Raw genomic sequence first — 144,179 nt, forward strand, 5'->3', positions numbered from 1 at the left:
TTACTGTAAATATGCTTAACAACTACTTACGGTAAAATGTTTACGCTACTTACAGGCACCCCTGTGTTACAGCCATTTCTTTAAAGGTATTAGCCTGTATGGCGCATTACCGTACAGTGTGTAGTACCAGCGCAGAAAGGATTTAGTGCAGGAGAGCCGGAGCGTGGAGGTGGGGCGCGGGATTCATTAAGGGGAGTAGAAAGGGAAAGGGACATCATCTCTCTCTCTCTCTCTCAACACACACACACACACAGACACACCGAGAAGATGGTGCTCAGCTTGTACTGCACGTCACCGTTCCTTCAATAATGGCACACAAGAAAGACAACGAGAGGACGAGAAGAAAATCCGACGCATTTCAAGGTCCTGTATCCTGAAGTGTAACCTTCCGCAACATGTAGCGAAAGAATTAAATAAGGGCAAGAAATCGAGGGTGATTGGTTTATTTCTCCAGGATGATCCGGGTTTAGGTTTTGCCCGAGTGAGGATGGGCTCCCAGGTGCTGCAGACTCTCCGGCAGGGGGTGTGGGCTTCCCTGACGGGCGGATGGTACCACGACCCTGAGCAGAACCAATTCAACAACTCCTGCCACCTTTATCTCTGGCTCTTCCTGCTCATGTTGCCTCTGTCTCTGCATCTGGTACGTAGATGGTTGCGCAGGCACGACATGTTAAACCAAGGATGGAAATGAGTCAGCAGTCAGGGCAATGTGTGCATGAATAAATAGGGCTGTGAGTTTTATATATATATATATATATATATATATATATATATATATATATATATATATATATATATATATATATATCATTTATACTAGAGAGGTAAAAAGTACAAAAAAAAGTATATATATATATTGTATATATTGTCTGCTGTATAGATATGTTGTATCTGCTGTAATACAATTCCTATTTGTCCATTTTATCCACCCTTATTTGTTTGTCATTTAAAAAAAATCTTCTAAATAATCTTCACACGGAGTGTACACGATTTCTTCTGCACTGTAATTACCTGCTACAGTAAATCTTTAAATATATCCACTGTATGTGCTTAAAGTGCATCCTCTGAGCAAGGAATGGCACCCTGGTTTCCTGACAGTGTAGAATCCCATGACATTAAGGTTAAGCTTCTGTCTTTTGCAGCATATCTGGTATGAAGTACCATTATCCTTGAATTATAGCTATAACAAAGCAGCTTCTTTCATGACGTTTCATCTCATTTCCTGACATAATATCTTTCAATACGCCAAAGTCGATTTTAAATGCCCTCATCGACTACGGATGCACGGAGAAACTGGCCAGAACCATTTACACCTCTCAGAGGGGACACAATACCCCAAGGGTTTTAATGTTTATCTAGATAGGAAGTTTACTCTACTGACCTATTTTTTATGCTAGCATTCATATCTACATGACAATCACTACTTCAAAAAAACCAAACTGGTGCAGAAAATCGATAGCAAGCTTCCTGAAGTCCTTCCCTAGGTACTGTAGGTTGGCCCTGAGTAGTCAGCTCCACTATTCCCTGCACTCAGTTGCCTCTGGCTGCCAGCAGTCTGGCTTTGGCGCATTTTCTCCGCATGCTATCTGAGAGCCGGACAAACGTGGCGTAACACTGTGGATCACACCGATGTGAAAAATACATATTCACATCCATGCATTTTGAATATTATGACTTTAATAGATATTGATTATAATTTGTATTAGGTATGTTTCTTACAATACTAATAAACACAATCACTATGACTACACAAATGAGAACATGTTCATTGCCAGTGTGATTATTACTGGATGCTTGAGTCACTAGCAACAGAGCGGGGACTCACAGAAATATATTCAAGGCTGGTGGAAAAGGCTGTTACACAGAGCGTGCTAGTAGCATCATGTTATTTTTAGCTACAGTCATATATTAATATGCAACAAATGCCTTTCGGTTTTCCAAGGGTGTTTATATAATCTTAGAGAAATAGGTTCTTCAAGGGTTCCTTAAGGATAACTAAAGGAAGATAGTTTACATAAAGGGGCATATAGAACTCTTTATAATAGGGACACTTGAGAACAAACACACTTTGTTATCAGGGTTCCATGTAGAAGCTCCCCCAGAGGGAGGGAATGAGTTACAGGTTTTCTAAACTTTTTCATTACAGGATTCCTGATCCATTTATTAAACAGATGGAATCAGGTGGTTTAGTTGGAATAAAACAAAAAACTGCAGTCACACTTTGAGAATTTCTAATTCTATTTTTATGTAACGGACATAAATGATGGAGGCATGGTGGCGGAGTGGTTAGCACTGTGACCTCGCACCTCCAGGGTTGATCTAGTCCTTGAATTCTGGTTCTTTTGCATTCTTCTGGTTTTTCTTTGCATGTTCCCCCGCTTCCTCTTGGTAGTCCGGTTTCATCCCTTAGACCAACAACATGCAGGGTAGACTAATTGCCAATTCCAAATTGTCTGTAGGTATGAGTGAATGTGTGTTTGATGCACCCTGTCCACCGTTAACTCAGTTTTATGCCCCAAGTTCCCTGGGATAGGCTCCAGGCCTCCCATGACCCAGTATAGAGGATGTAGCGCTATAGAGAATGGGTTAGTGAGTGCGTCAGTGAGTGAGTGACAAAAATGTCAAAAGTTCAACTGAGTATAAATTTCATGTGATCTGTTTATTAATAGATCATTCTCTGTGAACATGCAGGTGAATGGTAGTGATGCATTTATTTAATTTCTTATTCTTACTGGAGGTGGTCTCAGCTGACTTGGTTTTATTGCCACATGACGTAGTCGAGCCTAGACCTGAGCAATTGAAGCAACCCCCATTCGATACATTTAAAGAATAAGATATAATATTGCTTTAATTTTATATGGTGCTACCTAATATGGACTTTGTTTGTTTGTACCTGTTCTTTGCCTGGTATCTATTTTTTTATCTTCTAACATATTACCCATGAGCCTCTGTGCCAACCTATTATGTTGAATGCTAACTCATTGTTTTATTAGAAATTAGTCTAAATTGAAGCACTCTTCCTTTTTGTAATGAAAGCACCTTTATAAAAGCAAGAAACCTACTTGAATTATCAGAAAGAGCCAGCTGGTATATAGAGCATTTAATGTCTTTCTGTTCCTCAGGCTCTCCCACCCACCAGCCTGGCCCTGAGTATTTACTGCATCTCAGTAACTGCCTTCTTCATCCTCATTAAAATGGTGAACTATCGCCTTCACCTAATGTTCGATGAAGGTGAAGCTGTACCCCGGAACAGTGTTTCTGACATCAGCAAAGGTGCAGAAAAAAAGAGTAACGCCTCAGACACCTGTCGTCCGCCCAGCCTGAGGTAGGACATACCGGTCAAGTTCTTCTTGCTAAATGATTACTTATTACTATAGGGATTATACACTGCCTGGCCTATTCTGGCACCATTCTTTTCCAGTCTGAGTCCTAGAATATGCCTGTGCCATCAAGAAGGAAAAACTCTATAGATGTGATACCCTGGTCATTCAGTAGCTTCAGGTCGTCAGCTATCTTGGTTTTATTGCCACATGACGTTGTCGAGCCTAGACCTGAGCAATTAAAGCAACCCCCATTCCTAACACAGCTTCCAGAAGCTTGTACAGTGGCCACTATACATGATGGGTGCATCGCCTCATGTGCTTTCCTTCCAGGTTTCCATGTTTTGATAATGTTTTAACGCAGTTCCAGTCATTTTTTAATCTTTTTAATTGGTTTCATTGGTTGATGCAGTGCAGTAATTTAAACCTTTTGAAATGCCGATTTTGTTTTGTTGGCCGGGCAGTGTAAAACACCATAGGGATATTTATTAATAGCTACAAAAGGATGAATACTACACTTCGTATTTAAAATGTGTGTCTGAAAATTCCTTTGGGGTAAATGTCCATTATTACACTCGCGGTTTTTTTACCCCCCAGGAAGAGCAGCACAGTACCTGATAGTGTTGCCATGGCAGTATTGTCTCGAAACAGGCAAAGTCCAGTAATCCAGGTCAGAGTAAAACAGATTGAAACAGACCCTGGTCTAATTGGGGTGAGTAGTCTCCTTCTCATACTGGATAAAGGAAGTAGGCTGCCTTTGGGGTAACTGATTTTTATACTTTATTCTTTAAAAACTGCAGGAGTGCTCAAAAAGGGACTCAAAGACCACAGAAGGTAAGTACCAATCATATTGTACTGGGCCATAGAGTGAAAGCACTTCACAGTTCTCAAGGCTTCTCCTGACTTTCTTTTCTTCCTCAAGGTCTTTTGGTGAAGGTAGCAGATATAATAGTTCCTGTGCTGATAGATTGGGTTTAAGCTGGCACGCCTAACTAAGATTCCTTTAATAACTCATGCATTGTAAAACAATTAAAGCCTAAACCCATTTTTTTAGTATTCAATGTAAATGGTATGTCAGCATGAGCAGTTTCAATTCGAAAATCTGAAAGTCATGCTATACCTAGGATGTAAGTTTATTTGAAAAGCCCTTTAAACAAGAAACATTGTTACAGAGTAGCTTTACAGAAATACATTGGATTTGTATAGTGGATTCATATTTAGATCCCCAATGAGCAAGTCAAATCTGACAGGAAGGAGCCAAGCTTTTTCTGGGTAGCAATCATTGGAGTGGATAATGAATTATATGAATTATTGACTGTGTGGCTTTTGCAGGCCAGGATGAAGTCTCCTCTCAGAAGAAGTGTAAGGACAGAACTGAAGCTGAAGATGCATTCAGTCCCAATACTGATCAATCAGCCCCACTCTTACAGTCAGAGCAGAGACAACCAAACCAAGAGGACACAGCTGATGAAGGCCTGCCCCCTTCTACCATCAGTGAAGAGGAGAGGATCCTAGAAGAAGCTGAGGAAGAGACACCACCACTTCCAGACCCCATCAAGACTGGAAGCCAGTCATCAGAGGTGAAAGAGTCTGAGGAGGAAGAAAAGCCTGAGGAGACTTATTGCTCGGATGAAATCTCAGTCGTACTAGTTGATAACTCTGGTTTATCAACTCGCCTGGATGAGAATGATACGGTGAAGATCGTCATCACAATGAGCTGTGACCCTCAGACAGCGGCCGAGCTCGAGGAATCGGTCAGGCTCAGTCTCCTGGAGTCGGCTCAATCCCGACTTGCTCAGCAAGACCAGATGGACGATTCTCCTGTCAAAATCCCAGTCATTACCTTTGATTCACCTCGAGAGGATGAAGAAAGCTGTATTAAAAATGATAAAGAAGGGAGGTCAAATCCTATTAAATTACCTACCCAGGAACTGTCCATGGCTCATGAAAGTCAAGATTCCAATGAGCCAGTTAGGTCCAGGTCTGCCCAACAGGAAGCACTGTCTATTGAACATGAGGTTGAGAATCCCAGTCCAAATACCAATAACAGCTCCTCAGGCATTGATGTGCGCTCCCATCTGGATGAGAGCGATCACAGTGAGCTGAAGTCAGACACTGATGGATTCCTGCAGATCCCGTCTGGATTTGGGAGGTTCGGTGGAGGAGGAAGGATGCATTCAAGAGGACTTAGCATTGACAGCGGAAGGGACGCTGTCCTGATTGGCCACCGAGCCAAATCCAAGCAGCAGACCATGACCTCATCTAAGTCGGACTTGGAGGACAAAGAAGGCCAGTTGCCAAACGAGTCCAACTTCGTGGAGTTTGTTTCAATGTTGGAGTCTATCAGCAGTACCAGGAGTGGGGGAGGGAAGCTGACAGAGGAGGAGCAGAAGGAGGAGCTGAAGACTAAACCAGATGGTCAGGCTTTAATCTTTTTTTTTTTTTTACCAGGGCGGTTCGATTGGCAAGTTATGGATTAGTTATTCTATACAACATTTAAAACGAATGATAAATGAATTTGTTAGCTGTTATTGCTGCTGTTTGACCATTCAGTTTAACAAAGGCTTTTTAGATATTCATTCACATTATCACAAAAAAAACTAAAGTCTTCATTCATTTATTAAATAAGCTTGGCTTCCATCTCACAAAACATGCCACTGGGCAGATTGATTGAAATGTAACATCAGCTACATTTACATAGACAATATTTCTTCAATCTGATTGAAATCATTACAATATAAGATGGACACTGATACGATAAGATGCGTGCTCGTACGCTCGAAGCAGTTAATCAGAATATAACTTTTTTGACATGTGCAAAGTGGTTCTGCTTGCTGTGGACTGTTAAATCTGGCTGAAATGTAACAAAAGAAAGAAAAAGTATTTTTCTCCAAACTTTGTTAGATTATGCTTCCTATTATTTTTGATAAATCCCACCTTCTGGGTCTCATCCACTGTATTTGTTCGATGCATTATTATGTATGCCTTAGTGCTGAGCCAATTATTTTTCCCTTAGCCAGAGACCCAGTGAGTGAACATTAACACAGGTAGAGCGAGAGAAAGTTAATCAATTAGGAATCTCGTCATATCACCTAACATTAAAAAAAATACATTTATTCTATCAAGTTTAATTCTGATTGGCCCGGATTGGGTCACACTATCCCGACTGAGACGTTTACACTATGTATTTTTATTCAGCTTGGGCTATTATTCTGATTATTAGTGGAATGTTAGGGTTAATGTAAGCATACCTAGTGCTGAAGTAGCAAATTTTATGTTTACGCAAAATCTGATTTGGCTTAGAGTATGTGAATGGAAATAAAATCTGATCTTTTATAAGCCAAACTGGAGTCTAAGCTTTTAGCTTAAACGTACTGCAGCTACTTTCTTTCATCATGTCTCAGTAACAGGCTGCAGTTAATGGACTGAAGTTAATGGATGCATCAGGATCACTGTGATGCTGTGTGATGTTAAAAAACCACTGAGATCAGATCCACTAATAATGCTTGTGCAAAAGAGGACGCGTAATTGGATTTATATTTACATTTAATCATTTGTCAGGTTTAATGCGTGAATCATCTTGATCAAGAAAAAGGTAAAATAGATTTCTTTTTATTTACAGTAGTAAATTTATCAAAGAAAGAGTATCCGTAGATGTCATTTCTCCTATAAATACTAAAGATGGGGGATAAAATGATGCAGTTCTGTATCACGTTTTTTTTTTTTGTATGGCAATTCATGTAGATTTTTTTGCGGTCCAGGGCTAAAATGTTGCTGTTCTTCTATAATGCTGCAGGTGGCGCACTCTAAACTATTTACACATTAGCATATATATTTTAAATAATTTTAAAATGCTTGTGTGTACTCATGGTCGTATGATGTTGGGTGGTGGAATTAGTCCAGGTCAGTGCTGAGAGCTCCTCAGGAAAGAAGCTGTCGGGGAGTTTAGTGCTGGATGCTCTGGTAGCTTCTGCCAGATGGCAAAGGGATAAAGAGTCCTTGGGACGCATGGGAGGGTCATTCACAGTGCCGGTGGTGACCTTGTGGATTTTATGTTTGTGCAGAAATTTGAGTTTTCAATGTTGTGCAGAGATGAACTTCTGAATAGATAATAGATTAGATAATAGATTAGGAAATGTACAGTATGAAGACAAGCCATGAAATGAAACGGTGAGTCTCTTGCATATATATAAAGTATGTGTGTATGTATGTACAGAATCAGTCAAAAGTTTAAACAAATCTTTTAATTCAATGTTTTTTGTTTGGTGATTCATTTCAATTGACACTTTAAAACTCTAAAATAACACATGTGACATTAGGTAATAAAGTAAACACAAAAGTAACAACAAAATCAGTCAATTGTTATTTTAACATACAGAGATAAGCTGTTTTAGAACTTTTCTTGCAAGAACATAATTGTCAGTTAGAAGGTGTGTCCAAACTTTTGACTGGTTCTGTATGCTTTGTAATTGTAAGATCATTCTCCATATCAGTGCTTTCTGACCTGGCATCCACTGTAGATCACTTTATTATAATAGTACGTACACTTTTCTCTATGATACTGTGATATAACAGTTATTTAGTTATTTTTTCTTCTGGTTCTGATTCTCATCAGAGGAGAACACAGTGATGGTGAAGAACTTAGAAAGCACTAATGAGCCTGAACAGCAAGGTCCTGCGAACCCTCCGAACAGTCTGGCTACAGAGACACTGCACAGCCTTCCAGAGAAACGGATTCCCATCGTCTCTCCTGACAGGTAGGATTTACAATACCACAATGTACTGACTTTATTTTAGTTATGCTCTGTAGAGCTTCTTGAAGTGCTGGTAATTAGGGATTTTTGTGGAACTTGCAGTTGCCAATTCTGAACTATTCCTGAACAGCTGATCTTACTGTATTAAAATATCAACTGACTGTTGTTGTCACTTAATTTCCTATTGCCACGTGTGTTATATCATAGTTCTCCAGTATTGTTTTAGAATGTAGGAAATAAAACACATTGAAATAAAGGTGTGTCCAAACTTTTGACTGATACCCCATATATCTGAACACATCAGATATTATTGCATAACTAGACTTTTGTTGTATGACTATTTCCAAAATTGCGGTCAGTTTGACAGCTGTGAGTTTAAAGGTCTTATAATATAGCGCTTTGGGATTCTTGAATCTGATTGGTCAGAAGCAGGTTTTCTGCAGTAGGGGTGTCTTCAGGACATATCACCTGCATTTTCTGTATTCTGGAACATGACAAGCTGCGTGTTGTGGTCTTTTACTGCAAGAAAGAAAAGGAAAGGGGTTCATGATGAGGAAATCATTCTCTATATATCTATTATAGCTTCAATAATCATATAAATAAAGGCTTTTGTTAATAGTTGATTTTATATTATACACATTGCACAACATGCATATTATCATTAGAACAGTCTAGTTAGTTAAAGTATTTATCTAGTTAGTAAAACTATATGCTGTTTCAGAAGGGCCTGCAACAGGCAAAGACAACAACTAATGAGAATGGTGAAATTACTGGAATTGGGTTTAGAATTTTCATCACATTATTAAAACACGGAAGGATAGTGGTGGTGAACCATGAATTTCACTTGTAAATCAATTAACAATTTAACAAATTTAGGAATAACAGCTATGTTTAATAGTGAAATATATTACATAATGTAATGAGAACTTACAAGACTGGGACTAAACAGCTGTGTGGCCATAAGAACACATTTATTAGTGAGACTTATAAAAAAAATGCTTCATTTAGCTAGGAAACAAAAAGGTTGGATTTTGGAGTAACAAAAAAGGTCATGTGGTCTGATGAGTCCAGATTTAACCTATTCCTGAGAGATGGATGTGTTTGGGTAAGAAGGGCCACCACATTGCATGCTGTATTCAAAACTACTGCTGCATAAAGGTGTGTGACTAGCTATGGCTGGTTTCCCACCATTTTTTTCTTCCCTCATCCAGTCCTCAGACAGATAAGGAGAGGGATCCGGACTACGACTCCTTGCCCTCTCAGACCTCTCAATCAGAGAGCTCAATGCTGCAGGTCATCTGTAGACCAGAAGCAACATCCAAAGAGGAGGCCTACACCTTCCACACAGTGCACAGTAAGTGACCAATAGAAATGAAAACACATTTTTCCAAATTTTATTTCTAAATGAAGAATTCAGACTAATGGGAAAATGTGATGTGTTTTTCAGGGGACAGACCTCGAAAGCTGTATAATGAGAGAGCGTTAAATTTACCTCTTGGAGCTGAACTCATCACAGGCAACATATGGTACAGCTGAAATCCTGGAATTGTCGTGATCTTTTACAAAAAGTTGAAGGCTATTCGCAGCCCCTGCTCGAATTTCACATCTCCATGTTGATGCTGGATATTTTTCCTTTTGTATTTCCCTTATTATCTTTGGTTAGCGATCTCCTTTCCACGTCCTCCAACTCGGAGTGCCAGGATGGGTTAGTGGGTGGGCATCCAGATTGTCCGTTTCAGCGTCGCATCATTCCAGCTCATCGGCTTCGGCCCAGGAGAACACACCCTGAGATCTTCCAGGCAAGAAATCCTATTTTTCATCTCTTAGCTGGGTAGGTAAATGTATTTACTTACCACTGATTCAAGTCTTAGGCTGTGCACCAATCAATCATAACATTAAAAATATTACCATTAAAACCACCCAGACTGAGGTTCCTCTTTTGCCACCAAACAGCTCTGACCCCTCGAGGCATGACTCCTCAAGACTTCTGAAGGTGTGCTGTGGTGTCCAGCGTCGTGATGTTAGCAGCAGATCCTTTAAATGCTATAAGTTGCAAAGTAGGGCCTCCATAGACCAGACTGCTCGATTGGATTAAGATCCTGATTGGGTTGTGAATTTGAAGACCTTGAACTCTTTGCGTGCTAAGCAGTGGGGCAGTGGTGGCTTAATTGGTTAAGATCCTGGGTTTACTACCCAGAAGGGTGGGGGTTCAGGCCCCAGCACCGGCAAAGCTGCCATTGTTGAGGCCTTGAGCAAGGCTCTTAACCCTGTCTGCTCCAGCGGCACCCTACCCTAGCTTCCTAACTGGGAAATGCAAAAAAGCTGTAAGGTATATGTACCAAATAATAGAATTTGCTATTTCTTTAGAAAACTCTTTAGAGATTTGTACTTGTATAATGGGTACAAAGTAGAAGATGGCTTAGTCATCAGTGTGCTTAAATCGTTTCACCGCAGGAGGAGGATTCCCTTGACGACTCCTCAGACACGACTACTGAGGAAAAACCGTCCCGGAAACTCTACTACAAGCTGAAAGTTTTTCCTGGGAAATGGATCAACATCCTGTACGATCGGCTCACCTTAATCGCGCTGCTGGACAGGTCAGAATGGTCCTTTTTTAGAATAAACTTGGCTATAACACATTTGAGAACAGACTAAGTCTTTTCATGGTCTTTATAGGAATCGTAACTGGAAGGAGAACGCAGCTGCCGTGGTCTTGGCGTTCCTGGTTGCTTTTCTGGGTTTTGTGCTCCTGAACCATGGTTGCTTTAAGGACTTTTGGGTTTTCCAGTTTTGTCTCGTCATGGCCAGCTGTCAGTACTCCTTATTAAAGGTAATGTAGCTCTCCTGACTAGTTAATTACCATGAAACACAGTTGCTGATGTATAAGTTGTGTGTCAACATCATCAGCGAATAAAACTCGCTTCTGATTCTCATTCTGATTCTGATAAAGCTTGTTCAGCTTGTTTAGAGTTCTTTTTCTATTTTTGCAGAGCGTCCAGCCAGACGCAGCATCACCTACTCATGTGAGTGCATCTGAGAATCAGAACAGAATTAATTATGGCGTGTTATGGGGTTCATTTAAGACTCACCGCTTTGTATGGCTGTCCTTTACAGGGACATAACCAAATCATTGCGTACAGTCGAGCTGCATATTTCTGCATGCTCTGTGGCCTAATTTGGATTCTGGAGTTGAAGCTGAAAAGATCAGACCTTCCTGTTTTCACCTTATACGGCATTACAGTTGTAATGTCCGATACGCTTCGGTTTGTACAAGATGTTTTAATAGGTGAGTATTATGTATCAAAGCTCTGCATCAATTTTTATACATTTTTCTTAAGATTTTTTTCGCAAGCGCCAAAATCCTGAGCAAACTTAAATGCTGTTTAGTATAAACCTTTAATCATATTATCATGCTGAGAGCTCAGTGTGTACAGCAGTATTAATAGTTGGGTAAATTATTAGTCATAGTCCTAGTCATTACTTCTGTTCTGTGGCTCATGGCAGCTCATAAGCTACTTGTGGGCGAAAATCTGTCTTAATAAACATGCTCTATAATCCCTGGCAGGTTTTGAGCATGATCATTTTTGGTCCATTTGTAATTTTCAGCAGCACCACTTGCACATTGCTGCAATAAAGTTATTGCTACATTTGTGCAGTACAGTCCTTTTATTAAGGACAAATGTTAAAAGTTATTTCCCTCAGTTTTGGTGGGGTACTGGGGTATGGCTGGTCTTGAATCACATTTTTCCTGAGAAATGAATCAAGGTTGCAATTTAATATAGTTTTTCATCAACATAATTTTAATTACTGTGAGGTGTTTGATGTAATGAAGTGTATATATATAATTATTTTTTACAAATAATTTTATGACTTTTATTGTTATCTAAAAATAAATTTAATATTTGTATTCTATATGAATGTATGTACATTTATTTTTCCCTTTGCGTCTTTTAGGATTTACATACTGCTTTCCCATAACCTTCCTGCTTGGCCTCTTCCCACAAATCAACACATTTGTTATTTACTTTCTTGAGCAAATTGATATGCACTTCTTTGGTGGAACAGGTTTGTATGAATTTTCTGTAATTTATCCAAGTTATAAACATTTTTATTTGCTTACTGACCTTTTCTTCACTTTTCAGCTGCAACTGGACTCCACTCAGCCATCTACTGTATAGGAAGGAGTCTGTTGGTGTTAACATTACTGTACGGATTCTGTCTCGGTGCACTCAAGGTGGGGTTTCATTTACAGTTAGAACATACAGTACAGTGTTCACTTTGAACTTATAACATGATAAATAGAAAAAGCTGCAGGGAGGAATAGTGGGGCATGGGACATGTTTTACCTGAATATTTTTGAGCAAGAACATTTCAGAAGTTGAAAATTTCTTAAATCTGTTTTAACTTGAATTTAGGAATTATTGGATTATTTTGAGATTTTTTTTCATAAGGTGTAAACCTTAAGGTTTTAAATTAAAATAAAATAAAATACTGTATTTCACTTGACATGTAATGACTCTAGAATACAGTATTTGAGAGGTTCACATTTTGGTTTAAAAAATGTTTTCCACAATATTCTTTTTTAAATAACAAAATTCATCAGCTATATCATTAAAAGCACTGACACATAAAATTAATAATATTTATTATCTCCATATATTGATACTTGTCAAAGCGTGGGATATACAGTATTAGGCAGTAAGTGAACAGTCTGTTCTTGAGGTTAATGTGTTAAAAGCAAGAAAAATGGGTGAGCATAAAGATCTGAGAGACTTACACAAGGGCCACATCGTGATGGCTAAAAAATCACCAAAAACAGCAGATCTTTTGGGTTTTCCTGGTCTGCAGTGGTTAGTATCTACCACTACCAAAGGTAGTTTAAAGAAGGACTGCTGGTACTGGTACATGTAACAGAGTCATGAGTGTCAATGGCTCATTATTATGCATGAAATGCATAGTTTCCTGTGGTTCTGTTATTGTAGAGTATTGTAGATCAGTTTGCTAAAAAATACAATTCTGGCCCTGATATGATGGGCCAGAAACTCACAATGCATGGTAGTATATGGCTGCACAGCCACAGAACGGTCAGTTTCCATGCTGACCCCTGAAAGCTCCTACAGTGCACATGTGAACATCAGAACTGGACCATGCAGCAATGAAAGAAGGTGGCCTAGTTCAATGTAAAAGATCACGCTTTCCTTTACATCATGCAGATGGCCAGGTCTGTGTGCCTCACTTTCCTGGGCGATAAATGGCTCAAGGGTGCACTATAGAAAAAAGGCATCCAGTCAAAGACATTTTTGGGCAATTATCTCCTGAAAACCTTAGGTCCTGTCATTCATGTGGATGTTACATAGATACCAAAAATTGCTGCAGACCAAGTATTCCCTCATAGCAGTGGCTTCTTTTAGCAGGATAATTCACCCTGCTCCACGGTAAAATCATTAGGAATGGTTTAAGGAACATGAGCAGGGTTCAAGGTGTTGACTTGGCCTCCAAATTCTCCAGATCTCAGTCTAACAAGTCTGATCCATCAATGCCCCACCTTGCAAATTACAGCAGAAAGGATCTGCTGCTAACACGTTCTTACCAGATACCTCAGCACACCTTCAGAGGTTTAGTGGAGTCCATGCTTTGATGGTTCAGAGTTGCTTTGGATACACAAGAGGGATCTACACAGTATAAGGCAGGTGATTTCATTGGTATGGCTGATTGATGTATATTTAAATTCCGAGCAAGGCTGTTAAATTGCTGTCCTATTTTTTACAACCTAGTTTTGTGGATGTTACTATTTATGTCCATCCACTTAAATAGACAGATAGGCTATTTCACCCAAATACTAACTACATAAAACAATTTTTTTAAAGCAATAAAACACAAGGTGTCCTGTAACCATAAAAAAATGACACTAAAATAATGACAATAGACATTAAAATAAACTCTCCAGAAGTACTGGAGGTTTACGCACCAGCACCAGAGGTAAATTGAGGTATTATAAGGTAAATTGAACTTTTTTTTCTTTCATTGCTAATGTGCAGGAACCATGGAACGAGCAGCACATCCCAGCCCTGTTCTCTGGGTTTTGTGCTCTGCTGGTAGCCCTGTCCTATCATCTCAGTCGACAAGGCAGTGACCCCTCTGTACTCTTGTAAGTAACCCTACTTGATAGCGTTTTCCTCAGTTAGATTTTTCATTATGCTTCTCTGCAAGACTCATCTGATAATAAACGCCTGATTAATGAATTAATACCAGTCTTCTCTGTCCTTCACCTCAGCGCGCTGTTCAAGTCTAAGTTCATGCCAGCGTTGGGGGAAGGTGAGGTGAAGGAAGAGTCCTCTGAGAACGAAGATCCTCTTCCAAAAAAGCTCCAGGATTCAGTGGTAAGAGCAATTATGGTTAATATTGTCCAAGTAGAGCACTGCTGGGGTTTATTGTCTGACCATTACTCCTTTCCTTTCGCAGAGAGAAATACTGATCTCAGATCTGGCTGTGTGCACGATGGCTTCAGTTTTGACTTTTGCTGTTACTGCCAGTACTGTCTTCTTGTCTTTAAGGGTGAGCTTTTTCTGACTTTAAAATATTGACTTTTTCCAAGATTACACAAGGGGTGTTCAAGTCAAGCCAGGACTGGTGATTACATTTCTCGTGAATGAAGGTGTAAAGCTGCGGGAGAATATTTGAATGTGCAAAGGTTATAAAGAAGGACAAGCAACATGAATGACGATCCTGACCAAGGTGACTTGGAGCCCACTGTAGTCACTCCCATTAGCATTTAGCAAGCAAAACACCTAGTCCTTGAAAATCGATGGATAATTTGTTGCTAGCTTGCAGACTAGACATCTGTCTGTGCAAACTGTAGACATAATAATTCATGAGCACCACTTGCACATTACAGAAACTCGGCTGGGAGTTATTTCCACATCCCTTGGACAGTCCTGACCTCACTCCAAGCCATCTCCATATGTTTGGACCATTAAAGTTGTTCCTGGAGGGCCAGCGTTTTAGATGTGAAGCAGGCAGTCCTGCCGGATTGTGGCTCCGGCGTACTGAGAGGAATTTGTATCCAAGCACTTGTGAAATGCTGGGATAAGTGCATTAGTGTAGCAGGAAATTATATAAAGAAATAAAGGCAGTCCTTACTCTCATAACTGTGTTAGGTTATTCTACACTATCAAAAGTCCTGGTTTGGCTTGAAAGCCTCTCGTAAAATATTTGAAACAGTATAATTCTATAAGCTTTAGTTATAAACAACCAAAGTACCTACGAAAATTGAGTTACATCAAACAACATCAATAGCCTTATTATACACTGTCACTATTAGTTGTAAACTTGTAATGAATTTGTTTGTAACTGATCGTTGCTTCACGTCCAAGATTCCGATTCCGAGATTTTTCTTCTCTTTCTTATAGTTTAAGCAGTGATGTAATCATTTTCCGAGATCGTTATTATAGCAAATGCACAGCAGATGAGGTTGCTACTGTACATTTCGAATAACATGTCTTGTGTTTTAAATGCAGCCCTTTGTCACCATAGTGTTGTATGCCCTGGCAGCAACTGTGGGCTTCGTCACCCACTATCTCATCCCTCAGTTACGCAAACATCATCCCTGGTTATGGCTCTCACATCCAGTGCTTAAGAGTAAGGAGTACTCCCAGTTTGAACCCACGGGTACGTGCTGTCTCTTATTCTTATACCTTTATTTTATCCTCTTTACCCTACCAGGCTTACTATGGGTCCAGACATCCATTCGTCGTTCTTGTAAATTCAGTCAAATCATCACGAATAGTCCTTTGTCATGAGTAAGTGATTAATACGATGAGATTGTTCAATGTTTAGACACAGTTTATTTGGACTACTAGAATTTCAGCTTTTAGTTAGAATTCATTTTACCTCAACATCAGAAACGAATTAATTGATTACAGCATAGGAAAAATGCAGAAATGCAGAAAAATAAATTTTTACCAATAACACAATTGTTCCATTTATTAAATTTAAAAGGTTTTTATAATTTGACTAATCATAATTAAAATTTTTGGCATTGGAGATGTCTATATTCATCGAAGAGAAGAGCATTAGGTCTAGTTCTTAACCACGTTCAGATATCTGTTATAATACTGGGCCAGTGGCCAATGGAAAAAGCATAATTTTAGGGGGCAAAATGCATAAGATGGGTATAATACTTTTATATTTTTACTTTGATTATTTGTTAAAGACTTTAATATGCCTTATATTGCTGCAAATTTTTTTTATTTATAACTAGTTCCACTGTATAGAGAAACTATTAAAGTGTGTGTGTGTGTGTGTGTGTGTGTGTGTGCATTTCAGAGGACGCTCAGTTGATGTGGTTCGAGCGGCTCTATGTAGGGCTCTTGAGCTTTGAGAAGTATGTTGTGTACCCTGCCATTGTCCTCAGTGCCCTTACCAATGATGGCTTTAACCTCAGCCACCGGAAAAAGCTGGGTATACAGTAAGTGTCTGCAGCCTTGGATTAAAAAACACCCATAATTTATACACTTTAAGCACAACATTTAAGAAAAGAGACACTTATGTCAAAGATACACGTTTCCTAGTAGAGAAGGAAAAACCTTTCGTCAAACAAAAAAAGACAGAATAACTCGATTTGGAGCGACGACTATGAGCAAGTAACATCATCTGGATTTAAATACTTTTACAGAGAAGTGAAGAAGAACGATATTTATATGCATGCATTAGCAACTCTCTTGTCAGTGTTCTTATTAGTATTAGCGCTAGCTGTTAGCTTCCCGTCCTGTCCTGATGTCTCTGTGCTTTGCTTGGCTGTGTCTTGCCCCTTCACCTGAGTTTCTCAGGTGTCTGTGTCTCGCTCCAGCTGTGATGTCTTATTGATGACAGTTGCTGGGATGAAGCTTCTGCGCTCGTCCTTCTGCAACCCCAGCTACCAGTTCCTCACGCTAATCTTCACCATCGTTTTCTTCGAGTTCGACTGCAGCAAGGCTTCTGAGACCTTCCTGCTCAACTTCTTCCTCATGTCCATAGTCTTCCACAAGGTGAGGCATTATTGCACACAATTTTGGAAAGGCTTTAAAGCACATAATGCACGGAATTAAAAAGAAAATCCAGGTTACGGTGTGATTAATAAGCTCCTTATAAAATTATAACATGATTACCCAAACTACTTCATTATTTTAAATAATTTCACATTAATTTGTCTTAAACATACACTATATTGCCAGATGTATCCGCTCTCCAATTCCATCCAATTCTTTATCCATAGGGTTTTAATATAATGTTGGCCCAGCCTTTGCAGCTATAACAGCTTCTACTATTCTGGGAAGGCTTTCCACAAGGTTCAGGAGTGTGTTTATGGGAATTTTTGACTATTCTATCAGAAGCGCATTTGTAAATTCAGACACTGATGTTGGATGAGAAGGCCTGTCTCACTTTTTCCGCTCTAATTCATCCCAAAGGTGTTCTATCGGGTTGAGGTCACGACTCTGTCCAGGCCAGTCAAGTTCTTCCACACCAAACTTGCTCATCCAAAGTAGGACCAGCTAGTCCATGAAAACATCACCTACCCCTGTCTTTATGAACTTTGATTTTGCACTGGTGTGCAGTCATGTTGGAACAGGAAGAGGCCATCCCCAAACTGTTTCCACAAAGTTTGGAGCATGAAATTCTCCAAAATGTCTTGGTATGCCAAAGCATTAATAGTTTCTTTCATTTGAAGTAATGGTCTGAGCCCGATTTCTGAAAAACAGCCCCACACTAGTTCCACTACACAAAGCAAGATTCTTAAAGACATGCATGAGCAAGTTTGATGGGGAAGAACTTGACTGGCCTGCACAGAGTCCTGACCTCAACCTGATAAAACACCTTTGGGATAAATTAGAATGGAGACTGCGAGCCAGGCCTTCTCATCCGACCTCACAAATGTGCTCCGAAACCTTTTGGAAGGCTTTCCCAGAAGAGTTGAAATTGTTATAGCTGCAAAGGATGGGCCAACATCATATTAAACCCTATGGATTAAGAATTGGATGTTAGTCAAGTTCACATACATGTAAAAGAAGGCGAGCGAATACTTTTGGTAATATACTGTAGTGTATCTGTGGATTTCAAACAGGCAACTCCATTGCTCTTTTTGCCATTTTGTAGAGGAGTATCAATTGTCCATGTTGATTGCAGAGTCAGCTCAGAATGTGCTTAAGGAACCAAAATAACAGTGTTTGTTTAATGTCAGCTGGTCTTTGTTTTGTCTGCAGCTCTGGGATCTCCTGCACAAGCTGCACTTTGTTCTAATCTACATCGCTCCCTGGCAGATAGCATGGGGCAGCGCCTTTCACGCCTTCGCCCAGCCGTTCGCCGTGCCACGTATCCTTACAGTCTGACCTGCATGTGGCAATTACTGCATGTAAAAACTGTAACTAATACTAGACTGGGAAGACTGAATATGTTTATGCTTAGGGTTGTCTTGAACATGTGTTAATGACAATTTATTACTAAAATTTCCCATATCAGTATTTAAATCTATGTACTTAAGTGCTATTCAGACAGTTATGGCCGAGTAAAATAAAGGCGTGTCTCAGTTATGTGTGAGTCTGAACTTGGACTTGAGCTTATTTTGTTGAGCAATAGCTTGACACACAGCTTGATGCAACCACAGTATGAATCGATATAATGTCAGCGGTCAAGAGATCTTCATATCAGGTTTCAATGAAGCCCGTACGTCAGTGAATGCAGGATTCTGGCCTAGGTGGCTCGGAGCTCACTGCCGTCGTTCCCATGAACATTCAGTAAGTGAAACGCCTGATGTTTAAAAATCGCTGGTCTCACGAACTCAGGTTTCAGGTTTCCTTAATGAAAGTTCTCAGATTCTGCCATGCTCCTGGTGCAGACGTTAATAACCACTGTCTTTTACACTCCACTGAGCCCGTTTCTGGGCAGTGCCATTTTCATCACATCCTACCCACGTCCTGTCAAGTTTTGGGAGAGAAACTACAAGTAAGAACCTTTCGCAGCCAAAATACAGGGTTAATTAAAAAATTACAATTGCATGTTCAGAACGTCACATCTTTTTTCTTTTTTTGATTACTGCAAAATTACTTTTGATGCTTGAGTATATTTCATGCTTAAGGAAACATATTATTAAAGTTTTATTATTAGGCAAATAAATGGACGGATTGATGGAATTAATCTACAGTAGGGAAAGGTTTTGGCAGAGTCAGCTGCCCAGTCCATCAGCTACTGTTATTTATGCACTTGTTTAGCACAAAATCTTTAAATATAAATGGCACGCAAAAGCGATTACTTTTTTAATGAATCAGATCAACAGTTTCCACAAATTCCTGTTTTTCTGATTCAGGACTAGGCAGCCATATCTCATGTTTCTCATGAAATTGTTCAGCTGGGTCTCCTGGTTATATATTTAACTTTATTTGAGTAACGTAGATTCTTTTTGGAACCATGACGAAAAAGTGAGCCAGGTCCGTAAATGAAGAAGATTGGTCAAACTATTTGTGAGTTATGAAGGTATGTTTAGGATCTGACAAAAATGGAATGATGGAATCCTCTATTAATTCATTTTGCACTGTGACTAACTTTCACAAACAAAGAAAAAAAAGATGCTTGTATATTGGGCAGTGTTGGGTGTAACTTGGAGTACTTGGATTCCTTTTTTTGGGGGGGGGATTTTTCCAATTTTCTCCCCTAATTTTGTCGTGGCCAATTCCTCCCCGTCACTAGGGGGCTCCCACATTAAGGCTACTACTACCACTCAGCCGGGAGGGCCGAAGACTATCACATGTTTCCTACGAACCGCGTGACGTCAGCCGACCGCATCTTTTCGAACTGCTTGCTCACGCACCGTTAGGGGCGGAGTAACACACTCGGAGGAAAGCGGTAGCCGCTCTTTCCGCGTGCGCGAGCTCACAGACGCCCCTGATTGGCTGTAGAGCCGTGATTAATGTGGGAGCACAAAGTACCTCTCATCCCTCCCCCTGAGAGAGCTTGGCCAATCAGCTCTCTTTGTGCCTCCGGCTGTGAGAGGAAAACAGCATCACCCGGGGTTTGAACCAGCGATCTCCGGATGATAGGGCGAGCACTTTATCACTGCGCCTCTCGGAGGCCTTTGGATTACTTTTTTGATGTAACAAGTAATCCAACGCATTAGGTCTGCCGTTTTAAGTACTCAGTTATTTAGTTATATTTTCAAAAATGTAATCCATTATTCCGAAAATTTATGTAATCCGTGAGCCAGACAGCAGTCATTCCGTTAGTGTGTCTGTGTGTGTGTAAAAGTCGTCCTACAAGCCCCGCCCCCGATAACCCGGCCCCTCAGTTATTCTTGCTGTTATACCCCTATCTCACCTATGCGGGTTGACTCGGTTTGAAAGATGGAAACCTAATCACAGAACCAAAACTACTGTAGCGGTGAATCATGGTGAACCGTACTTAAGGCCACTAAGCGAAACCGCGTAGGTGAGATAGGGGTATTACTGTAGTAGTCAACAGATTATGGGCCAAACATGGCTAAGTGATGATGGTAGAATTATTATAAAGGTCTTGACCAAAACAACATGCATGAGGAATCACCAAGGAGTTTTCATTTTCTGCAATGGAAAAGTACTCGAACTAGTTACGTTTATCAGAAAGTAACACTGTAATGTAACTGATTACCTTTTAATGACAGTAAATTTGTAATGTAATTAGTTACTTTAAAAAATAACGTCCCCCAACGCTGATCTTGTAAACCATGTGAGCCAATTTTCGCTTTTTTGTCCAGGTAAAATGGTGCACTATTGCACCCCATTTCACAATTTCTCCAGGAATTTTTTCTAGCTTTAATTATGCTTTTATGACTGTCAACTTAATAATTATGCACTGATTTGTCTGATTTGTCATTTTCAGCACAAAACGTATTGACAACTCCAACAGCAGACTGATGTCTCAGATTGAAAAGGATACCGGTAAATCTTTATATTGCCTAATTTTAGAGTCAGCTTAAAATGATGAATTACATTTAAATAAGCCTTGTTTCACACCTAATGAAGCAATTTGTTCTAACACTGCTGGAAGAGGATATCAAATGTATCTTGAATATATTGAATAGAATTTCATATATCTACCATTCATTATGCAAATATGTACGAAATACAGGTATGTTAAAAAGTTGTATAATAATTAATTTGGTATAATCTTATTATTACAGATTTAACTATATTTTAGATAGATTTAATTATTAAAACAGTTTATTCCCTCCAGGTTGTGATGATAACAACCTGAACTCAATCTTCTATGAGTACCTGACACGTTCACTGCAGCACTCTTTGTGCGGGGATCTGCTGCTCGGCCGCTGGGGGACCTACAGTACAGGCGACTGCTTCATACTGGCCTCTGATTACCTCAATGCTCTCATACACCTCATCGAGGTTGGCAACGGCCTCGTCACCTTCCAGTTGAGGGGTCTTGAGTTCAGGGGTAAGTAGATATAAAGAGAAACTGAAATCTAACTTCGATAAGATTTTGTCTGTGGTTAAGTACTGTTGAGTTTAATTCCAGAAATATCAGTTTTGTGACAGGTGAGGTTCAGAATTTACCCAGGACCGAGGAGAAATTAGTAAAGAATTATCTCATTTCTTTGCCTTGAGAAACTCTTGAGCAGCTTTTACTGTATGTTTTGGGTCATTATGCATCTGCACTATGGAGCAGCATCCTTTAAGTTTTGTAACATTTATATGTAGCCTTATACAATTTAGAATTCATCCTGACACTTTTAACAGCAGTTCATCAAAAAACACTGCTATCTCTCTGATGAGTTTATATTTTTTCAGCCACTTGCATATACACCACTTTGGACCCAATGTTGAGAGTTTGAGTGAATAGTTATCAAACCCACCCATACCAAAAACAAATTTAACGTGGCAGTGTACAGAGGACAAAGGAATAAAAAAAATCTTTGTTTCTTAATGAATGAACCTGACTGTACATACAAAACGCTAAAGCAGAGGTCATCGACTGGTGAACAGTGGTTATAAACCAAGTAAAATCTTTTAAAAAATCTGACACAGTTAACTACCCAAAAACCCTTGAGGAACCTCTTTTATCCTATACTCTTTGAAAGGGACTTTTTTTTTAACCGATCAGGTACATATTGTCAGCAGCGTGAGGTGGAGGCCATTACTGAGGGTGTGGAGGAAGACGAGGGCTGTTGCTGCTGCGAGCCGGGTCACCTGGCTCACGTTCTCTCATGTAACGCTGCATTTAATCTGCGCTGGCTCGCCTGGGAGCTCACCACTACCAAATACGTGCTTCAGAGCTACAGCATCAGTGAGAACAACGCGGCCACCATGCTGCAGCTTTATGACCTGCGCAAACTGCTCATCACCTACTACCTCAAGGTATTTGCTGTAAAGAAGCTCTCTCACAGACCAAGCATGGCAATGTATAGCAGTGAATAGCTTTTCATGTAATGCTAACGGGTAGTTAGTTCCACATGTCGAAGTAGGAAATGTGTGAAAATTCATGTCATGTAAGAAATATCGCATCACGGCGGTGCTGATATTCATCACAACAGCACTCCCTCTTATGTGATATTTCTTAAGTAACAGACAATTTGATTATTACTTGTCATGCTTTTTAACCCCTCTATACAATAGTTCCAGCAAATACTGTAAGTCTTCTGTCCTGAAATTGTAAAGTTACAGCTGATTGTTCAGAATCCTTTTTGGAATGCTAAATAGGAATAGAAAGAGTCAAAAACATTTACATTTGTTTTCACTAATGGCTGAACAGTCAATATCAAGAAATCGAGTGTGCTGTGATCTTCTGATCTTCGCTCAGTAGTCGTAATGGGAATGCATGGTGGAATGTTCTATGATCTAATGCTTGACATGACACCAAAGTATACTGTAGCTACGCTGCATTTTCCATCCCTAGAGTATCATCTACTATCTGGTGATCAACCCCAAGCTCCAAACGTGGCTCAAGGAGCAGTCGTTCCAGGAGGCTCTGCAGCCCTACAGTAAATGGCACCATATAGAGAGAGACCCAGTGGTGTTCAGCGTTAAGATTGACGAGGACTATGTCCACTGCCTGCAAGGGGTCACCAGGGCCAGCTACTGCAATGTCTATCTGGAGTGGATCCAATATTGTGCCGGCAAAATGGAGCAAGTGAGATACTGCTCTTACAGTACTGTTTAAAACGAAAGATTTTGAAATTATGTGTTTAGAAATGTCTCAAATGGAAAACTACGCACATTATTAGAATTTAGTGAATTTATTCATTGATGGCTCTTCAACTCCAGTCCTGGAGGGCCAGTGTCCAGCACAGTTTGGTTAGTCTTCTGCTCAAATGCAGCTGATTCAACTAGTCTGTTAATTACCAGGTTCAGTGGTTGTGTTTAGGTGTTGGTGATCCATAAACTGTACTGGACACCGGCCCTCCTGGACTGGAGTTGAAGAACCCTGCATTTATGCTAACAGAACTTTTTGTGAGTGTGTTTTTTGTTCTTAGCCGGTGGACTGTGATGAGGATTCTCTCCTGGTCACATTGTGTTTTGCTCTGTCAGTCCTGGGCAGGAGGTCTCTAGGCACGGCGTCACATAACATGTCCAACAGGTATGTCCTTTAACCCTTGTTACTGCATGTCTTTAAAGGGAAAAGGTGGCTCAGTGGTAAGTTTACTCCCAGCACTGCTTAGCTTATACTGGTGGGTTATTAAGCAAAACCCTTCCCCTTCAACTGCCCGCTATCCCCCTAGTGGCACACGGCTGCAGTTGTTGTGGATCTTTATGTGCTATCATTACTGTTGCTTGTCTAAACTACTGTTCGGTTCTCTTTGATCTGAATACAGTGAGTGACAGTCACTCATCCCCATGCTGAGAATGTTATACAGTGTGTCTGTCTAATTATGCATCAGGATAGTAATCCTCTCTTTTTTTTTTCTCTTTTAGTTTAGAGTCCTTCTTATACGGCTTCAGCACCTTGTTTAAAGGAGACTTCCGCGTTGCCACAAAGGACGAGTGGGTCTTCGCTGACATGGATCTGCTCCAGAAGGTGGTTGCACCGGCGGTTAGAATGAGCCTTAAACTTCACCAGGTATGATTGTGTGAAGTGCTGCTGGGAAGACATAGAAATTAAGAAAATCTTCTACTCATAGCATTGTGACAGAATGCAGCTGCACGCCTTGTTTTCAACCCTCCCAAGTTCTCTCCACTCCCTGCACTGGCTTCCTGTCCTTTTGGACTTCAGCTTGGTAGCTGAAATAGGAATGCATGGTGGAATGTTCTATGATCTGATTTCTGACATGACACCAAAAAATGTCTGTGCTACATTTTCCATCCCTAGAGTATCAGCTACTATCTGGTGATCAAGCCCAAGCTACAAACGTGGCTCAAGGAGCAGTTGTTTTAGGTGGCATCTGCCGGCATCAAATTCAAAACCCTGATGCTCGCCTACAAAGCTAAAAACAACCCAGCACCTGCTAACCTCTCAGCTTTATCCACACCCCGCACCGCGTTCCCTCCCATTCTCTAGCGTTGCTTGGCAAGATTGTGAAGGAGGAAGGATGTAACTTATTTCTAAAACAGGCGAATCTTTATTCTAAGACATATTTACACCGGCAAAAAATAAAAAACAGTTGTCTGGACTTGATCTACAGTACACAATTAGCATCAGCCCATAGCTAAACAAAAGAAAAATTAATAATTGCTAAACCAAACACACCTGAACGCAATAATAAAACAGGAAGTGGACAAACTCAAAACAGGAAATGAACTAAGAACAATAAAGTATTTTGGAAATAGAAGAAGAGGTCAAACCAGGAGTTCCATAACAGGGACCAGAACAAAACAGAGTCAAACCAAGACACCCAACAGAATAAGAAGCCACTAGTAAACACCAGCGTTTAGATATTTAAATAAAAGTCTGGTCGTGTGAACAGGGGACGTGTGATGGACTTCATCCCATCAGGGGTAAATCCTCACCTCATGCCAGTGTTCCTGGGACAGAATCCACAGAACATAATAAAACAGTTAATAATAAAAAAAAACAGACCTTAATTCACCGGACTTAATTTAGTGATATCTAAGAAAGCAACCTCTATATGTTCTGTTCATCTTCTGAAGGCAAGTTCAATAACATCCCATGTACATATGTCTGACAGGACCACTTCACAAGTCTTGAGGAGAGCGAGGAGCCGGCTGTGCTGTACGAGGCTATCGGCGCATACCGGAGCTCGCTGGTGATATGTGATGAGGGCGACCCCGCATGGCGTAAGGCCGTGCTGTCGGGCAAAGATACGCTGCTCACGCTACGCCACACACTGGATGATGGCAACGATGAATACAAGATCATTATGCTGTATAAGCGCTACCTCAGCTTTAAAGTCATCAAGGTAAGACATTAATGGGAAATATACTGAGGAATTACACAGTTATATAGTGAATTTGGAAAGCTTGCCAACAGGGAATTTTTTTGGGCTTTAGTATAATTTGATGCATTAACATTAACATAAATATTGTAAATACTGTAGATGTTTCTTTATGGTAAAAGTATAAAAAAACATACCACAAGACATGACCACTGTTAAAAGTGTTATACGAATAAAATTTTATTACATTTAAAAGAAAAAGTCACCTAAAGTGCTAACTTTTGATATGGGTGTACAATAGTACACTTTTTTGTGCAATAGATCCACTGTATTACTCATGGTATGTCACAAAGCACTTAAAAAAAACATACTACTTAAAGACGTAGAACATCTCAACCGATTGGTAGAGATGGGTCAATCAGGTGAAGCCAATAAGCTGTAGTACTGTAGCTCAACATGTGCTCTACCAAAAAGTTGAGCAGGTTAAAGATTAAAGGTTTAAAGACTGAAAAGTGTTAATTACTTGCTATCTAGCTAAGAATGCTTTCTGCTTGAAGCAGGTTGTATGCAAAAGTAAAAAGAAAATAGAAGCTGTTCAATTATCTGCACTGTAGAAGCAGCAGCAAACAATGCTGTAGGGATGGAAATCACCAGGCAACTCCGGATTGGTCATTATCGCGATACCTAGGTGCCAATTTGAGTAAAATTACAATTCCTAAAATATATTTTAGAAATTTACGGATACAGTATTATATTTTTGTTACAATAGTAAGCCTTTAAAAAAAAGGGTTTAATGATAAATTGCCCTCCATTCCTTATAATTTCTTATTAAGCACACTAAGTTTCCTTAAAAACTAAACTTAGCATTAAAACAATACAATCTTAAATACAAGAGCTTAATTTTTAACTTGAATGAGTTACAATTGAAAACTAAAATCTATGGCATGACATGAGGAACTGGGTGCACTTGTATTATTACACAATACAAAACCTAATACGATTCTTTATTCTCCAAATCAGGTTCTGATTTATACCTTCTAACTACAAAGTGCCCTAATAGCCATTACTCTTCTCTCTCTGCTTCTCTCGCAGATCAATAAAGAGTGTGTGCGTGGGCTGTGGGCAGGACAACAGCAGGAGCTGATCTTCCTGCGGAACCGTAATCCAGAGCGAGGAAGCATCCAGAACTCCAAGCAGGCGCTGAGGAACATGATCAACTCATCATGTGACCAGCCACTGGGTTACCCCATGTTCGTGTCTGCCCTCACCACCTCGTACGCAGGAACGCACAAGCACACGGGGAGCATCTGGGGTGGCACGCTCAGCCTCCAGGGAATCCGCACATGGCTGTGCTCCCGGTGGCTCCGGTGAGGCGCAGCAAGCTATGGCTTAAATAAATCATAAAATCAGTAGTTATATCTTCAATAAAACAGTAGTATGAATACAGAGGGACAAAATCTAAGGTTGATGAAATGTTTTTAGCTTGATTGGTGAAAAAGCAGTTCTAGTGACTGGAGTGAATTGAACTCTGTGTAAAATAAGCAGACTGTCACTTTTCTCTGATGCCTCTGTTCCGTCAGGGTGAGGAAGGACAACCTGACGAGTTGTAACAGTGGAGTGAACATGGAGGACGTGGACTGCGCTGTGTCCTCCAATAGTCACACTCACAACTCCGTCACATCCCAAAGCACCAGCACACACCAGCCACACCCGCGCAGCTCACGCGCCCGACATCACAGTACAGGTCCGAGTGCCTCTCTATATCTGTGTCTTTTCATTTTTGACATTTCTCATCTTAGGAACCAACTTTCCAGATGAACCGATTAGGTCCAAACCACAAAATGGAGATGCAGTGTTGCGGTATTAATAGGGTATTATTAGATCAGGGTTATTCATGATCCTGGGTTACCATCTGTTGTAGTTTCCCCTTGGGGTTCTCAGGTTACTAGTTACTGATTGGATACTTTGAGTTATTTGTAAATATATATTTTTGAGTGCACGATGCGCTGTAAAGGGAGCTCCAACACAACCCTAACTAGTATTACATATAAAATTACCATGATTGATATAGGAAATGGCAGCAAAGTGGCTTAGTGGTTAGCACTGTCACCATGCACCATGCACCTTCCCGGTTTGATTCCTGCCTGGGGTCTGTGTGCATGGAGTTTGCATGTTCTCCCCGTGCTTGGTGGGTTTCCTCCAGGTTCTCTGGTTTCCTCCCACAGTCCAAAAACATGCAGATTAGGCTAACTAGTGTTCCCAAATTGCCCGTATTGTATTGTGTGTGTATATTTGTGTGTGCCCTGTGATGGATTGGCACCCCGTCCAGGGTGTATACCCCGCCTTGCCCCTAAGTCTCCTGGGATAGACTCGAAGCTCCCTGTGACTATGTATACAGGAAAATGATGAGTGAGTGTGAGTGAGCTATAGAAGATGTCATTCTTTTTGTATATCTTTTAACCTTTACAATTATACCTGACAGCTAATTAGGTCTAATGCCTAGTCGGTTAAAACCTGAAAACCTAAACTTAATCGCAACTTAAAATAACTTAATATACCAGACACAGTCAAGGAGTTGAGGTCGACTTCATAGTTATAATGTTATGCTTTTACAGATTTGTCTATAGTATTAAATGAAGGAACCTGAATTTTTGGTCTTGCTGTCAGGACAGTTATGTCTCACAAATTTTACTTCAATAATACCAATTGTTTTTACAAAGTGAAGGAATACTGTTATATAGAACTCCTGATCAACTTTTCCTTAACATCACTCGCTTGCCTGAGTGGTCTGATGTTTGGTCATGTCTCCCCCTGCAGGACGTCGTGAGTATCGCAGTGGCTCTGTGCAGCCTCAGTGCCAGCGAGCCCCAGTCACGAGTCGCTCAGGGCCGATCCTGGATCTCCAGCAGGGCCCGGGTTCTAACGGTGTCGTGCAGCGCCTCTCCAACAGTCAGCTCTCCTTCAACACCTCCTCTATCGCCTCCGCCTTCTCCCAGGTGCTCTGTGCTTTCGATGTGCACAAAATCAGCTGCTTTCATCTTATATCTTCTGTGATAACCTTTAGGAAAAAAACTTTATTTGGGTCAGAACCTATAACCTTTCTGTAAGGAAGTTTATTTTATGTGATTTTTTTTTAGAACATTTTTCACAAAGTTAACGGATCAGCACTATCCTTCTCATTAACATGCAGATGAATAAAACCAGGCTATGCTGTAACTAAACCAATCAGCCATAGTGTTGTGTTAGTGTTGTGGCTGATCAGTGTATATACAGTAAATAGCTTTAAGTTTAGAACATTCAGAGCTGTAATAAACCTAAAAGAACATGCACGTGTATTAAGTATTTCCAAAAACAGGCTAAAGAAAATAAAAAATATTAAGGTACCACAGTTGTATGATCCCCCAAAAAACAAATCGCAGTTGTAAGCATTGTCAGTTCTGGAGATTCTCATTATTATTTTAATTATATCCATCATTATATATCCGAGCAATTGAGGGTTAACGTCCTTGCTCAAGGGCCCAACAGTGGTAATTTGGTGGTTGTGGGGTTTGAACCTGGGACCTTCCGAGCCATAGTCCAATGGTTCCTTCACATATCTCAGCTTTGTGTTAGTAGTCTGGGGCCAGATTGCAGGGTCAGCCACTACACAGTGCTTTTATACAGGGTTAACGGCAGCAACCTGGCGGAGCTGGGGTTCGAAACACTGACCTTCTGATCAGTAACTCAGAGCCGTAACACGTTGAGCCACCGCTCAATTTCACAGTGAAATGAGCTCCGTCCACAGCCGATGGCTTCTCAGCTTGGTGGCGACAGAACATCACCAACCGCTGCTTTGAAGTGCACTTTTACACTCCTAACAATCTTAATGAATCTCTTTTATGTTGAGTTGAATTCCACATTACAGGGCTGCATTACAACTGAAGTTGATAATGGTGATGATTACAGGTGCCGCGCGTGTCTGCGGCGGGAGCCGTGCACTCAGCTCAGCCACGCTGCAGTCAGGGCTCCTCCTCCAGCTCCACTCTCAGCCTGCTGTTCGGGAAGCGCAGCTTCTCCAGCGGTCTGGTCATATCCGGCCTCTCTGCCGCTGAGGGAGGAAACAGCACTGACACACAGTCATCCAGCTCCGTCAACATCATTACCCCGGGGCCATCAGTACGCCAGACTCACTCACAGGTAGACTCAGCGTTACACACAAGTGTGAATTATATCGTTCGAGCTTAAGTGTTACAGCAATTTACATGGTCATATATAAAAAAAATTGTTGTTGTAACAAATGATACAAATGATTATTGTTTAATTTATTCAGTTAATGAATTCATTAGATGGAATATTTAAAAAATATGGTATACATAAAAAAAAACTTTTACATAGCTGTACTTTACTTGAATAGCTTCCATTATATTCTGTACCAAATATATGTACGTTCTACTTCCCTACACTTTATCATGGTGTTGTCTTATACAGATTGTAGCAATCGAAGCAGTAACATGCTGAGTGCCACCTGCTGACTATCATACGTAATTGCGTGATTTGCCTTCCTTCTGTAAAACGCTCAATTCTGTAGCAGGTGTTTGAAAACAGCCATGAAAAAGCATATTCACAGTTTGGAAAAAGAGAGAGAGGAAGAAACACTCTTTTGCTTTAAGTTAAAAAATATATATACGATAATAATATACTGTAACTAATATACATATTCCTCAAAACTCCTAAGCTTCCTAAGTGATTCATCCGAAAGAGGCCCCGAGAATTTTGAGGGCGGCAGCATATACTCACTCACTCATTGTTTATAACGGTTAATCCTGTATTCAGGGTCGCGGGGGGACTGGAGCTTATCCCAGGAGACTTAAGGCATGAGGCGGGGTACACACTGGACAGGGTGTCAATCCATCGCAGGGCACACACACACATACAGTACACACACTATGGGCAATTTGGGAATGCCAATTAGCCTAATCTGCATGTCTTTGGACGGGGAGGAAACCGGAGTACTTGGAAAACACCCACCAAACATGCAAACTCCATGCACACAGAGATGGGAATTGAACCCGGACCCTGGAGGTGTAAGGCGACAGTGCTAACCACTACACCACCGTGCCGCCCGTTGTTTTTGGTTAGATTGTAAAAGTTATTACAGAATATTTGGGGCCTCTTCGAGTGAATCACTTTATAAAAGCTTAGTATTTTTGATGTCCAAGCAGATTTGAAGGTGAGTACTTCTGTACTGTAAGTAGAAATGTTACGAAAATATAATGATGTCATGTTTACCAATGAAACTTCTTTTTACACTTGTATTTGTTCCATGTTTCCATTTAAAAGTGATGGCTTTTGCTACAATTAATATCATTATTTTTGTCTTTGCCAGTGGACATCTGAAAGAGAGGCATATGAGAGCATAGACGCCACGTCCACTGTGACTTCAGGTCCAAAAGACAACGCAGCATCAGGAGAGAAGAGCCAGGAAGGGACAAGCTCAGGCTCAGGCTCAGCCTTGCAGAACTCAGAGCAGAAGAGCACCTGAGAGCTTCTCATTACGACCGCACAACTAACAGGACATGATTTATAAATGGTTTAAAGGTTCGGTATTAATGGTACGTTATCCAATGGGGCAGTTCACATTCCAGTAAGACTTTATTGTTTAGTGTAGCAGATCTGAGCACTGGCTGGAACTCTAGATGTCCTGACAAATGATAACCTCTGTGCTCAAGATGCATTGCTTTATCCTGGTCAGGGCTGTGGTGGATCTGGAGCCTATACTGGGATCACTGGACACAAATACACCCTCGGGAGGCCAGTACGTTCCACACACACATGCACATTTTTGCACACTTACTCACAAAAGAATGGGAGGTTGGAAGAACCTTGAGGAAACCCACACAAATACAGGAGGAACCTGAGAAGCTCGACACAGCCAGGAAGCATGGGATCTGGAGCAAACTGGGAACTCTGGTGTGGCAACGTTACATTCACCCACAAAATCAACAGAATATAAGACCACACTGAAGCATGTAGCCTCCCTTTAATGAAAATGAAAACAAAAACCCGCCCAAGAGGTTCACATGAAATGTGTCCCTTATTGCTAGCAGGTAGAAGACAGACAAGTAACATGCAGTACAGTACTGTACATTGCCTGGCCAAATAATAAAAAGCTATGATTTCATTTAGTCAATTTAGCTTTGATTACAGCACAGAATGTGGAGGCCAGTTCATGTGTGAAAATGATTCCTTATCATCACTTATTCCTTATGACCACACAGCGGTTTAATCCCAGTTCTGTGACATCTCATCACATTGTGTATGTGGAAATAGTCTTACTTTCACTCTTAGGCTTACAGTAGCTGTGATTGCTACTGTCAGGTTTTTAACCATGCATCTTCACTAAGTGTTCTTCATTCATGACTTTCTCAGACCACATTTTTTTCCAACGAACTCGAAGGTTCATCACAGTTCTTCTCAAACGTCCCCCTTTGATTGTCCTGGTGCTTGATGCAGGCCAATAATTCAGCTGTTCTGAAAGAACCGGTGATATATTTTTGGCCAGGCACTCTACGTACTGTAGATGTAGGTGAGAATATCTAGATCTTAATCTGACACTCTAGACAGAAATATCCAATACATGGTATAATTTCCTTTAGGACTGGACATTAGACGTGAATATGATCATCATGTCCTCACTGCTTCATATATGCACAACAGCTCCTAAAGCATGGTCATCTAAAAAAAAGGTCATTGCTCTGTGCAGTTTAACATTCAGCATTTGAACATGAAAAATCTTAAATGCTTCATTGATGTTGATTAAGACCTTTTCTCCATTTCCAGATTTGAATAAAATGCTGTTGGATTATAAGCATTTACGAGTAAATACACAAACACACTATGCTATGTGACAGTCCAACATATCTGTCTCCCGCAGCATGTGCTTTATTCTTTTGGTTCATTAAGGTACAGTACCAGCCTGATGGGTAATTAAGAGTCGAAAGTACATCACGGGAGTGTTAGAAACATCTGATACGATACTGATAGTCTGTGTGTCACTTGTGATTTAGATGTTGATAAATGGCTCCACTGAACGAGCTTCAGAACCGTCTGTTAATGGCAGTATGTCCCTGTGCTTACGCAACATGAATACACTGTGTACGTCATGATGTATTTTTTTTATTTATTTATCGGTATAGTTGAATCCTTTGTTATTTTTATTGTTATTTTACTTTGTTGTTATGTTAAATATCGGCATCGATAAAATGATACGAAGCTCGTAAAAACAACGGACGTACTTTCTCGAACATACTGTAGGAATCGACTCCTCAAGAAGTTTTTAATAAAAGAAAACTGCTGAATGGTCTTTTCTACGAAACTCTCATTTTATTACTGTAGCATTTCATTCACAACGGCAATCGTCATTCAACAAAATCGACCAAAATTTTACCAACCATATGCTGGTCACATTGTAAAGCCTTGAACAAATTAGTCACATCCATAGAATAAATGCAGTGTTAAAACCCACACAAATGACCATGCTGGTTCACTGCCGCTCTTTATTAATAACATTTACTGTAAGTGTGTGTGAATGGATATGACTAAAGGGAACCATAAATAAAAACTATTTACCATATTTAACGTGATTTCTCCAGAATTCCGACTTTTATAATAAGCAATGTGTCGGAAAATTGTTTCTAAATATGATGAGAAATATTCCTAATAATAAAGTTTCTCAGAATTATACCTTGGTTGTTAATACTAAGAAATAATGTTCTTTAACTTGCTTCTTTCTTTACACTGATAAAAAAAATTAATGCATCAACTTATTTAAATTAAGGGCAAAATTTGCACTTAAGTAAATTATTTAAGTTGAACAAAAATAAATACTGGTAAAAATATCGCTTTTTTTCTATATTTAGGGTCTTGGGGGGGCCTATCTCAGGAGACTTATGGCACAAGGTGGGGTACACCCTGGACAGGGTGCCAATCCATCACAAAGCACACACACATACAGTACACACACTCCAGGCAATTTGGGAACACCAGTTAGCCTAAACTGCATGTCTTTGGATTGTGGGAGGAAACCGGAGCCCCTGGAGGAAACCCTCTGAGCACAGAGAGCACATGCAAACTCATAGAGGTGGGAATCGAACTCGGACCCTGGAGCCACAATGTTATTTGATCAGTCATAACATAAAAAAATGAACATTAAAACAACCAAGGCTCTTGCGCCACCTCGGCAGCTGTGCCCTCTCGGGGCGTGACTCCACAAGACCTCAGGGAGTGTGTTGCGGATGCTTTGGGTGCTGTCTCCAGTTTATCAGTATATAACTGATATGTAAAAGCTAAATGGGAATTTAAATTATTTTTTTATAATTAAGACCTTTTTTTTAACATGACTGATATTTTCATCATAACCATTACATCTTAATTATTACGTCTTAATCATTTTTTAAATGCATGATTAATTTTTTTGAGAACAAGGATTACATTTCCTAAAATGGTCAAATTTTTCAGAATTCATTTTGAATTCTAATAAGATTTCGGACCTTTGGTTATGCACAATCACAGAACACAGTTATAAGTAAAATGAACCTTTATGCACTTATTATGCCACCCTAATGCACTTATCCCAGTGTTTCACTAGTGCATGGTTACCAGTATGCCGGAGACATGCTCCATCTGCCTGCTTTACATCTGAAATGCTGGCCTCCCAGGACCTCCTTTTAATGGACCTTGTGGAAAAGGTTTGGAATACAGCACTCTTGGGGACAAGTTGTTACGACTGCACTGGACCTTCTTTAAAATGTGTGCATCATTTAGTTGTTTTACTGCAGTTAAGAGCCTCATTAATGTACTGCCTTTGAATTCTTTAGTAAATGATAATCAGTTTTACACTTTCTCAAAATACTGTATAGTGAAAATTTATTAAAATTAAAAGTATTATTTATTTAAAGAAAATTTGGCATTTTCAAACCATGTATTGATTTGCTTGTTTTTTATGCCTTGTATATGTATTTCTTTTTTCATATGGTAAAAATAGGTGTTGTTAAATTTACGGTTCTTTTTTATTATTATTATTTTATTATTTCAGTTATTATTTTGTCCTTCTACTTATCTCCTGCAATCATCTTCATTCCCAGTAGGCACTCTGAGATCTGGACTGCCTGTTCCGATTGAAAACCGTTCGCACACTTAAAAATACCTCTCATAACCTTATAAATATTGTTTTCTCTACATTCTTTGAACATGATGTAATTGAAGCAATTATTTTTTTCGTGCATCACCGGAAGACATCCACTTACTCCATACCCAATCTATCAGACTGCACACGGAAATTAGGACCTTGTTTTTGGCGTCTTACTAAATCGTTACACAAGTTTAGCTTGTTTCTTTGTCCTTTTTCAGGCACACAAACATCACAGTCATGGACATGCCATTTCCGTTGCTCTCTGACTCATAAGCAAAAAGAAAGAAAAAAATACAGAAAAGCTGACTGATGCAATTAGGAGGCATTTTAAAAAAGTAGCAAGGTACGATGGAAGGACTTTGACGTTAATTCTCTATGGAGGTCTTTTCTTATTTTTCGTAAAAAGTCACTATATGACCTCATTGATTGATCCATATGAGAAAAAAGGAATATATTTTAAGTATATAAAGATATTTTCTTAGCTGAAAGGAAAAATTTGAAGCACCGTCATTAAAGACCTTGTATTGTTTAGGCTTGTTAGATGAAAGCATCAATCTTTAGGTAAAATAAGAGGGAGAGAGAAATCTGTAAAAAGAGAGAAAATATGATTATTTAAAAATCTTTTTACATTAACCAGCAGAAGTTTTGGCACCCCTTACAGCAGTAGAAAAAATGGTAATGTGTAAGCAATACACATACTAATTAAGATTTCCCCTTAAACAGTAATTTTTAAGTCATATTTTTATCTAACGTTACACAAATGATCATATTATTAGGAACATTTCTACATCAACACTTGTAGATTCATGCAATTAACCAATCAGCCAATCACATGACAGCAATTCAGTGCATAAAATTAAATAGATACTGTACAGGACGAACGCTTCCGATTAATGTTCACATAAAACAGGACAGGGAAAAAGGGATCTCTTTACATTCACAGTAAGCAGAGAAGCATCTCAAAATGCACAATAAGCTTGCACCAAAAAATGCACATGAGCAAAAGACCACAGTAAAGACTGACAGTGAAGAATATGAAACCGAGGCTATAATAAACACAGATTTACTGAAACTGAACGTTAACTGAAGCAGTGTGCAGCTGTCACATGGTCGGCTAATTGGAAAAATGCACGAATGTGCAGGTGTACAGGTGTTCCTAATAAAGTGGCAGATATTTGTACTAACGTACTAGAATTAAAATGCAACAATACATAAAAGATACTTAAGCATACTGTACATCCTTATACCCACGTTCCACTGAGCTGAATTTTCTTACCGCTGCGTACGACTGCTTTTGGGCTCTGTATGAATTCTGAGCATTTGCATGATGCTGAATTCTGTTCGTCAGCATCGTTATTGTTGGGAGCAAAATTGTAGCATGTTCAAAGATTTTGGCTGCCCCCTCCTGACGATAATGCCTCGTTAATGCATTGGTATCGATTCATACGCGCCATTATTGAGTCGACAAAAATCCTCATATTAAATGTAGATGTAGATGATGACGAAATTAACAGTCACGATTGAACATGATTGAAAGATTACATGTTAAAGTCCAATGCAGAGTAATAATGATTCTAATATATAAAGTAATATTTCATAATAGTAAAATGTCTGTGGTTTGATCATTTCTGTTAATTTCATGATAAAGTCTAATGATAAATTTACCATATAATTTTTATTTTCCTAAAATATGTGTGGCATACAGTAGCTGCCCACTTTTCAGATAAGCTTGAAGTAAGATTCTGGAAATAAGGGCATGGTTTTGTGTGTACACGCATACAACGCCCCACCGCACAAACACCTGCATGGCTCAGGTTCTGTATATTTAAGGAGGACAGAGAAAATGATCAATATAAATATCTGCATCGAGTTTAATCATACACAAAATATTACATCACTATTTGTATTGACGAGCACGTTCAGAGGATACTGTAACATACTTGATTAAGAACGAATCTTACAAAACACATATATTATGTATATATATTATGTATAACTTATTATGGCTTCCTGCATACATTTGTACTGCCGAAGCTCAGAATCAAGTCACAAAATGAAAACAGAAATGCACAGATTGAAAAATATATACATGCATTAAACTGTGCAGTCAAACATAAAGTGATGCTGGGGATGAAAACTGCTAGGGAAGGAAAACAAAAGCCAAGGTAATAATAATAGTAATAATATTAATAATAAATGTATTATTATTATTATAAATTATTATTATTATTATTAATTATTATTAATTATTATTACATATAATATAATAATAATCACAGCACTACTACTAGTTAGTAATAATGAATAGAAAAAGTACAGAAATATTATTGATAAGAGAAGGAGAGGAAAAGAAAATGACGAATAAAGATCCAAATATAAAGTGGGATTGTGCCGCATGGATGGCTATGTATCTCTCTCTCCCTTGCATGCAATTTTCTCTTAATTATGTCTATTAGCCTTTGAGTGTTTTATAAATATTTAAAGCGCTACATAATTAAACTCAATGCAAATATGTTAAAGTCACTGTAAATACAGTAAAACATTAGATTGCGAGTAACATGGATTGCAAGTGTTTCGCAGATTTTTATTTTGTTCTTTACAGCCACTGTGAAGAAAAAAAAGTTAAAAACGGCTGTAGAAGTGCATGAGGTGAATCTGTTTAACAAAAATGCAATGTCACATTTCCGGGAAATCCTCAAAAGGAGATAAAAGTGTCAGAGAGGTTTCTTGTTAAAGTCACACAAAAAGAAAAAGATTCCAGTTTGCCAACAGAAACTGTGTCAGAGAGCAGAGATTCCGTTAGTGTGCGTGTATGTGTGTGTGCATTTGAAAGTCATCCTACACAGTACCCCCCCCCCCCTTCTCCTCTCCTCTCTTGTCTTTTTCACACCAGCCACGATTATTTTCAAAGTTAAAGTGCTCATTGTTTAAATTTCTCGATTGTGGAACAAATCATCAGAGTTTCCATTATTTCTTATGGGAAAATCTGCTTTAAAATACAAGTGCTTCTGTGCCTTTGGATTACAAGCATGCTTCCGGAAAACAAATTATGCTCGCAATTCAAGGTTAAACTGTATGGACACGTGATTTCCTCTTTGGATAATACTATGTCACGTGCGTTAATTAAAACGGGATTATATTATTTTTCTTCAATTAGAGAGAACAAAGTAAAGTCTCTTGCTGGTGTTTTGGACACAGTATACCCATGTGTGTGAGAGAGTGCAGGCCGGACATATGTCTCTGCCTACAGGCAATGTCTATAGGTCAGCGTCTATCTGTTAATGAGGTCATAATCATATTGTTAACACCACTGTAATAGGTCGTAATAGTCAGTTGCATCGTTTTATTTTCACTTTATGTCGGTAGTGACAGTACGGTTTTATTGTCAGTTATTTAGGGCTCAGTAGAACATCGTTAAATTCCTTAACGGCTTGCTATTGAAACACTATTATGAATTTGTTTAAATCCTTAATGGCTACGCTTGAAAAATTAACCAAACTAGTACCGACTGCAACGACTTCAGAGTCTAGAGACGTCAGGAAAGATCGATAGCAAATTCGGCTCAGTATAATGGGGACCTTACACACAAGAGATTATAGTAGATTATAACGTGTACAATGTTAGAAACAAAAGCCATTTGTGATCTGTAAACAAGATTCCAAAATTTAAAAAAAATCCAAAAATGATTGGTCCAGTGTCACTGAAAAAGTGTTTATTATTTTCAGATTTAATATACAGCTGTGAGTCAGGAATTGCCCCCTGCACCATTAGTAAAGACACAGATACTACAGGCCAGTTAGAAAGAAAATCATCCGGCATTAAAATGTATGTTGGTGCCCATATCTAAAACTTATATATATATATATTCATGTACAGTACAGCAATGAATAAACAGATTTTACCACACAAGCAAAAAAAAGACACTGGAATTGAATCTGACTGTAAAAAAAAAAAAAGAACTAAGCAGATGATTACAGTTACACTAATGCACCTCCTTAAGCGTACCTCAGTTTAGGATGTTATATAATCTAATTAAACATAATTAAAGGTAATGTTTATGCTGTGCAGAACATTTTAAACAAACGTGTGCATGCTAATAGACTGGCCTCCCACACACACACACACAATGACAACGTTAAACACTTTAACATGCACTCCAGAATATCAGAAATCACTCGAGCTTTTACATGGTTCACAAAAAGAGGGTTTCACTTATAGGCCGGATTCAGTTGCCTTTCGAAAGAGAGCTCGTGAGGATCCATGAAGGATTTCCACGCACTACACTACACTTGCCATGCAGCTTATTGTTTTCCACAGAGTACATGCTACAATTTTTTTTTTTCCGGGAAATTCTCCCTTCTGTATGATGAGATGAGACTATACGGCCAAAGCTTTGTGGACCATCACACCCATATGCCATATGTAACCTCCATTCTTTTGAGAAGGCTCTTCACTACATTTTGCAACACGGCTCGTTTTCGGCGTTCCAGTTCGTCCCAAGAATGTTTAGTGAGGTTGTGGTCGGGGCTCTGTGCAGGCCTTTTGAGTTCTTCTCAACACCAACATTACCACACAATGTCTTTATAGACTTCACTTTCCGCATAAAGGCATTCATTACAATTGTGTGCTCAAAAATGTGTTCCTAAAACAGTCCACATGTGGCTGTAATGGTCAGGTGTCTACAAAACCTTAGCCATATAGTCTACAAGCACCTATTAAAGAATACCAGTTCTGAAAAATAGATACTTAAAATGAATCATTACAGTATGTAGCTCATTAGGTACAGTACTGCAAATCGTATACAGCGCAAAAGCACCACTATTTGCAATTTAATAAAAAAACTTCAGGTTTGCACACCAACAAGCAAAATGAATGGAAATATCAGAGAATTTCATTTAAAACCTTAAACTCCCAGGAATTTTGGATCTTTGTACCTGTCATATTGGTTTCCACTGTAGTTTCGAGAATAATTTGCTTTTGTACTAGCATCAACCAACATTCTTATTAATATAAAGCAAACTTTCATCAATCCTAGTATTGATGGAGTGGTAGGAAAATTCAAGATAAAGCCCCTACCAATAAAGTGTTGGTAAATCAAAAATACAAATTCATGGTATAGTTTTAAAACACATGAACTATCAAAATCCAATCTAAAAACAAAAACAAACAAACAAACAAACAAACCCACCTGACAAATTCTGAATATTGCATTTCTTTAACACATACTCAAAGAATATTTTGCGTTCACAAAAAGTCATCTATTGAATTAATTAGGAAATGCGTGCTAAATATATAGGATTTACTCCCACCAACAAACATATTCAAAGGTATTGTCGTGTTAATACCTGGCAACAAGACCAACAAGACAGTACTTATAGCTTTTATTGTAACCGATTTTAAAAAGCTTGGAGGCTTTAAAAAAAAAAACAAGTATTCATTCTACCCAACATGAAAAAATGTCATAATCTCTGATCTCCAACTAGAAAAAAAAATGAGAAGGCTTTTGCACTATAAAAATACTTGAGTCGAATCAGGGATGAGTCAGCTGTTTTTCTTCCCCAATTTTTACTAATGTGAGTCAAAACAGAGGTCCAGACCATACTGCTGACAAACATTACAAATATAATATACAGTGATGTGCGAAAGTCTTGAGCCAACCCTCTAAAATTAAATTTTGAGGATAAAAAATATAAATGCGAATGTTTTACTCTGACAGCCAGCAAAGTGCCTAAAGAAACGATCTAAAAAAAAAGGGCTGGTTAGGTACGCAACAACCTCAGCAGCAACCTCATTCCCTCTCTCATCTGTTTCAACCACTCAGCATTCAGCATCACCAGTATACTAATCACCAGCCTGATCATCTGTTGGCATCTGCACCTGTTTCTCACTGGTTCATGCTTTATAGATCACTGTGTAGCTTAAAACACGAACACATTCCTTTCAAACTGGTCAGGTACAGGGACTGAACGTAAAAGACTACATTAAAAATACAAGAACGTCTGTATCTTTGGAAACAAAATATGAAGACAGTAGGGCTGCCTCAAGACTTTTCAACATGCAATTATGTACAGTACATTATTATAAGTCCATTAATGAATGTGATGGAATGTGAATGTTTGCCAAAAATTCTGAAAGTTGAATTTTTCTATAATGTCCAACTGAGATTTTAAAGTGAAAGTGCACTTCATTTCAACCCAAAGCTCTACAGGATGTGTATGTTTACTGTAACACACTGATTCAGCACGTAGGGCTTGTTTGAATCTACTGGTATGCAGGCGGAATAGTCGTATTATAAAGCTGACAAAAGCAAAAATGTCAGTAAACTGAAGTTCTAAAGCTGCTTTAAGTCCTTGCCTAGACAGGAATCTTCTAGCTTTCTGGATGCAGCTTAAGAATTACACTAATGTAAAATGTAATTCCAGAATGCACAGGCTTTTCAATCAGCATCCTTGTTAGGTACTTACCTACAGTAGTTTGGGCTAAAAAAGTAAAACAGAACTGACACTGGAGACAATTACATTTGCATTCAGTAAACGGTTGTTTTCATCACAGTTGTTTTTCATTGACATTATTTTATCTGTACTGATGCACATTCTAGTGTAACAGAAAGCAAAAATGAATGTCTACATACAGTATAAAGGCACTTCAGGATGACTGGCATGAAAAATAACTTTTATATGTTAAAACCATGTAGATCTCATAGAGCTCTCTCTGTTGCACCAATTACTTCTCATTATGTGAGTTTTTATGGTTGACCTCTTGAGTGTTCAGTGATGCACGCAAGATCTTTGGACATATTCTTAAGTCAGTAATAATGCCTCTTTGTCGGTGGAATTAGCAAGTCGGAGCAATACGACCTCTATGAAAACTAACAAATAATGTATCTGTAACAAATGGGTCCTCTGTTTCGGAGCTAAATAGCAGAAGTGTACCATTGTAGATGATACTGAACATTCCTGTCATCATCAGAGCAGTCCTGTAAAACGGATACATAGACTCTTTAATCCTAAAGTAGTCTCAAGAAGAAAATATATTTTTTAAATTGCTGACCCAGTAACTACAATTTATAACATTAACATAATCATTAGTGAGTAGTATCAGTGTGTATTTTTGTTCATGCACTTTGAATGCTGCTGCACAATTATGTACAATTTAATATTTCTCCATCTGAATGAATGTGATTATCATGCATGCAAACACACTTTTCATTTCTTTCCCTTTTCTTCACAACTAATTAAGTTTAAATGTTTTCACTGTCCATGTTATCACATGCTATTATATGTCAACATTTAGCAACTAATAAATCTGTAAATTGGTGCACATAGAGTAAACACCAGTGCTAAAATTTTGTACTTATAAATCAGAAGAAGGCCAACAAATGAACAAACAAAAAAATACAAAAGAAAAAAAGCGTAAAACACTGGTTAATGTAAAGGTGCGGCTCCAAGGTGAAACACTAAGTCAATATTTTTCCGTGGTCACACGGCGTTATTGGCCTGTCTTTCACTTCTAGGAAGTTATACTGACCGTCTAGCAGAAGGCGCAGTGTATAGAGAATAATATCACCAGAACCATCATGTTTTTTTTTTTATTTTAGTTGGATCTAATTCAAGGATTTTTTTTATTTATTTATTTAAAAAACTGTAAAGTTTTTAAGTACAATACATTATTATGAATTATATTATAGATTTCCTTAAGAAGATTGAGTCACTCACTTTTAGCATGAAGGAGAACTAAACTATACAGTATGTTTCATAAGTTTAACTTTTACCTAGAAAGTTGTAGTGAGTTTATGTTAGAATTGCAGTTCAGTTCTGTTCATTAAATCTACATCCACAGTTTCAGGTTACAGACATTAAAGGTGCAAAAGAACACCAACACCCCAGCGACAAGGAAACATAGGACCACACATCCTGCAAGCGGACTCGGCCCTCTCACTAAGACAGACTCATAATGTATGAGCTTACATTAGTTTAAACTCGTTTAAACCTTCCTCTGTGGAGTTTCTATGTTGCTTTTGTTCTTGACATAAGGTGCAATTTGCAGGAACACAGTTATAAAAAAAAGGCACCCAAAACAAAAAAAAAAAACTTTCACCTTTAGTTAATACCTCTGAACTGAAAATGTGACATGAGCGAGGTGTGAGATGGTCAACAAGCAGGGTAGAATGAATGAAAAAGAACAGAGGTAGACAGGAAGATATATTCTTTTTGGAAAGCGTGTTAAAGTGCCTAAAACAGTCCTTCGATCTCCGTCAAAGAGACTGAAGCACCATTAAAACAAGAAATTCACATGCTGAGTGTCAATTCGCTCATTCTATATGACTGGATTGTTACATATGGTACTGATGCCATCTCACACCTGAAAACTTCCTGTGACCGACTGCATTGGAAATATTTTTGAACACTTGTACATTGAGTGTGTGCATTTTCTCCAACTAAATGTTAAAAACAACCACAGCTGACACAACACAAATTTATTTAATTGAATGTTAATTGAGTATGTTTTTTATCAATAAGGTATACTTGTTATATATATATATATATATATATATATATATATATATATATATATATATATATATATATAAAGTCTTATATACAGAAATTAAACAGAACATATTTTCCGACCTAGACTGAAGAATATCAGCAAAGGGAAATGTAAACCATGTTCCATCCTATTCCTTGAAAAAACGTCACTCGACCACCGTATCCCCCGATCTGACACTTAACATATTTGCATAGGCAAAATGGGATTAGCCCTTAAACAGTGTGTTTCCTGAATCTTTATCTAATTATGCTGAGTGAAAAAAACAAAAAACTAAAAAATAATAGCTACTCTTGGTCAAACCTCAGTATACATGTGCACATGTCAATTACAGTGTTAGGCTTCAAGTAGTTTAAAAGAAACAAATTAAACTAAACGTGAACAGAAAAATGCAACATGAGAGGTAGAGGAAACCCAATAAAAATCTTCAGAGACATGTCAGTCACTACAAAGATCGTCTGATCACACAAGAGTTCCTTCTGCATGTTAAACAAAATAGCCTTTCAGAAAGAAATGCAGAGTTTCAAAAAATGCTGTGTTTTGTGACTATCAGTCAATAATTGGCTGCTCCCTGAGACAGCCTTCAAGCAAAAAACTCTGTCTCTTATGGCAGAATAAAATCAAGCCAAAGCATAAAAATGAAATGTGTCAATTAATCCATGACATCACACATCAGTTCCTATGTCAGCAACAGTATATCCAATATCTGGTATCTAAAGATGCTATTACGTCAGAAATCATTCTATTTTGTCCGTTCACTAACTTAGGTAAAAATAAGCATTTACATGTCTGATAATTTCAGTGAATATTAAAAAGATAAAAAAAAAAACTGTCATGGATAACTTTATCACATTTTTCGCTTGACCACCAAAACACAAACATCTGGAGCTGGAACATTTTCAGCTTTTAAATATTTTTTATCTGACACATCCAAAAAAAAAAGAAGGAAAAAAAAAAACCCATCCAGGCAATCATCTTAAATTCTGTGCCTTGCTGACTCACTGTTTACAAACTGTATGGCACACTGTTTAAATGTAAACACTCAAATCCATGACTTCCCAATGCTTCAGCAATAATAAAAAGTTCAATAGAAATAGGTGTGTATTAAGTGTAAAATACCCATCAAAAGAGGCTGCATGCTTTAAATTCTAAACTGGTAATATGTGATGTATGCCAAGGCTAATCAGGGTAATGGCACACATCGTTTTGAATGAAGAGAAGGGCTTACAATGGCACGCTGAGTGTGGGCTTGTACCGCTTTTATTGTAATACTCACCACAGACTTTCATTTCACTGATATCTAAAAGGCCAAAACACTTGCACTAACGTAAGATGACTCAACACTGTCGCGTATTCCCACTACATATCTCTCGCTATTTAAAATCTAGCTGTATTTTTTTAAAATATCAATACATAAAAGCTACTGTATATATCAGTAAATTTCCCTTATTGTCTTTCGAATCAGCAAGTTTATGGTTTGAATGATGAGTGACCAAATAATGCACTCTAGTTCACTTCAAGTCCAAGTCCTGGAAACGCATGCAGTTTTTTTTTTTTTTTTAGTAAAATGTGTAAAGGCTTGCAGGCTGACCTAGTTCTCTCTTCGCATTGGCTGATGTGTGAATCCACTAATGCTTTAACAGTGATTTTAAAAATGGCATCAGTGCAATGCTGGTTGAGTGACAAAGGTCTTCAGTGAATTATTGTACAGCTCGAGATTGGCACTTTAAGTGCTTTTCCAAGCACAAAAAAAGTAAAACGAAAACAGCCTCACTAATTAGCAAACCATTTCATTAAAGTGCCATCTTCAAACTCAAGTGTTGTACAAGGATATAATTTACTCTTATTAAAAGCTAAGAGCCGAGAATGTGGCGATACCAAGCAGGCATTTACATATTGTTTTGTCATGCACTGACTGCTGCAACTGGAAATAAATTGGCATCAAGTTGACAGCGCAAGATTCTGAAAAGACTGAAAAGTCTGAATCTAAGAAAATTGAGCTGAAAAAAATCAGACATTTTCTGGGACAAAAATTAGAAACGCTTTCAAGAAAGGCTAGCATGATTTCATCCGTAGTGGTCATTCAGAGTGTGTTTTCTGACGTATTCGGTACACAAACACATAAACGCATGCTAAGAGGATGTGCACTGCTTCTGGTGGCCTCTTTAAAACACTATTACAACAATGCGGACAACTGACAAAATTCTTCTTGAGCTTCGTCCAGACAAGTCCACGAAGCCTACATACTGTATATAACCAGCGAACCATCAAAAACACATCAGTCCACAAAGAAAAACCTTTTTATATTAAAACCAGAAGTATGTTACTTAACATAACCTCTGAGAAAATGTGTCATTGTGCAGTGCCTGAACAAAGACAGAAATCATCATTTCAAATACAGTGACGCCTTTAACAACAAGGCAGTGTTCACAACCTTAAGACTTGCTTTAAAAAAAAAAAAAAAAGAGGCATTTCAATGTAAATGACAGTTCTAATTCTCTCATGTACCTCTGAGATGTTGCTGATTTAATTTCAAGCAAAACTCTTTATCCAGCAATGCTTACAACGAGTGACATACAGTACCTGTGCTTCTCTCAGGGACGGGTAGACTGGGAGGGCCTGGGAGGATGCGCACAATTAACTGTGGTTGTTGGTCAGCGTCAGCAGCTTCTGTGCCCTTAACTCATATCGAGGCATTGTGATTTTTGTAGAGGAAAGTCATGTTTGTGTTTTGTTTAGCTGCCCAACCACATCACTAGCCCTTACATATCCCAGTGAAAAAAGTTGTTAAAACGGACGCAAAATTGGGCAGATGGATGACAGTGGCAATGATTCCAACTGAAAATTGGCAAAACTACTTTTTTCCCTTAGCTTAACGAGAGCTGTAAAGGCTTACTCTTCATGACAGCATAAGAAGTACAGTTCTTATCTGAAAACCACTGCAGTTCTGCCGGTATATAAACGACAAAGCTAGAACCAATTCCAAAATCTTGTATCATGCAAAGTCAGGTGTTACCTGTTGTAACAACTCTTATCCAATCATGAAAATGATCATTATTCAGCTGTCCTCAAACACATGAGGCAAGTGAAAAGAGAACAGGTGGAGTACAGAAAGAGAGACAAAGAAAGAAAGAGAGAAAGAGAGAGAGACAGACAGACAAAGGGAAGAGGAGAAGTAAAGAAGGGAAAGTAGGGCTCGGACAGTTTCCTTACACGGTTCTTTTTGTCACAGTTGGCTGAGCAGCTCATATTGGCACTTAAACAGGAAGTGAACTTCGGGCTCACTACTGGACGGTAAGAATTGCTTAACTACTCGCTCTATGTATAGGAAACCTCACACCTTTCCGTAGTGGCACCTTAGGACTTTTTTTTTTTGTCTCGAGTTTTTGGCTGGAACCTTAGGTGTCTAAGCAGGCTCTTTTTCGCTCCAGGAGGTCCCTGTAAACAGATGAGTTGAGGAAACGTGGAAATGAGTCTCTGTGCATGAGCGTGTAGATCTGAAGCTGTGCCTCCTCGTACATCAGGCTGCTGGGCTCTGCCAGGCTCTGGTTGATGCCCTCCCTCACCCGGGAATCCAAACTGACCTATAAAAGACAACGTATCGATATCATTTACACATATATTACCATAAACAGTTTACAACAGATTTTTTTCAGATTGGTTAAGCCATGTTCAAAGTCAATAAAATTGTCTATGCTTCAGTTTCTCCAGATCTTTAACAACACAACGATAACTAAATTCTGTATCAATGCACTTGGTTTTAATACCGGTAATCCAAGTCAAATAATCTTGTCATTTTTCATCAACTCAAACCATGGTTCTGTTACTTACCAAGCATAGATTTGCAAAAAATCTTTTATGGTAAATATTATTAAATTTTTAAAAAACAAATAATTATTTCACTTTGGATTTGATTGTTTTGTTTTGTGGCCATGGGGTTAATGTGATTAATTACGGAGGGATGGTACTGTATAACATCCCACACAACATGGCCAGGTTTGCTGCTAATAGGGTTATGCTAATATATGCTTTGTAATATGCTAAACCTGACACTTCAGAGTAGGCATATTTGAACTTAAGTACTTGACACTAACAATCTCAAACCATTCTCCATTTACTCAGACAGAGTATATATACAGTACAGTATGTAAGTATAAGCAATGGGAATCATTGCATTTGTTACCTTTTTATGTCTGCTATGCCATATTTTCCAATTTGAACTCTATTATAATCTTATGGGACCACAGATGTACACTGTTCGAAGCCATAAAAGTGAGTTGCACAAGAGCTGTCCTGGTGGTACTAGTGTTATGGCTGTTCGATGTACATGCAGTTGGTTAATGGACTTTAAATGGCTGAAAAACCGCGGGAATTAAAAAGGATAGTAGCTAATGATGCTGTAAACATTGTGGTATTGTTTTCAATGTTTTTCATTACCTTCAACAAACTTTGTAATAAAAAAAAAAAAAACTACACATTTTTCCTTGTTCCAAGTTGCTACCATGGCCCAACACAAAACCAGAATCAAAGCATGCTATTTCTGATGAAACTCAACCAACACTTATTGATACTTAATTACATAATTCCACTTTGACAAACACAACTGCAGGTTGATTCATTGGCTTCGAAGTTAGAAAATTTTGCAAAATAATCTAAAACTGATATAACCAAAACAATTTTGATGAATTTTAACATTTGTGTTTTTTAACATCCTCAAAAGAACGATGCACAAACTATTTTCTGACAGTTTGCAATAATTCTTGCTACTTTTGGAAAAAAAAAAAAATAATAATAATAATTTGTTCCAAAAAATGTCATAATAGAGATCTCTAATTTTGTAGTCAAACTGTTCATATAATAAATCCAAAAGTCCATATAATAAATATAACATCAGTGCATCAGTGCGCTATTTTTAGAGTGCTTTCACACAACGGGCTCAGACACAGACCCGAGAACACTGGCCCCCAAAGTCCAGTACATTTGTGTAAGATGGCCCAGACGCAACTCGGTGTTCTGTGCTCAAGTTCACTTGAAAAGGTGGTCCTAAGCATGGTGTGATGTACTCAGGCACCTGTATTGGTATGACACGGGTGTGAGCAGATGAGAAAGCCAACTGTACCTGAACATGGAAGGTTTAGAATGCAAGGTCATTAATGCCATCTTTCTCCTCTGAAATCTGTGTGTGAGCATCACGTGTGTCATACTCATGTACTGCGTAGCCGCAGCTGGTGAAGTAGGAAGATACGCAAAGGGGTTATTCCTTACAGACTGGGACAGGGGGAGCTCAGTCTTTAAGGTGTTGGACTACTACTAAAGCCCTCATCTGCTCATCAAATAAAAATATAAATCACCCTGGATAAAGGCGTATGCCTAATGCCATGAATGTAAACTTTTCCGAAATATCAGAAATATTAGACATTGTGCATAACACCTGCTGCCACCTGCTCTATCAGAAAATGTAAATACTTAAGTGTAGTGGAGTCGAAATCACCAAGAGTTGAAAAAAATTACTTAGAGTGGCAGTTGTAATCTGTTTAGTTTACATTCCTGGGATGGTGTGTCTAATGTCCTATTCGTACGGGATAAGTATTACCTGGGGACCATGGTGTGATTTGTAATAATTGCAGCGGTTGTCTGTGATCTTAATCCTGCGGGAATCAGCCATGTCTGTAATTTGGCAAGAAAAAAATTCCCTTCGCAGATTACCTACCATATTTCGCCAAACAACAATGTCCTGTAATAATATTATAATATTATTGATCCCGTGCGAATCAGCATGTCTGTGATTTGGCCAGTATTTGGGTCGTATATAATTTTTTTAACGTTTTTGTTTCCTGCACGCCTTTTATCCATCTTTAACGAAGAATGAAGGCTGTGTTGAAGTACTTTGAGAGTATTTTGGGTGCTCGGTCATATTATACACCATTCAACAATACAATATGCAGAAAGAGAAAGGTGGAAACCATCAGAAGAGCCAAAGCAAAACAAATGATTAGAAAGTGATGAATGACATGTATAGCAGGATGTGGTAAACACTCTGCTGTTTATATCATACAGCTAGACCTATAATGACATTTCCAAACAATAGCCTATCCAAAATAGTGCACAATTAAGCGAGGAGCTTCACGTCATAATTCAAAGTTAATGTGTTACAGATAACTCAAGCATACAGCTCGAGCTATTTTTTTTTAACCCGGTGAAATGTAAATGAAAGGGCTCGATAACTATATTTATTTCTATTTTTTATCCATCCAACCGGAAATCCATAAATTCTCTCTGCCTCACACAGTCTGCATAGGCGTGGGTGCGCACACACACATACACACACCCTCCCCTCCTCTTTTTATCATAACACCTTCTTAAGAGACATACACTTCAGTATACAGTATAGACAGGAGATAAGTCAGTAAATTCAAGATCTTAATAAAATCGCAGGCTTTGCTTATCCCGAGCGAATGCGCCACATGAAACTCAGATGTGAGAGGGTAATTTCTAAAATCATACGAGGTCCGCAGAAAATACTTATCCTGTGAATGGTACATTAGTCATTAACCACTCTGCTGATTTGCAAACCTATACTGTATGTTTCAATATCGGAGCATTATTCAGGTCATTACCAGGCTCTAAAACATGCTACAATGCAGTATTAGGATGTTTTATGGCACAAAGTTTATATTATTATTATATTTATATAGAAATAGCATTATGTAGTCACAGATATTCCAATTAAATGGTTTGTCTACACCTACACCTTTAGCAGCAAGTTGTCAGGACAGGAATAAATGTTCCATTAGTGTCTATCCCAGTTAATTTGTTTATCTAGCCTTGACAGACATGCCAATCATGATAAGACTGAAATAAATAAATAAATAAATAAATAAAAAGAGGTATTAATATCCTACCTCTTTTGGTGAGAGGATAGAAACATAATCCTCATAAATGATCCTTGCTTTCTCATCTATAGCCGTTGGGTTGGTTTCCTTCTTTAATTCCTCACAAGCCATCCAGAACATCAGGTTCTCCTCGCTGTACTCCGATCGGAGGAACTGACGAAAAATGTCTCTGCCCTCCAAGGAGCGCATCATGAGCTCGAAGCTTCGTGCCCAGGCTACAACTTCATCCAGCGTGGGATGCCTTCAGCATGGGAAGAAAGCAATTTAATAACCAAGATAATGTACATTATATGAAAAAAATAACTATATTAAGCCTTGTGTGTCTGATAATCTGTGAAAAGGGTTTATCAAAAAAGTTTAATAAATTTTTTTTAATTAATAATATTAAAAATAAATAAATAATCACTTTCAAGTAGAACCTGGTCTCTGATCAATATTAAGTGTTGAATTAAAAATAAAGCTACTGATCACTTACTGTTCCTCTGCCGCTTCTATGCTGTCCATTTTTGTACATGTTTGCCGCTCAGGATGTTCCCTGCTCTCTTCATTCCTAAAAGGGAAGAACCAACAGGACGGAATAAAAGCACTCAGTTTTGTACAGGAACCCAGTTGTAACCTAGTAAGAAGAGGCAACTCATTCATTAAAAAAAAGATTAGATTTTAAAAGGTCTGTATTCTTTGACTGATATGATTGGTATCACACACACAAGTGCCGCTTTCATACATGCATTTCATACAACACATCACACTTCCTGGCAAATGCCTCGTCTGTGCCATGTACACATAAACATTTTATTGCAACGGCTAGAAGACAAAGCTTTCACAGTAATGTGTTTCTTGTAGTGCTGGATTCTTTCTCAGTGATATCGTAGTTAATTAAAAAAATAAATTGTACAATGGATGTGCTGTCATAGGAAAATAATCCTACCACTCTAAAGTAGTATTCTTTTCCTTTAAAAGCACTTCCTCAAATACTAGATTATTCTTAGAAATTGATTATTATTTTATATTATGGGTTATAAAATATATATATATTTTTTTATCTAAGTTATAATTTTAACAGATGACGCGTTGTCCTTTTTTTTATTAGTTATATTTAATGTTGTGGAGACAAGTGTGAGCTAACAGGTTTACCCAATTGTCTACTCAAGTTTCACCAGACTGAGACTGTGTGTCTGTTCCCTGATTTAAACAAACATTTAGAAAGACCCAGCAAGTGTGTTTTGGTAATTTAATTAATATGGAGACCAGCCATTCAGAGCACACAGCCAGCACCTCTGATCTGAAGCTAGGACTCTCACACATCTAAAGCGCTTATTGTTAATGAAACTCACAGATCAGGTCTTTTATGTCCTGTTTAATTCAGGTTTCTGTTAAACACAGTATAAGTATGTAGCATTAAATAAAAATAGTCCTCCTGGATACTGTTACATACATCAGACTCGGCTAACTGGTAGAGGAGGAGGCATCGCAGTTATTTACAATGATAATTTGACCACTGTACAAAACCATGCACACAAATTTAATCAGTCGATTAAATTATATATAATAATAAATTATACTATCGATTTCTTTGCAAATTTGTGGTTTTTCTTTCAAACCTGCTTGTTTCCATAGACAAAGCACTAATTGCCTAAAACTTTAATGTTCATTTTGAGAATCCAGAAGACCCTCTAAGAACAGCACTGATTCCAGAATGGATATAAATAAGAGTAAATCAGTGAGTATTTACTTTCATAAAGCAGGTCACACTTTAGATTAAGTACTGTATATGAAATATAGTGACAATTTACAGTACACTCTGAAGCGATCTCAGATCACTATCATGTTTTAAGTATATCATAGTAATAATGTATGCACAGCGCATTCACATTAACTACTACACAGTTATCACGCGTTATTAGTAATCTCTCAGAGTTATCAACTAAGACTGGATCGCTGGATCGTCTGACCCCACAGAACTTCATCAGGCGACTGAATATTTAAAGTCAACATTCCGTTATATATTATTATACAGTAGCTCCAGTTCCTAAAAGAAAAATTATTACAGATAAGAAAGAGTCCTGAACTAAAGCTCTTCATGTTGTTAGATCACTGTATTTCTCCACTCTTATAGAAAATAACTAAAATTATTCTAGATTCTTATTAAATACTGCAGCAAAATTATCCAGAGGTAAGACCACTACAGAAATCCACACATTTATAACATAAGCCTTCATGAGGACTTCATGAGCTTTTTTAGTAACAAACTTGTAAACATTGGGCAAAAGAATTCAGGTTTTGAAACCAAACAATTTAATATTAGCATTAGGTCCTACATATAATAGTATTCATTATATTCAATTTTATTTGTATAGTGCTATATTAGATCCTATACCTACTGTAGACATTTTCTCAAAAAAAAAAAAAAATAATGAGACCCCTGTTGAAAAGAATTAATTCTTCACTCAGCAGCGGAAATGTTCCAAAATCTTTTAAATTAGCAGTTATTAAACCACAAATTAAGGAACCCGAGCCCGTATTTACTAAGCATCTCAGAATCACTCGTAGGAATCGGGCTCAAAGTTCATTTAGGACTAAAAATTTTCCTACCTCAGAGTAGCCCCCCCTTCTCAATGTTTTCTTTATTTATTGTGATATTTGACTGTTTTTTTCAGATAGGAGTAGGATTGCGAAAAGGAAAGAGTGTGATGTCTTTTTTTTATGACACTAAGAGCCACAAAGTAGGCTGCAGGTTATAGTGGGTGTTGTAGTTCTGACAAGTTTTTGTAGTTTTAAACGGTGGAAAAGTGAAATGGTGAAATTGGTGGCAGTTCTGTGAAAGCTTTATGCACACAGAGCACAACTGTTTAAAGCCCATGTAATAGGGCTGTGTAGAACTGTCGTAATCTGATCAAAATTATTTAGAAAAGAAAGCGAAACTAGAGGGAGGATCAGAGAGCATTTTGCTTGCGAAGGAGGTAGTAGTTTGCCGCACACATCCCCCGAGTAGTGTGAAACATGGGGTTATGTTATTTTAATGAATTATGGAGACATGAATGCAGCCCGTTTTTTCGTTGATTCCTTGCTGCATAGTGGGAAATTTATAAATTTGCTCATGTGTGCTAAGTGTAAGTGCAAAGTTTAATTCATTATTTTTGTGTCACTGTTGCAAAGCTGCATCTTCAATGTTACTAAAAAGAAAGTACAGTATCAGTCACCTGCAGAGACAGAATATGGACCGCGAAAAAAAAAAGTATGACATTTTTGTCCTAACTGTCTTTTATGAGCTGTGTCACTCACTCTTACTAAAACTACTCCCCCCACATGCATCTCGTTTCTGCTATAACTTGAAGTTAATATATATGCGAAATGACACTGGAGTCTCTTTTTTTAAATCTCCTTTTGCGAGAAAAAAAGTTTTCCATTTCAACAATTATACACTAACAGTATGTTTGTTTATCTATTTATATACAATTAATTTATTCCATACTATTTATACAGTACTATGCGAAAAGCTTATGAAATAAATGCTGTAGAGCAAGATGCCTTCATTTTTAATTAATTAAAATGAAAATACCCTATAAAGCACAGTAAACTGTAATACATGAAAAGAAATGTAGTATTTGGTGTGATAACACTTTGAAAACTCTTTAGTGGCAGATACAATTTGTAGCATTTTATAAAAATATTAAAGATTAGCTACTAAATTTCACTGAGCATCCTGCAGAACCACCCTCAGTTCCTCTGAAGACTTTGACTGTTGCACCTGCTTCCTTTTGGCATGCAAAACCCAGCAGCTTCCATTTTGTTTAGATTTTTTTGTCCAAGTGGTCTTTAACATAATATTCTGCTTTCCTTTAATTTTGTGGGGGGGATACTGCTGTCCAACAATAAGAAATCTTTTTGTACTAAATCAATAATGCAGTCATAAAATTAATAAAAAAATGTGTAGGAAAAAAAAAAAAAAAAAAAAAAAACACAGAGGGTGCCTAAGACTTTTGCCCAGTACAGTGCAAATGAATGACAGTATACTTTTAAAAAATTATACTAACCTGAATTACATTACTAAAACCTGGATCCAAATAGTCAGAGCTTCTGTTATGGAAAATTTATCCAAAAGTGGTGATGTATTTAATATTAATTTATATGAATTTCATATGAATCTAATTTTATTTAATTCAATTTAATTAGTTTTTTTATGCAATTTTATGGAAACCCTAATTAAAAATACAGCCATCTGTATGTTTTTCATGTTTTTTTATGGCCAAGATTTTTATGTTTTGAGTTTCTAGTAAAAGATAATTATGTAAAGTTAATTTAAAAATTAAATAATTACATTATCATACAGTATTCACATGGCTGGCATCTGAAGCATAGCCTAAAACGTTTCCTGGTCATTGCTGCTTAGACATGTGGGTGCCACATTTCCCTAGAAATCGAGGTTAATTAAGCTTTATTGCATTGTTTCTTTTTGGCAGGATGTTACAAGCCCAGAGATATACTAAAAATCTGGAAAGAAATGCTACAGATTACTGTGAGAATCTCACAACAGCAGGGTTAAAAAATGAATTAAGTTCCATGTATAGAAGTGAATGGACTTTTAACTAAACTGTGTGAATAACCTGGAAGGCAAAGCAACACTTCCTTTCATCACACAGGTACGCCATTGGCTGCACAAAGATCCATTCATCTAACGAAGGTGGCTTGAGTTCAAGGTCTGAATCAATGCATTGAAGGTTAAAGACACAGGAACAGGAACTCCGGATATGTTGCTAATGCTTTCTTTTTGGCAGAGAAGTTTTCCCTTTGTGGAAAAGTGTTTTTAAAAGCACTTTTACTAGAGTGAAGTATAAACAATTCCCAGAAAATTTTGGGTATAGAAAAAAAAACCATATAAACCACCACCAGCAAATTCCCCTCACTCAACTAACAGATCTGATAATTCCCAAAGCCATTCAAGACTTTCTATTTTAAGTTTAGAGACAAGAGAGACTGCCTTCCCTTTCTCAAAGTCTCTATTGTGCAAGTATAATTGGGCTTGCTAGCCAAAGGGGTCTGCACATGCTGAGAGCCCTCTAAATATATAAAGTGTTCCACACAGCTGTTTTGCATGTGATGTGGGGACAGAAATAGAGGCTTACACAGCTGATAAATACAGAGCATAATAGGGAATAGCTGTGGAATCCCGACCTTATAAACACAGGTTTGCCCCCCCTTCTCAATGTTTTCTTTATTTATTGTGATATTTGTGTTCACATGAGTGTAGGGATTAACATGAAAAAAAAGGCATGAGAAAAGTTTTTCCAACATTGAAGAACAAAAAAGAAGCTAGAAATAACCTAATACTGAATAAAAAGAAAACCCATTAAAAATAAAAAAATGACATTTAATATAATTAAAATAATTTTAGTTGTATATAAATACATAAATAACAGAGCTCCTTGGGTGGACATAGAAAAAAGTGCTCACTATCAATTATCGTAACAAAAATTTAATTGTAAATAATGCGACATAAGGACATACAGTAAAATGAATAAGAATTAAGGTCACATACGCTCTACAGTTTTTCATGATGAACAGGCGAAAGGCAGGAAGACTGAACTTTAAAAAAGCAACATGGATCCCTACTGGCAACACAGCAGTGAAGCCGGAAGCTCTATACTAAAGCCCTGGCAGTGTATTTCGATGGGGAGGGGGGGATGGGGGCTTCAAACATCAAACGATGTGTCATGTAGAACCATCATTACTTTAAAACGTGTACTTTGTACTGTTACCAGAATATGGAAATGAAATCACTAAAATGTACAACTTACAAAATGCACATATTATTATATATTACTAGCATTGGTACCTGTCATTAACGATTAAAGAGTTTTTAGAAATAGTTAAAAGATTAAAGCTAAAAATAAGCTGATCAGCATTAATTAATCAGTGCTATTATTATTTCTTTTTGTAAGGTTGAGTATCGTATGTCTTATTTACACAAAGTTGTACTTATTTTGCAGTCAGCCAAATACACTCCTGGTTTATATGATTTTTCTTTTACAGGCACATACAGTACAGTAACGTACCTCAGAATTCTGTGGAAATGTTTGCTGTAATGCTCTAATGAGATGTTTTATCGACATGTACTCTCTCTAATTAGCACCGCAGTTTAGGAAAATATGAGATAAACTAGTTTTAAACTTCCTGCAGGAAGGATAAACAAACATACAATGATCTGTCCATACATCTCTAAAAATTCACTTATTAAAAGTTTCAGAACTTTTTTTGGAATAAGCTATGCTGTGTCACACATTTGTTTGTGATTGGTGGGGAACTGACTGTAAAAAAACTGCTTCTGACTTCCCTTCCACTCAATTTTTGCGACTGGACAAACATTCAGAGGTACAGATAGATGGACATACAGATAGACATAAATTTTTCAGAGACTGGTTATGGGTCCTCCAATTTATTAAACGTGAAGATATAATTGAAAGAATGAGTTCTGACCATTGTAAAGAAATAAATTATATATATATATATTATATAATATACTAAATTATTTATATAGATGATGTTGCTGAATTTTGGATGCTTTTAAAGTTTTCCAAAAGTTTGTGCCGGTCTGATCGAACATGTAACTAATGAGCATTTAATAACACTTTCCTACATTAGATATTAATTCATACTTCTAAATTTGTATATATGGTAAGTCTGGTCTCTGGCAATGCAGAGGCTAAGCATTTATCAGTATTGCCTAGTACAAGACTAAAACATAGTATGTATGTGATAGTATGTGAAATATGGATGTTGTTGAATAAAATGCATGTGATCCTAATCAAAGCAGATAAACAGAGCAGACTGCATACAGTTATCTTTCTACAATCATCTGGCAAAAAAAATCATAAACACTGCAATGCACAACTGCAATTAAAGCTGAAGAAGACAATTGTATTTGGTGCATTGATGCATCCTAGTTGGAATGTGTGATGTCCTGTACCTAAATGGAATCCAGACTTTGGTCAGAATCTGTAATGATAATTTCTAAAATACCAGTGAAAGCTGCAAACAGCTACAATAGCTACATAGCAACTAATAGTTTTATCCTACATCATTAACATACTGGGTTTTCTTCCAGTAACAGGACATGACCTACCAGAGGCATTTGCAGCAGCCGCACCAGCACAGACAGCAGGTGTTCGGTCTCGGATGCCCGGGAGCCTGAGGGGGTCCTTCAATGTGGGCCTGCTGCTGTTTCCTCATCTCAACTCGACTCACACTCTGCGGCTGAACAAACATTAAAACAACATTTGGTTAAACTCATCAACACCTAATGTTACTTAGGCAGAACCTTGGCATTTGTGGTCTAACCATTATTTAAAAACACTTTTCATGTTCTTTGGGAAGTTTGTGTAAGTGTAAGTTATGAAAAGGGTTTGAAAATTTTATGGGAAGGGTCTGCAAACACATGCCATTCAAATTATTTAAAATCTTTAAATAAAATGATAGAGGATCAAGCCTTTGGACACGAAAAAAAAAAGGTTACACATTTTTAAGTGGTACCAATTTTTCTTTACTTCAACATGCAGTATGATGCTCAAAGGGTATCCAACACTCTTCTTTGTTTAGGTTTCCTTGCAGCACCACGTAAGTTACAGCTTCATAATGCTGCTTTATCTGATTCATTTTTTTTATTACACAGGAAGCTGGGTATGATACAAATCAAATTAAACTGAAAATAGCAACAGTTCATGGAAACTGCTGAAATCCTATTGGCTGCTTAGGCTTTAAAAACATAGCAAGGAACAGAAAATCTAAATATGTTTTGTTTAAAGCTACAGGAATGATTTGCCTAAAGGGTAATACTTTTGATATGCTTAAACAGGAAAGTAACGTCGGGTCAAGGTAGCTATGTGACAGACATGGGCACAAACATGTCTGAACAGAAGAACTTGTTTGATAAACGCATCAGCATCTTAAAAAACCATTAAAGCCAAATCTTGATGCTGAAATACTGGAGCTTTCCTGCTCATAAACCAGTTCTGCATGCAAATCATAAACTGTCTACAATTTAAAGGAAATCTCCATGACCTGCACGAGTCATATCTTTACAGATCTGCTTCCATGACTTGCTGTCAGTTTATCGGAATATAAACTGAAATAATTAACCTGAAATGTTTTAATTATAAAGACTCGGACTTGACTTTGACAGACAGACAGACAGACAGACAGATAATTTCAATATTGATCATGGAGTAAATTAAAAATTTGTGAAATTGGTAACAGTAAAAGGGTTTTCAGCCTTCCATCTCCCAGCCTATCTATCTGTTAAATACAAAGTTATTTAAATGGGTGAATTTAATACAGTTTTACCTAAAACCTTTGTGGTAGAGTGCCTATTATTTGTACAATCCTTAGTTAAGAGTTGTCTCAAAGAGACAATGTAAATAATCTTTAAACACAATTTATCCCAGTCACATGGCATCAAGGATTATAAATGTCACAAACAGCATCATAACCTTCAAGCTGCTGTTTAGGGTTTTACACATCCCATAACCTCAGGGTAGTCCGTACATCTTTTCCCCCTCATCCATTTAAGCATTTTTTTTTCTTTTCTTGCCATTCTATAAATTCAACAAAAATATTTTTTTGCAATAGACACAAAAAGAATTGCAAACATGGAAGAACATGTGTGCTGTATAAAGATATTCAGTTCAAATAAATACATACATTATACTGTACGTTAATTATTTCAGTGTGGCATTTTCTGCATAGACAGAGAATCAACCTTTAAACCAACAAAATACAAAGACAAAAAATAAATAAATTTAAATCAGCAGAATACAACATATTGTAATGCAAAATGACATAACTGTCTCACCAGAAAATCCATAATGTTGTCTTCAAGCCTTATAATACACCGTGTTTCTCATAGTGATCTGAGAGCAGCAGTCAATGGTCATTCAAAGTGAACACCTTTGTGTTGTGTATTATGACTTTTGTTCATGTCATTAAAGTTAGACATGCAAAGCAATGCTATCACCAGTTAGGCAGTGGAAAACATGCATATTGATGCAAAACATGAGGAGGAAAATCCTTTGTTTAAGCCTGTGGTGCTCATCAAATACTTTGGGAAATATGCAAAAGAGTAAGCGCACAGTGGGTTAGTGAAAACAACAACAAACTAGGAGTGGCTCAGAGCACATCTGTGGTGTTCTTTCTAACCTGTACTTTCTTTCTGTATTTCCCCCCACACCCCCTCATCCATGTGGTGTAAGAATTCAACATTAGCTAATTCAGAGTCTCTGTGAACTTTTCTAAATCACAGTTCAACATTTGTGTGTTTAATTCCATAAGCACCATGTGTGTTGGGTTAGCGTCTCCAAGATTTGGGAATCGTTTCAAATCCAACTGGGACACTTTTTTTGAGTGCAATTTTATAAGTATTGCTACACTCAGTTAAAACTGCTATATATCCAGACATCAGTCAGGAACACAGGTCAACAGGCATCATTCCTGGCATCCAGGAACAGGAACTGAATTTTACAGCATTTTTATAATGCGGATAGCCGAATTTAACTACAGACTCTCAGGGATCTAATCAAGCTGTAAAGCAAACAAAAGCATCAGACAGTCATATTTGTATTAGGTTTACTGCCTGCATGCCAGCATGCTCTTCTAGAATATCGTCACACCATCATTTCCAATTTACTCAGGGACACATAATGTGGTCAATCAAACTTCCATACGGGCAAACAGTGAAAAGCCAAAGGCAAAGATCCTTATCAAAAGCAGACCTATATTTAGTTGAGGTCCTTTTATAGAATCACTCATTCATCGTCAGTAAGTCCTTTTGAACATACAGTAGAGGCAATTTTGAGACGCCAGTTCACCTACCAACAGAGAACATGCAAAACTCTGTATAGACCATCATCAAGCCTCAGGACCAAACCTGAATCCCTGGGGCTACAGTAGAGAGGCACCAACAGTAACAATTGTTATTATTATTATTGCTACCAAAAAGTAGGAAATGAGGCAAAAAACTATATATATATACACTGTATACATATTTTATACTGTATAATATGCTCTACATTGTTACTATTGTTTTCTACATAATATGCTCGACACGGTTACTGCTGTTCATTCCATGTTTTCTGTTAAAATTTGTTGCAACCAGATAGGAAAGGAAAGAGTCTATCAATCAACTATACTGTAGATTGCTGCTTGCCTTTTTGTATTATTAGTATTATTTTTTTGTAGAAAGGCCACTATTGGCAATTGTCTGGAAAAAAACTAGTCGCAAAATAAAAACACCAGGTGCATTTGGTGACCATTTTAGTTGCCATCTGGAGCCCCAGGCATTCAGGTTTGTCACGGTCCAAAGAAAATGGTCATGATCTTTTTACCGCTGTGTGCCCCCAAAACTCTTTAGTGTGATCAACAGGCCAAGTTTGCTCATACCTCTTTACATATAACTGCAAGCATTTATCAACAATCAACTGCCCATAAGTGAATGATTAGGATTTTATGAAAGTGTACCATCTTAGACCATAACTTTTCTGTTTAGGTTTTCTAATATTTAAAGCTGAAATAAAGTAGGGACCACTAAACATGAAGATAACTGAGACTGGAAGTAAGCTGATGTCTTAAGAAATATTTTGATAGTAAACCTGGTCTACTGACATTATACTTTAGCACTCTGATTAAAATATGATACAAATTATTTTATAAGTTGAAACCCTTTGCCATAAAAAATATTTTGTTTATTCCGCTTTCTATTGTAAGAAACAATGTGATACACCATGTGGCTAAATGTATCTAGAGACCTTACCATCATAACGATATGTGCTTGTTAAAAATCCAGTGTCAAAACCATGAACATTACCAATATGGAGTTGCCCACCTTCTGGAAAAGATTTTAGAGTGTGGCTGCATGAATTTACTCATTTAGGCACAAAATGGAGTGACCAGACACTGATGTTCACACACAAGGCCAAACATGTTCAGTGGGGTTGAGGTTGGAGCTCCTACATCCGTTCCTCTACACCAAGCTTGTCTTTACAGTAACCACTTTGGGCACAGGGGCACTATCATGCTAGGATTGGTTTTACCCCTTAGTTATAGGGAGGGGAAATTGTATTTCAACTGCATACAAAGGCATCCTATAAAACTGTGTGACATGCCAGTAAATTAATAAAATTTTATTTGAATAGTGCTTTTAAAAATGGTAATTATTGCAAAGCATCTTTACAAAATAAAAAGATAATAAAATATGAAAATTAGTACGGAATGTGTGAGAAAATATGTATGAATCAAAATGATCAGATTGGCCATGCCATCCTTTGGCCAAACAGACGGTATCCACTATATACATACCATCTAGTAATTTCACTACTTTTGCCAAATTTCTCAAAAAGTAATCAAATATGATATTCATATGTCAGTCACCTAACAAATGTGATCAATATCAATTTAAATCACTTTAAATGACAATGGTAATGATGCCGAACAAGAGAAAAAAGGCCATGAACTTAGCAACATGGACTTTGGTGTTCTTTGTTCACTGGTGAGGTTGCTATTGGAAACAAAAATGAGGTCATATCTTGGCTAAGCTTTTGTGTACTGACAGCATATTTGGTGTATTTGTTTGTCACATGCTGGGACTACTCAAGAATGTTCATGTTCTTTTGGCCATTGCTGCTTCAGCTATATTTGAGCTTGTTTCCAGGAAGTCTAAAAAACATCTTTATAATCACACAACTTGCATGTGTTTTTGTACCTTTATTCTGTTTTCCCTAACAGTCCCCATGGAAGTTTCCTGTGTTCTTGTGAGCTTTACTCTACACACATTCCAGTGCAGCAAGTGATGTAGAGCACAAAGCCCAGAGATGGCTGACTGCACAGTGTTAGCGCCCTCGAGACAGATGTTACAACACACACCCCATGTGAAGTAGAACAAGTCCATCTTACATTCATTTATTAAAAATAAACTACATTAGGGCTTTGGCCAATTCCATCAAATAGATTAACTTTAATTCTGCTGATTACTTCCTGTAGTTTCTTTTTAATCATGTTTTACTTTCCTTGTAATACAAATCCACCTTATTTGCTATTCTGCTTGCTTTTTGTAAAATTAATTAGGAAGCTTCTGAAAATACTTATAAATAAATGGATGTTTAGATATATTGCAAACCCAGAAGTGAATGTGTTCCACCTGTTTAAATATATAATATACAAGCGAAAACTTGTCCTGCTTCTACTCACTAGAAATAAAGTAGCCTTAGAAGATATACACAGGTAATTTTAATGGACTGAATAAGAGTAGACAAATAAGAAACACATTTTTTTTTTTACAGTAAAGCTTAAATAATATTTTATCATGATTTTTGAAACACTGTAATTAAGACCATTATTTACATATATTGTATGTCTACGGTGAAAAGTATGGACACACTAAATTCATGGTATTTTTTTTATCTACATTGTAAAACAATACTGATGGTATCCAAACCATGCAATAATCTTCTCTGAACAAGTTGATATTAAGATGTGTCCGGTACTCATGCTCTGTAAAGCCTTTATAACGGGATAGTCTTAATCAGAGCAAGTTTTATCATGATGCTTGATTGGTTTTGAAAACTGACTGTTGTTGTTGTTACTTTATTACCCATGCCATATTTATTATTTCATAGTTCTAAAAGAAAAAAATATATTTTTTAAAAATGCAGTATTGTCCTAGGAGGTAAAAAATACATTTTAAATTGTGTCCAAACTTTTGACTAGTACTGAACATACTACATTTATTTTTATTTAAAAATGCTATACAAATATTTAAACCAAAAAGAATGGAGAACACCGTATGTTTTTTTAACTCCTCCCACAGCTTGTGCTTTAGCAGCTTCCAAATACTGTGAATATAAACTAACACTTCGCAGAGGCCTGCGTTCGTAGTTCCTGCAATTGATTGACACCCTGTCCAGTGTTTACCCCACCACGTGCCCTATATGTACTGTAAGTCTCCTGGGAAAGGCGCCAGTCCCCCCTAACCCTGTACACAGAATAAATGGTATAGAAGATTATTAAAGAAAAAAATAAATATATGGATTTATGTTTTTAAAAACTCAAACAAATAAGTAAATTACACATAATATAGAAAGATTGAAAAGCTTACAAATACGCAGGGCTGATTGATTAAGAAAGATTTTTTAGTTGGTTTACTGGTATGAGGTTGGGAATTACAAGACATGACCTCATGTTGAACGCAGCATAAGCTAAAGCATTTAGCCCAGTTCCATACAACAAGAAGAGGCCGCGGGGGGAAGGAAATTACTGATGCGGTGACATTTCATATCACAATAACTATGGTGTTGATTTTACTGTTGAGAATGAAGGGTTCATTAAGTCTTGTAAATACTGGTATAGTATCAGCACCATTTTAAGCACATTGTTTTTTATATCCTTCATTTAAATATCCTTAATTTAAAAGCAACATTGTCTGCACTCTCCAAGTCTATTTAAACATAAAACAGAAAAAAAGCATAAAATTTCATTTGCATTATCTAAGAACTAAAAATGACACTGACCTAAGACATCATGTCTGATCACCCTGCCACACCTACCCACCTATTCACTGAAAATTAAGCACAGTCAATCAATCTAATGGGACACACTTAAAAAAAATGAGAATAAACACATGAGAGTATCACTGTATCCATTAATAAAATCTACATGAACTATTAAAAATTTTTAAATCCAGATATTATTTACAGTTAGTTTAGGTATTTACAAATCCCTGAGATTTAATCCCAACAAGCTCAGGGCACAGGGGACAGGGGACACACAGCATTGGGTGCCAATCCAAGCACACACACTCACACACCCACGCATACACTACAGGCATTTTTGGCTATGTTCACATTACACGCCACATTCCTGAATTCAGATTTGTTTGTCAGAAAATCAAATTTTCACATCATGAGAGTTCACATACATAATTACACATAACTTTTATCTAACCTGTGCCTTACCAATCAGCCTCCATCGCATGTCTTTGGACAGTGGGTAGAAAACAGAGGTACCTGAAGGAAACCCACCTTGTGAGCCATTTACCCTACAGGTGCAGGGGTAATAAGTCATTGTGTCGTCCTTACAGAAATAAATGACCTCTGTTTTTATTTCACTTTAATTTTGCAGAATTTGTTTATGCTTTAGGTCGCAAAACTCCTGCTGTTTGATTTTTTTTGCTTGATTTAAAAGGTTTAGATTACTTATTTTTATTTGTTATAATTGTGTTTTGTAAAACAATGCTGTCATAATTTTTTATGAATTCATTTTATCTCGAAACTTGTGTAGACATTTTATATCTACTGTATATGGTGCATGCTTAGATAAAAGGAGATATTAGACTTAATACAGAAAAAGGGTAAAATGTTATGCAAGATGTCACATGACCTTAAACCACGTAAGAAATGTTAAATGCCAGACAGAACAGTGAATGATGGTTAAAAAGTGAATAATCTATTTGTCTAATTTGTCTAATATAATTTTATAAAATTATATTTGGAATTTCCTTTTTAAAAACTTATGAGTTTTAAGATTTAAAAAATAAATCAGAAGCTGGTACAACTTCTTAATGCATAAACTGTCCCATTTCCTTACATTGTTGAAACTCAAATGTGTGAAGAATATTTATGGGTGGAAAATTGGGTGAGGTAAATAATTTACAAGTAATTTAACATATCCTTTTAAAAATAAAAACGATTTGCAAAAGTTGATTTGCTGTGACCAAAATAAGAGCTCTTCTATTTTTTTACATTCCCCAAAATGAAAAATATGTATTTACAGTAATATGATAAAATTAGATTTTTTTACGTTGTCAAATGATGCTATATATATCTAAAAAAAAATTCAGAACAAAAAAGATAAAATACACTTAAACCTTCTGTTTACTCGGCATACAACATGATTAATCTAGCCACAATGCCACATTAGTGTTCAATAACTACAACCAAGCAACAGCGATGAGCTCCGGAAAAATCATTCCACAAATGATACAGATAAAATCTTATTTTGAAACCATCTTTCTGTATGGTATTAGCTACTAATTTCATCTGACTAAACAGCATTTCAGCCCTCCATGCTAACACTGGAGGATGAATGCATCGCTTTGAAAAGGCAGATGTACAATGCAATAAATTATATCATGAAAAAGTATTTTTTTCTAATTTAACTAAAAAAGTGAAACATTTATATATTCTAATTCCTCATGTATAAAGTAAAATATTTTAAGCATTTTCTTTAATTAATTTTTGATAATAATGGTTTAGCTCATGAAAATAAAAAATCCAGCATCTCAAAATATTTAAAATGTTATTTCGAATTTGGCTAAATTACTATTAATAGAGTATAAACACCATATCCGTCTATATAATGTAGAATTATAGTTTTTAAAATATAGTCATCTAGAATATATAGTTATACTTATTATATATATATATTTTTAGTTGAATTACAAAAAAATACATTTCTATAATATTCCACATTATTGAGACGCTCTGAATGTGAATGATAAAACAGTAACATTTAACACCTGCTGATTAGGGAACATCAAAAATGTCTTCTCTATTGATAAAACTCGATAAAAATTCTCTTAATGACACTTATAACAAAATAATTAACTAACAGAGTTTTTCTTTAAGCATACATTATTCCCTTTTTTTTAGTGTAGCACAATAATATTTAGGAGTTCTGCAATTTTTTTTGTCAGTTAGCAAATTACTCAACATCCATCAACAGAAAATCAATTAATCAACTTATATAGTATGTCACATAGTTTACAGTATTCATTTAATAAGACACAAAACATTTTTGAATATGTAACATCTTAACTTGACTGACCTTTGTCTCTAGGGATAATATCTAATGATTATTCCAAGTTATAATAATAATTTAAAATTCTAAACAAAAAATTTTATAAGGAATTTTTATTTAAAAAGAAAAGCATGTCCACTTGAATTTTTCTGCCTTTAAATGAATCTTTCTGTCTGCCCTTTTATCTGCACTGCACTAAATCACAAAGACATTAATCATCATTAATTTCAACAAGGCAGCTTTAAACAGGTAACACTTAACTGGCCTCATTAAACTAAATAACTGCTGCTTTACTACATCGTACGATATATCAAGTCATCTTTTAAGTTAAATAATAAGACTATAACATACACTGTTTAGTATATTTCATTGATTAAACAGGAGGTGCTTCTAATTTCAATGATGGTACATCTCAAAGACGTGCTGCTCTGCTGAACTACATAAAAATGTATAGTTTGGAAATAATTAATTGTTTCAGGTGGCACAGTGGCGTAGTGGTTAGCACTGTGGCCTGGCACCTCCAGGGTCAAGGGTTTGATTTCCGTCTCAGATCTGTTCGCATGGAGTTTGCATGTTATCGCCATGCTTGGTGAGTTTCCTCCGGGTAATCTGGTTTCCCCCCCAGTCCAAAGACATACAGATTATGCAAACTGCAATTTCCAAATTGATAGATTGGCACCCTGCCCAGGATCTACTGTGCCTTGTGCCCAAACTTTTAAAGGCTCTGGGTCCCAGAGGAAAAATGACAGTGAAAAGTGCTACAAATAGAGACTTTGAAACAAAACATTTTGTACATACTTACAAAATACTTCGGCTTGTAATATAATATTAGGCACCAACTGTGGTGGATTGTAGGGGTGTCAGTTTCTGTGACAACTTGCCAACAAAATCAATTTCAAATAACCGCTGTGCATTGTGCATGTGCATTATTATTATTATTATTATTATTATTAAGTCTATTGTGAGTCAACAAAAATCCAATTTGTGGTCTAATAACTTATTTCAGCTGTTTGTATGGAAAACAAAACAACCATCAATAATAAAATGTAACGTTCCCATGCCAATTCTACTTTAAGAACTACTTTTATCAGTGGAATATGTGGGATATTGTGAAATATTGTGACTGCTACAACTGCAACAGCTAATTACTATAAATAAAATTGATAACAAAAGTACTTGGCAATCCAATATTCCTTAATTAGACTGCATTAATTATGTAAAAAAAAATTGTCTATACTATGTGAATACTTCCCATTACAATTTTTAACAAATACAAGACAATTTAGCTTGTACATAGGTAAACTACACCTTTCACTCTGATGTTCTGGTAAAGCCTACACTCATCCTCCTAGTATACACAATACCCATTTTTACCAGTCTTGTTTCAAGTCATCAAGTTTTCAACCCGCCTTCCGGTTACCTCAAAGTCAGCTGCAAAAAAAAAAGAGTCGATACACTGGGTTTACTAAGTTTCAGTCAGCCACTGAAACCTAAGATTCAACCTCACAGTCCTGTCCACATACTGAAAATTATTTGGCTCATGTACATACACAACAAGCAAAATTTATTAATCATTGGAGTGAATCAGTTAGCAAGACAGATAGCAGATATGTATTCCGCGTTTATTTTGGATATGTCTGGTTGGAGTTAAACAAATCTGGCTTTGCAGATACGATAGTGTGCAGAAGCAGGTGAGAAAATGCAAAGAACATCATAAGAACTTAAGGCACTCCTTATGGAAGTGACTAAAAGTTGGTAACCTGCTATTTAATTACACCAGTTAAAAGATCTGTAGTAGTGTCAACTGATACAAATAAATCAGCAATTTGTTTTTTTTGAACAAATACTTTGTTGCAGCCCTAGACATTAGCATAAACAATGCCTACTAAAATGTAGTAATTCCTGGGTTCTTCCACTTTAGTAGAACATTTTAAATCAAGTGAATCACAAAATACATTGTGTATCAGACACTTAACAGAGCAATGCATGTTCAATGCTCAGTTTCACAGAAGCGAAGTAAAGTTAAGATGGTCTTATCCAGTAAAGAGAGTGTTCAGTTTAATGCTTGCTCTAGCATTTTAAGAGAATCTTTGTGCTATGAACCTTTCAGGGAACTCAGTCCAGCAAAAAAGTACATGTGATTTTCTCGCCGGTCCCAGTGTTTAAAAGGGAAGCAGAGGCACAGAAAGCACCAAACTTTAATACAGTCCTTCATTCAATAATCTCACAAAGGAGATTTGAAGGAAGTGTCATAATGTGCAAAACCTACCATGCAATTTAGCAGCTCTCTATCCACAGATCAGGCAGAAGACTCATGGTGATACAGTTGTGTTAGGAACAGTGCAGGGATATAAACGCGCTGGTAGCCTTTCCTTTCTTCTCTTACCATGACTGGTTGAAGATGCTTGAAGAGAAGGTGTGGTGCAGTGGGTAGAGGTAGATTTGCTACACCTGGTATTCACAGGTAAATCCTCTTCAAGCAAAGACAAGGTACACCAGGATAAAACATCTGGAAAATAAAGAAAAGTGTTACTTTTGTGTGCCAACAAATAAGTAAAATGTGAAAACTATCAATCCATAGTGTCCGCTCTATAACCTGGTCCCCGGTTCATAAAGCAACATAATTGTACTAATGAAAGATGCCTGGACATGCTGCTATAAAAACATATTGTAATTAACAATGATGGGTTGTGTTTCTATTACCAAAAAGAAGAGGGTTATTTTTCTAAAACAGCATGCTACACAATGTATTACTCCTCTTTTACCACATATATTTTCACGGCAATTAAGTTAAAAAAATAAATAAAATTAACAAGTTACCATTTACAGTTACAGTTGAGAAGAAACTTATAGATATGAACAACTGTTCTCATTAGCATCTATTTTTTTCTGTCTCTTGAAGATAATAAGATTTACAGATGGAATACTCTACAGAGCAACCAGAAAGTAAAACAGAAAAGTTCACAATGTTAACAATTACATACTTCATGAATGCATATTAAGATTATTTGAACTGTCTTACAAGTCCATGTGAGAAAGCAGTTACTATAGAAATGTGGACGTTTTAGAACACGCATGTTCAGAAACAACTGTGATATAAATTATTGTCAGAGGTGCTGTTTTATTGAAAACAACTCAACACCTTGCTGCCCAAAATCAGGAATACAACAGAGCTGCAATTTACTTTCATTTAAGTAAAAGCTTAAGGTACGAACATGAACTCTGCATTAATCAAACCGTAGCACATTCATTCATCAAATTAATCTTCGATATGACTTATACTATATAGGGTCACAGGAAGCCTAGCGCCTATCCCAGGAGACTTCAGGCACAAAGCGGAGTACCTTCGCAAGGCACACACATGCACACCCCACAGTTAGCCTAATTTGCATGTCTTTGGACTGTGGGAGGAAACCCACCAAGCATCCAGAGAACATGCAAACTCCACACACACAGACCCGAGGCGGGAATTGAACCTTTGACAGACGAGGTGCTAACCACTATGCCACTGTGCCGCCTACCTTTGTTTTTTTATTTTATTTACAATTTTAATTCAAATTACATAATATAACTGTTAGACCATGCTGTCTCGCTCTCACCTCCAAACTACAGGTTGAAAAAAATATATATATTTTTTTAAGATCACCAGATCATCTTCACCTTAGGAAATCCACTGCAGGTCAGGGCCCAGTCAGGGCATTAGTAAAAGTCAAGCGTAACCCAGCTGGGTTCATCCCCAGTGCTTCTCTAGGTAGGAAAGGACTATTTATTTGTAGTGCATCATCTGTCAGATCTGAAACCAACAGCTGATGGAAAGCAGATGAAGGAAGGGGAGTCTTGAGAAGCAATAGTGGGCGGATAGCTACTGTTTAAAAGCGTGGGAAACGACATGGATGAACGGGTTTCGATTTTTTTTTCCCTTTTCACGCGAAAAAAAAAAATCCCTCCAGTGTAGTCGTTAATGTGTGCGGCGAAATTCAGCGAGAAACGAGTAGCACTCCTCGGCAACCCTGCAGCAGGATTCTAGTGTGTAATGTTAATCTGGTCTTGTCACTTTGCAGCTGTGGAAAGATATGATTTGTGCATCTAAACCAAGTGACTGCAGCAGGTAAAAAAAAAAAGAAAGAAACGCAAAGCCACTGAGACATCTCGTACATAACCGTCATTGTAACCGTTGTTGTTTAACGGTCTCGACAACACGAAGCGCATTCGGTTGAGAGCGGCTACTCCTCGGCTAGCTAACGCTAGCCGCCGTATCCCTGTTCTACACGACGCGAAGGGCGACAGCTAGCGAGCGCTGCTAGCCGCCGAGAGCTAGCGGGACATTTTGAAGCCGGCAAAACAACATTTCTCGCCTTACCCTCTCGTTTTCCCGGCGTTGCTCTTCCGAAAGGGGTGACTTTACACTTGTTTTTCGCCAATATTCGCGATGTCACGCGGCGAACGCACGCCCTGCCGTTTTATCTCCATCAGCGCTCACCGTGGTTTTTTTCCCTTCTGCCATCCGCCCAACTTCAGCACCGAGCCAGTGGGGATCGCACTGCGCATGCGCCGCGTGGCTCCAGCTGTCAGCGCGCACAGACCGAAAGCTGCAGGGCTATACGTCCAAAACCGCATACTACCCTACTAAACAGTACGGTAACTATAGTAACCCAAGGGGCGTGCTGTTTCGACTGTTTAGTGCGGTAGTATGCGGGTGTGTAAGCTCACAGTCACGACCAAGACCATGCAGAGAAAGTTATTTGATCATACCTGAAATACTGTGTGCACTCACATGACATAAAAAAAACGTGATGGGGTTATCTGCGCTTCCTTTCACACACACACACACACACACACACACACACGTGCGCGCGCGAAAATGTTAGAAAAACAGAAATAACATAAATAACATAAAATGTATTCTTATTATATATGTATAGTATTGAATTTATTTCATATATTTACATTTATTTGTATATATTTTAATTGTTTGTTTTAAAATATATGTTATATATTTTCACCATTTTAACCTTCATACATTTAAGAATAAAATATAAATCCAAATATGAGCTTTGAAAAATGTCTCATTGCACCCAACATCTAGACAATTCAGAATGCGATTTTTTTTAAATGAAATGAAATATGTTTTTATGCAAAACGCAGGCATCATCATTATCAACAACAACGACATAATCATTCTTAATATTGCGTTGTTCCAACCAAACAAGCGAATTAACTAAAATATGTACATTAAAGTAGCAATAAGTTAATAGAAAATAGCCAGAGAGATATGTCCTCATATCTTTTATATCTGCATTCATTTGTTTTAAGATGAAAAGCCCCATTAAACATACATTTTAATGCTTCATTGAGCTTATTTTATATGCACACACATGTATAAGCTGCACATGTTTAATTCCTGTATATGATCTAAAAACACGATTGTTTTTTTTTTGTTGGTTATGCACCTGCAATACAACGTGAATGTCCACTAGGAGGCGCTGATACATTAGTTGCTAAATTTTGCTGCACTCATTTCAAGACTTGAAGACATCAAACTCCTTTATAATACACATTCAACTTTAAATTGGATGGAAAAACATAATGAGGTGCTGAAAGTGTTACATGATTCAGCTTAAATTATCCATCGATTTATGAGGGAACAGGATTGGCCTTTTTAGTGTAGATCTTACTCTATGAAACACAATTCTTTCAAATTTTAAAATGTATTCGTGCATCTTTAGCAACTCCCTTAACAGTGTACATGAAGCAGGGATACAGTCACATACTAATCTACCCCTGGGGCAATTTAGGATAGCTAGTATATCTCTTGGGGCGGGCATGGTGGAGTAGTGGTTCCAGGTGGTTCCAGGATCCAAGCTCGATTCCCATCTCCGTGTGCATGAAATTTGCATGTTCTCCCTGTGCTTGGTGGGTTTCCTCCCACAGTTCAAAGACATGCAGATTAGGCTAATTGGCGTTGCCAAATTGCCCGCAGTGTGTGAGTATGTGTATGTGTGTGCCCTGCGATAGATTGGCACCCTGTCCAGGGTGTACCCTGCCTTGTGCCCTAAGCCTCTTGGGATAGGCTCCAAGCCCCCCGCGGTATAAACTATGCGGTATAGACAATGAGTGAGCCTGCCAATCGGTGGCCTGGTGGCTTAGTGTTTCACGTTTTTGTTTGCTGGTTTTCTTCCGTATTTGGTGGGTTTCCTCCCACAATCAAAAGAAATGCAGATTAGGCTAATTGGCATTCCCAAATTGCCTGTAGTGTGTGAATGAGTATGTGAATGTTGATCGGAGGTCCTCCCAGGATCATAAAAATGGGAATAAATACAATGATCACCATTGGCCTTCACAGCATTTAGTTGGACTACTAGGTGAATAGACAGAGTCAAGCTATTAATATGTATTTGTCCTGGTAAGAGGAAACTGATAGGCAAAAGTGAAAGATGAAAGATCCCAGAGGAAGCCCACATGGACATACGCATAACAGGTAGAACTTCACAAATGTTGTGTTGTATAACTGCATTTTTGGGCAGCCATAGCTGGCATTATGAACAATTTGGTAGACGCCATATGCTTTAATTTTTTAAGTGAAACACTGTAGCATTGATTTATTTCCGTAGTCATATATATCCAATATATATTATTTCTTAAAATGTCAGCATTGCTAAATGAGTTGAAAGATTCCAAGTTTGCTTTTTTGTTCCTTCAACACTTGCATCCGGATAAAATAAAGGTATGATTTTATGATATGATTTTTCTTTTCAATAATTCCATTTACCCTTGCTTTCTAATACCCTTGCACAACTGCAAAAGGATTGGCTATCTATGATGAGCTATCTCTTACTTTAGTGGCCATCTGTATTATATAGCATAGAAGTCAACCGGGGAACATTGCATTAGGAAGAATAGACCATAAAAGTGTCACATTATATCTGCAATGACTCTGTTGAATGATTCAGATGTCGCCTATATTTCATTAGTTGCTATATTTCATTAGACAGCATATATCTTCCCAGAAGAAAAAAGTCTGCAGTATTTTACTGTAAATGTTAGTTTTTAAATTTTATCTCCAGTGCATAGTATTGATTGACTGATTAAAACCATAATCAGTAACTAGAAGCACTCCATTATCTTGGTAATATATTTCTGATTATCTTCTATCATGTTAAATTAGTTTCCATTTGAAGGCCAAATTGAAGTTTAAAAAAGGACACGAAAGTATAAAATGAGGTTGTATTATCTTATAAAAGAGGTTTTATTATCGTATTATATATATATACAATCATAATAGGAAGGTAGTGACATATTTATACACATAAATTGATGTACTCTAAAAATGTCCATCATCAGTAAAATGTGTCTGAGGTTGTAAGATGTGAGAACTATTTATGCTTGGATGCGTGTACTGTATGTATGTATGTATGTATGTATGTATGTATGTATGTATGTATGCATGCATGTCTATAAAACTTGTTATTTCACTTTCTTTTATTAAGGGTTGCCATAGCAGAACATCTGTTCTACACATTGCGCAAGTGTTACACCATTTCCATCCTTGGTTGGGACCAGCACTAAGGATGCCCTGCAACCAATGATAATGTTTGGACATCCAATCCAAAGCCCCTGTATGTCAAGCCCGTGATGGAAATAAACATAAAAACGTACATAAATAAAGTTCTTTATTAATATAGGAGATATAGCATATGCATATGCCATAAAAGCACCTTCATATTCTTCTTTTTTTCAAACCTGTCCTGGGTTGTTTTTGGCTGTTCAGTTGTTCAGCTGCATGCATGTTAGGGGTCGTTGTGTGTTAAACCGTCCAAAGATACTAAACAGAGATTAAATTGTCCTCTATTACATTCTGTTTGTGGTTCTTAGATGACATGTAATGCCAGAATACTATTAGCAGAGAAGCAGCTCCATATCATCATGCGCCATCCTTTGTACTTCATTGTGGTTAAAAGTTTTCTTGAAATCATATGGACAACCCTTCTTACTTCAAGCATGATGAGTTAAAATGACTATAAAGCATTCTGCTTATCTTTGTTTTTTTGTTCCAAACCATTCTGATTTGTTTAAATGCTCATATGCAAGCTTTAGACACAATAATCTCCTTGAATCATTTTTTGGGTGTAAACTGAGGATGTTCAAGCCAGTTTGATTTTAGTGACTAGACTGAATAAATGTCAGAGTACCTCGGTGATTAAGACATTGGACTATGGTTCGGAAGATGCCAGATTCAAACCCAATGACCCCCAATCTTGTTGGGGTCCTGAGCAACGCCCTTAACCCTCAACTGCAAAATGTAAGTCGCTCTGGATAAGGGCGTCTGCCTAATGCCTAAATGTAAATGAGAAGGGTTGCATCAGGAAGGACATTCAGTGTAAATCATGTACCACTTTAATATGCAGATCATGAAAAAGGTTAACAACGACCGCTCAGGTACCGTTGGTCAGCAAGATACCTGTGGAAATTGGGCTACTGTTGACCGAAGAATAAGGAGAAAGAGAGGGGGCAGACATGCCCAGAAAAAGAGAGAAGGCAATAAGGAAGGGTGAAAGCGTAGAGGGTAAAATAGAAACTTTGAATGTTGGCACCGTGACTGGAAAAAGGGAGAGAGCCAGATGATATGATGGAGTGGAGAATGGTAGATATACAGTACAGTGTGTACAAGAGACCAAGTGGAAGGAAAGCAAGGCTAAGAACATTGGTGGTGGGTTCAATCTGATTTACAGTGGTGTAGATAATAAGAGAAATGGTATAGGTCAAATAATGAGGAAAGGGTATGCCAAGAGTGTCAGGGAAATGACGAGAGTGTCTGATGGAGTGATGAGTGTGAAACTGGAAGTTGAAGGGGTAATGAGAAATGTCATCAGTGCATAGCCTCCACAGGTAGGAAGTGATGTGAAGGACAAAGTGGTAGTAAGTGTCGCCAAAATAGAAAGATTGGTAAATTAGTGCTGACCTAAATGGGCATATACATTAAAAAAAAAATTTGATAGATAGATTTGCTTCCTCAGCGCTAACATAGAATCTAAGCTTGTGCTTCTAATTGACTGTAGGCCTGAAGAAAATCAATCTAAAATATTGTTCACAATGAGTAGGCCAATTATGTGATAATATAAAATAATAAGTATATCCCTCAGGCACTAAACTCACAGCAAAATCCATTTCTGAGTTGAAAATCACAGCCAAAAATAATTACTGAAAATCAGATACTGTAGGACTGTAGGATAGCCAAAACATGTTCTAGCGCTTTGATTTTTATTTGTCTTACTCTCTGGTGTAGAAGCTCATTTAAGGATGAAAATCCTTTAAGGAATGTTTTTTTTTATTATTTCATAATAGCTTATGTGATGATTATTGCCTATAATATGCTTTTAAATAATATTTGTTATAGCCTGAATCACTTAAAAAGACTGATGACTGAAGTTAAACTCAGGAGGATTTAACTGAAGTTAAATCCTCCTGAAGGCTTTGATACCACTACACTAATTTCCCAATACTAATCACTTATTGTGTTTTCACACACATTCACACCCTCTTTTGTAAATTTTCATGTAGGAGCAATTTTCCGTAATATTAGACCTGCATGCTTTTTTCTGTTTTTTTTTGTTGTTTTTTTTTTAGGTTGGGGGAAATCAGAACTGGAAGGAAACTGATCCAGACATGGAAAGAACATGCAAAACTCCACCTAGACAATAACCCAAACTCCAGGTTAAGCTGAGGACCTTTGTGTCCGCAGCCATACATACTGCCCGACTGTTTTACCATGGCAGGTTAAAGTTAATTGTAAATGTAACACCAGCTCAACCATCTTTGTCATAATCAAGTTCTTAAAAGACTCTCTAGAGAATTGCTTAATTATGGACAAGATTCTAGTAAAGAAAAACAATTAAGGAGCATAGACTCTGAAAAGCCATCTGTGTAATATAAGCCATATGTAATTTCCCTACTCAAATCTCTGAAACAGATAGGCCATAGGTCCTGGTAGGTTCACAAGGAACCTGGTAGGACATATACCACCATGTTAGAGAAAGTGGAAAAAGTGGACATTATGTCAGAAATCATCAGGTGATCCTGCTATTTTAGCGCTTTTAGATCTTAGTGTGGCGTTTGATACTATAGATCACAACATTCTTATCTCACATTGAAAACTCCTGTGGCATCCGAGGATTAGTTCTGAACTGAATTATCTGACCTCAGTGCTTTTTCAATGAGCCTAGGTGTTTTTTTTTCTTCTGGGGCTCCCCTAACTTTTGGGGTACCACAGGGTTCCATCCTGGGCCCCATCCTCTTTCTTTATATATGCTGCCTCTGGTTATCTCTTTTCACTGTTATGCTAACAACACTCAGATCTATTTGCCATTAAAGAAAAAAAATGCACTAAAAATGCCATCAAGTCCCTTCTGGCTTGTTTAGATGACATTAAAGTGTGGACGTCCCTAAATTTACTCAAATTAAATGAAAATAAAACTGAAATTGTGGCCTTTGGAAAAATAGATTCTTTGTGATGCTCCTGGCAGCGTCTTTGCTTCATTAGCAAATTACTGTAAACCATTTGTAAGGAATTTAGGCGTAATATTTGCTAATGATTTTAAATTTGACAAACAAATAAACTTATTGGTCTAGTTTCTTTCAACTGAGAATTTTAGCTAAGATTAATCCGTTTTTATCATTTACAAATTTTGAGAAAGTAATTCATGCTTTCATTTTATCTTGACTACTGTTATATACAGGGATCAGTCAGTCATTTCTCCCTTGCCTACAGCTTGTCCAAAATTCTGGTGAAGTGACCAATCATTTTTTTTGTCACTGCGCCTAAATAATGGAATGGTTTGCCATTTATTATTAGAGCAGCACCTACATTAGAAACTTTTAAATCCAGACTGAAAGCTCACATCTTTTCAATGGCTTTTACACCTGAGACATTTGATCCCTTTAATTCTTTTTAATTATTTATTTTACTTTTTATTTAGTTTTATTAATTTCTTATTTAATTAAATTATTTATGCATGATTTCATTTGATTATTGTTTTTATTTTCTGTCACTAACTGATTGTCTTTACTTTTTACATAGTTAAGTTTGATTTTATCTGCATTTATTTTATGTTGTTTAATCCTGGTTGTTTCATTGTACAGCACTTTTGGTCAACTTCAGTTGTTTTTAAATATGCTATAAATAAACTTGACTTGACTTGATCATAACTTGGTTAGTAGTAGGTCATGGTAGCTATGTAAGTGGGTAAAATGATGGACTACTGTATGTGTCATACACTATATGAACAGCTATATGATCATTTGATTGCTGCTAAATTAGAAGATCAGGTCGATCTGGTCCAAGCTCTTTAACTTTTTTTCTTTCTTTATCCGATTGCATTGCGAAGGGGTATTTTAGTAAAGAAATTACAGAATTTTCTCTCATATTTGGCTGGCTTCCACGTCAATCACTATTCAGTACATTAACTAACAATCTGCTGACCGTTAATAAGACACGTTGCGAATGGTCCAATTACATGAGCCCAAATATTTAAAAACAATATTAATTCGCTAAGAACAAAATAAATTACTTTATTTTATTATTAAAATAAATAATTATGATAAATAATTATATGTTAAAGTAGCATTCTTCTGCCTAACTTTAAGGGGGGCAGTGCCCCTGTGCCCCTTATTGATTGGCTGCCACTGGTAGATACTTAGCAAAATGCTATGGGATAATGCAGTAGCTGCAATGTACTGTACAAGTGCAATGAGCCAAAATGGTCAGCACCACTGTGTTTATTTAATAGGATTTTGATTTAATTCCAGATTGACATTTCTCCTTGCTAACACTAGCAGTGTCCAGTTCCAACACTTTACTTGAATCTGCAATCTGGATTTCTGAACTCGAAAGGCGGGAACTTAAAATCCATGGCTATATATTTGGTCAGACATTGCTTGACTGGACATTTTGGGGTTTAAATGCTATAAATAAATATTAATGTTATTTTGTTTGTTAGTTTTTTTGAGGTTGTATTTGGAACATTGTGTGAGGGTTATTCATCTAACATTACCTCAACATAACATAAAGTAATTCTGAATGTCTAAAAACAAAGTTATTGTGATATAGACTTTTGGATGGACGAAGTTGCAACCTAATTACATCCTTATGACAACATTATAAATTTTTAGTATTCCTATTGTGTTAACTCTTGACATCATGTCATCTTATAAAATTAGTTCAATGTAACTTGCAGTGGATAAGAGTGTCCGCCAAATGGCGATGGTAGGGATATGACTGAGGGTTGAAGAAGTCTGTTAGAAAGCATGCCAGTTTTTTTCAGCACAACTTAAGCAATAAGATGTAATTTCATTTTACCAACTACTGTAAATAAACATTAATAATCAAAAAATTTACAAAATGAGTCATACAGGCAAAGGTATAGCACAGATACATATAATCAATGTTTTTATGGTTATTTTCAGTTGTTTATTCTTTCTATGACCAAAAATATATTTCTATTTAATAATAAATAAAAATAATATAACCATTATGTGAGTTTGATTACATGATTATGTGATTTTTGTGACGTCATCCCTATAATCCGGTAGCAGTGAAATTCGTGTTTAAAAAATACTGATAACATTAAATCTACCTGACATATCTAAAGAACCCAAATGCACAGTTTGATGTCTGAAGCCTCCCCGTCAACACACACCAGCAGGACATCCATATACAGAGCTGTTTTTTAATCGGTCATTGACTAATGTTGCTGCTTGTGTTTTAATAGTAAACAGGGTCAGAACTGTCCCTGTAGAATACAGAGTCCACATAGAATATAGCTTTTAAATCCTTTATGTTTACCTAGGGATTTGTTTTACTTTTGTGTGAAATGTAATACAGAGTATAAAACTGGTTTACACTTGGACCAGTTCCTCCATACCTGAGGTGGTTTGCTGGAACTGTGCTGTGCGTCGGTTCCCAGCAACGCGCCTTGAGCAGTGACGGACGATCTCAGACTTTTTAAGGTCAATGAATCCTTGGTTTTGTAACACTGAGTCAGACCTAGGGATTAAATCCAGATACTGTCTATATACGACCTGAGACACAAGTGCTGTCAAAAAAACATTGGACATTGATGTACACAAAATGCACTTGATCAAAATGTACCATGTGTCTTCAACATACAGTTAATTACCTGGCACTAAAATTAACTAGCATTTGCCCATTGGGTGGTTTCAATTTCTAGTCCTATCAGCGGTCCTTGAAATGGTTCTTCGACTTGATCGGAGTCCACCTGTAACTAAATAAATTCATTGGCTGTAATTAGAAAAGGGGGCGGCACAGCGGCTTAGGGGTTAGCCCTGCGCCTGCAGGGTCTGGGTTCGATTCCAGGCAGGGTTCGATTCCCACCTTTGACTTTGCATGTGCTCCCCCCTACTTGGTTTCCTCCGTTTCCTCCGGTTTCCTCTCACAGCCCAGAAGACATGCAGACTAGGCTAATTGGCATCCTCTTAAATTGCCTGGAGTGTGTGAGTCTGTGTATGTGGCTTGCAATGGATTGGAACCCTGTCCAGGGTGTACTCTGCCTCATTCCCTAAGTCTCCTGGGATAGGCTCTAGGCTATATAGACAGTGAAGATAATAATTAGGAAACGCACACACCTGCCCATATAAGGTATTAGTGTAAATGTCAGACTGAAAACTGGTGTATGCCAGAATGAAAACAAAGCCATGGAGTCGAGAGAATTATCTGTAGGCCTGCAAGACAGGTTTGTATCAAGACACACATCTGGGGAAGAATACAAGACATTTTCTGCAACATTGAAGGTGACTAAGAGGCATCCTAGGATAGCCACCATCATTTTCAAATGGAAGAGATTTAAAACAAGCAACAGTCATCCCAGATCTGGCTGCCCAGGCAACCTGAGATCTAAGATGAAGGGCCTTGGTCAAACAATTAACTAAGAACACAAGGGTCACTGTGAATTATATATTGAGCTCTATTCTTTACATGGAAAAGCCTTACAGCTTGTCAACCATCACTGTGGCACTCAATCAATCAGCCCTGTATGGTAGACTGGCCAGACAAGAGCCATTTTTCAATAAAAAAGCACATGACAGCCTGCTGGGAGTTTGCCAGAAGCACCTGAAGGACTCTCAGACCTTAGAAAACAAACTGCACTTGTCTGATGATACAAATTCCCCACACCATGTGTGGAGGAAATCGGGCATAATGCATCACCTTATTGAGACCATCCCTACAGTCAAACACGATTGTGGCTGCATCGTATTATGGTGATGTTAGCTACAACTAGGACTGGTAGACTATTTCAAATAGATGTAAAATGGATGCAGAAACATAAATAAGGAGAAAACCTTCTTTGGAGTGCTTGGAACCACAGATTGAGGCAACAGATTGCATTTTAACAAGACAACAACCCAAAGCATGCCACCAAGAAAACACAGGAGTGGCTTCAAAACAACTCTGTGAACGTCCTGGAGTGGGCAGCCAGTATCTGGACCTGAACCCCATTGAACGTCTCTGGGGAGACCTGAAAATGGTGGTGCTCATGCCAACTGGTTGATCTTGAAAGATTCTGCCAAGAAGAATGAATGGAGGAAACTTCCAAAAGATGCCAAGCTCATAGCATCATTTGCAAGCAGACTACATGGGATATTTCGGTCTTTACATGTTTTTATATCAACTATTAAAACACTCCAAACACCCGTTTTCACTTTTTTTTTATTGTGGAGTATAGAATCATAAGAAACAAAACAATCTGAATTCATTTTTAAAACAAGTGTGAAACATAAATAAATGTGGAAAAAGGGTCTGAAAACTTTCTGTCGACACTGGGTTTTATTTTATTGATTATTTCTAGTCCTTAGTCTTGTCCCTTATACTGAAGCATCTGTTCTGAGAACACACTGTTGAAACTGATCTAACATGAATGGTCTGGTTTTACAGATGTGTGTGGAATTTGTGTTTGAATACACACTTTCATTACAGCACAAAGGGGACATACCAAATACGAAAAACTTTCAATGTTAATATGTCTACAATTTTGTAATCTTTTTATATTCACTCTTTGTGTTAAATTGAAAAAGAATCCCAAACAGAAACATTTTCATTAGTGTTCTGAGACTTTTGGACCCCACGCTATATAACAAGATGTATTATCTGAATCGACCATAGTTTCGAAAAAAATACTGACTTTGAAAAGAGTTTCACTGTCAGTCTAACCAGGACAAACCTACATGATACTTTTATATAATACACATTCATCATCACCAGAACTGATGTTGTCAGCAACCCAGATGGTGTTAATTCATACACCAATAACATTCCTTTGACCAGATTTTGATGAGAAGCAGTTTAATTATTGGTGCTCTATTCAACAAGCATGATTTAAGCCCAGTGCCTAAGCACATGTCCTTCACTATTTTTTATGAAGATCCCATGCTCTTATAACTTTTCACTTTTTAACCTCTAACTTGAGACTTTTTTTGCTTATTTGTATTTATAAATGTCCAGTTGAACCTTGGATTGCGAGCGAATTTCCACTTAAGAAATAACGAAAACTTTTTTTTTTATTTCACAGCCCAAAAATATTCATATAAAATTATTAATACAAAATATAAAGTTAAAATAAAACATATTAACCTGCACTGTACCTTTGAAAAGAATCCCGACGCAGCAGTGTTTCCGTTTGTGTGTGTGTGTGTGTGTGTGTGTGCAAGGAGAAGAGGGGGGAGGGGGCTACTGTGTAGGATGACTTGCACACACACACACACACACACACACACAAACAAACGGAAGCACTGCTCTGTCTGGAAAGTTTAACAAGGAACCTCACTAATGACACTCGCGCACACACACACATACACACACGGATTTACTGCTCTCGAAAGAGGCTTTAGAAACTGGATCTTTAACAAGAAACCTCTCGACACTTGCTTTTGCTTTTGACACTTGCTTTTGCTTTACACACAAGCACATACATGTGGTCACAATGTTATAATTAACAGTACACACACACTGTTGACTGATGTAGACTATACGAGACCGAGCATTAGAGACAATTAGCCACAATATCGCAGCACGCAAGAGAGCAGACAAAGCGTATGTGTACTACACGTATGTCAAGACCTCGCTCGTTTATTAAGTTTACATTTTTATTTTAAATGTTAAATGTTAATTTTTTTCTTAAAAAGTTACTCACAATTTAATGTTCCACTATATTTGGTGTGTGCATACCTCTGTCTTACATCATGTTAATTTGACCCTTTAATTGAAAATCAGAATCTAAAGATAAAATTATAATTAGAGAATCAGGCTGGATCAAAAAAACATCAATAGTATAAATTTACACTTCCAGGGATAATATATGCTTTGTTATGACACATTTCCAATCATTTGGCTAACACTTTTATTATACTCTCTCTCTCTCTCTCTCTCTCTCCCTCTATTTATTTATTTTTTAAGATTAGTTTTGAGATGAGCTGTTTTTGGTGCACATCCTTAAAATGATGAATTCTCAGTGCACAATGCCGTAAATGTAAAAAAAAATGATGAGCATGCACTTGGTCGAGCTGCAGACCGGCTTCGGCCTGTTGCTTTGTCTCAAGGTCGTACTCATACACCCAAGTTTCATCACCTGTAATCATCCTCGACATGAAGAACGGATCATCCACGGCACACTGACGAGTTCTTGGCAGACTACGATGCGATTTTCCTTTTGCTCTTCGGTCAGCAACCTTGGGACGAACTTGGCAGCAACATAAGGATTGCCTGAACTGTTCTTTATGACACAGCGGCAAGGACAGTAGTGTTGTGGTTTGTTCTATGCCGAACATCACGCACAAGTTGTAGAATGGTTTTGACATTTTTGGAGGTTGAGCTCATTGAAGGTCTTCCTAAACTCTTGTCATCTTCCATTGATGTTCTTCCGCTCTTGAAGTGCGCATGCTACTCAAAACTCCTCAAACAACTCATTACAGCATTGCTGTAAACTTGCCAAATGATGTAAAAGGTTTCGCTGTCAGATTTGCCCAGTTTCACGCAGAATCTTACGTTCGCTCTTTGCTCTAACTTGTGTCCATGATGAAATATCAGACATGGTAATGCACGTAGTCAGAATAGCATACACCAGTGACCAGAGCTAAAGATGGATTATATACCTGGATTAGATTGAAATAGATTAGAAAGGTTTGTTGAAATTCTATCCAATATGCTCCATACAAGTATACGTCAGAATCGAATAGCGTTCTCATACCAACAGAAGTGGCAACAGTGAGATGCACTAACAACATGTAGGACTATGAAGAGATGATAAGCAGGAATCAGTACAATGAGGACAATACAATAAATATAAAACAAGACAATAATTACAGCACAACAGAGAACCAGTACGGTGTTCCTTAAAGAGACACTCGTTAAGGGTTCTAGATTTTAACTTTTTACAATAGTGTGACATAAACCAATCGCCACATCAAGCAAAAACAAAAAGGGCTTAATTATTTTTTTTGAATAGACACTGTGAAAATGTTTTTAAAAACTGGATGATAACACCAACTAATTTAAAGCTATCACAAGAAACAGTAATTGCAAATCATTATCTTGTTTTAATACAAATAGAAATCAAATGGAAGTCAAATGAAAGCACATGACAACAAAAGTTATTAAATGAAGCCTCGAGCGCACACCAGAGAATGAGTTTGTTCTATCACTTTAATTTAAAAGAGCTGATTTGTCTTTGTGGTAAATGGTTAATCCATTCAATCTTTTTTGTTAGCACTTTACCATTTCGCAATCATTTCTGAGGTTATTCTGTTTCGCACAGTGGCCTTAAGGAGTGTTCGTTAACCAGAATTGCCACAATATTACAGAATATATCATGGTCCCTCCTGAGTCTGGGTTTAATTCCAGGGCAGATTCGCTTCCGGCCTCTGTGTGCATGGAGTTTGCATGTTCTCTTTGTTCTTAGTGGGTTTCCTCCGGGTACTCCGGTTTCCTCCCACCGTCCAAAGACATGCAAATTACACTAATTGGCGTTCCCAAATTGCCCATAGTGTGTGAGTGTGTGTACAGTATGTGTGTGTGTGCCCTGCGATGGATTGGTACCCTGTCCTAGGTGTGTGTACCCTGCCTACACTCTCCTGGGATAGGCATTAGGCCCCCCACGACCCTGTATACAGGATTAAGCGGTATAGACAATGAGTGAGTGAGTGAGTGATATCATGTGCCGATTGGTAATCACACTTGCTGCTTGGCTGCTATGTTGAGTGTAGAGTCACTTGTTTCACACACCGGGTAGTAGTGCCCTTGTTTCGGAGTTCAGAAAAGGATTTTGGATCCGGCCTTGTGTTAGAAGCTAGTTAGCACTGTAACACATTAGCCGTAAAAAAGTGGCTAGGTGAGTAATTAACCTGTCAGCGCATTGGTGGGAGCCCCCACTCACATTAACTAGAAGCAATTCAGAACAACTTAAAAGCAATTATCAAAGAGACAGAGTGTTGAAGATGACATAACATTATTAGATGTGTTTTCTTCCTGAAAGTGCTTCCTTGAGTGGTTTTGATAGTGTACTTTCACCTCTGGAAAAAGGGATAATAGAGAACGGCATTTTTTAATCCTGCACTGTTCTTTTCATCAGACTTGCATATTGTTTGTCTTTTGTCTGGGACATGGCTTGGTCAGTGATACTGTAGGTCCATTTTAATGCAGTTAGTCAATTATAATGTTTACTTCGTTTGACTCATTAATGCGTGATAAACCACCTGTTCTTCGTTTACAAGCTGTTATTAATCTGCAGTTTGACATTGTGCTGGGAAATGTGTATAATAAAAATTTCACATGTATGTTTGCTCTGAAAGAGGCTTCACATCATAAACCTGTCCAAAAATTGGCAAGCAGTTTAGTGACAATATGCCAGAATACTGATTCTATGTCTGTACAGATATATCTGTATATCTGTTTAAAAAAATAAGAAAGGTCGATTTATGCATGTGGATGTTTAGTTGAAGAAAGATGAGGGAGAATATTGAACCCATGCCTATATCAGAGATTACAGCTACAGTACTTTACACTTTTTGAGGTCATGTTTCTTAACCTGACCTTGAAACTTAAGTGATCATGATGATTCCGTGCCTTTTTTAAAAATAGAATCACAATCTATAAAGTTTTTACATTTTGCTTTGATGCAAAACCTAATGGAAAGTTTATTTCCTGCCAAATACCAGTAAACATAAAGGTATTTTTCTTGAAGCATAACTTAATAGGCACTCAATAAATGATGCTCAATAAATGCAGACGTTTCAAGGATCAAAATAGAATTTTTTATTTCAATTCCTCAGAATTGAAAGCATGGAAAGAAGTCTAGGAGAAACACAACATTGATATTTTGTATGTGTTTACTACAGTACTGTACCTAGATCATGCCACAGTATTCAGCTACACCGGCTGCTCTTTCCTTTGCCAGTGCTTTGTCTGACCGTCCATAACAAACTGGTTGCTTCTGTCCCTAAAAGGGAGCTTCATATTTCTTTCACAGTCGCATCTTAACAGCTCATCCAATACAGTTACAATTACCTCACCAGTCGAACTTCTCACCATCGTCATATAGCTTTCTCCTGGTCCCATAAAAAATGTTTTTGAAAAAATGGACATGCTTTTTTTTCTCCACTGATGGCACTCCCTCATTCTTCTCTAAAATTTCAACCCCCTCTAACAAGCTCCAGTTTGTACAGTGGGGGTTAGTCAGCCACCAATTGTGCAAGTTCTCCCACTTAATAAGATGAGAGAGGCCTGTAATTTTCATTATAGGTATATCTCAACTATGAGAGACAAAATAAGAAAAAAAAATCCAGAAAATCACATTGTAGGTCTTTTAAAGAATTTATTTGCAAATTATGGTGGAAAATAAGTATTTGGTCACTGACAAAATTTTATCTCAATACTTTGTTATATACACTTTGTTGGCAATGATAGAGGTCAAACGTTTTCTGTAAGTTTTCACAAGGTTATCACTCACTGTTGCTGGTATTTTGGCCCATTCCTCCATGCAGATCTCCTCTAGAGCCGTGATGTTTTGGGCCTGTTGCTGGGCAACACAGACTTTCAACTCCCTCCAAAGATTTTCTATGGGGTTGAGATCTGGGGACTGGCTAGGCCACTCCAGGACCTTGAAATGCTTTTTACAAAGCCACTCCTTCATTGCCCGGGCGGTGTGTTTGGGATCATTGTCATGCTGAAAGACCCAGCCATGTTTCATCTTCAATGCCCTTGCTGATGGAAGGAGGTTTTCACTCAAAATCTCACGATACATGGCCCTATCATTCATTTCTTTACACAGATCAGTCGTCCTGGTCGCTTTGCAGAAAAAAAAAAAAACAAATTATGAAGTATCCACCTCCATGCTTCACAGTAGGTATGGTGTTCTTTGGATGCAATTCAACATTCTTTCTCCTCCAAACACAAAGTTTTATTTTGGTTTCATCTGACCATATGACATTTTCACAATCCTCTTCTGGATCATCCAAATGCTCTCCAGCAAACTTCAGACGGCCTGGACATGTACTGGCTTAAGCAGGGGGACACGTCTGGCACAGCAAAATTCGAGTCCCTGCCGGGGAAGTGTGTTACTGATGGTAGCTTTTGTTACTTTGGTCCCGGCTCTCTGCAGGTCATTCACTAGGTCCCCCTGTGTGGTTCTGGGATTTTTGCTTACAGTTCTTGTGATCTTTTTGACCTCACGGGGTGAGATCTTGTATGGAGCCCCAGATCGAGGGAGATTATCAGTGGTCTTGTATGTCTTCCATTTTCTAATAATTGCGCCCACAGTTGATTTTCTTTACACAAAGCTGCTTATCTATTGCAGATTAAGTCTTCCCAGCCTGGTGCAGGTCTACAATTTTGTTTCTGGTGTCCTTTGACAGCTCTTTGGTTTTGGCCATAGTGGAGTTTGGAGTGTGACTGTTTAAGGTTGTGGACTGGTGTCTTTTATACTAATAACAGATTCCATTAATACAGGTAACGAATGGAGGACAGAGGAGTCTCTTAAAGAAGAAGTTACAGGTCTGTGAAAGCCAGAAATCTTGCTTGTTTGTAGGTGAGCAAAAACTTATTTTCCACCATAATTTGCAAATAAATTATGTAAAAACCCTACAATGTGATTTTCTGGATTTTTTTTTTCTTATTTTGTCTCTCATAGTTAAGGTATACCTATGATGAAAATTACAGGCCTCTCTCATCTTTTTAAATGGGAGAACTTGCACAGAACTTGTGGCTGACTAAATCCTTTTTTGCCCCACTGTAGCTGGCCAATGCACAATGAAGGAAATGCCCTCATCAATCACTTGGTATATTTTATGGTCACCCTCCTTGTCCTGCCTGTTATTACATTTTAATACCTCCTTCCCACTCACCAAAACCTCCACTCCATCGCCAACTGTATGCACACTATCAAACCTTCCAGATTTCCTTTTACAGTATCTCTAACACTCATCTGCCCTTCATCTTCTGAACCCAACAAGTCTTGGCTGGACAATGTGAGAAAGACATTTAGGAGCAGCAGGAGGAAACTTGAGATTTGATACAATCTCTGCAATAGTTTGACAAGCACACATGATTGTAATTGTTAGGTTTTCATTTACTTTCTAGTCATATACTGTAGTATATTTCAATTTTTCTTTAAGTTGGTACCCATAGTATGCTTTTATCTTATCCAGGAAACCCCAGATTATGCAACTATACAACCTTATTCGCCCCCAAATCTATCTTCTCGTTATATTGCTAATGCATGGTGTGCATTAGTATTTCAGAACTTAGTGAAACAGAACACAAGCTAAACATGCATACCCCAGTAATGGCTCTTTCCAGTAACTAGTACAAATCCTTAATCAATGAGCTCTTACTGCCTCACTACACACTGCTATCAAGTGTTACCAAGATGTAATTTGCACTTATTCCTTTTACTTGCCTGAAATCACTTGCATAGCCGCAAATGCCAATGGATTGCTTATTTTTCCTCTCTAATGAAAAGCCTTTACATTTTCTTGATGTAATAAACATGGACAAATTGAACAGTCACCTTTTTACGTGGCAAGTGTTTGATACTTAGCTACAAACACATGAACAACTCATCAGTGACTCACCCTCTGGCTGTTCTATTAGTTACCATGGACACTCAGATTTCCCCTGTGCGACAGCACAACGAAATTATAAGGTTCTAATTACCATCTTCAGTGACATTAAGTGTGAAAGATATGCCTAAAATCGTGCTATCACATGCAATATTTCTCGTCTGAGAGTTTCTCCAAATGATGCCAATTGACATTTGAGCTACTAATGGTTTTACCGAATTATTCGCACTGACTGTACTAACCTTCAAGGATTTCTGCCGACAAACATCGTTGCCCTTGTTTTTATGATTTGGAGTGTTCTTTAAACTATTATTGTAGGTTATTATTTTTTTTTCTCGCAGTATCCAATCTTACTTCGGAGACTCAAAAAGGAAGAGCGATTAATATGAGTCATACCTATTATTCTAAGCTATTTCTGTCTCTATCTAAATCTTCATACTGTATCATTTGAATACAACACCAATTTCAAAGCCTATTCCTTATAGGGGTATCCCCCCCCCTCCCCTTACCCCCATTCTTATAGAACACAGTGATCCAACTTCAAGGTGAATTAAATGTACTATAAATGTGTGCAGTTAAGCAAAATTTATGTTTAACCAACCATGTTCTTTCAACTTTAGTTACAAATTCAACTTCTTTCAACTTTAGTTACAAAGAATTACACTAAACATGTGAAATTCATTCATTTCTCTTTTGACAAAGAGAGCTGGTTCTGTGATAGTATGCATTGAAGAGGGAATGGTACCATTGTCTGTTACATTAAAGGAATGAAACTACAGGGGAGATGTGATGTACTGTAAAAGGAGGAGGTGGTCGATTAGAAAAAAAATGTGGAGAAAGGACACAGAGGAGAGAGAAAAAGAAAAAAAGATAGTGTCAGACTTTAATGGGGAAAAAAATTGAGCACAGAGAAAGAAGTAAAGAGAGACGATGAGGGCCAGTGCCAAGACAAACTTTCTGTTATTGACAACTCCTCCTAGTCTAGACAATCCCCCAAAGCTGGAAAATGTCTCCTGGGTGGGGCTCTCACAGTCAGATTTACACGACTAACACTATCTAGCAGTTAATTAGCTGAAATAGCACAAATTGTAGAAATTAGTCTTATTTCTTTTCTTACTTTCCTTTCTTTAATCTTCAATGCTTGATTTTTAAAGTGCGTTTAATCAGCTCCAGGCAGTATGAGGAAAGTTTAGTGGAAAAAGGGCTATCGAGGAAAATGATTAATGTCTGTAATGTGTTAAACGTCAGTGATTAGACAATGTATTGGATCAGTTTGTCCAGGTGTTTGAAAGGTTTATTCAGAGTGTGAATCCTATTTGCTTCATTTCAGTTTCGAAATTAAGCGAAGCTAGAGCTCATACACCTACAGTATATATATATACTGTATATTTGTCCTTAAAAATGACAGGAACCAGATTATAAGCCAAACTTTGCTTTCATTCGTTCAATATTTTGGCCCAAGCCACATTAGGCATGTGAAATTCATCCGATTCTCTTTTGACAAAGAGCTGGTTCTTCGAAAGTTATGCAACACATGAACTTTGAGAGAGGAAGAATTAATTACCATGTCGTTAATGTACGCAGTGACAAACTTTCCTAGCATATCCCGAATAGATTGTTTATGGATGCTTGGTAAATAAAAGGGCTGATGAGTAGATCACATGGCATTATGAAATATTCACAGCGACCAGGGGTGCTGCCAAACACAGTTTTCCATTTGCACCTCCTAGTTGTACTCTAGATACTACTCTGATCCTCTGGTGGAAATACTGACATTCCTAACAAGCACCCACAATCATCAGGGTTTTCCTCTGCTCTGACACCTACGTATTTGGTGGAATAAACTTTCTCTAGATGTCTGACCAGCTAAGTCACTGGCTGTCTTTAAACGATGACTGAAGATCTACCTCCTGCTTAAATTTGAAGGTTTTTTTCCTATTAAACCAATCTTCCCAAGTTATTTAATAAGTAGTATTTTTGTTCTAATAGTACTTATTGTTCCTGGCATACTACACCTGTAAGAGGGTATATTTATTGATAAACACTAAAATACACCTGACACTCTGGACTTTTTATTCTGCAGAATAACAGAACAAAGTTATGAGAGTTAAAAACTCCCATTATTTCCCAACATGATGCCCTCCAACACTAATGCATTCATCCCAGTGGTTTACTACTGTAGTTCTTGGGTACCATCAAGGCAGAAAGGTTCTTCAGTACTCTGGAACAATGATAGGACTGCCTTCTTTATGTCTGAAACCCTGTCCTCCCAGGAACTCCCTAATGGCCCAAACCCAGCCGACTACTTGCATGTGCAAGTTGTGTGGTGGGCAGTATAATGCAACGCAAAAACAGAAGACCTTTGGTGATCAAAACGGGCCATTTTTTTTATAAATGAAACTGTTTTACTTGCTGAATGTTACCAGGAATGACTGCAATATCCCGGCAAAATATTCATGGATATGTGGCCTTCTTTAAAAAATTTGCACCATTCATATATTTTCCTGCAGCAAAGAGTCTTATAACCAAATCGTGCTTGAAGTCTTCTTTTGCCTTTATTTTTATGAAATTACAAGTCCCAGTTTACCATGAACACCACTTGTATAAATGTGAATGTAAATACTGCAGCTTAATTTACCAAGGACGCTCACTGAGAAGCCCACCCAAATCTGTTGCATTGTAAAAATTCCCCCATGCATAAAGCAAGGTCTGTATGTTTACTTATACATCCATCTATTCCATTCTTCTATTGTCTATACCAGTTATAATGGTAGGGTACAACCAACCATGGTGGGGTGGCCAACCCATCAATTGGCACAAGCACGCACATACCCAGTAATACACTGTGGGCAATTTGAAATTGCCAATCAGCCTAAAATGCATGTCTGTGAACTGTAGGGAAAATGAGATTACCCAGGGGAACCCGAGCGAAAAAAACATGCAAACTCCAAACACAGACTGGAGCCAATGCATTTTTTTTAATCACAGTTACTTTCAGCACATCGTTCCTGATTTAAAGCCTCTGTCTGGCCATTTGATACAAATCCTTCATCTTTCTTTCCTCTGTCCAGATGTCACACAGAGTGCTTTCCTAGCTGACTCCCTTAGTTTATCTGCAGTAGTTACCCTGGCAACCATCAATCCTTCTTCTTCGTCTCTGAAATCATCCTAAAGACAACAAGAGTGCTGTCTAGCTACACCATCTCCTGCCACCGCCCATTTTCCAATCACTTTCAGGATGCAGTTCCTTGCATAGTCCACCTATTTCCACCTTTCTCTACTCTTATACATCACTCTGTGCTCCTCTTCCTTCTTTAAATATATATTTACCACAGGCATTTCCAACATTTTGCAAAATCTACCACCCTCAGCTCTTCCATGTTCTTCTCCTTGATTTCCTATCCATCTCTTCTTCATCACCTTTGTTCTTTGCCAACATTCCCACTGAGCTTCGTCCAATCACACTTGTTTCTTTCTTGGGTACACTCTCCATCACTTCATCTAACTCCCTCTAGAAATATCCTTTTTCCCTCCATCTCACACCCCAATACCAGGACAAATGTGCTGGTGACAGCTTCACACTTCTGACTCTGTCAGACACTCAGCACTCTCATTTGCTCCTAATATTCTCTTTCTTCAGGATTAAATCTACATCTTTTCCCCTTCCCATAGACACCAGTGTAGAACCGTTGAATGTAACTCCTGGCCTTACCCCACTTCCACTAGGTCACTTGTACACACAGTGTGTCTATCCTTCTTTACTCCATCATATCAACATATTCTTTACCTTTAGCAGTTTTAGTGCCAATATTCAAAGTTCTGTCTGTCACCTCCATGTTCTTACTCTTCCTTCTCTCCCACTGTCTCTGGGAATGCATTTTCTCACCTTCTTCTTTTGCCAATCAGAACCTAACATAGTTTCCACAAGTACCCTGCTGGTGGTTATTAGTAACTCGACCCTTGACTGATACGGTTATGGAAATCCAGTTTATGATCAGCGTATTTGTTTTGGCACAGGATTTACACCAGATGCCAGATATGTGAATGCCAAATGTGAATATTCAACCTTTCCACTGGTGGCTCAGTGGTAGGTGTTTCGTCTGCCATGCGGAAGGCCCAGGTTCGATTCCCAGCCAGTGCCCAAACCCCAGCCACTGAATGCAGTGCTGGTCCCAAGCCCGGATAAAATAGGAGGGTTGCGTCAGGAAGGGCATCCAACGTAAAACCTGTGCCAAGTTGTTGAGCGGACTGGATATTCCGCTGTGGCGACCCCTTGCTGGGAGCAGCCGAAGGACTAACAACAACCACTGGAGACAAAGTGATGGAGGTAGACCCAGACATTTATGTGCCCAAGATTATTATTTATTTTTTTTTTTTTTTTATACAACTTGTCAGCAATGAAAGCTTAAAAATCAATATATATATAAAAAGCATTTTTGTATTTTTAGTTTTATATCTATACAAATAAGTTTTCCAGTTTTGATTCTCAAGATGCTCAATCTGAATCACTCAGATTCTTCTGAATGTGACCAGTTTTTTTACCCCCTCACTAACAGAATGCAGCTCAGCACTAATCAAAATCCGGTGAAGGTGACTCATATGGCCATTTTCAGACTTCCAGGAAGTGGCTTCACGTGTTTCTGTTGTCCACACTTGTAGCGTACATTTCTAGATGTGCCTTTACAAATTGCCAATGCTATCTTGAGAAGGACAAATAATAATAATAATAATAATAATAATAATAATAATAATAATAATAATAAAAACACATAGACAGCTTCAACACAATTTGTTCCTAGAAAAAAAGGACAGTGTTTGCTTTCTAAAGAACATCACAGTAAGAATGCTAAGTGAAATCAGTGTTAAAAGGACTGCAGAGAGGAGAAAGCAGAGAGCCCTGAGAGAGATGCAGCCAAACTCATGATCCATCTTACTCGCTTTTTCAAAACCAAATCATTAATTCACCTGCAGTTGGAGCTGTGGGAATTTTAATTGAGCAGTAAAAAGAGAGATAAAAAATCACTCCGTTAAATTTATATCAACAGCTTTAATCGACTCTGTGCAATTACATTCTAAAATACAGAGGGTGTTAAACATGTTAAATTGCAGTGATAGCTGTATTAAAGCTCTTCTTTCTGAATTTTATCTGACTGATGGCCTCTTATAAAAAGAAAAATGGCTGTCAGCGAATTCATTTCACCAACACACTTAATAATAGATAGCTTGATTATACATACAATTATGGGTGCAACTTTAGGTTCAGCATAGCAAAAATCATTCACTTTGTATATTCATTTATGTCCCATACCACTCATTTACATTTAGGCATTTGGCAGACGCTCTTATCCAGAGCGACTTACATTTTTATCTCATTATACATCTGAGCAGTTGAGGGTTAAGGGCCTTGCTCAAGGGCCCAACAGTGGCAACTTGGTGGTTGTGGGGTTGGAACCTGGGACCTTCCGAACCGTAGTCCAATGCCTTAACCACTGAGCTACCCCTGGCACTCTTCCTATGTACAGGGTTGTCGAAGGTCCTAAAGCCTATCCCAGGAAACTCCAGGCATGAGACAGGATACACCCTGGAGCAGGCTGTTTTTGATCATTGGGGGTTAAAACCACATCCCTTGAATATGCAAATAATATAGGTTCTGGAAAAAAAAAAAGAGTTAAATTTGTTTTGTTCAATTTTTTTTTTTAGAAATTCTTTATAAAGCTGAGGAAACCAGGTTTTAGAAAGGAAAAAAAAATAGTTTTGAGTATAACCATTCTTTTTGTAAACCAATAATCCTTTATCATATATAGTATATACTGTATATTAGAACTACTAACTATGCCTGATCAAAATCACTGCAGAATTCATTTACTTAAATTCATCAAGAGGTAAAGTGCAGCATAATTTGGAAGAGGCCATCTGTTAAATGTTAAATTGACTGAGAATGCCTTTGATATTCTAACAGCATTAATAATGCTGGCTATGATGTATAGTCTAACTATGATGAAAATTGATGTAAATCCATTTCATCCATAAAATATGTTATAGCTTAAATTTCCAGTTACTTAATTTTATAATAAACAAAAACACATTTTGGTAAGTTATATATAGCTATTATTTTAAGATTATTATTTTTATTTTAATTATTTTTTATTATAAGACATACATTAAAATGAAAATGTATACAATTTCATTAACTTTATTATTTACATACATAATTATAATGTATTCAAGTTCCATTTGTTTAAACTTTTTAACTGGAAGAGCACATGTTCACTATAGTATACTGCTGGGGAAATACAAGGTCATTTCCAGATTGATGGTTTTAAGGAACAATTCTGCCTTGTCTCAACATTGTACCTTAGTATACTGTAGGTTTGTAACTCCCCAGCGCTGGAAGCCAAATCATCAATTAACCTATAATTACAGATTTGGCAGCTTAAGTAAATGAACGGCTTCAAGAGAAGACTAATTAAAAGCAAACAAGACTTTTCCACACAGAGAATCAGAGCAACTGACTGTAAAAGGGGAATAAAGTGGTGAATCTGACACAGTTATTAATAACAAGGTTAATTGTAGATATTAGATTATTTTTTAACCTGTGTATGAATTAGTCAACCAAATTCATCATAAAACCTCTAGTGGAATAACAGGAACTGCTTTATTCAAAGCCAGCTGCACAATCATATTTAATTAATGGGTCTTATTAATCTTCTTATTTAATTACAATTCGACATTTTCAGCATAACCTATCGCGTCTTTTAAATGACATTTAGCTTTATATTTTGGGCCTTATTGTTCTCAAAAGACATTTTCTGCTGAATTGAGGCAATTAAGCCATATGGCACTTAAAAACCGCTCAAGAATTAACAGATCAAGTGAAATTTAAAGTCTTTTGGTCTTTAAGCATGATTCAAGTCTGTGAATGTAAGTCATTCAATAAGAAACAACTGTGACACGATCAGATTATGACATAATAGTTTGCATAACCTCATAGTCACTAATGGAGCAAATGTACAGACTCAACATACAAGCACCATCTGTGAAAGAGAATCGCCACCTCATAGTATCTACTATGATGTACCTATGATGTAACAGTCTGTGTATAAAACCCTGCGTGTAAGAGACTGCAGTCGGTAACATGTGAGACAGGGAAGCGTATTGGCTGCTGGTTATCTCAGGGACACTGATGGTATGATAATACCGCTCTTAATACCGCTCTTTACTTATCCGAGGGACTGATCGCTTGAATCTGAGTTACATGATATTTGATTTAATTGCTTAGTACTCATTGCAAGAGAAAAGCAGTAACTTATGTTATGCTATGATTGTTGTATAAGTGTTTGCATGTTTTCACAAAAAATGTAATATGATGTTGTGTATTACAGTGCGTTTCCTAAACGGTTTATAGAATAGAATGTATTTAATTAATGTGCTTAGTTTCATAATTTTGTTGTATTTGTTTACATTATATTGAACTAATATTTATTAGAAATAGTTATTTAACTGTTATTTATAAGGAATAGTGATGTACCTTTTTTGTGTTTTTTTCATTTTATCAACCACTTGAATCTACTTCGAACAATTGTTGTGTAACCAGCAAAACTGTCAGATACAAGAATTAAAAAGTGATTCCAGAGTTGATTCCCGTGTCCCCTGTAGTTGGCTAATAGCGAGTTCGAGTTCAAGTTTGAAGCAGAAGCTGAATTCCCAGATAATTTGACAGTGATGATTTCTAAAAGTTTTAAATATCATTGACATATTATTTTATACTATTACAGAGCCATCATGGCATAGTGGTTAAAAAATACAATTTGAAATATTGAGATTAATATTGAATTCGGTTACCACTGTCACATTCAGCCTTCAGGATTGGGGGTTTGAATTTCACCTCTGGTCTGTGTGTGGGGTTTGCATGTTCTGACCATGTTTGGTGGGTTTTTTCTGGTTTCCTCCCACAGTATAAAGACATGCAGTGTTGGCTGGTTGGTGTGTGATTGAGTGTGTGTGCTTGTGCTCTCCGACACTCCATACAGGGTATTTCCTGGTTTATGCCCTATCTTCCCTGGGTATAGGCTCCTGGCTCCTGTGACAGGATGTACAGGATAAGCGGTATAGATAATGGATGAATGGATTGATAGAAATATTATTACATTAGTATTATATATTAAATTTAAGATTTTAAATAAATTTCTAATATGGTATTTAAAATAAATAAAAAATGGCACAGTGGCGTAGTGGTTAGCAGTGTGGCCTCACACCTCTAGGGTTGAGGATTAGATTCCCACCTTTAGTCTGTGTGCGTGAAGTTGGCCAAATGCTGTAATATGTTTGCATGTTCTCTGTGTGCTTGGTGGGTTTCCTCCCACAGTCTAGTGACATGCAGATTAGGCTAATTAGCATTCCCAATTTGCTCATAGTTTGTGATCAAGTGTGTGATTGTGTGTGCGATTGTGCGCGCGTGTGTGTGTGTGTGTATGTGCCTCGCCTCATGCTTTAAGTCTCCTGGGATAGGCTTCTGGTGTCCCGCGTGTTATAGGGAATAAATAAATGAAGTATTTAAGATTTTTTTGCCCGAGGGATGGTTATTTAAACTCTAATATATTTTTTTTTTAACAGAATAAGTGATACATAAATTTATTAATAATAATAATAATAATAATAATAATAATAATAATAATAATAATAGGTCCCAACATTTGCTGTCAACATTGTTACATTCTTTTAAAAACGCAGAATTCAACTGTAGAAAACAATTATCTAGTGTTTCAGCCCATTTTGTTCCATTTATATATTTTTACTATACTGTAGATAACTGCTGGTAGCCATTGTCATTATATAACAGGAACACTGTTACCTTTATAATAAATATTAAAAGATATTTCATACATTTTGCGAATTTCATTAAATGTACATGACCTTCACAACATCTATACATGTGCTCTCAGAGCCATTAAATGATAAAGGTATTATTTTTTTAATTTAACGATAGTCAATATACTATAGCAAATTATACTATAGCAAATAGCCTATATGATACAATAACTCACCCACACATTATGATTTCATACTTATTTAATATCGTATGGCCACATTCAGTTGTGGGCGCCATTAATTTCTTGTGCAGAAAAAAAAAAAAAAAGGATTATTACCTGCTGAAATTCTAGCCTAAGCCGCTTAAGCTTCACACTTTCTGCTATTGCACTTATGGACCAAGTTTTCATTCATAATCACCTACTAACTAAAATGATCATATGACTCCTGTTTACTTTGGAGTTTTGCTTTCATTTGTAAATTGTCCTATTAATGCTTGTAATGTATTTATTTATACATTTATTTGTTTATTTAATCTTTTTTAGTTGTTGTTGTTTATAATTTCATTTGCATTTAAAAGCCCTTTAAGTCAAACTGGGACTTTTTATTGTGCAGAATACCAGACCACAGTTATGAGAATAAGAATCTTTATTTCTCTATAAAATCCCCTGCTACACTAATGCACTTATTGTAGCTTTTTTTAAATAGTGCGTGGATACTGTCAAGGCCCAAACATGTGGAAATGACTTGAAGCGAGGTCAGGACTGTACGGGGGATGTGGCAATAACTCCCAGCCGCGTTCCTGTAATGTGCAAGTAGTGTTTGCTCATAAAAACTGCAGTAGATAAAGATGCCTTTCAACTTCCCTTAGACAGATGCATCTCTTCTGCAGGATGGTGACAAGTTATCTGCAATTTTCAAGGATCGGGCGTTCCATTCTCCAAGCCACTTCGGCCGAGATCATCATTCACAGAAAAACGACCTTCTTTAAAATGTTTGCACCATTCAAATATTTTACTAAGAGCCTCATCACTGTTCTGTGCTTGGAGTCTTCTGTATATGTCAATCAGTTTTACACCTTAGTCCATAAGAAAGTCCCGGTTTGACCCGAACACCCATTATGTATTGCATAAAACTAAAATTGACGATAAAGAAGGTAATATAATCTGCTTTTTCATTCCACATTACTTTACCTACCCCTAGAAAATCTTTCCTTTAACCTCCGCTTCACTGATCTAGGTGCTGTTACAGGCCATATATAAAATATGCAGTTCCTCTTAATAATCAGTATAAGCCACTAAGTACTTAATAAAGCTTAAGCCAAATCTAATCTAGAAAACCAACCTAAATATAGATGTAGCTTTTAAATCTAAGTGAGCAATATACAGGTAAGCCTCTATTTCTGAATAAATAACGTAAATAACGTAATGGAAACTATACCGCCCAGTGTGTAATGCTGTTTGGTACAGGGGTGCCAGTGTAAAGATGTTCTTTCTGGTATGTGCTTTGCGTTTAAAGAGGCCCAGCTTTGATGGAAGGCAGATCAGTAGGTTGCCTAATGTTGTACAGGAGGATCAGAAAAATGCAGAGAGAATATCATTTATTCTGGTTGTTTGACAAGGAAGAAAACCTGATGAATGTTAAATAAAGCCATAAGAACAGGGGCTTCTGACTCAGAGTCCAAGCCATAAATTTTCTATGCTTAGATCATAAGGTTGTGATTTTCAATCCCATGGCTGCCTGTTGAGTAAAACCTTTAACACTTATCTGCTCTTGGACTGTAATTAGGTGCTCATGAAAGCTATAGTAGATAAAGATGCCTGTCAACTAAATAAATGGAACATATTATCTACCCTAATGGACTGTCCTGTCTGCTATTGGAAAGGGATGACCGGTGGAAGAGATCTTATTTAGATGATGTAACATTTTCAGGGAAGCAGCATCACTGCTTTGGCATTTGTGTGATGTGTGAATTAGGTGCAATAATAGGTCAGAAGTCCATCAAAAATATACAGCCAATGGTAGTCATTAGTCATAGATTGACAATGATAAAGAGATTTGGAACTCAAATTATGCACAAGAAAGCCGAACCATAGTCTCTATAAGTGGCCAAATAAGAGTGTCTTAAATAGTTCCCCCTGTGTGAGAGACTGTCCACACTGTGATCATGGGCAGATTGATTAATGTTCATTAATTAGCCTTAAATACGTTTTTTTAAAGCCTGCACTTTATTTTGATATAGAGTGTGATCAAACATTGTAGAATCTTTATCTTACAGCTTCCTAAAGAAGTCCCTAAACACAGATGCTTGTACAAAGTGCTGCGATCCCCTACAGTGTCAGGACACAAACCCATGCCCTGTAATCTAGAGTTAAAATTAGAGCATAATTAGAAATCCGGACACATTAGTAGGTTAATAAGTGACTAAACATTAGCATCTGCATAAAGAAATGATGCTTGATGTTTGAGTTCAAATGCTGTTCCTGGTACAACGTGATCACTCAGTCAGTGCTGAGAATGCCACAGGGCCCTAAAACATGCTGAGATTAATCATTAGCACTTTCATTTTAATACTTATGTGCAATCTTCAAATAAAGTAACCAGGGGGAAAAAAAACATTATTATTTTGTTCCTTAAAATCACATGATATTCAATATTAAGTCTTACATAGTTCCTATATGAGTGACTCATTTCATTCGAGGTGAATTTTTTCTGTTAGAAAGCGATCCATGCACACAGGAGAATAATGTGTGTGACACAAATAACAGTTTGCCTCGGGTGCCTCCTTGCACACATGAATTAATGCCACGTTCAATATGAAAACAGCTTCCTTATCACTTTATTGAACATGAAGCTCAGCACCACCTTGTTGCTTTCCTGACAATGATAAGCGCCTTTACACTTTGCCTCTGCTTTGTCACTTTATAAAATTTGATAACCAGTAATCAACTTTAAAGTTCAGTTTAGAGCCTCAAGAGAAATATTTGTTGTGCACAATGACACCAAATTCACTGCAAGACCTCAATAATAATAATAATAATAGTTCAGACGAAGGTTAAAGGGATAAAAAATGTCAAATAGTCGTGTATTTGATGTGATATTTCTTGGCTATTGTACAGTTATGCAGCACAATCTAATGTTTCGATTTTTTGGTGATAAACTGCTAGCTTGTTGTGTAATGAAGGGATGTGTTAGAACAAAGGATATTTTATAGTATAAAATATATATATACGAAATATAGATATAGTCACTAAGAGTCATTAAGATCTCTGATACTATACTCATAAGAGAATGGAAGTCATATTATAAAATTACGACAAATTTGCAGCAACAGCAGTTATTGTATTCATTACAACAAGGACACTCATGCAGCAGCGTCGTGTCAATACAGTATACTGTACTTTACTACAATTAAACTGGTTGCCATTTTCTCATTTTCATGTACTGTTGCGCACTATAATGATTTTTTTTCTTTCTTGCTCCATTTTGAACATTTTGTCAATTCCAGCCAAATATGTATTTCTCTCCATTTAAATAAGGGCTACCAACCAGGGAGGGTTAGTTTCCTCTAAGACATGAGAAACCAGTCACCAGATGTTTTTTCTTCAGTCCGACATTTCCCTGTCCTTGATTTTCCCCGGGGCTTTGCACCCAATAGATGCATGGTGTGTCAAGATTTGCACCACTTGTTCTTGGTTGAAGTTCTTCCTATATCTTTGCTTGTTTGTGTGATGAAAAGTTTTTATTATAAAACTTAGTGCACTGTGGCCTCATACCTGCAGAGTTGAGACTTTGAGTCCCATGCTAGATACTTGTGTAGAGATTGCATCTTCTCCCTGTGCTTGGAAAGATTGTTACCTCTTTTATTGATGCTGTTGTTGTTGTTAGTCTTTCGGCTGCTCCCGTTGAGTGGTCACCCCAGCAAACTAACTGATCCAGTGGCTGGTGTGTGGGCATTAGCTGGGACTTGAACCTGGGCATTCTGCATGGTAGTCGAGAAAACTGCCACTGAGCTTATTGATATACTGTAAATATTAATGCAAAATCAGATAGTGAAAGTATTATGGTATCAAATGAATGGTTTTCACCATCCTGGAAAAAAAAGATATGTATAAACAGTTTTTATAATTGACAAGATATGAGTTTAAAATTAAACATAGAAAAAAATTCCCTGAAGAACTCATAGCTTGTACATAATGTAAATTTACAAGTCATTTACAGCTAAAGGTTATTTCCATATTTCTCTATATTTCAGATTTGTAAATTCTCTTATTTCTCTTATTTCATACTGACACTTTCTTTTGGAAAGACTTATTAGACAAAACTAACAATACTAACAGTATTGTGAAATGCATTTGTGAAAACCCATCAAGTACCATGATGAAACTGTGTCTCATTTATACCATCCCAGGTGGATCTGTACAGGTTGGCGAGGCAAAGAGATAGAGATGGGGAAAATGTGCAGCATGTTAGAGTGATTAAAGATAGTGATGGAAACGTACTGACAGGTGCCATGAGGGTGATGGGAAGATGGAATATGGAGTACTTTGAAAAGTTGATAAATGAGGAAAATGAAAGAGAATGAAGAGTAGAAGTTGTGGAGCAGGAAGTAGCAAAAATAAAAATAAAAATTTTCTAAAGAAAAAGGCTACTGTATTTCTCATATAGTTCTCTGGGTGGCAGATCACCCATTCATTTATATAATATAACACCCACGACAGTTCCAGGTGGTAATGCATCTCACAGCCACCAGCACTTTAATTATAACAGATAGTCCCTTAGAATAAAATTTCCATAAAGAGTAGTGCATATTACAATGTGTGTACAGTATCTGATGTTGACTAGTCCCTGCTGAGAAAATAGGAGCACTTTATTTGCATGCGGTTATTGAATAAATAAAGTGTTGAAACTGTGAGATGTTCATTACAGAGTATTTTTCCCAAGCTATAGGATCTCTTATTCAGCACTTATATACGGCTTGTGAGTGAACACCATGCTCGTGCAATTTCCTTATACATGTATGATGTACGCAATAAATCACACAGGAGGGCAGGAGCAGAGGAGTCAGCGTAGGTAACATCTTGGCTGAGGCCCACATACTGTATACAGTATATTTTTTATTTATTCATTTATTATTTTTAAATAAAAGTGTTTCTTTACAAACCCAAAAACTATTGATGATTTTTTAGAGTAATAATAAGTAATATAAGAGAATGATAAAGATATGCAAATTAATTGCCATTTTTTAACAAATATATTATGAACCTATAACCCTATTTTATTTTCACTAGATTTTATTACCCAACAATGATCTGTTGTACCGTTTAACCCTACAATTATAGCACAATAGAAACAACCTTCACAAATCAAGAAATTAATATAAAAACATTTAGGCATTGAAAGACCAGGCACAATAAGTTTCACATGTTTGAAACTGTTGGAAATTTACTATAATTGAGAGATGTTGAGCGCAATATATGCTTTATTAAAAGAATACAATATATGTTGAGCTCAACATCTGAATTGTTGCTCAGTTTTATGCATACTAGACTGAAAAGTGACGTATAGGTGTAAGCCAGCATAATGGAGTGGGTCCAAGTGCACCCGTCTGACTCTGTAGCGGACACAATCCAGCTGGCAGAGGATGTCATGTCTATATTTGCAAGCCCAAGTAACATAAGCGTCATTATCCCCTCTTCCAATGGTTGTGGGTAGTTCTGGAAGGGGACTGCAGAGCAGGGCCAACAAGCAGCCCTGCTGAGGGGACAAGGATTATTGTCAGCATGTAATCATTGTATCACACTACCAAATTTGCAGGCACTTTCAGGCAAACTGTCCCAAAATAGGTGGGTCATGTGCTTAAATTTCCTAATTTCCAGTCTCTTGGCGGTCTCATAATCTTTCCTTTGGTAAACAACCAACATAGGACTAGGTGGCTGCCAAGTAAGGAAGTATGAGGGGTGAGTGGGCCTGGCAAGGGAAACACTTTCTGGTATGTGATGAACGGCCACTGGATGAGGGCATCATTGCGGCAGTTGGACCTCCATCTTCAGAAGAATTGTCCATTCAGTTACAGTACATACGATGTGTGTACAATAATACTTTGAAGAATGCCTTAGACCAAATAATTGATCATTAAATATGCTTGGCTAAGGACACCAGGTGATGATCATGAAAAGAAATAAGGATTAGAAATTTTTACCGCTTGACACATTATAATGCCACCTCATATCTGTGGAGGCATACGTGGTGATATAGCATGTGGGCATGCATCATGCCAAGACTGTCAGCTGGTGAATCCCCCAGCCAGACTAAATGCACTGTTATACAATTTTCCTCTTATCAAGGTTTCTTTATAAAAACACCTGAGCATGGGGGCATCAATTCTATAATCCTTACTGAACAAAGTAATAACTATTTGGTACCCCAAAGCAGTACCAATGACAATCTGAGTGAAGAGTTTCACAAAAGAGATTCTAACATACCAAGGTACATCGTTTACGCTAATCAGCCATAATATCAAAATCACTGCCAGGTGAACTAAACAACATTGATCAACTGAACAACTATCAAACTAAAATCTTTAATTAATTATTAAATAACACAACTAAACTGGTGACATGAGCATGGGGACTCAATGCTCACCCATGCCTGCAGGGACCAAAGGCCAGCCCGTCTGATCCGACCCCACAAAAAAGCCAGTGTTTGTGGGAATACTATAGGCAGCACTTCACAGACACCAATTGCACATTACAGGAACTCACTGGGAGTTATTGCCACATCCGCAGTACAGTCCGGGTCTCACTCCAAGCAAGTTCCACATGTCTGAACCATCAAAGGAGTTTCTGGATGGCTCTGGTGTACTGAAAAAAACTTCCTACTTTGATGGTAAGTGAAACTTGTGAAGAGGTGCACACTCATAACTTTTATATTGTACAATTAAAAGTCCAGGTTTGACTTGAACGATTCTTATATAATCATTGTTATTATTAATTTTCAAAAATGGGAAGGATTTGGTATTATTTTTTAAATGGATATTCATGATTTTCAAGTAATGTTATTGCACGCTTTCTCTATAACCAACAAATAATCTAATACAACAGATCCAGTTGTTATTTTTTAAAAAGACACATCTGTGAATGTAATCTAACGTGAATGTAATCGCTTATGTGAATCTATCTCATATTGCATTTTAGCCATGCTCTCCTTCAGCTCCAGTAACTGTAACCCCTTGGAAGTATCGCTGTGATTTATTGTTCTGTCTACAGCTGCTGATTAGATGAATTCCAGACTAAAACTTCCACATCCCAACACTGAATACAAAGTAAACTGGCTGTGCTTGACCCTGTGCATTACTTACATTACAGCAGTACAGTATTAAATATGATGTTTTAGATACAGAATAGATAAATAGAAGTATTTAAAATTCATTGTGTTTGAAATGGCTATACAGTGTTGCTCGCTTGCTTTCATTTTCTCTGAGAAGTTCTTCGAGTGGAAGTTCTTGAGCGTCACACACCAGACCAGATGGAGCCGACAGAAAATAAAAAGCTGTTTACATTAAAATAAATCACAGATTCTCTTGTATGCCTTTCTTTTATCTGCGCCCAGCAGCTAGGAGAGACATGACCATTATTCTTAACAAGTGCACTATGCTAAGGACTATTGCATAGTTTAAATGGAAAGTTCACAGAATATAGGTCATTACTGGACGGATCATATAATGATATATTGTGTTTAATTGCTTTAAGGCAAGAGGGAGGATTTCTATTAAATTTTATTAGGAACTGTTGTATTTCTAATGACTGCTATTTAAAACTTGGCTATTTTGGTACATGTAGTATGATGGAGTAATAACAGTTTGAAAATGTGTTTATGTCAAGTGTGCTTTAATTCCATTTAAATGCTAATTGAGTACATAGTATTTAAATAAAGTGGGTTTCAACACCCAGACTTCCTTTTTTTTCCTTTTGCCACACTATACAGTACTTTTATTGACAATGCTTAAACCCTTCCTAGCAAACCTTGTGTCGAACTTTACACCCATATACTGTACACTCACTAGCCACTTCATTAGGTGCACGGTGGTAGTACTGGGCTGGACCCGCTTTTTTTCTTCAAAAGTGCTTCAATTTTTTGAGGAATAGATTTTTGACAAGGTGCTGAAAACCTTCCTTAGAGATCTTGGTCCATATTGACATGATAGCATCAGGCAGTTGATTCAGATTTGTCAGCTGCACATCCAAGATGCAAATCTCCTGCTCAACCATATCCCTATTGGATTGAGGTCTGGTGACTGTGGAGGCCATCTGAGTACAGTGAGCTCATTGTCATGTTCAAACCTGTGTAAAATGATTTAGGTTTGTGACATGGCATGTTAACCTGTCATCATAAAGCAATGGACATGCTCAGTAAGGGATACTGACTGGCATTAAAACAGTGCATCATTACACTACCACCGCCGCCAACCTGAACCATTGATACAAGGCAGAATGGATCTCTGCTTGCATGTTTTTTATGTAAAATCCTAAATTTTATTGAGGTCACGTGAATTGTCGGCTTAGTTTCCTGTTCTTATCTGACAGGAGAGGCACCTGCAGTGGTGTGGCCTTCTGCTGCTGTAGCCACTCCGCATCAATGTTCGACACGTGTGCTTACAGATGCTCTTCAGCATACATGGATCACAACAAGATATTATTTGAGTTTCTGGTGCTTTTCTATCAACTTAAATCAGTTTGGCCATTTTCCTCTGACCTCTGGCATCAACAAAGCACTGAAAGAACTGCTGCTCTCTGGATATTTTCCCTTTTTCAGACTGTTCTCCGAAACACCAGAGATGGTTGTGCGTGAAAATCCCAGTAGATCAGCAGTTTTAGAAATACTCAGACCAGCCTGACCATTTAAAATCAGGTTTCTTCCCCATTCTGATGCTCGGTTTATAAATCAGAAGATGGTCTTGACCATGTCTACAGTACATGTCTACCATGTAATTACTGTTGCTGAGTAGCTATTTGCATTAATGAGAATTTGAACAGGTGTACCAAATGACCTAGCCAGTGTTTATAATAGCTATAAAATGCTTCATCTATAAAATGACTGAGGACAGTAATTCATTCTTAAGCAATTTTTTTATTATTTAACTTTTAACACTTTCTCTTTTTTCAGCAAACAGTTACTATATTAATGATGTTTTTAAAGTGTAGAGGTAGAAGAGAGTTTGCAAGAGAGTTTGCATTTGCTGCCTTCACTTTATTAAACATTGTGATAACACCAAAAAGAGAAAGAGGAACTTGATTAGGAACTAAAACAACATGAGCCTTTGGTGGGAACATGGCTGGGGAGGATGCCCTGTTGTCCTCTGATGGCAGCTGATTTGCAGAGGTCACCACGTTCATCTCCACTGGGAGCTGGGCTCTAGAGGTCACCACGTTCACTTCCATTGGAGGCTTCATTGGTGAGGCGTGGCTCATAACATATAGTATCATGAAAAACCTGCTTCATCTTCTTCAATCTTCTTGTCCATGACCACAAGGAGGATGTAACAGGCAAGCAGAAAGAGCATGGCACAGAAATTTCATATGATTCGGATTCCCCAGTGCTGGCCTCCACGGGACGCATTAAAATTCCAGCAGCAGTCTTTCTTTCCTCTCCGGCTGCATGCTCTTTAAGGTCTATCAGTCTGGTTTGTCATGGATAAGAAGTTACTCCAGCACTTACTGTACACTCTGGCACTTACTTGACATAGTGGTTATGATATAGGGTACAGTATAAAGAAGTAGCAAAACAAACAAAAAAAATTAATAGAGATTTTTATGATTATGTTCTATCTTTGTGCATGACTGATTGCTAGAAGTTATAGCTCTCAGAGGGAAAGCATTGCTATTTGTTTCTGAAACTCAACAGCGTAATCCCAACAGTAAATCTTTAACCTTGGGGGTGATAAAAAATAAAAAGAACTGCAATGTTAAAGTGTGCACTATTTTAGTAAAATTGTCTAAAGGGAATAAACACTACACTACACTAAAACCCTGTTAGCCATGAGAATCTCAAGGCTTTTCACAAGGCCGCAGAAGACACCTCTCATAGACTCTCAGCGCTAACTGAACTATTTTCACACAAGGCATGTGTTTCAACTTATATATTCCACTGGGAGTGTTTTCTCTTTGAAACAGTGAAATGGCAGAATGAGGGTGAGAAAGCCATGCTGGCATAGACACATAATGAATCTTTTTGATTCATAATCCTTCACAGGGTTTATAAAATTTTTCAGTTCTATTCTATACTCGTAAAGTCTTTTAAAGATGTGAAGAAATTTGGCCAAGTGAAGATAATCTTGAAAATAGTAAAAAAAAAAAAAAAATTATGCTTTTGAATAAGTAAAATAAAAATAAAAATTTTTTTAAAAAAAAGATTGCGAGTTTTAACAATGCCAAAGCTGTACATGGCTGGAAGCCAAGAGAAAAGAATTGGCCGTGCTTTCTAGGAGGGAGGGAACTATATTGTCTCCTCAGTCAATCACAGTGACACCACCCAATCGTGGGTGACTGTGAGCTCATGCATGCAGAAAAAGGTAGATTGCTTTGTCCTCAGAGTGGGTTATACTGTTCTGCGACACAGCATGAGCAGTAGTTGGTTGGAGAAAGTATGTGCTGGGCTTACGGTTCTCAATTACTAGCTGTTGTTTGAAAGGGAAGAACTGGCAGGTGGGTGGAAATTCCCAGGTGGTGGGAAAAAAAAGTATTGGAAAGGTACAAACTTTGTTATTAGGAAAAATATTAGTGAGGATAAATAAGTATATAAATGAATGAATGAACTGTATTGAATGGTACTGTAATGATAAGACATGGGCAAACCATTTTGAGTTTCGAGTGTTGGATCAACATGTTATTCGAAGAATGTGTGTTATGTTAAAAAAAGGTGACAGTTACTTATTGATTGAAGAAAATCAGTACAAAAATTGTTAATTCAAATTTTTATTTTTGTTGCTTTTGATCATGATTATTAGTAAAGGTGAATGAATAAGTCATTGAATGTATAAATGAATGACAGAATGAATAAATTTGGAAATCATACCTATTATCTATTACCTGTTTGGGTGAAAATCATTCAGGAGAAAATATATACAAAAAATGAAGAGTGCCTAAAACATTTTCACAAGCTTTATGAAGAAAAGAGAATTATCATGTAACTGATACGTATTCATAAATGCTTTAGAATGTCCAAAATCTAAATTTTTACAGTTCCAACAATGACACTTTTTAGGAATTGTATTCGTCATTTATGCATTTGCGTCATTATCTAAGAGGTAGAGAAGCATGGTTATAGAATGAAGTCCAGGATGATGCTAGTTTTAAATAAAAATCCATGTCTGGGAAAGAGACCAACATTTTTAAAGTTTCCAGATAAACATGTGCCTATTTAAAAGAATGGATGTGTCTAACAAAATCTAAGCAAACCCCATCTGTGCATATATAATCATGGCATGCACATTTTTCTCCTAATGGATAGTGGCAGGAGAAAAAACATCCTGTCTTTTTTTTCCCCAACATTATAATGAGAAGTGAAAGGTTTAAAGGCAACATCTATAAAAATGTGTCTGCAGCTTAAAAGGTCTAAAGCACCTTTCTTCATAACACTCATAAAATATTCATGACTGAATGGGAGCTCAGGCAGCTTTACCCTACCCACCCACCTCCTGTACAACACTTCAAATTACTGTACTGTGTCCAAATTTGGAACCACCTGTATTTGAAAAGCACACTTTCATGGTTTTTACTTTATTACAGTAATTTGTCATATATAAGGTGACACCTTACATTGTGGTCTGGTGTACAATGAGTTGGACATGAATAGACATTCAAAATTAAATTCATAACCTACAATAATAACAGATTGTTTCCAAATGATTCTATTCAATCATTATTCAAAAATAATTAAAGTCAAGATTACCTGCAAAAAGCTAGTGAATTCATGACATGACCACGAGGCTAAAAATCAATGCCCTACTGTATGTAATCGGTATATGAATGTTTGATTTTTAAATGAGCTGCCATAATTACACTATTATGATAAATTTCATAAATGAACCGAATTGAGCTAGCTGTATTTGTACTGTGGATAACACCTTCCTTCACTGATGTACTGTGGACACATGGACAAATCCGTTTTGACTTTCAAAACTTAGAAAAAAAGTTAAGAATCAGCGAAATACTGGAAGCACTTGTGTTTGTTGTGTCTAGAGAGGTCACAGTAATCAAAGGCGTAATGTTCTTTAAGGTCAGAATTAAGTGATTTGACTCCAAACTTGGTTTACTAAAATAGTCTTCATTGTATTATGTATAGTTTGACTGACTAGTTTATGTTTGTAGCCCTTTGAGTACTAGCTCTTAATCCTAACAATACTTAAGCTGTACCTTTCTCTGAGCCTGTTTTCTCCAGGTATGGCAAAATAGTAAACATAATGGTTGACACGCTCTGAGATAAGCTGAAATAGTTTCTGACACATTGGTTAAAATATATAAATGCATATCATAGTTTACCATGCCTGCACTTTGGATAGAAACTTCAGCAGAAATCTGCTTTTACATCCTGACAAATGTAAGTGTGTATATATATACACACATATACATCATATGTCATAATTGAGATGATTATGGCTTACAGCTCTCAATACTTTTTACACTTTGTTGGCAATGACAGAGGTCAAAGGTTTTCTCCAAGCCTTCACAAGGTTTTCACACACTGTTGCTGGTGTTTTGGTCCATTCCTCCATGCAGATCTCCTCTAGAGCCGTGATGTTTTGGGGCTGTCGCTGGGCAAAACAGACTTTCAACTCCCTCCAAAGATTTTCTATTGAGTTAAGATCTGGAGACTGGCTAGGCCACTCCAGGACCTTGAAATGCTTCTTACGAAGCCACTCCTTCATTGCCCGGGCTGTGTGTTTGGAATCATTGTCATTCTGAAAACCCCAGCCACGTTTCATCTTTAATGCCCTTGCTGATGGAGGGATTTTTTAGGAGTAAAGTACTTTACATAGATACTGTACTTAATCATTAATGAAGAAGCCTGAAACAATACACTTTCATAGAGATTTAATAAATCAGTAATTGATGGTTCTGAAATGACTCTTACATTGCCAATTCATTAGAATACATATTTTTACTGAGTTTTCAACATCCGTTAATGTTTGCCAACATTATAAGATTGTGCTGCCTTTGTAATATATAAATTTCCTCAAGAAGAAATGATCATGACAGGTTGGGGCTTGTTTGGCATTTTAGCAAAACATTGATGGGATTGTGATGTGCGAGCTCTGCCTGAGCAGACCCTGCAGGAATGGCTTGTCACCATGGAAACAGGCCGACTCTTGTGTCACGGTAAGACCACAGAGGACTGGTAGTGTTTACACTCATGCCCCTACAGCCCAGCGTTACACAATTCTTCTATCGACAGTGAAGATGTGAAAATGGTTCACTTACACTGTGTTAATGTAATACTTAGGACTGATGAACTGATCATTCTGCAAATTCACAACATGCTAGTTATAATAATAAGACACTTTAAACTAGTTCTTGGATAAAAACAGCACTTATGTGCTTCTTGTGCTTCTTTTTTACACAGTGCTGTGTTCATTTATCAGATGTCCACAGTCCACCTACACTACTGTGCGAAAGACATGAGCACATTTTTGAGGAAAAACTGTCTTGAGGAATAGTTCTCCAGGTTTCCAGAAGCAGTGTTTTTTCTCTTATTTTCAGCCCAGTCCCTGTACCTGACCAGTTTCAGAGGAATGATTTTTGTTTTCTAAGTTAAACGGAGACCTATGAATTATTCAAACATACAAAAAAATCTAACTTAATGCATGAACCAGTGAGAAACAGCTGCAGGTAATGACAGATGATCAGGCCGGTGATTAGTATACTGGTGGTGGTGCTGAATGCTGAGTGTTTGGAACAAATGAGAGGGGAAATGAGGTTCCTGCTACGTAAACAAATAATTTTAAATTGCATCATTATATATTTTATTGTCCCAGTAAAATAATTGTTCTCACTTCTTCAGTTTAATCTACGTCATTTAATTTAATTCAGTTTTGTTCAATTAAATTTTATTTTATTTTATTTTGTGTGAAAAGATAAGAGGCAGCTCAAGACTTTTGCACAATACTGTACAGTATGTAATACTGTAGATTTACCTGTACTGTATGTGCAAGTTCCATAAATATTGGCACCCTGTAAACAATATATTTTAGGATAATATAAGTACATGTATTTCACATAGTCTGGTAATTATTTTATATGTTTATTGTTTATTATTAATATAATATTAACATATTTGGAAAATAGCCATCCCATGTGTAATTAACAATGGCTGTTTTAAATTTGTCTCTTTGGCCCTTGAAAATACCTGAAATGAATGGGAAAAAACTGACAAGAAAAAGTAAATCACATAATAAGCTAAAATAACTAAATTACTTTTCTTTTAACCTTGATTGGTTACATATTAACATAATATATTTTCATGTATTTTCATATTTGTACATGGAAACAAAAGTTAATTAAATAACCAAAAAAAGAAACCCAAGTGCAGGATGAAAAAATTTGTACCAATTAGCTGCCCAGTTGCGAATCACGGTCAATTTGGAGGGATGTAAAGGCCATATTGTTATGGGATACATTCAATTAAGTTCAGATCCTAATTTTACTGAATAATAAATGTATGATCATAAAGAGCCAAGTAGTCAAGTAGGCATTTTATTGTCACTTCAACCATATACAGCTTAGTACACAGTGAAACTTCCGCGACAAAGTGACAATTCAACAACACGACATTACAATACTTTGTACCATTCATTGACATTCATTGTCATCTATTCATTTCCTCTACTTATCTTAAGGAAATACTAATCTTTGGTAAGTGGGTAGAAACCTGAGTACCCAGAGAAAAGCTCTCAAGCACATGTAACCCCCAAATCTGGTGCGAGACAACAGTCCCACTCAACCACTGTGCCCCCTAATTTATCTTTCACAATCATTTTATCCTAATTAGGATAGAGTGAGCCTAGCCTCAGAACAGAGAACATCTCTGAGCAGTAATTAACCCGAACCTTAGAGCTGTGAAATGGAAACTCTACGTGCTGTGCCGTCATGCCTCCTTATGCTGTATTTATTTTTATGCCATATAACTCCAATGCAATGCTACTTCCAAAGAACTGCAAATCATTGTCCTGTTATGCACAAATACTCTGAATAATAGGGTTTTTTTTCTTAATGAGACAAAAAATAAACTGAAAAGGTTTTGGAATAGATGGTAGTGTTTCTGACAAGACACTGCCCTTTGAAGAAACACCCTAATTCAACAAACCTCAAGCTCTCACTGTATTGTAGTAGTGTTTGATCAGTCAATTTTAACCTTTTGTTTCAGAAGATTTATGGGCAGGCCATCCAACCTGCTCCTAATCTAACTAAAAAATATGACTAATCAATACCAACACATCCTGAAGTTTATATTTTATTTAATCAATTGTCAGACTGTCTAGAGATCTTTACAAAATGTTAAAGCAAAGCTATACATGGTTTCTAAGTAATATACAAGGATTCATAGTTAAGAAGGAAATTTAATTAAAAGAACAAAGAGGTGATGCGAAAGACAATCAATTACTGTAAATGTACACATGGAGACAAGAAAGTATTATCCTATTTGCTTGACGTATTTGCTTCCTGTATCCCTCAGCTCTGCTACTCCCTAACCACATTTTATTTTTGTTCCCTTTGATCCTTATTTAATTTTTTGTCTCATCAGATGGTGTATGCATGCCTCATGTTTTATCTCCTATGTCTCTTGTATGTACCTCTTTAAAGCCAAAATTAAAATTTCATGCTTTATCATGAGTCCTGTTTTTATACCCTTCATTCTCTCTTCTGCCTGTTTTATATTTCTCCATCCCTTACCTCTTGCCCCCTTCTGGTCTTTACCATTTTATACTTATGATATGATCTTTGATGTCAGTTATTGAAAATAGCAGGCTAAAGCAATGGTGCAGCCACTGATTCAGGTCACTGAAGCCCTGATCGCCAGGATTGGGTGTGAGATTAGAACTGAACAGTGTGTGAGGGTAGCTCTAAAGTGGCAGATTTGTTTTATGTCAAATCAATAAGCCCGCTGAATATCTTACTAGACTGACAAAATCCTTGGCCTTGAAATGTTCCTTAAAAAATAACTGACTGTGATGCATAGTACTGTATAAGGCTTTAAGTATTAAGGATTATATTTAATATACTGTATGTAGTGACTAATTAGTAAATGTACATAGTTTTACATAGAATCTTCTTTTAAGTAAGACACTTAACTATTTAAAGAACCCATAAAGAATTGTAGTCCTGTAGATTTAGTATCATGGCTAGTAAAAATAATTTAAGATACATCATCCTGCAATTATCATTAAGCTTTGTGGGTAATCCCAAAGCTTTTTTCCATTCTTGTTTTCTTATTGAACCAGGTTTTGTCACACAGGCAGAATGGCTACATACACTCACCTAAAGGATTATTAGGAAAACCTGTTCAATTTCTCATTAATGCAGTTATCTAATCAACCAATCACATGGCAGTTGCTTTAATGCATTTAGGGTCAAGACAATCTCCTGAACTCCAAACTGAATGTCAGAATGGGAAAGAAAGGTGATTTAAGCAATTTTGAGCGTGGCATGGTTATTGGTGCCAGACGAGCCGGTCCGAGTATTTCACAATCTGCTCAGTTACTGGGATTTTCACGCACAACCATTTCTAGGGTTTACAAAGAATGGTGTGAAAAGGGAAAAACATCCAGTATGCGGCAGTCCTGTGGGCGAAAATGCCTTGTTGATGCTAGAGGTCAGAGGAGAATGGGCCGACTGATTCAAGCTGATAGAAGAGCAACTTTGACTGAAATAACCACTCGTTACAACCGAGGTATGCAGCAAAGCATTTGTGAAGCCACAACACGCACAACATTGAGGCGGATGGGCTACAACAGCAGAACACCCCACCGGGTACCATCCATCTCCACTACAAATAGGAAAAAGAGGCTACAATTTGCACGAGCTCACCAAAATTGGACAGTTGAAGACTGGAAAAATGTTGCCTGGTCTGATGAGTCTCGATTTCTGTTGAGACCTTCAAATGATAGAGTCAGAATTTGGCGTAAACAGAATGAGAACATGGATCCATCATGCCTTGTTACCACTGTGCAGGCTGCTGGTGGTGGTGTAATGGTGTGGGGGATGTTTTCTTGGCACACTTTAGGCCAATTGGGCATCGTTTAAATGCCACGGGCTACCTAAGCATTGTTCCTGACCATGTCCATCCCTTTATGACCACCATGTACCCATCCTCTGATGGCTACTTTCAGCAGGATAATGCACCATGTCACAAAGCTCAAATCATTTCAAATTGGTTTCTTGAACATGACAATGAGTTCATCGTACCTCAACCAGATCTCAACACAATAGAGCATCTTTGGGATGTGGTGGAAGGGGAGCTTCGTGCCCTGGATGTGCATCCCACAAATCTCCATCAACTGCAGAATGCTATCCTATTAATATGGGCCAACATTTCTAAAGAATGCTTTCAGCACCTTGTTGAATCAATGCCACGTAGAATTAAGGCAGTTCTGAAGGCGAAAGGGGGTCAAACACCGTATTAGTATGGTGTTCCTAATAATCCCTTAGGTGGGTGTATATCGATGTACTTTAACTGCACACAAAACTCATTCACTTGTCAGACAACACAGGTAGCAGCAGGACAAGTGAATAGCAAGATAGAGAGAAAAATAGGTCAAAATGGACACATTTAATCAGAATTGTATGATACAGGATGTAAAATGCCATGATATTCTGCTTAATCAATGTTTAGATTTTCAAGATGATATTTTAACATTAAATCTTACCTGAAAAGAACTGTAGATATCATCATATTATAAATCTGCCAGTACACTGCCCTCCAGAGTGTTGTAAAGGACAGCTGCAGCCTGATAAAATTGGTGATATCATTTAATGGTCTCTTGTTATGTGGTCAGTAATATGTGTTTGGGTAAATTTGTGCAGAGGTTTATCATTTTCTTGGCTTGGGGTTATTATCTGTAGTGGACATGACTGCTGAATAAAATGGTCATTAACCCTTAAATGCTTACATGTATAATGTGGTGAACGATGTAAGTTGCACTGGGTAAGGATGTCTGCCAAATGCCGTGAATGTAAATGATTGGACCATGTGACCACATGCAAGACCTCTATTGAAGTATTGAAGTCTTTTTCTGATAAGGCTCACTAACTAAAGATTTTCTTATGGGATTCAACACATTGTGTGTCAAAATGCTCCTTCTTTCACTATTAAACGTAGTTGAGATTTCTACTGTCATTTTAATACAATGCTATTTCAACAGATGTTTAAGAGATCTCCAGTCATGATTATACTTTTTTTTCTGGCCACATTTCTTCCTGTTGGTGGTTCAGCACTATTCTTTCAGGTGTTTATAATGTGTTGGATGGTTCCTAACCCAATTCGAGTTGGTTCAGCAATCTCAATACTTCTTTTCTTTGTTTGAGGCAGGCCATTAATTTAACTCTTCTGAAACACAATAAGATTTTTTTCTCAGACATGATTGTTTAGGAAATGAGAAACTTCTTGCTGCATTAGTTAGGCTTAAAAAATTGTTGCCAGCTGAGACATATTCATCACTACAGTAATTATCCAATCAGGTGCTCTTAAAGTTTTCATGTTAATTGTTAACCTGACTTCATCTATGCTATATTTGCTATATCTATGCTATTTGCATGTTCACAGTAATGTCCTTTCTATTTAGTCACGCAGCTGAGTCTTATTCCAACTATTTCTGTGAAGGGGAATGCTACATCACTTTCACACCACTTACAGAATGACAAATCTCACAACCTGCAAATGGCTTTACCCTAAGGACTGAAATGCTGGGAAATTACTTAACATATTTTCAGACTACTAATCAATCCATTTAACATTTCCAAGGAAAATAAAGTCATATAAGCTACTATTTTCAAAATCAATTACTGGTGGAAAGGCAGGGTTTGTAGAGCTCTGAAACAATATTAAACACTAAAGCAAGCTACAGTATAATAGTAGAAACTGTATTGATGTGTGGAGATTGTGAGTAAAACAGCCTCATTTGTTTTAACCGATTAGATCATGACTTATTTGTCTGCATATTTTGCATGAGCAGTGGTACCCTGCTGTGTAGGTCTTCTAAATTAGACAGATTAATTAGCATACAGATGAATTAGTGGTGGCACAGTGGCTTTGTGGTTAGCACTGTTACCTGGAGTTTGAATTGTGCTTGGTGAGTTTCCACTGGGTGCTTTTGTTTCCTCCCACAGTCCAAAAACATGCAAATTAGGTTAAATGGTGTTCCCAAATTGCCCATAGTGCAGAAACCGTGTGTAAATGTTGACCAGAGGTTCTACCACAGCCATAAAATGGAAATAAATACAATGGTCATCATTGGCCTCTACGGTCCCTAGTTGGACTACAGAGGTTCTTGGATGGATGGATGGATGGATGGATGGATGGAGATAAATTATGCATGTATATTTTGCATGTGTTGCACTACCCTCTTTTATTTAGGTCTTCTAAATGAATGTAGACAGATTAATTAGCATATAGATTAATTAGTGGCGGCACGGTGGCTTAGTGGTTAGGGCTGTCACCTTGCACCTCCAGTTTGCATCGTCCTCGGTGGGTTTCCTCCGGGTACTCCAGTTTCATCCCAGTGACCAAAAACATGCAGATTATGGTAACTGGCGTTCCCAAATTGTCTGTAGTGTGTAAATGTGTGCATGAATGTTGATTGGAGGCCTACCACAGTTTCTTAAAAAATGATGGATGGATGAATGGATGGATAAATGGATGGATGGATGAAGATAAATTACGAATAAGCACCAACGCAATCTATAGATGTCTGCTTAGCATTTGGTCTGTGTTGTGCGTCACCATAAACACCCAATCACCATCCTACCAACAAGCAGTAGTGCCACAATTCTGACCTCTAATTAAATATTTGAGAAGTATTAATCTTAAAGGTTTAATGGTTCATGGTATATATCTAGCTGGTGTCCTTTGAGTATTATAGTGCAAAATAAAGCCATACCAGTGTGCGCTGCTTTTTCATATGTAATTTTTTTTTTCCATCAAGCCATAACCAAGGCAGGGTTTTTTTTTTTTAACCTGGACGCACCACTGACTTTAACGCGGTCCTTGGTCTCGAGCGCACTTCTCACGCGCGCGCTTCAAAAGCAGGGTCACGTGCCTTGTCGAGTGACGTCATATCGTCGGATAAAAATGAGAAAGACAAGCCCTCCTATCCATTTGGACGTGGTGTTACGGCGGTGGGACGGCACGCGCTGTTGAGTGACCGGATAAAGTGGTACACCGCGCTGTGCGCACGGGGCTCTCGCGCGTCTAAGGTTTTCGAGGCAGCACGGACGCCGGCGCGCATTAAACAGACCGGGTGTCGGTAGGAGAGAGAGAGCGTGTGTGTGTGTGAGAGAGAGAGGTGTAAACAACACAACTCGAACCGAGAGCTATGGAGAGCATGGCGAACGTCTCAGTGCATCACCTTCAGCTCTCCAACACCAGCGCGTTCTGCAACAACGCCACTCTCCTGGAGAACAGCACGTGCGTGGAACCCGACCAGATCAAAGGCTCGACCCCCGTCATCATCGCCATCATCATCACCGCGCTTTACTCCGTCGTGTGTGTGATGGGGCTGGTGGGCAACGTGCTCGTCATGTATATGATCATCAGGTAAGAGCTGTTGGGATGGCTGAGGTGAGCAGCACTTTCCTGACCGTGACAGCCCCCCCACCCCAAAACAAACACCTGTTTACACTTATAATGCAATTCAATACCTGTTGAAAGTCTTACTTAGTATAAATAATATGCACTACAACAAACCCCCAAACAATTAGAAATAAAGGCACAGAACTTGTACTTGTCATTGCTTTCATCAAGGTAAACATGTTGAGTATGCATCTTTGCTATGCCTATTGTACCTGCATGTGGGACTTTAACTGTGAAGATACTTCAGTGGACCTTGAGGTACTGCAATCATGTACCTTCAATTGTTTTCACATGTATAAAGATTCTTACTAGAGGAACAAAAGCTAGAAAGAAGGAAAAGTACCATTTGGATAATATTATTTCATCGTAAACAACTGGTCACATACTTGTAAAATCGAATTTACATTTAAAACTTTTTATATGCATTCGTTTATTGTTTTTTTTTTTCTTTTGGGAATGGAAAATCTCCCTGGTAGTTTAGTGACATTCATTTTTTTGCATAATATTCGGTGCCTTGCAGTAATGTGATTTTTTCCCCCCCCACTGATAATTGTCTGTAGCTAATGTTTGTTGCTCACACCTGCTGAGTGATGTTAAAAGCTAAATGGTTCGTATTATTTAATGCTGTTCAGTGATTTTTAATGATTTAACATGACGTCATGGACGTAGTTGCTATCTGTTAGCAAATATGTGTGTTAAAATGGCAGGCATTCTGCTCATGGAGTGACAAAGCACATGTTCAAAGATTTACACAAACAATTAAAGCTGTTTCATGCTTTTCACTGCTGAAGAGTACACTTGCAGGGGGAAAAGGTACCAACACTATCCTGTACTGTTTAGAGTTAAAAAGGCCAGACCTTGAAAATGAACCCTCAAAGTTATTTTTTCAGTACTGTGTATACTGTACAGTGCCTTCTGCCTCATAATGATCTCTCTTTTTGCTATATTACAATATCAAACTAAAATATATTAAAATAGGTATTTTTAAGTGATTCTCTACAAAAAAGAAAAATGTAAAAATTATATAGAGGAATAATTCATAAGTATTTGCCCTGCTTCCCCTTTTCTTTTGGTAATCTAATATAGGACTAAACATGCTACACAATGTGAACTTGTGTTATTTTTTAATACACTTGTGTCCATAAATACAGTGTCTCTGACTTTAAATTGTTTCACAACTAAAACCGAAGATCAAATCAGTCCTGCTGTCATAAGGCAGAGTAACTATGATTAAAGCTACTGGTTCAAGGTTATTATGAATTGCCAATTCTTTTAACCTCCTTAGGAGTAATGTGAAATCCATTACAACAAAGTGACAGAAAGAAACCTAGCACAACCCAGACACTACAAGGCTCAGGTCGAACTGTGTTCAGGCAAGAAGGAAAGTGCAATTCAATAAATTTTTTGAGCGTATTTGAAACTGACCAAAGTGCTTTATAGCTGAGAGGAATCAAGGTTAAAAAGGTACCACATTTTAGCACAAAAAAGGGCAAAATAAAGCTAAACACACTAAAGATAAAAAAGCACAGACAGTATAATCACCTTAGATGACTAATAGACGCATGACTTGCCAGGGTTTTGTTCAAGAGTGTAGTTACAACACTGGACTACTTACTGAGCTGGAGATGAACGGCCAGACCTCAACAATATCATCAGCTCTTCCAAGATCTGGCCTTTATGGGAGAGTAACCAGAAAGCAGCTGAGCCTGTTTTAGACCATGTTTATAAAATCTGAGAGCTTTTAAAAAAAGATTTTGTGGTTTGATAAGCCCAAAGTTGAGGCCAAATGGGTCTTAAGCCAAAGCACAATGTTCCTGTGATCAAACACGTTGGTGCTAGGGTTGCTTTTCAGCAGGTGGAACCGCACAGCTCATTGCTATCACAGACACCATGAATGTTGAGAAGAACCGATATTTGCATCTAGTGTGAAAATGCAGTACATGTTCCAACAGGACAGTGAGCCAAAGCATATGGCAAGAACTACAAAGGAATGAGAGTTTGTGTTTTGGAATGGCTGAGATAAAGCCCAGATTTTCAGACTTTTATTCAATTTAAAATCTGTTGAATAGCTTGAAAACTGCTGCCCACCAGCATTCTCTGTCTACTGTAATTAGGCAAAATTTGCATGAAAAAAAAAGGTAAAATCAAAATGTGCTAACCTCATAGAGACCCACTTGAGGATAACTAAAATCTGTAAAATGTGTAATTCTTGCAAAAGAGCTATTTAGGTTAAGGGGCTGATTTTCTGAACATTTTAAATGTTTTAAATAATTATGATCTAAACATTGTATTATATTTTATGTCTGTTTGTTGGTGCAATACAGCAAAAAGAGGAATGATTTGGGGGTATTGGGGGACTTCCTGACAACAGTGTACATCTTTTACCTAGGAAGCCCCATTTCCTTTGACATAATTGGAGTTCTGATATACAGTATGTGAGGTGGGTTTACAATTGTATTTAATAGAACACAAAAAATATGCATATACAGTATACAGTATATTTTTCAGAACCCCTAGAAGGCTTAAATATTTAACAACTTGTCTCACTGGAGGAAGCCTCTGAAGGTTCTGTCTAGAACAGCACAAACAGCCAGATGAGTTTTTTTTCTTTTAAAACCAAATAGAAAAGAGAAAATAGATAGAAAAAAGATCTCCACTAGTAAGACTGAGCCATGCACGATGTTCAGTAACTGTTTATTTCTGTTATTTTCGGTGCTGTTCAGGATCAATATTCATGCACCTGTTTAGGGGGGGTGCATGAATATGGTGCGTGCACTTTGTTCTGTTTAGAGGGATTAGGTGATGATGCTCTGTTATGCTTAGCACCTTTCAGGGTACCTTAATGAACTTTAGTGCTGTTTACTGACTTTCACTAATGTGCTGTGTTAATTAGCAGTGGGCAGTGACGTGTGTAAATACAGCTGGCTGATTGCTGTTGGTAAGACCTCTGTGTCATGGGCCTTAAACTCTTAAAAGAGCTGCAAGGCAACTTGTTTTTGCAAATATAACTTCATGGTGACCTGTGTTGCTGTATAAGAAAGAGACTATACCTATACCATGGTGGTGAGACAGCTATTCTTTTTGCCTCGAGTTCCCAGTTTGTTACTATCTGCATGGAGTTTCACATTGTTCTCCATGTACATTGTCTGGTTCCCTGGTTCTCGCCCACTGCTAGACAAGCTAAACTAGCTAAAACATGCTTACGGACTAGCTAACCTAAATTTTCACAAGTGTCAATGAGAGGACTGACCTCCGATATAGAGTATATTCCCACCTCATACTGAGTACTCTCCGGTCCCTGGATTCATAATGAAACAAAAAAAGCCTCAGCGTGTTATCTCTAATTTATCATGGGATCGCCACTTTGATTTCAAGTTTATGAAAGCACTTCACTTGATGCACCCTGCGAGGAAGTCAGTAGCACAGGAAACTGCAATTACAGTAGCTACAGATTAGTGGAATTTCATTATTATGATTTTGCTGCTGATGTAGATTCACATACACTGATCAGCCGTAACATTAAAAGCACCTGCCTAATACTCCCAGTGCTCAGATCATCAGCTTGCCTTCTTCCCATAGTGCATACTGGTGACATTTCTTTCCCAAGTAAGCAACACACATGCATCTGGAAGCCACCATCACATGAAAGGAAAATGTGATTGATTTGATGGAGCCGTCTTTTTCCACTCCTCCCTTGTAGCATTCATTAACACGTAGATGTTTTTGGCAGTGGACAGGGTTCAGCATGGGCCTCTGTCTGAAACATTACCCATCACACTTTGTACCTTGTCAGAGTTACTCAGATCCTTACAGCTGCCTATTTTTCCTACTTTCAACACATCAGCTTTGAGAGCTGACTGTAAATCTGCGTAATGAGATAATCATAACAACGTTATTACAATATAATCTTATTCACGTTGCCTGTATGTGGTTTTAGTGTTATGGCTAATTGGTGTACATATTTCTATTGCAATACAATATTACAGCATCCTGGTATCTATGCACTTATCAGTGTTTCCCAAATCCATGCTCGTCCAGTGACATGGTTATACATATAAAGTAAGCATTTATTAAATACTGATTTGAGTATCACATTCAGAATGACCTTTGTTTTTTTTTTGTTTAGTTTTTTTCCAAAAACAAGTCTTTATAGCTTTTTCTATTTGGTGCATTACAACAGTTTTTGCCAAGAAATGCTTTGGATTGCTGTGGATATAGCAAACAGTATACCGGTTTTATTTATTATTTTTATTATTTATACATAGGTCAAACCTGATATTTATAACGACAGAATAATGTGTTAAAGGACAAGAGCATACATTGGGGCAGTCAGAAAGAAATGGGCTTTCCATCATATGTCAGAATTTTATGGACCGTTATTATTAGATACTCTGACGGTTGCCAAGAACTCCCAAATCAGATGTCTGAATCATTCTCTGTGGTTTACTTGTTAGCAGAATGCTGAGAGCAGCATTTATACATTCGGTTTCTTTTCCAGGTTCCTAAAATTCCTGCTCCTTTTGGTTAAAAAAAAAAAATGATTCTAGCTCTGTGAATCTATTTTTATCATTTTTTCCAATTTTCAGAAGAAATTCATCTCAATCTGTGCAGCACCAACTCAGCTTGCAGATACACCCTGCCTGAGATTGTTAACAATCCGATTGTAGGTTAATACAGGCTTACTGTCATGTATAATATAACATTAAAACACACCTTACGGGTAAATATTGCACCGATACTACAGAAGTGTTTTAAGGCAATGTTTTTGCTCACTGGTGCAGGAGCTGTGCTGCACTCCTGCTGTCTTGAATCACAAACATTACCTCTTCCACATGCTGCTTTCCTCAGGGGCAACTTCTTGCATTGTAATAATCCAAACATTCGGCAAGCGATAAATTGTATAATAAGGGAGCAAAAACAAGCGTGATCTTTCAATGAGAGTAAAAAGGTTAGTAAATGCAGCATACTCGCTAATACCAGCTCGCTTTTGACAATAAAGCATTGAATCCATGTCAAGGAGAAATAAGCATCACTAAGAGAGGGTTATTATTATAACTTAAGGAAATGGAAAATGTGCAGTTTGTACAATAAGAACAAGAATTGTTCGACTACAGATTATGCATTGAATTTAGAAAATTTTAACGTGATTTATCTGATTAGACCCCCATTTGTGTCCCGCTGATATTACGTTCACATGTACTGTATGTTTATGAAGTAAAAGGTAAAAGACAATTTTATACATATGTTTAATATGCTTTATAACAAGCTGCAGATAATTAATCATTAAAAGACATGATTAAAAGACATTAATAACACTTAGCACAGCACTTGTACCCAGTCCCCCATAACGAAACTTTATTAAACATCTTGACATTTAGTCATTAACATTAACACACTTTAAAAATTGATGTATCATCCATTAAAGGTTATGAAAATTTTCCTTTTTTTTTTTTGTAGTGTTTTACAACAAAGAACTAACACTGTTATATGATCACAGTCACCCCTATGAAATATGTGGAATATTTCAAAAATCAAATGTTCAAAAAAAGTTCATCATCTAAATTGCTTGAAGCTCATGGGAAGAAGAAAACCAACCTTCCTGTCATTCCTGTTCTCTTATTATAAGTGGTAATAAAGATTATTAGACAACAGTTAGTTCCGACTGAGTAACCTGGTTGGATGAGCAATGAGACTTTTATCTATATGTTATGCCACATGTGTTTTAACAATGGTTGATTACGTTAACTTTCAGATGCTATTAGTGCTGCACAATCATTCACATCAAAATTAAAATCTCAATATGGACCTGTGCCTATTTGAATACAAAATTGTTGATTTAATACTTACACATTGCTGTTTAAAATGCAAACGCAATATCTGTCATGATAATGCCTGTGTGATTAAAATTTTTAAATCAAATTGCACAGTCCCCGTCACCAGCATGGATGAAAGTAAGTCGGCAGTAGTGGAAAGAGGGAAGAGCAGCTGCCTGCCAAAACCCACTATTTAAAACCAGTCACAGAAACACTTTCAGCAAGATACAGGTGATAACGTTATGTCATCTTAAACAACACTTTGTCTCCTTAGTAATTGCTTTTAAGTCATTCCATATAGCCGCATGTGTTATTCTGTCCAAGCTCATTAGTTTCTAACACAAGGCTTAATCACAATTCTCTCTTTAACATCTGATCTAAGACACTACTTGAACAGTGGATTGTACACCCTACAGAGCACACTAGCTTTCCGTTTGATGCTATTTGACATTCAACCCCAGAACCCTGGAAGTTAGCTGATATTCTAAAGCAGAATATGTGTAAATATAATGTTAATTTTGTAAGTTTCTCAGGACTGTTCACCACCGCCATGGTTTATTCTCCTCACCTTTTTGCTAATTAGTACCAGTAAGAAATTGGAACTACTTACACCCCTGTTAATTACAGTGACTGTCAATCGCCAACTGTCGGGCGACAGCTCTACCAGTACTGCTTAATTCCACCAACTGTAGAAAGATATGTGGTGGAGGAAAATAACTGGTTAAATAAAATACAAATCATAACTTCTGATAATAAATGCTGTTTGTAGAGCTGATGTATAAAAGCAATATCACAAACCAAGGTGCTGCTGTTGTCCTGAATATCAACACTGCTGTGATTTAACTATGACCTCATCACAGTTGTGCTGATATTCGTTAGGACCGCATGACCTCGTGTGTCATATTGCTTAATTATATTGCTTATCATTTTATACATATATAATGTCTGAATATGTAACTTCAGACATAAATAACAGATAAAAATGAAAAAAGAAATTAAACAATTTATGCAAACGTCTACAATGTTGTCATCACAATAAGCAAATCACAGTGCATTGTATTCTTAAAAACAACACTTTATTACTAGTATTCATTTTAGACTCAAGTCCATGATTTTCAGAAGAGTAACCCTTTAAAAACAGTTTGAATGGTGAAAGTCGCGGTTTTCTTCCACTTAATGGAAAATGTTATTGGCCATATAATTATGGAATCTCTTATGGAATTATAGAATTCCTCAGAAAGGTATACACTGACATACAGTACATCAATCAAATGAATGAGAAGCAGCTATACGCCAGTGTGTTTAATGTCTATTATACACACAGACAGTAATTCCACCTCTCAGCTCGATACTATCAAAATTGAATTCAGACGTCAGTGTCACCTTATGCAATGGATAATTGTATTTAGATCCTCACAGCTTTTAGCCTTCACAACATCAGCAACTGGTCTTTAGGGGAACCCCTTCCACATCACAAACAGGAGGGGCTCTGCACAACCATGTGGAAAATCAATTTTTAGTGTGCGGAAAGGGAAACAGAAGCGAATTCTAATAGTGCTTCAGCTCTTTGTTGTCATGGAGAAGCTGGAAGAGGAGCTTATTTTTTGCAGCCAGTGTCCCCTCCTCCATCAGACATGAGCCATCAGACCATGCATTCAACAGTAACGAAGCGATGAAGGGAAACCATAGTGCGATGATTAGAGCACCAGTGTTCATGTTCAAGGCATATATAGGTTCGGTTGAATGATACAGGACAAAGATTAATGTGACTCTTATGAGATTTCTTTTATAATGGGGCTTTTAAAGAGAGACTAAGTAAAGATGAGAGGACTGTAGGACGTCTTGTATGATTCTTCCTGGTTTGCTTGCAGATTTATATGCTTACTAAGTGCTTTATACTTAAAGGATGTTGGTTTAGGACAATGTTTTTGTCCTTTATTTGATATCATTTTATGTTTGTCCTGTCAACGGAAGCTATAAATACAAGTCTCTCAACAATTCGCATGACTCTAAAAGCCAGAAAGCCAGCGGCTAAAACGAGCCATAACCCAGCTGTAGGTAACTATTGGTGTTACTCTAAATAAAAACTGGGGCTTTTGATTCTTGATTGCCAGGTGACAAAATAAAAAAGTAAATAAATAAATAAATAAAATATAAAACAGGATTCAAAAAGAAAACATGGCAAGTTTAATTGCACAATTCACTTTCTTATTCACATCGATCTGTTTCATTCAGATCCATCTTTACCATGAGGGATAACTCTGAAGGATGACGCCAACATCCCCATGCGCTCCAATCTGACCATTCATTTTGCAAGACCGTTTTTAAATCCACTCTGGATGAAGTTGGCTTCCTGAAATGCTTGATGTCCCAAATGTAGAAAGAATTAACAGTCTGGATAGATATTTTGTTAACATTTGATTATAAAATATGGTTATAATTAGGTCTGTGCATAATTCTTGGTAATTGTAAGGTCTATACAATTAAACAGACTCGCGCCATTAATTATTCAATAGTACTCTATATAATTTGGACATATTATTAACATTCATGTCCCTCAATCTAACAGCAATTCATCTTAAAAAAGCAATGAGAAGGATCTTGGGAGAGGAGACTTGAGAGCGCGAGTGTCTTGAATGCCTGTAAACTCTCTGGTTCTCGTCCAACAAACCACAGCAGTATATTTATGTGCAATGCCCCAGTTCTCGATCAGCACGTTTTAATATCTTCAGAGTGGTGTGTCATCTGCGAAATTGGACTATAAAGCTGTGGATTTCCTGCCAAAATATAAAGCTTTCTCAAGAAACATAAGTCAGGTTGATTGCACATCTGGAATAATTACAGCACGTATATTGGCCAGTGAATAGTAAAAGTAAGAGCATTTAACACACAATTTGAACAAGGAACTGTGTCTATAAGAAAACTGCTTGTTAGTGAGAAAAAAGACATTAAGATTGTACTTTGAAGCAATGGATAAAGGTCATGTTGTCTGATTGACCGAATTCCAGAGTGATGTGTGCATCAGGGTAAGAAGGGAAACGCATGAAGCGGTGCAGCCATCATGCATAGTGGCCAATGTACAAGCCTCTGGAGGCAGGTGTAACCTGGGGTGCTTTCAGTTGGTCAGGTCTAGATCCAGCATAATAAAATAATGACCTTAATGTACTGATTGACCGTTATCACATCAATCCTAATTTTCTTTCCTGATGGCTTGAGAATATTCAGGGAATCATATTGAGAAAGATGGTTGTGGGAGAATGAGGAATCTTTTTTTATCCTGTACATGAAATGCATGCTTACTGCATTCTATAATAAATACGAAGGCGGGTGAACAAAATGCAGGTATATGTTAAATATGTGCAAGTAATGGTAGCTTTTTTAGAGCCTGGGTAGGTTTTTTATCTTAACAGTCAGTGTATAAGAATAAGATCGCAAAGCAATGGTACTTTGGTGCAGAAAGTAAGTAAATGATCCTATTTTCTCCGACAACTTAGAATATCTATTTTAAGGATTTTTTTATCAAATACAAACATGATGCTTTAGCATATTTTCCCTAATTATGCACGTATAATGTTTAACAAGACTTAGTTTGCAGCCAGCTCAGCAAGTATGACATTGTAAATCTCCAGGCTCTAAGAATTAAACGGATTATTCAAAGCCATTCAATCTCAGCCTCTTTTTAATAATGTTTGCATAGTTCTTTATGGAACATCAAGTTCCAATGTCATTGAAATTCCATTATCATTATCCAAAATGTTTCAAAGCCTAAATAGCCCAACATTTTTTACTAAATAGTCCTAAATTTTGTTTGTTTATTTGTTAGTTTTTTCTTTATGTGTGTGTAAAGCCTTATATCATGCATAATAATTTAACAATGCATGGGCAGCGTAGTTGGATTTCATTGCATTTTTGTGTTCTTCCAATTGACTGCACCTCAGTGTGTGGTTGGAGAGCTTGATGTGCAATAAGAAAACATTACTGAGCACAAATAATAATATTTTGCAGATTCTGGTTTAACACTATCACACACATATTACTGCAAGGGCTTTCTGATCTTGGTGCTAATATCTGAAATCTTATGAAAAGGCTTTCCAACTAGCCACAGAGAGTGCTATTCAATATGAAAATAATAGCTTTCCTTTCTGTTCTTGTTAATGTTCATTTGTGATGTTTTACCGTAGATGCAACTGCTCCTCATTTCTTCTGCCTTATTCGTTTGGCTCAGGTGCATTGTTAGGTTTTCTCTCTCTATGTCTATGTGGTGTTTGCAATTGTGGCTACATGGTGGCAGCTTGTCGTGATGGTAGATGGGGGGGAAATCTATTATTTGTCAGTTGCCTGACAGCAAAGCTATTAGGGTTGAGCAATGCATTATTTCAAAAGGTCTCAAAGACATAATAAGACCTATGTGAGCCAAACCCCATGTACTCACCCCACACACTCATGTTTCAGAGCTGTAATGTTCTGCTGGGTTGCATGCTGTATACTTAACATGGTACATGCTTACTGACACTGCTGGATTGCATGAATCTATAGTCTTGGCTGGAAAGAAATAAGCCCAGCCTTGCTTGTTTTTTATTTACTATACAGGATTTTACGTGCAACCACTGGTGGTGCTGTTGCACCTGATTTGATTTGATTCGATCATCATAAAATCTTATGTTTATATCTTTTTAACTTTGAACGGGTTTGTACTGTGTCCTCGCATTTCTGGGGGTTATGGGTTCGATTTCCACTTCGGTTTTGTGTGCATGTTCTCCATGTGCTTGCCTATTTCTCTCATAGTTCAAAGACATGCAGGATAGGTTGATTGGCATTCTAAAATTGCCCATAGTGTGTGAGTATGTGTGAGTATGTGTGAGTGTGGAAGTCTCCTGTGTCTCCCGTGACCCTATGTACAGGATGAGCAGATGGTGAATTAACTAGTGGTAACTGCTTCATGGCCCTGGTCATGCAGTCACAAGAGTTTCCTAGAAAATACTTTATAAAATCCTGCAATTACAAATTTAATTAACAGCTGGCCATTGGCATTTTCTTATTAGTTCTTGACTTATTACAGTAGGTGCAACAGCTTTATTTATTGTGAACATCAATGTGACACTAAATATCATACATCATATATCAGTCATTACCCAAAACCTTCTTACAGAGATGGAAAATGACAAGGTTTAAAAAATACAGGCTAGATAATAGGATAGTTTTACTCCTATAAAATTCCTGGTCATGCTGTCACAGTGCTTACTGTAAACCTATTACAGTACTCAAAGCCTTTTTTTTGTTTTTTTTGCTTGATTAAGCATGACATTTTATTGATTCAAATGATTAGGCCATTTTAGACACACTTCCCTAATTATAATAAAATAATTATATTTTAGCACCAGCTAGTGAAACCGTCCTTCATTCTAAATGCGCAGAATGACATCATTTACTTTAAGTAGTTTTTTCTCCTCTAGAATTAGCAACAAAACATCACAGCTTAAATAATGATATTTCACTGCAAGGACCGCAATTTATTTTAAGAATTATTACCGTACATTCCATGTCACTGTACTCGGACCATTGTTTCAAATTCTTAATCGCTGGTTTTGTTTTAACCATCAGGGTAGTATGTAACATCTGGACAACAATACAGGGGGAAACTCACATTTAGATATGTAACTAGTGTTTTTGTAATCACCTGCGTATAGGAAAATCAGTGGTCTATTTTTGTATAATCCATAAAATAAGAGTAAAAAATAGCACTGGTAATGCATAAGCACTAGAAAGGTAAATACTTTCTCCCTTTATATTCCCCTAATGTTAGCTGTGCAAATACTTTTCTATTGTGTTTGTCCTGGGACTTTATTTATAACCACAGTATGTAATAATACGATTAGCTATTTTGATGGCTAGGAAGCATGTGTGCACTCCTGACTACGTCTGTATAAATGTACTATGGTGTATTCATGAGTGTGTGTGCATTACAACCTTGATCCGACTGAATTAACAAGAAGCCTGAATTACTCATGACTCATTACTCACACCAAAATACAGGTTAGGAAACAGTTCCATGAATCACTCTGACACATTGCCTGACTTTATTATAATGTTTGTATTTTAATTAAACAGATCTTAAAGGTTAAAGCAGGAATATTTAAAAGCATAATTTTCATGTCATGAGGCTGTGATGCACGTTTAATGTGCGTTAACGGTGCAGCCATAAATGTTAATCTATCTGCATGTGTGTTTAGTGTGCAATAAAATACAGATAAATAAAGACAATCAGGCTTGCTCAGTGTTCAACTAATCAATGTTCTATGGCATGAACTAAAATTTAATGGAAAGGAAGCTTATCTGGATAGACAACAAACATCGATGGATGATCACTGATCTGAAAATGTTGACATGGTGATGTAGTTGCTGAAATACAAGCGGCGTTATTGATTGTGTGTCATTATACAAAATGTTCAAATGGGTTCCACCAACTTTGTTAGGAGCTATGTGTAAATCTATAGGAAAAGCTATAACCACTTTTTGCATACCTCAACCTGGCTTTTTTTTAATGTAAATCCAAAATTTTCATTCTACTTGTGCATCGGGGGACTTTTACCAACTTGCATTTGTAAGATCATGTCAGTTTGACAGTATGGAGTTGGCAGTAGGGTTGGGCGATATGACAAAGATTCATTAGAAACATGGATGATGTTTTATTGTCTAAAAACCTATTTTATTCATGAGATTCACACTGAAGAGGTAAACATCTTTTAAAAATCTATGATGTCATTTCATTATAGAATTTATTTCACAACAAACCGTATTTTTCTTAACATCAACCCATGTTTTTGTTTATTTTGTGGAGAGATTTTATGAAAAATATGATATTTATAGTACTGTATATCAGCAAAGCATATTGTTAAGCAATAAGTTATAATATCAATATGATACTGTTATATTGCCCAGCGTAGATGACAGGCTATTTAATAAAAAATATTTATTGATCCATTCTGAGAAATATTTATAAAATGGGGGATTTATGACTCCAGTGTGCTGCAGACCCAAGACTTGTCCTCACAATGGCGCCTCAGGGCACTGACCATGGCCTAGTATTTGTATAAACCATGCGCCAAGCCCTCTTCACTGGTTTTATTGATGCTAGGCATAAACTCTAATTGTATTTTTTTTTTTCAGCCTTTTTCTGGGTTTTAGACAATGAGCCAGCAAATTTGGATTATTCCACTGTGGAGCTCAAATCATTGCATGTTGTGGCAATGGAAAGTATTCACACTAAAAGGTCATAAAATAACAAAATAGTCGTAATTAATTACAGACACAAATCATTCAACTGTTTATGTCTGAGTTCACTTCCTTTTCTATCTCTTTTACCTAAACTGCTGTATGTATGAGATAAGGATGGGAATCAAGCGGGACTACCCAATCTGATATACAGTGGAACCTTGGACTATGAGCGGACTCGTATTTCAAAACAACTACTCAAACCAAATTGAATTTTCCCATAAGGAATGATGAAAATCCAAATTATTCATTCCACAGCCCCAAAAAATAAATACATAAAAATAATTAACACAAAAAATAAAGTAAAAATAAAACAAATTAACCTGCACTTTCCCTGAAAAAAAAAAAAAAGTCCTAAGTGTTTCCGTTTGTGCGCTCAAGCGCTGTGTGTGTGTGTGTGTGTGTGTGTGTGTGTGTGTGTGAAGCTAAAGTAAGGAGCCCCTCCCCTCTTACACAGTTACTCTTCCTCGACTCTTTTCACACGCGCGCACACAACCGAAACATTGTTTTATCGAAAAACAATAAACAAGAAATCTCTCTAATGACACTCGACTGAGCGATCCACTAACGGAATCACTGCTGTAAAGTAAAAATAAAACAAATGAACCTGCATTTTACCTTTGAAAAGAATCGCGTGTGTTTCTGTGTAGAGCAGAGAAAAAGAGTGTGTGTGTGTTTCTGTGAAGGCGAAAGTAGGAGGGGTCTGTGGCACGGTGTGCAATGACGCACGCACACACAGGCACAAAGAGCAGGCTGAGGTCACAGTGTTATAGTAAACAGTACACGCGTGCACGGATGTTGATTATACCAGTGAGAAACGTGCAGTAAGACCCAGCAGGGGAGATGATTACCCACAATTCCGCAGCACAAGAGAGAGAAAAAGCGTTGGCTCAGTTGTGATTATGTGACGCTCGGCATCAAAACAAGAAGCGATGCGTGATACATGATACTCGGTACTCGTAAACCAAGACTTGTTCGTTTTCCAAGTCAAAATTTATTAAAAATCTTTGCTCGTCTTGCAGAACACTCGCACTTGTGTTGATATTACCATCTCAAATGCAAAACATACATCAATTAAAGAATTATTTTTAAAAATCTATTCTGCAGTCTATGCAGTGAAACATGAATTGCCACACAAAAAGAATCACGATTCGGGACTAAATCAACTTTCCCCTATCTCTGGTAAGAGATATGTCACTCGAGGATGTTTACAGAAGTTCAAGATATCTGACCTTTGTTTAAATGTTGAGCACTTGAGCTCTTAGGCAGAAAACATGAAACAAGACAAGGATGTACAAACAGACAGAAGAAAAACAATCTCTGCATGTGGACTGCAACAAACCCAATTTACGAGCCTGACTATTCCTCACACTGTGTCGTAGAGGAGCTTAATCATTATAATTTGCCAGTGTTTGTGATCTCACGCCCTGTCATTGTTCTGAATATGTGGCAGGCACTGGCATGAACTCACAGGGAGGCTGCATAAGCTTTAACACAAATTAGTCCTTGGCTAGAATCATTTTTGACTCTCCTTTAGCAAAAATAGATTTGCTGGTGACAGACTTCTTGTTAATTATTTCCCCACACCCACCAGTTCAGGGGTTATTAAGCTTTCTAACGCCAGGTATCAGTAATGACCCAAGCCTCAGAGCAGATGTTAATTATAAATATAATGCATATTTTTTAAATGTGGACGGTAATATATATATATATATATATATATATATTTTTTTTTTTTTTTAATTACTGAACTTTTCACAGACAGAACACATTCGGCCCAAGTATGAATGACTTAAAAGATGATTGATTACGCTTTCTAGCAATGTAACAAAAAATAAATAAATAAATACATTTAAAAAAAATCTCAGACCTCATGTCAACCCTTGGAGGTCCCCAAACACCACTTTGAAAGCCACTGACATTGTTTCTAATATTGGCCAAGCTCTGGCATGGACGGACAAAAGCAGATGGAGTGTCTGGATAAGCTTTAATGGATTGACTCCAGGTGCTGGGATGGAATTGAGCTCTGGATGATTCAGCCTCAGGCAGACAGAACACCACCATATTCATCCAGCATGTAAATGTCGATTATATAAGCATTAATTAGCCATTTTTTGAGCTCGACTCCCCCAGATTACATTGTTTTAATCCACTGAAGCCGCCTCATCCTTTTCCTCCAGTCAATCGAATGACTTTTAATTCAATGGAGCAACTGTCATGTCAGAGAAAAGAATCTTTTGACTACAATGTAGTGTCACTTCTCTTTCGCTCTCGTTTATTCTTTGTTTTATAGAATCCAACAGCGATTTGTAATGACTTTGAATGCGTCACGTTGACTAAGTACTTTCTGTAGCGGAACAGACAAGCAGTTTTTTTTTTAAACAATGTTGCTTGTCTCTTACAGTAAACGCATGCATGTTTATTCAAGATTAGTCACAAGCATTTCTGACATTTCTGTCAAAATCGTTCACTCGAACAACACCCAACTGCTGTCGTGTGGAACGGATGTGTCACTCGAATGTTCACGCATGTTCAGTATCTCTAGTGACCTTGCCTAGTATATTTAGTTATCCATACTTGAAATTTGGAAAATCAATCTGAAATAAAAAAGAAAAACAAATTTTAAAAGGATGCATCGATGAGCAGACTCCAAAGAGACACAGGCTGGTCTGGTGTTCCCTAGCAACAAGCTAATCCTGAGGTTTTGTAATAGAAATGAAAGCTGGTTTGTCAGTGATAGCAAGAAATCCTGCTCCACCCGATCACCAGGTTTGGTTTGCGCTTAATCTATCAAAACAGTTTCCAATTTTCATCTAGTCCTAAAATACGGCAGCTTTATACAGTACAGTCAAATAACCTTTCGCCATCAGTCAAGCCTTTTACAACATGCATGGTCATGAGGACTGTCCATCATTGATCGGGATGAAAAATCTACTTTTGAGTCATTTGTGAGTTCTTGGCCAAAAATCCATTTAGAATAGAAAATGTATATGTGACAAATCCATGACTGATTACTTGTACATACATTATGGGTATGAAAATTAACGGTTATTTATTATTTTTTTTATCCCGTCAGGACTCATCATCCATGCTGAAAGTTCTGTTGTCTTGAACCCATTGGTTTTAATGCTCTGTTATAGTAACTATGCCAGAAAAACACCATCTGTTTGCAGCTGTTCGACAGAGAGAGAGGGAGAGAGAGAGAGATTTTTAAATGAGAATGCTATGAGCTAATATGTCAGTCATGAGGGATCAGTTTTAATGGGTTTCCAGCAACCATCTAAAACCATGAAGATCAACATTGTATGTTGGTGATTAGAAGCAGATTTCAGTTCCCTTACGAGACTGAAATGCTCAGTTGCAAGTGGAGTAATTGATCCATGGGACATTCGCGAAATGAGAGACAAACCCTGGTGAGAAACATAAATGGTGCGATAATTTATCTGGTGTAAAGAGGTTTTGGATCTCTCTCCATAATCATCAGTAATGGGTAATAGCCTGTGGTGTCATCATCTTGTGCTACATTACAGTTGAGTGAATAAACAGGTAGATATGCAAAGGTATTTGTGGAATATAATGTTCTTTTAAACCCTTTTTTATACCCGAATGTTTTGAATACAGGGTCACATTAACATTGTTCAGAATAAACAGAATACCAGAATACTACATACCAAAGAAATAACGTTATTTCCTTAATTGTTCTTCTTAATATTTACATTGTACATAATTAACCAAGGATATACTGTATCAGCAACACACACATCTGATTTGTCCACAAGCTTTGTTAATGCACAAAATAAATTGTCTATTCATAATAACAAACTTTTCAAAAGACCTTTTCAAAAGGTCAGCCTATTCCCAGGTGCTTTATCTTTATAAATTACAGGTTCGTAGGTAGAAAAATGTTCATGCTGTCAAAACATCGATTTAAATATAGTTTTCATTCAATTACATGTTTTGTCTGACATTTACAATAATAATAGTAATAATAATAGTAATAATATTATATAGTCATCATCCCATTATGACTATTAGATACCGCAGAGATTTATCATAAAAAACATGCAGTTATGTATCATATAAGGGCAAATGAGAGGCTTAGTAAGAAGATTTAGTTCCATACATATTAAAGTAAACCTATCTTTCTCTTTCAAAAGCTATACAGCGGAGATGATTTATCAGGTCCATTCTCTGAATTTGACGAATGATCAGACGTGTGATTTTGGCGACGCATTGGGAGTCATGCACTACATGTCTATGTGGATTTAAGCTTTTTAAATTAAATTAAAAGATTAGTTTAGTGTTGAAACACCTTGAGGTCAGTGACCTTCATGAATGCATTAAATCCATCACACAGCACTGTATCTTTCTGTGCTTTTTCATGTGCGACAGTCACCTAAACAGTGCAGCCTTGTTCATCAGTTGCGCCTGCATCTGCAGACATTGTTATGTTGGAAGCACACACAAGCCAGATTTTAGTTTACATCCATCTGGTGTGTCTGGAACACGAGAGGTTATATTTTATCTCTGCTTGTTTAAGGGTAAAATAGTATTCTTTGAACGAAAAACCATAGTGCCATAGTGGGTTAATCTGACTTTATACCCACTGAAATTTCAGTATAGAAGCGTTATTGGATACCTAAGCACCACGATGGCGCATTCCCCTTCTTGCTTAACCGAATTAAAAAAAGGACATAAATAATCCTACATAAATAATAAAATTAATTTTTCTAATATATTTTTTTTGCAGGAGGCTTTAAAACGCTGTTTCACAAACTCTACTAACATAAACAAGTCCATAAAAGCAGAAACGCTCCCTTCTCCACTGAGTAATTCACTGTCTGAGCTCATTAGCATAAAATGCTTTCGGATCGACATTATAGAAAAATAGCAAATTATTTTCCTGCATAGAAACCAGACGCTATACTAATGAATTATGCATTATTCTCATTAAGTTCCTATTTTCCTAGACACTTGAGAGCACTTAAAATCTCATTTTAATAGTCCAGACACAACTGCCCATTCAAATCAGCTGCCAACTTTTCTGATTGGAGAATATCTCGGATGAGAATTTATGCATAAGCCCTTTTTTTCTTCCTTTAAAACGAAAATATTTGAAATGTAGTGCTGATACCACCCTTATAAATTATACAGGCTTTTATATACAATAATGCAGTGTTGTTGTGGCCTTTGTTACGTACGTTAGTATTAAAATTGGATAATTAGTATGTGAGATGAGACTCGGCATAGTATGCTAAAGGCGAGTGAATTCAATCTGCTGAAATAGCCATTTCCATGCACAATAGAATGTCTTCTATTGAAATGCATGTTCTTCCTCACCTCTATTTCTAACTCTGTCATTTCAATGCTTCCAGATTGCTTTAAGGACCTCAGTAATTATCTGCATTTATTTCAAGGTGGTGAAGTGCTCCCATATTCATTTGTTCATATGTAAGGCCTGACAATATAAGTGATGTGCTATGGGTAATTATGATGGGAGGTGTATAAATTAAGCAGAAGTTGGGTTTTAAGTATGTCAGTGCTGAATAAAAGTCTTAAATATGAGTTCGCATTTCAATTAAGGTCTTTTCTAAAAAGATAACTACCAGACTAAGATGAGGGTGTAATATTAACATAAATCATTATACCGTATAAAGGGTGTTACATAATGTCTGTATCCGTATAGTGCTTCAATTATTTATACCTGAGTCAGTGTTTGTATTGAGACCTGAAGTAAGCGGAGCACATATTTCACCTCCCATTAGTATTCTGTTTGTGAATCTGTTCAGAAAACCTTATCTGTTCAGTAATGTATATGTATTCAGTTGCATGCTAATACTGTATCTAATATTCCAATACATCTGTTCTAGTGTTATCTTCTATATTATTATGGTTTCCTGTCAAGAGTTCTGTTTTAGTATAAATGTATAAAATGTTCAACATACTTGATCTGCTTCTTCACACCACAGATACACCAAAATGAAGACTGCGACAAACATCTACATCTTTAACCTGGCCCTGGCAGATGCCTTGGCTACCAGCACTCTCCCTTTCCAAAGTGTGAACTATCTCATGGGCACCTGGCCTTTTGGCGACATCCTGTGCAAGATTGTCATGTCGATAGACTATTACAACATGTTTACAAGCATCTTTACGTTGACCACTATGAGCGTAGACCGCTATATCGCAGTGTGCCACCCTGTGAAAGCTTTGGACTTCAGGACCCCGCGCAATGCCAAGATCGTCAACGTCTGCAACTGGATCCTGTCGTCTGCTATCGGTCTGCCAGTCATGATCATGGCTTCAACTATTAACACCCTTGAATACCCCACCCCCGGTATGTGCGTTTACATTTTTTTTTTTTTATGTAATTCAATTTACTTGTATATAAATGTATTTGTGCTTTTTTTCCCCTAAGAGTTTAGTAAGTGTTTTAGGTGGGAGCAAAGGAATGGATTAAGAGCAGGGAATAAAGTAAATGTAAGTCTTTCAGTTAGGGTCATGTTCGGAATAGTAATACACATATAATAGGATTGATTTGTCCTTTTAGTTGATGGATTTGTATGAACGATGGCAAACCTAACGCTGGGTTTCTCAGTATTTGTGTTTTGAAAATAGTAAATTTAAGAGGTTCTTCTTGTTCTGGATTATGAATAGGAATTTAATCTTGTTTGAGTCATCTTTTGGTGATTGAAACAATACACATCCTTGAAGCACTCAGTGTAAATTCAATATATTTAGAAAAATGTTACACCAAAGAGATCCTAAAGTTTGTTAGAGGACATGGAAACAAACATAATCATAATCCTGAAAACCGATGAGCTATTAAAACAAAGTCCTGGAAAAGTACACCAGGTGACCAAAAGTATGTGGACATCTCACCATCGCAACCAAATGTTGGTCTCCTCCAAACAAAGTTGGAATCACAGTTGTTTAAAATGTCTTTGTATGCTGAAGCATTAAAAAATTGTTTCAGCATGACAGTGCACAAAGTTAGATCTATAAAAACAAGTTGAGGTAGAGGAACTTGAGAAGACTTGGATCCTGACCACAACCACACTGAACACCTTTGGGATGATTCGGAAGACCAACTGTATGCCATTTGCATCCTCACCTGACATCAGTGCCCAGTTTGACTAACACTTTTTAAAATCTTTTAGAAAATCCATCCAAATGGTTCAAGAAAAGATTATGTTAGAGCTGCAAAGGAGGGTGCAACTTCACATTTAATTAAAATGGAATAACAAACAAATCGAGCATATCCTGCACGTGTAGTGTACAAAAACAATGTTTTTTTTTTTTTGGAATAATGTGTGAAAAAAATGAATTAACGGTTTACAAACCTAAAATGTGGGACCAGATAATTGGAAAACAGAAAACGCATAAATGATTTGTCCACTGTGACAGGAGAAGAATTGCTATGAGTGGTTTTTAATCTTGTTTTAATCTTGAAATAAATGTTTCATTCTTTCTCCCACCTTAGGCATTGTTGATTGCACTCTTGTGTTCCCTCACCCATCCTGGTATTGGGAGAACCTGCTAAAGATCTGCGTTTTCATCTTTGCCTTCATAATGCCTGTGTTGATAATCACCGTGTGCTACGGCCTGATGATCCTGCGCCTGAAGAGCGTGCGCATGCTGTCCGGTTCCAAGGAGAAGGACCGCAACCTGCGCCGCATCACACGCATGGTGCTAGTCGTGGTGGCCGTCTTCATCGTGTGCTGGACCCCCATCCACATCTTCGTGATCATCAAGGCCCTGGTGACCATCCCCAACTCTCTGCTGCAGACCATCACCTGGCACTTCTGCATCGCTTTGGGTTACACCAACAGCTGCCTCAACCCAGTGCTATATGCCTTTCTGGATGAGAACTTTAAACGCTGTTTCCGTGAGTTCTGCATACCCACCCCGTCAGTGCTCGACCTGCAGAACTCGATGCGCTCAACGCGCACCCGCAACCCACAGCGCGAAGCTCAGTCCAGCCCCACAGTAGACCGAACCAACCGGCAGGTATGACTAGCAGTGGAGATGTCATCACTGGATTTGCGCTGCCAGCCCAGTGTTGACATCACCTCAGAACTCACACAAGTCACCACGGGTCTCTGAGCTCTGTCGGGTTTGAAACTACCGGTCCGCTGTGATGGTCATGGAGATCTCCCATGACGGTTTGATTAAGCCTAAAAATTGCATTTCATATGCTAGCAAAGTAGTGTGACTCATCAGTTTGAATGTGTACCACACCACATACTGTATTCACTCAAGTATAGTGTACCATGAGAAAACCTTATATGAACATCCAAGTCAGTACAAACTCGCTGGCATGTTGCACATTAGACTAGTTGTGATTCATAGGACAACATATGTTATATGATAAATATTGCATTTATGCTTTTCTTTTTCTCTGATTGATTTTCACTGTGCAATCAGAAAAAGACTGAAAAGAAATTTTGATCTTTATCACCAGTTTCTTTAATGCTGTACTTTTATTGTAAATAATATTTTCCTAAACAAAACATGCTTTATATTTGTTGAAATGTTTCGCTCGATCGAATCAGCTGTCATACATACTTATAAACATATAAGTATTATATATCACAGATTTAAAAGGAATGTCACATCCAAACATTTCCACCTGTTACCAAGCAGTATAATATGTAAGGTGTTGTTTTTTTCAGCTGGGCCACTTGCACTGCAATGTATTATTATTTTTTTTTATTTATGCAGTGATTATTGCTAGACTAGGCTTGTATTTCTTGGAGTCAAAAGCACAATGTGAGCAATTTGTTCTATAAAATGGCACATATGCAGTTGTCATGCTTCAGTGGTGACATATTATGTACGTGATTATGCCAATGTGTTATTTGTCAAATCAGATTTGTAAGCTATTAATCAACTTTGCATTACTGAGGTCTTGAACGAAAATATATTTATCTTTGCTTGCATGACAACATTTTGTTCTGACAAGATATGAACAGGTTGTACTTAAAATATGTTAATATGTTGAGTTTTTTTTCATGAAAATAAATTATTTGTTGTGAATTGTATGTTTTCTCTAAATTTTGAGTCACTGGATTGAATTATGCAGCGCTTGATAGAAGTATGCAGCAAAGACGTCTAAGCCAAGGTCTGAGCGCTGTTGTTTAAACAGATAAAAGATTCATGCCTTGCTTGGCTTTGGAAACGCAAGGTCTGTTCACGCTGATAATTTACATTGCACATTCTTTGACATGATCTGCTTTGGAAGTTGCGTCAAATATTGATAGATTTGAAGTTTTGTTTCGGATGCAAGTCCACAGAGAGATTCTTTCAGTAATGAATCAAAAACAAAGCGGTGATGAGATGAAAATTGTTGCCTTTCTGTTTTTCTCATGTTTCACTTTCTCATTTGGGATGAGGTGCGATTTGTCTAATCCTCATGCATTGCACCCAATATGCGTCAGACACATTTTAGCTGATACAAATGCTATTGCAAAGCCAATATCTCTGATGAGATGTACTAATTCAGAATACTATAACGCCATTTAATTCTATACAGTCTTTAGACACTATGTTCATTATTCTGTTACTATTTTATGTTAACCTTTTATTTATATTTATGTTTGTTTATTTGGTTAATACATTTTTTTAGCACCTTACATTTAAGGTCTTGGTTTTGAACTCATAATCAGTAGCCCAAAACCTGAACCAAAATTTTCTTCAGAGATTTCGTAGATGAGAGACTTTTACAAGGTGGCTCGGAGTGGAGTTTGCACATTCTCCTGTGCTTGGAGAGTTTCCTCCTGGTTCCTCCCACAGTCCAAAGACATGCAGATTAGGCCAGTTGGCATTTCCAAACTGCCCACAGTGTAAGTGTGTGTGCTTGGCTACGATTTACCCCGTCTCTTGCCTTGGGAGAGACTGTAGGCTTTCTGAGACCCTGAACAGTATAAGTGATATAGAGAGTGAGTGTGTGAGTTATACAAAGAAAAAATCTGGTAGCGCATAAAAACTAGCAGCAATAAAAGGAATGTAAGAACAAAACAAAAAACACAATAAAAGCATAATAATCATCTGATCGTAGTGTGTCTCCATACTATTTTTAACAAAAACTAAGCTGAAACGAAAAAACTCAATACTAAGTAAGTACCCATAGTACAGTACCTCAATACTTAGTACACAGAAACATTTTTAGATTCACCGTTAGCAGCAATAATTCGAAGTTATTTTCTGTATTTCATTTCATTAATGTTTTTGAGAAAAATATATCATATGAACAGCTCTCTTTTCAGTTCTAGACTTTGACTAGACCATTCCAAAATCTTGATTCTTTTATTTTTTAGCCATTCTGATGTGGAATTCCTGGGGTGCTTCAGATCGTTGTCCTGTGGCATGACCCAATTTTGACCAAATGAGCCTACAGTAAATCACACCTCCACTGCTGTGCTTGACAGTAGATATAAGGTGTGATTTGCTAAAATGACCCAAACTCAGCTCTTGGTATTAAGACCAAATGACTCCATTTTGGCCCTATCTCTCCATAGGGTATTGTTCCAGAATTCAGGCATGCTTTTCAGACAGAAGAGGCTTCCTCATGACAAACCTTGCAAGCAATGCAGTCTTTTTCTAATTGTGCTGTCTTGGACATTAACATGCTCACTGAGGCTTGTAGGGTCTGAGATGCAATGCCTGCGTGAGTACTGCATCGTCTGACCTTCGTTGTGAATGTGCTGGGACGAAGATTGCCAACTGTCTTAAATGCTTTCCCTTTCCGAACAGTCCTTCTCACTGTAAAACATTAAACACCAAATTGTTTGGAAATGGTTCTGTACCTTTTTCCACATTGATGTGAAACAACAATTGCTTCTCTAAGACCTCTGCTTATGCCTTCCTTCTTGGCACTGTGTTAACACACACTGAAATACTCCAGACGAGCAAAACGTCTGCTTTTATGTGTATAGTGGGACTTGGAAGGGCCAGACAGTATAATTTATGCAGTGCATCCTGCTGATGATGAATTAATCAAGGTCTGATGTTTGGCAGCACCTGACTGCAACCTTCCCTATTAAATCCTGCGGAAGCATTAAGGGGGTACTAGGTATTGCCTACATTCTTTTTTCTTTTTGGCATGATTTTTGTTAAATAAATAATGGCATATTAAAAAATATATAATATATTGTTATTTGTCTGAGGTTGTATTCGCCTAATACTGACACCCTGCTAAGATCAGAACTGATGAGGGGGTAACATGACTGAATAAATAATATTCAAAGAGAATATTTATACTATAATATAAAGAAATATTCTCATTTGCCACTTGTACATTCATACATGCGCAATCCAATCTGCTGGTGTTTATATAGTGTTATATAAGAGTACAAATGGACCTACGCCAGGCTAGAAGAATGTCTCGTACAACATATCTAAGCTATTGGACCCCTTTACTGTAGGGGTCAAGCAATATGTACTTTACCGTTTCGCTGGTGAATTCTGTACATGCACTCATCCACTTGTCAAGCATGCTGTCTAGGATGACTCATCTGACAATATTACTTTTTCCACATCTTTATAAGCCTCTGCTTTCTGCTCCACTGAGCCCTTGCACTTAAATGTGCATTCATCTTCGTAATGAGGGCTTTTTGGCCTGAAACCCTACCATAATATCCCTCTCTATGCAGTTGTTCTTGCCGATAGTCTGATCACGTCCTGCAGTAACATTTTCACTCAAGCTCTGCTGCTTTCCACGTATATCACACAAATGCACAAGCATCACTATTACTTCAACAATAAATATGCACCTTCCACTATTACCCTTTTTATTGGTGTCTTTCCAACAGGGCTAAATGAAGTCTAATTTGTCACTTCAGTGACTGTTGCCTACTTAAATCTTTGCGACTGAAGCTCCTGCTGTCTGTGTACAAATAAGGAACTGTGCTTCATGACTGTGAAGTCATTTCTGCACAGTGCTAAGGAAAAAAAAAACCTGCAGCAATGCTTAGAAAAACTTATAACCCAGTATCCTAATAAAATTGCATAAAAAGTGTACCAGAGGTTACAAGAGTTATCCCACTAAAAATGGACTTCTTCTTAGAAAACAGTAGTTCTTGCAAGAACAGTATAGTCAGGTGCATTTGCAAAGCCCTTCAAGCACCATGATAAAACCGGCTCTCATGAAGACCTTTCCAGGAAAGCAAGACCAAAACTTACCTCTGCTGAAGAGGAGAAGTTAATTTAGAGTCACCAATTAACGAACAGCACCTCAGATTAGAGCTGTTATGAAGGATTTACAGAGCAAAAGTAGCAGAAACATCTCAATATCAACAGTTTTTACACACAACCAAAAAAAGACTAACAAAGAATATTGTTAGGTGGCACGGTGACTTGGTGGTTAGCACTATCGCCTTGCACCGCCAGGTCCCGGGTTTGACTCCCGCCTCTGTGTGCATAGAATTTGGATGTTCTCCTTGTGCTTGGTGGGTTTCTCCCACAGTCCAAAGACATGCAAAATTGGCGTCCCCAAATTGCCCGTAATGTGTGAGTATTTGTACAGTGCCCCCTGCCCTAAGTTTTCTGGGATAGGATCCAGGCCTCCCGCAACCCTGAATACAGGATGAAGCGATATATATGACGACAACCAATATTGTTAAATATGTTTATTATGTCTGGATTATTATGTACGAAATCATTCAGCATTCCCAAGCATAACTTAAAAAGTCATAAATAGATAACATTAAAGAAGAATATTTGCAAGCCTGGAAAGAAAGCAACATATTACATGGCAGACCAGTTTTCAGATAAAATAAATAAATAAATAAATAAATAAATAAATAAATAAATAATAAAGGCTCATGGATTTAATCAAACTCATTCTCCAGAATGCTCAGTAAAACCTAACAGCTGTTTTACTTACAATACAGTGCAAACATCTTTGGAGCGTACAAAACAAATGCCATAATTAGAGATGCCTTTGAAAACATCTTTATATAAAAGAACCTTCTATAAAAAGCACTAAAGAGTAATAAAATACACAAAGGCAATGTTTGGTGTTAAAACCGTTTGCTTGAAAATAATCAGTAGTGTTAGATATGTATTAGATAGATTTGTGCAGCCTGATATACTGATGTACCTGATGTATTATTAACTAGAACACAACAGTAAGAACCTCTATTTCACCTTGTACTGTAAATGTGCAGAAGTTTTATCATTCGCTCTGTAGAGATTTATCATTTTCTAGTACACCTGTAGACTCTTTTTGTCTTCAACTTGCTTAAAACATATGTTTAGTCATATTTAAGCAATCTTATTTCAATTTTCCATAAATATTTTTCATTATAGTGTATTTACATGTTTCTATTTGCAAGCCATTGTTATACAAGGATCATACAGTACGAGTGCTACAGAATCTAAAACATCGATTTCCTAAATAAACCTATAGTGAGAGAGAAAGTCAGTGCAAAACACAAAGCTTGGGATAAAGTGCTAGCAG

The 144,179-nt window shown here is 37.4% G+C and overlaps 3 protein-coding genes across 7 annotated transcripts; 2 read left to right on the forward strand and 1 right to left on the reverse strand.

Annotated features, from left to right (window-relative positions):
- The first annotated feature begins 258 nt into the window (after nucleotides 1-258).
- pcnx2 (pecanex 2) lies at nucleotides 259-32,754 on the forward strand. The gene is made up of 35 exons (XM_053502689.1): nucleotides 259-640; nucleotides 3,123-3,325; nucleotides 3,918-4,032; nucleotides 4,121-4,154; nucleotides 4,653-5,738; nucleotides 7,936-8,077; nucleotides 9,286-9,428; nucleotides 9,522-9,600; nucleotides 9,738-9,873; nucleotides 10,529-10,671; nucleotides 10,751-10,904; nucleotides 11,065-11,097; nucleotides 11,189-11,360; nucleotides 12,029-12,139; nucleotides 12,217-12,308; nucleotides 14,113-14,222; nucleotides 14,349-14,454; nucleotides 14,537-14,629; nucleotides 15,592-15,742; nucleotides 16,400-16,541; nucleotides 16,923-17,100; nucleotides 18,313-18,421; nucleotides 18,922-19,051; nucleotides 20,957-21,015; nucleotides 21,311-21,526; nucleotides 22,193-22,446; nucleotides 22,985-23,218; nucleotides 23,562-23,665; nucleotides 24,001-24,145; nucleotides 25,212-25,442; nucleotides 26,511-26,785; nucleotides 26,999-27,162; nucleotides 28,236-28,414; nucleotides 29,364-29,594; nucleotides 30,784-32,754. Exons 1-35 carry the CDS (start codon nucleotides 488-490, stop codon nucleotides 30,937-30,939), a joined length of 6,063 nt encoding a protein of 2,020 aa, XP_053358664.1. The 5' UTR covers nucleotides 259-487; the 3' UTR covers nucleotides 30,940-32,754.
- A 9,246-nt stretch (nucleotides 32,755-42,000) lies between these two features.
- On the reverse strand, nucleotides 42,001-70,677 carry rgs17 (regulator of G protein signaling 17). 5 transcript variants are annotated; one of them, XM_053502836.1, is made up of 8 exons: nucleotides 70,225-70,677; nucleotides 68,134-68,373; nucleotides 67,239-67,295; nucleotides 63,578-63,617; nucleotides 57,148-57,278; nucleotides 50,503-50,577; nucleotides 50,037-50,268; nucleotides 42,001-46,718 (listed from the first exon to the last, which is right to left on the reverse strand). In XM_053502836.1, exons 5-8 carry the CDS (start codon nucleotides 57,252-57,254, stop codon nucleotides 46,533-46,535), a joined length of 600 nt encoding a protein of 199 aa, XP_053358811.1. In that variant the 5' UTR covers nucleotides 57,255-57,278; nucleotides 63,578-63,617; nucleotides 67,239-67,295; nucleotides 68,134-68,373; nucleotides 70,225-70,677; the 3' UTR covers nucleotides 42,001-46,532. The 5 variants fall into 5 exon arrangements, with proteins under 5 accessions (XP_053358811.1, XP_053358810.1, XP_053358809.1 ...); XM_053502835.1 differs by lacking the exons at nucleotides 63,578-63,617; nucleotides 67,239-67,295 and having other exon boundaries at nucleotides 68,251-68,373; XM_053502834.1 differs by lacking the exons at nucleotides 63,578-63,617; nucleotides 67,239-67,295 and having other exon boundaries at nucleotides 70,225-70,672.
- A 46,510-nt stretch (nucleotides 70,678-117,187) lies between these two features.
- Nucleotides 117,188-139,716, forward strand: oprm1 (opioid receptor, mu 1). Its single transcript, XM_053503050.1, has 3 exons — nucleotides 117,188-117,596; nucleotides 136,687-137,054; nucleotides 138,201-139,716. The coding sequence occupies exons 1-3, from the start codon at nucleotides 117,376-117,378 to the stop codon at nucleotides 138,731-138,733; spliced, it is 1,122 nt and encodes a 373-aa protein (XP_053359025.1). The 5' UTR covers nucleotides 117,188-117,375; the 3' UTR covers nucleotides 138,734-139,716.
- The last annotated feature ends 4,463 nt before the right edge of the window (nucleotides 139,717-144,179 follow it).

This window comes from Clarias gariepinus, chromosome 8 (assembly GCF_024256425.1).
Source record: "Clarias gariepinus isolate MV-2021 ecotype Netherlands chromosome 8, CGAR_prim_01v2, whole genome shotgun sequence".
Taxonomy (NCBI): domain Eukaryota; kingdom Metazoa; phylum Chordata; class Actinopteri; order Siluriformes; family Clariidae; genus Clarias; species Clarias gariepinus.

Bases quoted from the DNA above. Each gene is read 5' to 3' on its own strand.
- rgs17 (XM_053502833.1), bottom strand. From the start codon at position 57,290: ATGTTTGTTCAGCCGCAGAGTGTGAGTCGAGTTGAGATGAGGAAACAG. The intron at 50,269-50,502 runs GTAAGTGATCAG...CCCATGCTGAAG, and splicing joins ATAGAAGCGGCAGAGGAACA to GCATCCCACGCTGGATGAAG. The intron at 46,719-50,036 runs GTAGGATATTAA...TGTCTTTTATAG, and splicing joins CTATCCTCTCACCAAAAGAG to GTCAGTTTGGATTCCCGGGT.
- oprm1 (XM_053503050.1), top strand. From the start codon at position 117,376: ATGGAGAGCATGGCGAACGTCTCAGTGCATCACCTTCAGCTCTCCAAC. The intron at 117,597-136,686 runs GTAAGAGCTGTT...TTCACACCACAG, and splicing joins GTCATGTATATGATCATCAG to ATACACCAAAATGAAGACTG. The intron at 137,055-138,200 runs GTATGTGCGTTT...CTCCCACCTTAG, and splicing joins CCTTGAATACCCCACCCCCG to GCATTGTTGATTGCACTCTT.
- pcnx2 (XM_053502689.1), top strand. From the start codon at position 488: ATGGGCTCCCAGGTGCTGCAGACTCTCCGGCAGGGGGTGTGGGCTTCC. The intron at 3,326-3,917 runs GTAGGACATACC...TTTACCCCCCAG, and splicing joins TGTCGTCCGCCCAGCCTGAG to GAAGAGCAGCACAGTACCTG. The intron at 8,078-9,285 runs GTAGGATTTACA...TCCCTCATCCAG, and splicing joins CCCATCGTCTCTCCTGACAG to TCCTCAGACAGATAAGGAGA.